At 42.1% G+C, this 121,729-nt stretch overlaps 3 protein-coding genes across 7 annotated transcripts; all 3 read right to left on the bottom strand.

Moving 5' to 3' along the window:
* Positions 1–12,740: 12,740 nt before the first annotated feature.
* Positions 12,741–79,436, bottom strand: LOC121135844 (disks large homolog 5-like). The gene is made up of 6 exons (XM_040735184.1): positions 79,342–79,436; positions 25,033–25,192; positions 23,254–23,397; positions 22,440–22,614; positions 21,075–21,190; positions 12,741–13,633 (listed from the first exon to the last, which is right to left on the bottom strand). The coding sequence occupies exons 2-6, from the start codon at positions 25,119–25,121 to the stop codon at positions 13,288–13,290; spliced, it is 870 nt and encodes a 289-aa protein (XP_040591118.1). The 5' UTR covers positions 25,122–25,192; positions 79,342–79,436; the 3' UTR covers positions 12,741–13,287.
* LOC101830808 (zinc finger protein 431) lies at positions 52,900–75,050 on the bottom strand. Its single transcript, XM_040735183.1, has 4 exons — positions 73,067–75,050; positions 57,162–57,288; positions 56,897–56,957; positions 52,900–56,243 (listed from the first exon to the last, which is right to left on the bottom strand). Exons 1-4 carry the CDS (start codon positions 73,112–73,114, stop codon positions 55,208–55,210), a joined length of 1,272 nt encoding a protein of 423 aa, XP_040591117.1. The 5' UTR covers positions 73,115–75,050; the 3' UTR covers positions 52,900–55,207.
* Positions 79,437–88,249: 8,813 nt separating the features above from the next.
* On the bottom strand, positions 88,250–117,803 carry Rint1 (RAD50 interactor 1). 5 transcript variants are annotated; one of them, XM_040735152.1, is made up of 15 exons: positions 117,610–117,803; positions 117,365–117,410; positions 111,577–111,780; positions 105,294–105,535; positions 100,948–101,121; positions 100,710–100,859; positions 98,656–98,812; positions 95,877–95,987; positions 95,574–95,799; positions 94,568–94,705; positions 93,050–93,249; positions 91,219–91,433; positions 90,727–90,907; positions 90,541–90,659; positions 88,250–88,823 (listed from the first exon to the last, which is right to left on the bottom strand). In XM_040735152.1, the coding sequence occupies exons 1-15, from the start codon at positions 117,786–117,788 to the stop codon at positions 88,631–88,633; spliced, it is 2,535 nt and encodes an 844-aa protein (XP_040591086.1). In that variant the 5' UTR covers positions 117,789–117,803; the 3' UTR covers positions 88,250–88,630. The 5 variants fall into 5 exon arrangements, with proteins under 5 accessions (XP_040591086.1, XP_040591087.1, XP_040591089.1 ...); XM_040735153.1 differs by having other exon boundaries at positions 111,577–111,761; positions 117,610–117,791; XM_040735154.1 differs by lacking the exons at positions 88,250–88,823; positions 90,541–90,659 and having other exon boundaries at positions 90,733–90,907; positions 91,376–91,433; positions 117,610–117,793.
* Between the last annotated feature and the right edge of the window lie 3,926 nt (positions 117,804–121,729).

The following is a 121,729-nucleotide window of genomic DNA, read 5'->3' as shown; positions in this document are numbered from 1 at the left end:
TCCTCCCTGATCCAAATGTGGCCTTAAGTACCAGACTGCAGTTGGCTAAAGATCTTCAAGCCACCAAGTGGGGATTTGGCAAGGGTGACAGTTTTACCCTTGAATTCTATCCTACCTGCCCCACTTAAAGAACACAATTAATAGCCAGGTGGTGGTGGCTCACGCCTTTAATCCCAGCACTGGGGAGGCAAGTGGATCTCTGTGACTTCGAGGCTAGACTGGACCAACAACCTCCAAAATAATACAGAGAAACCCTGTCTCGTAAAACCAAAAAAAAGAAAAAAGAAAAAGAAAGAACACAATTACTTTTGTATTCTATTTGCATCATTGCCTATCAAATCAAAAACATAACTTTAAACTAAAGAATGAAGAGTTTAAGAATGAAAATCTTACATTTTATTTTTTGAAAATATACTCATTTGCACTGTGGAGGCCCTAGATCCAGCCTCTGTGTTGCGTGCACCAAGAGCAAATCTGGTGAAATCAAGTGAGCAAATTTGGCTGAAAGCATGGAGACTGAATTGAAAGACAGGAGGGCCAGTCATTTGTGCTAAGAGGTCTCTTCTCTTTAATAGAGAGGGAGCAGCCTTATATACAGGCTTACAGCACAGTGGAAAAAACCCAGGTAGAAGGGATCGTGTTTTCCTAATGCTAGTAATTGATATCAGTGGGGCAAGCCTGGGTCAGTAAGCCAGGACTAGAAAACAGGATGCACCTGTTGGAAGACCAGAGACTCACAGAGAGTCTCCCCTTTCTACATAAATTAGTGCCTGTCTCGGGTGGCTAGGACGTTAATGCCAACCTTACCGGTCAAAGGAGAAATCACCCGGACTGTGTGATGCTCCTGTCTTAGGGTGGTTGGCATCCCCTTAGTCTCCCCTTTCCTTGACTGTCTAATTTTTCTGTAGGCTCAACCATAGTTTGTCTGAGGGATGCTCTGTGCTCATCAGGTGACAAACTGAACCTGGAATTGTCTAGCGCCTTAGCCAAATGAATCATATGATAATAGGCCCTATGGCTACAAGGCCCAGAGATGGGGACACAGCCCATTCTTTTATTAAAAGGCCTGCCATCTGGGATCCCCTACGGATGAGCTCTCCAGAGGACAGAGGATCCCAGGTCTCTTCATCCTAATAATTTGATTGGCCAGTTGAGTATAAACTTTCCAGGGTAACACAAACGTGTGCCAGGTTAGGCAAACAGGTTGATCAAGATTTAAAACTCCTACCTGGACTAAGTTATTTAAGGAGCTCTTGAGTGCTGAGAGCCTCTGTTACTTCCCCTGCTGGTTTATTCACTATAGTTACAGACTGTGAGATGGCAGTCCCAGATACAATGGCTGCTGTAGCAGCAACAGCTACAATCACCCCAGCAGTGATGCCAAAGTCTCTTTTTTGTTGCATTAGGCCAAACTGTGTTTCTCCAGAAAAGTACCCTGTCATAGGCACGATACCAAAACACCATCCACCAAGGATGATATTTCACCACTCCAACAGCTTTTTAAGTAGCCATGTCATGTCCAAATACTGAAAAGGGGCTTTTGCCACTCCTCACGGTCCACACAAGTGTTCAATTGTTTTAAATGGTCCTTTTATCCCCAAAGGGAAAAACTGGAAAATGAATTTTGTGTTTCAAGGTGTGGCAAGGAAAAATTTATAGCCATCCAGTTCTTTGTCAGCTCCAGCATGAAAACTCATGTGTCTGTGAGGCTGATGCAGCAGGCCTGCTCAGAAACTGAGAATCTCGAACCAACTCTTTCCTTTCATTCATGACTCCAAATTAGGGCAGAATCGGGTCTTCTCCACTGTCTAGCATATGGAAGTCTCCATGTGACCTGAGCAATAACTGCTCAAGTTTCATCATGCCAAAAACTGTCTGAAGCAAATTGCTCACTGGCATTGACATTTTAAAATTTTGCATCATGTGGAAACTGAGGACATTATTCCCCCTCCCTTATATATATTTTGAAGTTACATTTTGATCAATTATCCATTGAGTATCTAGACCTGTTATCTGTTTTTATCATTTTTGGAACTGCTATGTAAGCAAAACATTTTGTAAACAATGACTTATTTCATGTTTGGTGGCTTTTCTCCTTTGTGTAGGGAACACCAGGAAACCTGAATACCTATCAACTGCCATGTATACACATTTTAACTTGCCAAATTCTGTAATAAGAGTAAAAACAATCTGCCATCATTCTTTTATTAGTTTGTGGGCACACCTCATTGTTGGACACTCTTGACCAGCAGTCTCTCTAGTTAAACCAAATTGCTTTCTTAAATTCCTGTTATTCTGATGATGAAAGTTATGAGACTGCAGAGCTCTCTCTACCTGAGATAAAGCGACCACTTTTGTTAATCTATCTGTTTACTTGTTCCCTTTTTCCAGTGGGCCTGGAAGGTTAAATGAGCTCTCATGTCATCCACAAGATGTGGCAATATTTTTAGAATTGTATTTTGAACTTGCTCAATCAATATTTTAACCTGATCATTGCAAGTTCCTATGCACTGAACTGTCTCTATTACTTGAAGAGCTTTAAAAAGTATACAAATTAAATGAATCATTTACTAGAAGTTGGAAAACCATTGTGACAACTCTAATTCAACTATTTGAGCTGAAGCCGGAGTTGTTTCCTCCATGTACTTTTTATCATCTACACCATAAGTTGCTCTTCCATTAACAGAACCATGAGTAAAAACTAACAATTATAGGACTTTTTCTGCAGGTTTGGGAATGCAGAAGGAGTTGTTAGTGTGACTTGTGACAGTCTGTGAGCTGGAACCTGATTATCAATTCTCTTTGAAAGTTGAACAAAAGCATTTTCCCGTGAATCACTGTTTTGAAACAACCAATCAACTTGTTGCTTGATATAAAGAACATGTATCATACTTGGTTCTCTGCCAAAATATCTCCTAGATTCTGTTAAACATATAACCCCTGTCTCAAGAAACCAAAAGGAGGAACAATTATCAAATAAGAGTTAAATTTACAATATCCAGCCTACTTGCCTTTGGCACATTCAGCTAATGGTGGACCATAATTGATACTATCATGGTGAATCCAAAGTTATGTACCTAATTTGCTTCCTATCCTAACATGTATTAACAATGAAAATTTGTCTTTTTAGGTCACAAAAAGTTTTCTTATATAAACAAGTTAAGCTTTTATGCTTCTTAGATTTATAAACTTTATATCTCTCCTGCAGGATTCTTTTCTGAATTTGGTGACATGAAACACAACTATTTCATCTTCAACTCCGTCAGAGGCCTGAGAAGGATATATTACCTGAGTAGACAGGAAGTGCAGAATAAGCAACTCCAAAACTCTAGAAAAGACAGACATCTGGCTGTCTATATGCTCACCCAAAATTGTTCTGCAATGATAGGTTATCCACTTTCAGTCTAGAGGCTTAGAGTATCTGACAGATGCTTCTGTAAAACAGAGATTTTGAAGGACTGTCCCACCTTGTCTTGGAATATTTTGCAGCCATTTTTCTTTGTGTCCTGCTTGTTCAATTTGTACAGTATACTGTCAGCAGGTTGAGGCAAGGGCAATTTCTTGCCCAAATAGCTAACTTTGCTACAATAAAAACAACGTCCTTATGTAGGTTCTTCAATGCCTGCCTTCCTTTTAGAAAGTAGATTGGTGATGCCAGCAGCCGATATGACTCACAGCCATGAAAAGCCTTAGGTTATTAAATATCTTCAATACCGTATTTTGTAGGTCTCTGGAGTATTTGAGGACCATGTATCTGTCTAACACACATGCTTAACCTTAAAAACCTATCAAGCATGACAACAAGCTTAATACAGTTGACTAACTACTAACCTACATTTCTTAACTAACTTAAAGAGGTTGTAATAATAGCTTTCAAGAATTAGAACTTTATATTACATTTTAAATTAATGTAAAGGTACAATTTTTAAAAAGTATAGAAACATATACAATATAACAAAAATAACATGTCTGTTGCACCTGCAAACAAATGCTCACACAAAAAAGGAAAAATAAGCAACTTGATGAATGGCAATATAGTATAGTGTAGAAATTAAGAAAATGAAGAATATGTTAATCGTTTTGGAATAAAAAGTATAAAGTATAAAGAAGCTGGGCGTTGGTGGCACACACCTTTAATCCCAGAAATCCGGGAGGCAGAGGAGGCAGATCTCTGTGAGTTTGAGGCCAGCCTGGTCTACAGAACAAGTTCCAGGACAGCCTCCAAAACAATACAGAGAAACCCTGTCTCAACCCCCCACCAAAAAAAAAAAAAAACAATAAAGAAACAATGTATAAAGTATACCACAATATGTTGGGGCAGGGCAGATGCAGTCTGCCTCAGATCTCTTGTGTAGTCCTGTTAACTCACTCACTTGGTATGAAGAGGTGAGTGTGTGTGTGTGTGTGTGTGTGTGTGTGTGTGTGTGTGTGTGTGCGTGCGCGCGCGCAGGTGCATGTTTAACCACAGCAAGCTCATAGCCAAACTGAGCAACTTAGGGAATTTATGTCTCAGATTACAAAAACGGCTGCCCAGATGTGGTTGTGGGAAGATTAGGAGTTTGAGGCTGCCTTGAGTTTCATGAGACCCTGTTTAAAGCAAAAATCTGAACAACAAAGGGAAAAACTAATAAAGGGAAACGGTTTTAAAACTGGTTAAAAGTTTGCCTAGCATAAATTATTCTCTAGATTTAATACTCAACATCACCAAAAGGAAAAATGTGCAACACACACACACACACACACACACACACACACACACACACACAATCTAACCACAATAGAAGTGATACCAGCATAGAAATGTGAAAAGCAGGGTCAGCTCAGAAAGAGAATGTGGACAATGGTAGAGACTAACCATGTCCTCTACCCTGTTTCTCTCACTGCTGACCTTGTAGAAGCCCTAGTTTCTCAGCACCTGTCTGGGATCCACGAGATTACTTACTCCATATTTCAACCCTCTGACTCACCTCCATCTTAGAAGACTGATCCACTCCCAGGAGCTCTACAATTAAAACAATCACCAGGAAGAAGTTCTTCCTCAATAGACGCTGAGCTGTGCCATGGGAACAGTCAGGTTTAACTGTCCCTCTCATGTCTCAGGCTTGCAAGGTCTTGCTCTCCACCAGAAGCATGTGTCCTCTGCAGCAGGCTCCATGCACTGAGCCTGCTCTGAAGCTTCCTCCAAACACTGCTTAGTTGGAGACCTTTCTTATTACCAAAATCTCTGTCCCCACACCCTGACCCATGGAGGATATAATAAACACTGCATTTCATCAGATGTGCCTAATATGCATTGTTCCCTGGGTGAGAAGTGACAGATTTGCTCCAATTGTCACAGTAAGTGATGCTGTAGCATGATCCTGAACCCTCGGGAATCAGTGGGGACATCAGAGTCCTAAATAAATGCCTGGCAGACTAAGACAATTAGCATGTCTACCTCATGGGCCTATCCCTACATGTCACCAGAGACTTCACTCTTGTTTGTGTGAAGATGGATTAAGGAAATACTGGAATGCCCAGATAAAAGAATAATGGAAATTTATTTCGGGTACTCACACTGAGGACAAATAGCTGTCATGACCTTCTGCCCTTAAGGTACAGGATGCTGTGATACAGGATGCTCAGGCCACCACAAAACAGAGCAAGACACGTCTCTTCCTTATTAGGGATGGCATCTGCACACCGAATCCACACCCAAAGGCAGGTACCAAAAATCTATTGGAGGAACATGTTGCCCCTACACTTCCTCCCTTTGTCTAAATAAGAGGGTTTTCACCCTGATTCAAACATTATATGCAATGACAACATATCAGGTTTAGTCTAGGAGAAACAATGGTAATAATGGATACAAATTTAGACCTTCAACCAGCAAGAGCAGCATTAAACAAGAAATGCATACTAAATATACAGCCAAGGGTAAATGGCATGTTACCTAGAACACTCCAATAGTTTTCCTATTCCAGAAAGCCTAGGTCTTGTACCTAATGTGCTCTAAATAAGATAAGAGAGGATATTAGTTGTGACTATCTAGTCTTTAACCTCATCACAAACCTGAGATGGAAAATAACATTACTTTGGCAAGCAGGAAGTATAAGCAGGTGGCTTCCTAAAGTTTTAAGAAATTACAAAAACAATTGGATGCCTGGACAGTTACCCAAGATATCACAGCAATGTCTGAGCAATCAACTTTGGCTAAAGCCTAGAATATCTGACAGATCATTACCACAAGCAGGAAAACTCGAAAGAATGTCCTATCACGTCTTGGAATGATTTAGCGTTCTCTTTTTGCTTCTCTCCTGCTTGTCCAGTTAGGACAGTAAGCCCATTGTCAGCAGTGGTAGCAAGGGCACTTGTTTTCCCATAGGCCACTTTTGCCAAGAAGAAACCAAACTCCAAGTGAAGGGTCTCCGGTGCCCACAATATTAACCAGTATAATTCCATGTTGTCAAGAGCAGCTCTGTCTCATGTTAACAGCATTCTAAATTATTAAAACCTATAAATGCCATATTATATTCGTATTGGAAGTCTTTGAAAATCAAGTATCTATGCTCAGTGCATCTCTGAGCATCTAGGGAACCTGACTTAAATAACTAGATATGAGTAATACAGTTTACTATAACCTGTAAATAATATATATTGATTACTGACTGAAGCAATATATATATATGTATATATTGCTAACGATAAACGAACTTTAGACAGATTGTAGCATGAGGACAATGACCTCGAAATTATAACAACCGTTAGTCTAATACAGCTCCTAGGGTTTGAAGGACAAAGTCAAGAGGAGAAGCTGCAGATACAACACATAGTCTAATAGCATTACCTGCTCTCTCACATGGCACCTAACAACCATTGACGACAAGGTACTCAATGCTCTCTTCTGGCCTCTGTGAGAACTGCAAGCATGAGGGGCAATTGCTGTATCATGAGCAAAGGTGGTTATTAAAAGCTATTTCTCGAATGAGAACAGGAAATCAGAGGAGGCTGGGAGTCCAGGGAAGCAGCTGTTCCTCCGGCAGCATCAGGTAAACAGGCCGGCTTCCCGGCCTGCATTCCAGTGCCTGCAGATCGCCTGGGAACTGCACAGAGCTCCCAATCCCGGCGGGAGCCAAGCACCCCAGACTCCAGATCTTCTCTCCCACCAAAGAGACCAGGAAACCAGAGGAGGCAGGGAGACCAGGGGAGTAGCTGTTCCGGATCAGGTACAACAGGACCCAGCATAGGGTCCAGGGGACCAGGTAGGAGGCTAAGCGCCCCAGATTCCTGTTCTTCTTCTCCACCCACGGGACCAGCATTTGGACAAGGAATAGAAGAACCACCAGATTATTGGACTTGCTAGCACCCACCAAAAGGGAACTATGGTCCCCAGACCAGTAAGGGGCTCTTTCTGCACCCACTAGAAGAAGAGATAGGAAAGAGACAATACAAAAACACAGTCAGCAACAGAAAAACAAATATGACACCGCCAGATTCTAGAGACTCCACACCAGCAAGACCCCAACATTCCAATGCGAACGAAACAGAAGAGAACGACCTTAAAAGCACTTTCATGAAAATGATAGAGGCCCTAAAAGAGGATATAGGAAAATCTCTCAAAGAAATGGAAGAAAAAACAAACAAAAAATGTAAGAAATGGAAGAAAAACCAAACAAAAAAATGCAAGAATTGGAAGAAAAAACAAACCAAAAAAGGCAGGAAATGGAAGAAGAAATGAAGCAAAAACTGCAAGAAATGGAAGAAAAAACAAAGCAAAAAATGCAAGAATTGGAAGAAGAAACATAACAAAAAAGGCAGGAAATGGAAGAAGAAACAAAGCAAAAAATGCGAGAAATGGAACAAAAACCAAACCAAAAAATGCAAGCCCCACACAGTTATAGTGGGAGATTTCAACACACCACTCTCACCACTAGACAGGAATACCAGACAGAAACTCAACAAAGAAGGAAAGGGTCTAATAGAAGTAATGACCCAACTGGGATTAACAGATATCTATAGAACATTTCATCCACATAAAAAAGAATATACCTTCTTCTCACCACCACATGGAACCTTCTCAAAAATCGACCACATACTTGGCAACATATCAAACCTCAGCAGCTACAAAAAAATTGGAATAACTCCATGCATCTTATCAGACCACCATGCTTTAAAATTAGAATTCAACAACAACACAAATTGCAGAAAACCTACAAACTCATGGAAATTGAATAATGCTCAACTGCACCATCCCTGGGTCAAAGAGGAAATAAAAAAAGAAATTAAAGACTTCCTCGAATTCAATGAGAATGAAGACACAACATACCCAAACCTATGGGACACTTTGAAAGCAGTGCTACGGGGGAAGTTCATAGCACTAAGTGCTCACATGAAGAAACAGGAGAACAGTTATACCAGAGAATTAACATCACAGCTGTAAGCTCTAGAACACAAAGAAGCAAACTCCCCCAGGAGGAGTAGATGCCAGGAAATGATCAAATTGAGGGCTGAAATCAATAAAGTAGAAACCAGGAAAACAATACAATGAATCAATGCAACGAAGAGTTGGTTCTTTGAGAAAATCAACAAGATACACAAACCTTTGTCCAAACTTACCAAACAGCAGAGAGTGAACACGCAAATTAACAAAATCAGAAATGAAAAGGGGGACATAACAACAGACTCTGAGGAAATCCAGAGAATCATTAGGTCATACATTGAAAACCTGTACTCCACAAAATTTGAAAATTTAAAGGAAATGGATGACTTCCTGGACAGCTATCATTTGCCAAAACTAAATCAAGAACAGATAAGCAATTTAAATAGACCTATAACCCCTATGGAAATACAAGCAGTCATCAAAAGTCTCCCAACCAAAAAAAGGCCAGGGCCAGATAGCCTCAGTGCAGAATTCTACCAGAAATTCAAAGAACAGCTTATACCAATTCTTCTCAAAGTGTTCCACACAATAGAAGCAGAAGGGTCTTTGCCAAACCCTTTCTATGAGGCTTCAATAACCTTGATCCCCAAGCCATACAAAGATACAACTAAGAAAGAGAACTTCAGACCAATATCCCTCATGAACATTGATGCAAAAATACTCAATAAAATACTGGCAAATCGGATCCAAGAACACATCAAAACAATCATTCACCACGATCAAGTAGGCTTCATCCCAGGGATGCAGGGATGGTTCAACATACGAAAATCCATCAACGTAATCCACCATATAAACAAGCTGAAAAACAAAAATCACATGATCATCTCACTAGACGCTGAAAAGGCCTTTAACAAAGGTCTTGGAGAGATCTGGGATGACAGGGACATACTTAAACATAATAAAAGCTATATACAGTAAACCAACAGCCAACATCAAACTAAATGGACAGAAACTCAACGCAATTCCTCTAAAATCAGGAACAAAACAAGGCTGTCCACTCTCTCCATACCTTTTCAACATGGTACTTGAAGTTCTAGCTATTGCCATACGACAACAAAGGGGGATCAAGGGGATACAAATTGGGAAGGAAGAGGTCAAACTTTCACTGTTTGCAGATGATATGATAGTTTACGTCAATGACCCAAAGAACTCTACCAGGGAACTCTTACAGCTGATTAACACCTTCAGCAAAGTGGCAGGCTACAAGATCAACTCAAGAAAATCAGTAGCCCTACTATATACAGATGATTAAAGGGCTGAAAGAGAAATCAGAGAAACATCACCCTTTACAATTGCCACAAACAACATAAAATACCTTGGGGTAACGCTAACCAAACAAGTGAAAGACCTGTATCGTAAAAACTTTGAATCTTTAAAGAAAGAAATTAAAGAAGCCCTCAGAAAATGGAAAGATCTCCCATGCTCTTGGATAGGTAGGATCAATGTAGTAAAAATGGCAATCCTGCCAAAAGCAATCTACAGATTCAATGCAATCCCCATTAAAATCCCAGCACAATTCTTCACAGACCTTGAAAGAACAATAATCAATTTTGTATGGAAAAACAAAAGACCCAGGATAGCCAAAACAACCCTGTTCAACAAGGCAACGACCGGAGGCATCACCATCCCTGACCTCAAGCTCTATTACAGAGCTATAGTCCTGAAAACAGCTTGGTGTTGGCACAAAAATAGACAGGTGGACCAATGGAATCGAATTGAAAACCCGGGTATTAACCCACACACGTACGAACATCTGATCTTTGACAAAGAAGCTAAAAATATACAATGGAATAAAGAAACCATCTTCAACAAATGGTGCTGGCATAATTGGAGACTGGCATGTAGAAGAATGCGGATCGATCCATGTTTATCGCCATGCACAAAACTTAAGTCCAAATGGATCAAAGACCTCAACATAAATCCAGCCACACTGAACCTCTTAGAAGAGAAAGTGGGTGGTACCCTTGAACGAATTGGTACAGGAGACAGCTTCCTGAACATAACACCAGTAGCACAGACAGTGATCAACAATTAATAAATGGGACCTACTGAAACTGAGAAGCTTCTGTAAGGCAAAGGACACAGTCAGCAAGACAAAAAGGCAGCCCACAGAATGGGAAAAAATATTCACTAATCCCACATCTGACAGAGGGTTGATCTCCAAAATTTACAAAGAACTCAAGAAGCAAGTCTCCAAAACACCAAAGGACCCTATTAAAAAGTGGGCTGCAGAACTAAATAGAGAGTTTTCAATAGAGGAGTCTAAAATGGCTGAGAGGCACTTGAGAAAGTGCTCAACATCCTTAGCCATCCGGGAAATGCAAATCAAAACAACTCTGAGATACCATCTCACTCCTGTCAGAATGGCTAAAATCAAAAACACCAATGACAATTTATGCTGGAGAGGATGTGGTGAAAGGGGGACACTCCTCCATTGCTGGTGGGAGTGCCAACTGGTTCAGCCACTTTGGAAATCAGTATGGAGATTCCTCAGAAAAATGGGAATAAACCTACCACAAGACCCAGCAACTCCACTCTTAGGCATATATCCAAAAGATGCCCATTCATACAACAAAGATGTCTGTTCCACTATGTTCATAGCAGCTTTATTTGTAATAGCCAGAACTTGGAAGCAACCTAGATGTCCCTCACCCAAAGAGTGGATAGAGAAAATGTGGTACATCTACACAATGAAGTACTATTCAGCAGAAAAAAATAATGAAATCATGAGATTCGCAGGCAAATGGATGACACTAGAAGAAACCATCCTGAGTGAGGTAACCCAGTCACAAAAAGAGAAACATGGCATGTACTCTGTCCTATATGGATTTTAGACATAGATCTGGGGAGCGCCAGCCTACAACCCTGTGGCCAGAGAGTCTGGGAAACAGAAACTTCATTTAGTGGCTGATCGAAGAAGAGGCAGACTCCCTTGGTTAAGTACTGAGCTGAACTCAAGAAAGCCAGTAACAGAGAGGGAGGACTGATGATCAAAGGGATTAAGACTGGGCTGGTTTAACCCCCAGAAACAGCTGACCAGACAGAGGTTAACTCTTGAATCCCAGGCATCAGCCTGGGAAGCCAGCATGGGACTGATCAAGACCCCCAGAATCTGGGTGTCAGTGAGGAGGCCTAGGGAATCTATTGAGCCTTGGGCAGCAGATCAGTACCCATCCCAAGTATACACACGGACTTTGGACTCCCATAGAACAATGTGAGGTGCACTCTCACCCTGAACTCTTGGGGAAGGGTCTAGGCCCTGCCCTATATGAAACGACAGACTATGGACACCCCCATGGAGGGCCTCACCCTCCCTGGGGGAATGAGAGAATAACGGGGGGGGAATGGGGGGAGGTCACAGGAGGAGGGGAGGGAATGGGAGAGGGACCTGGAACTGACTTGTGAAGCAACCTAGTTTCTTATCTAAATTTATTTTTTTTTACAGGTTCATCTTTTTATTGGATATGTTAACAGGATATCTGAATTTAAACTGGAAAAACAAACCACTATGTTTCTACATAAAGAAATAAAGCCACACTACAATTCCTAACAGAGTAGTCTCAGATCTGAACTGCTGTGTTTCAGGCAGTGTTTGCTGGTGACGCACAGTGCAGCAATTAAGTGCAATTCAAGCTGTGCATGACCTTGTTCAGAACCAAGGCTGCAGTGAAGATACAAGACGTGCCATGAACAAGCACTTCCAGGAACATCTTAAGATTCATGATGCTGTGAGAGTTAATTCTTCCTCATGCACTCAGGCATGTCTCCGTGGATGGCTGCCACTGTTGGCTGAGGAGTGGAGGTGCAGGGTGGTAGCTTCTCGCCTCCTGGTGGAGCTGGTGAGGAGATGAACTGAGTCAAGGCCAGGGGTGTGCATATGTTGTTCAAGGTGTAAAGCCACCATAGACGCAGCAGAGAACCTGCTTCCTCGGCTCTTTCTTGGCCTTTTGGCTGTGTGGTCCTTCAGCTTCACCGGTAGAAGATAAGAATCTTGTGGTACAAGCCTGTAATCCCAGCTGCTCTGGAGGCTAGGGTGTGTGGTCAAGGCCAGCCTAGGCAACTTAGACTTCATCTAAGAAAAAGTTAAAGAGGGCTGGTGATGTACTACAGATTGTTGAGTGTTTGTCAAGCATGCAGGAGGTTCTAGATTCCATCCCTGATAACACAACAACACAACAACAACAAAGCTAACCCCCTTTATTTCAACCACAAGTGCTACCCTCCCATTCTGCCATTCTTCTGAGAAAGTCATCTCATAATATTGGCTAGACCAATGTCAATAAAGGTAATTTACAGTTGAAAAAAAAAGCTATTTCTCACAGTGATTTGCTATGAGTTTATTATTGATGGTGTATTACAAGAAAACAGAGTCAGATACATTTGGTTTCCTGATATCTTTTATGAAATGATTTTGTGTTTTGAATGATTTTGTTGCTCAAGAGTGTATAGAGCAATATATTTTTATTTCTCGATGATTTGGTCCTTATGATCAATTCCTGAATATGTGTCTATAGAGTACCATGTAATAGGCATAGCTAAATAGATAACAATGTGGATACAGAATGGAAACAGACTCCATCACAAAGTATCTATCCAGCTCTAAGTTCTGCTATCCACACTCAAGGCCAACAATACCTATGTGGTCGATGCTGGTTGGGAACTCACTATGTAACCCATACTGCATGGAACGTGCAGAGATCCACCTATACATGTGGGCTGTGGGGATATAGGAGTGTGACACCAGACCTGAAGAAAGACCTGCGGTTATCTGTGAACAGTTGCAAATTGCTTTATTATTCATAAAAACAATGTTTTCAAAACGGGCTTTAAAATGGTAGTCAATACCAACAGGGAATAGCCTTAACAAATTATGAAAAACAATAAGAACAAAAAAACACCAAAATAGCAAAACTATAACAAAACAACCAAAAGCAAAAATGTAAACCAAAAAGCAAAGGAAAACTGAGATAAACAGCATTCTCTTGCCACATTTTGAAAGGTACAGATATACAGCCTGGAGTTGGCCTTGCAAAGAAGACATCAATTTTAACAGGTTTTTCAGGATGAGTGTAGGATTCCTCTCTTGCATCTGAGGAGTTCAGTACTTGCTGGTGATTAGGCTCAGCAGGAGGCTCTTGCTGTAACAGATCCTTCTGCAAGTGGCTCTCATCCTGGGCAGTGTCCTGTTCCAGCTGAGATTGCAGTTCAGTGGACCTGGGAAAGGAAAGCAGTTAAAACACAGGCGAGCCAGCTTCAGGTGAGATTGGGTCTCCGGCTGGGACCACCCGCCCATCACCCATCCCCCTCCATCTTCGGGGCCGCTCCCGGCTTCCAGAAGAGCCGCCCACACAGGAAAGAGATTAGCCCCTCCAAGACCCCAAGCCAGCGAGCCCAGCTTCAGGTGAGATTGGGTCTCCGGCTGGGACCACCCGCCCATCACCCATCCCCCTCCATCTTCGGGGCCGCTCCCGGCTTCCAGAAGAGCCGCCCACACAGGAAAGAGATCAGCCCCTCCAAGACCCCAACCCCAGCGAGGCCAGCTTCAGCTTCAGCTGCAGTAAGGAAGGAGACCAGTGGAGACAGAAAGACCCCACCAGCACCCACTGGAAGAAGAGATGGGAAGAAGACAGAATAAGAGATCACTCAGCAATAGAAACACCAACACGACCCCACCAGAATCCAGGGATCCAACACCAGCAAGACCTGAAAAGCACTACATAGATGAAGAAGAGGAGACAGACCTTAAAAATTATTTCATGAAGATGATGGAGAGCCTCAAAGAAGAAACGAGGAAATCCCTTAAAGAAATAGAAGAAAAAACAAACAAAAAAATCCATGAAATGGGGGAAAATTTTCAAGAAATAAACAAATCTCTCAAAGAATCTAAAGAGCACCAAGAAAAAACAACCAAGAAAATTAAGGAAACAGCTCAAACAGTTGAAGGATTGAAACCTGAAATAGAAACGATAAAGAAAACACAGAATGAAGGGATGCTGGAAATAGAAAAGCTCGGTAAACGGTCTGGAATTACAGATGCAAGTATCACCAATAGAATACAAGAGATAGAAGAGAGAATCTCAGGTGTTGAAGACTCATTAGAGGATATAGAGTCGTCAACCAAAGAAAATCTCAAAACCAACAAATCCTTAACACAAAATATCCAGGAAATATGGGACACCGTGAAGAAGCCAAAGCTGAGAATAATAGGTATAGAAGAAGGTGAAGAACTTCAACTTAAAGGTACAGAAAACATATTCAACAAAATCATAGACGAAAACTTCCCTAACCTAAAGAAAGATATGCCTATGAAAGTACAAGAATCTTACAGAACACCAAATAGGCTTGACCAGAAAAAGAAGTCACCTCGCCATATAATAATCAAAACATCAAACCTACAGAGCAAAGAGAAAATATTAAGAGCAGCTAAAGAAAAAGGCCAAGTAACATATAAAGGCAGACCTATCCGAATTACACCTGACTTCTCAATGGAAACGATGAAAGCCAGAAGATCCTGGTCAGATGTCCTACAAACGCTAAGGGAACAAGGATGCCAGCCCAGACTACTGTATCCAGCAAAGCTCTCAATTACCATAGATGGAGAAAACAAAATATTCCATGACAAAGCCAGATTTAAACAATACGTATCCATGAATCCAGCTCTACAGAAAATGCTAGAAGGAAAACCTAGAGCCAAGGAAGATAACTACATTCATAAAGACACAGGCAATATATAATCATACTTTTCAAAACACTAAAAGAAAAAGGGAGGAGAAACTACACAAAATAACTTCACTAACAATAAATCAAGCACAAACAAGGATCACCAATCAATGGTCATTAATATCCCTCAATGTCAATGGCCTCAACTTACCTATAAAAAGACACAGACTAGCAGAATGGATACGAAGACAGAACCCTTCCTTCTGCTGCATACAAGAAACACATCTCAACACCAAAGACAGACGTTATCTCAGAGTAAAGGGCTGGGAAAAGATCTTCCAATCAAACGGCCCCAAGAAACAAGCGGGTGTAGCAATCCTAATATCTAACAAATTAGGCTTCAAATTAAAATCAATCAAAAGAGATGAAGAAGGGCACTTCATATACATCAAAGGAAAAATACATCAAGACGAAGTCTCGATTTTAAATATCTACGCCCCAAATACAAAGGCACCTACATTCGTGAAAGAAACATTACTAAAGCTCAAAATGCACATAAAATCTCACACACTAATAGTAGGAGACTTCAACACTCCGCTCTCACCGCTAGATAGGACCTCCAGACAGAAACTTAACAAAGAAACAAAAGAATTAATAGAAGTTATGACCCAACTGGGTTTAACAGACATCTATAGAACATTCCACCCAAATACAAAGGGATATACCTTCTTCTCGGCACCACATGGAACCTTCTCTAAAATTGACCACATAATAGGAAACATAGCAAATCTCCACAGATACAAAAAAATTGGAATAACCCCCTGCATCTTATCAGACCACCATGCATTAACATTAGAATTCAACAATAACACAAATCGCAGAAACCCTACAAACTCATGGAGATTGAACAATGCACAATTGCACCATCCCTGGGTAAAGGAACAAATAAAAAAGAAATTAAAGACTTCCTCGATTTCAATGAGAATGAAGACACAACATACACAAACTTATGGGACACTTTGAAAGCAGTGCTGAGAGGAAAGTTTATAGCACTAAGTGCCCACATGAAAAAACTGGAGAACAGTCATACTAGAGAATTAATAGCACAGCTGAATGTTCTAGAACAAAAAGAAGCAAACTCCCCAGGAGGAGCAGACGCCAGGAAATAATCAAATTGAGGGCTGAAATCAATCAAGTAGAAACCAGGAAAACATTGAGAAGAATCAATGAAACAAAGAGTTGGTTCTTTGAGAAAATCAACAAAATAGACAAACCTCTGTCCAAACTAACCAAAAGACAGAGAGAGAACATGCTAATTAACAAAATCAGGGATGAGAAAGGGGACATAACAACGGACTCTGAGGAAATCAAGAGAATCATCAGGGCATACTTTGAAAATCTGTACTCCACAAAATTTGAAAATTTAAAGGAAATGGACAATTTCCTGGATAGATATCACTTGCCAAAACTAAATCAAGAACAGATAAATAATCTAAACAGACCTATAACCCCTAATGAAATAGAAGCAGTCATCAAAAGTCTCCCAAACAAAAAAAGCCCAGGCCCAGATGGCTTCAGTGCAGAATTCTACCAGAAATTCAAAGAAGAGCTCATTCCAATACTCGTCAAAGTATTCCACACTATAGAAGCAGGAGGCTCACTGCCAAACTCTTTCTACGAGGCTACAATTACCTTGATACCCAAGCCACACAAAGACACAACTAAGAAAGAGAACTATAGACCAATTTCCCTCATGAACATTGATGCAAAAATACTCAATAAAATACTTGCAAACCGGATTCAAGAACACATCAGAAAAATCATCCACCATGATCAAGTAGGCTTCATTCCAGGAATGCAGGGATGGTTCAACATTAGAAAATCTATCAATGTAATCCACCATATTAACAATCTGCGAAAGAAAAACCACATGATCATCTCACTAGATGCTGAAAAAGCCTTTGACAAAATCCAGCACCCCTTCATGATAAAGGTCCTAGAGAGATCAGGGATAACAGGAACGTACCTGAATATAATAAAAGCAATATACAGTAAACCAACAGCTAACATCAAACTAAATGGAGAGAAACTCAAAGCAATTCCTCTAAAATCAGGAGCAAGACAAGGCTGTCCACTCTCTCCATATCTCTTCAATATTGTACTTGAAGTTCTAGCTACAGCAATAAGACAACAAAAGGAGATAAAGGGGATACAAATAGGAAAAGAAGAAGTCAAACTTTCATTATTTGCAGATGATATGATAGTTTACATAAGTGACCCAAAAAACTCCGCAAGGTTACTCCTAGAGCTGATAAACACCTTCAGCAATGTGGCAGGATACAAGGTAAACTCAAAAAAATCAGTGGCCCTATTATATAGAGATGATGAAGTGACTGAGAAAGAAATCAGAGAAACATCACCTTTTACAATAGCCAAAAACAGCATCAAATATCTGGGGATAATGTTAACCAAGGAAGTGAAAGACCTGTATATCAAGAACTTTGTGTCTTTGAAGAAAGAAATCAAAGAAGATACCAGAAAATGGAAAGATCTCCCATACTCTTGGATTGGTAGGATCAACATAATAAAAATGGCAATCTTGCCAAAAGCAGTCTACAGATTCAATGCAATCCCTATCAAAATTCCATCACAATTCTTCAAGGACCTGGAAAGAACATTAATCAACTTTATATGGAAAAACAAAAGGCCCAGGATAGCCAAAACATCCCTATACAATAAAGGAACTTCAGGAGGCATCACCATACCTGACTTCAAGCTCTATTATAGAGCTATAGTCCTGAAAACAGCTTGGTATTGGCACAAAAATAGGCAGGTAGACCAATGGAACCGAATCGAAAGCCCTAATTTTAACCCACACACCTATGAACACCCGATTTTTGACAAAGAAGCTAAAACTGTACAGTGGAAAAAAGAAAGCATCTTCAACAAATGGTGCTGGCATAACTGGGTAATGGTATGCAGAAGACTGCAGATAGATCCATGTTTATCGCCTTGTACAAAACTTAAGTCCAAATGGATCAAAGATCTCAACATACATCCAGCCACACTGAAACTTTTAGAAGAGAAAGTGGGAGATACTCTTCAACGAGTTGGTACAGGAGACCACTTCCTAAACATAACACCAGTGGCACAGGCACTGAGATCAACAATTAACAAATGGGACCTTCTGAAACTAAAAAGCTTCTGTAAGGCAAAGGACACAATCAAAAAGACAAAAAGGCAGGCCACAGAATGGGAAAAGATATTCAATAACCCTACATCTGACAGAGGGCTAATCTCCAAAATTTACAAAGAACTCAAGAAACAAGTCTCCAAAACACCAAAGGATCCACTTGAAAGGTGGGGTACAGAGCTAAATAGAGAATTCTCAGTAGAGGAGGCTAAAATGGCCAAGAGACACTTAAGAAAGTGCTCAACATCCTTAGCCATCAGGGAAATGTAAATCAAAACAACTCTGAGATACCATCTTACTCCTGTCAGAATGGCTAGAATCAAAAACACCGAAGACAATTTATGCTGGAGAGGATGTGGAGAGAGAGGAACACTCCTCCACTGCTGGTGGGAATGCCGACTCATACAGCCTCTTTGGAAATCAGTATGGAGATTCCTCAGGAAAATGGGAATTAATCTACCACTAGACCCAGCAATTCCACTCTTAGGCATTTATCCAAATGAGGCAGATTCATACAACAAGGGCATCTGCTCCACTATGTTCATAGCAGCATTGTTTGTAATAGCCAGAACCTGGAAGCAACCTAGATGCCCCTCAACTGAAGAGTGGATAGAGAAAATGTGGTACATTTACACAATGGAGTATTACTCAGCAGAAAAAAAAATGGAATCTTGAAATTCGCAGGGAAATGGATAGCACTGGAAGAAACCATCCTGAGTGAGGTAACCCAGTCGCAAAAAGACAAACATGGTATGTACTCACTCATATATGGATTTTAAATATGGATCAGGATAGTGCCAGTCTGCACTTCCACAGATAGAGAGTCTGAGAAACAGGAAAGAACCTAAAAGATATGCATATATGCATAGTACCCAAGAGAAGAGGATGGAGACAAGATCCTCTGAATGGATGGGGAACACGGCGAGGGGGGGGGTAGTGGGACCTGGGAAGAATAGAGGGGGTAAAGAGGAAGGGAGTTGGTCATGGGGGAACAGGAAGTTGAGGGGGTGGGGGTAAAATAGGGGAAAGAGGGAATCATAGGATCGAAGACAGATCAGGCACCAGAGTGACCTCGAGTGATCTAAAGGTATAACATCAATTGGCAAGCTAAGCAATAGTGGAAGGACCACCTCGAATGCCCATTCCTGATAATGAACTTGATGTCTATAACCATCCGGGAGCCTTCATCCTGTGACTGATGGAAGCAGAGGCAAACACACAACTAAGCACTGAACTGAACCCAAGGAACCCAGTGACAGAGAGAGAGGAGTGATGAGCAAATTGGCAAAGAATGGGCTGGCAAAACCAGCAGAGACAGCTGATCTGAACAGGGGAGTGCTCTTGGACCCCAGACCGACAGTGGGGAGGCCAGAATGGGACTGATCTGGACCCCCCAAATGTGAGTGTCAGTGAGAAGGCCTGGGCAACCTATGGGGCCCTGAGCTGTGGATCAGTGTCTATCCCTGGTATACAATCTGTCTTCATGTGCCTATAGCACAAAGACAGATGCTCTCTCAGCCTGGACTCTTAGGGGAGTGCCTTGACCCTACCAAGAGTAAAATGATAGACTCTAGATATCCCCTATGTGGAAGGATTTGGCAATAGGGTGGGAGGGAGGGTGGAAGGGGAGTGCGGGAGAAGGGGAGGGAGAGGGAACTGGGATTGACATGTAAAACAAGCTATTTAAAATTAAAATAAAAAATGATTTAAAAAAAACACAGGCGAGGTGGGAACCTGTTGCATTAAGCTCCTCGCTCCTCCACCTCAGCTGTGCTGGACAGTCAACATTGATATTTTGACTGATATCATTGGTGGTACCCACATAGAACAAAGATAACAGAGTAGCTGAGCATGCAACTTTTCCTGGTCCTAAACTCATGTCATGACTTAAGCTAAGCACTATGTGTTCTACTTTCTAGTAGAAAGAATAGGACCTAATCCTACTTTTCAGGCACAACATTTTGCAAACAGCAACAGCATAATAATACAACAGACAGCAGCGTAGGGGCAATACACACGTTCAACATGATGAGTTATTGGTTGACTACATCATTTTATACATACACATGATACAGCCTTGCTCCACGAAAGTTGATCTAGTTCATGAGGCTAGCTCAATTCTCACATCGAGGAGGTACCTTGAACATGAACAGCACATAAGATGGAGAAGCATTTCCTGAGATTGACCCTCTGAACACTTGCCCTGCCTGGAACCTAACAGACACTTTTCATGGTCTTAGGACAAGAGCTAGAAATCCACATGCTCACTCACTCTGGGAAGCTGTGACAGAACACTCCCCAAAAGGATCTAATCTTGACTGCAGCTGAGGCATCTCTTGGTTTCCACTTAGAAAGACCTTAACCTACTCTATCAAGAGAACAATTTGCACAGGAAATGGGTAAAGGTCGCAGAGAGACTTGCTCACATTAGGAATCTCTTCTCTACAGCGGAGGTTCCTAAATAAATTTGCGATTTTAATCAGACCAGGTGATGCACATTCTCAAATCCCATCACTTGGAAGGCTGACGAAGACAAATCTCTGTCATTTCAAGAAACTCCTGCTCAGAACATAGAGAGGTCAGAAGGCAGGAAGGGAGAGAGTTCTACAGACACACTGATATCAAACGTATAGTTTTCTGGATGGAAGTTCTTGTTGAGTGAACCAGTACGTTCCTCTGAGGTAGTCTTTCCCTGGTGGTGGCTGAGAGCCACGCATGTGAGAGGAAGCCCACAAATGATACAGATCCCAGGTTCAGGGGAAACACTTGGCTCTGCCTCTTCCCCCAAGCGTGGGCTCCTACCTCATCCGGGAGACATCAAAATGATGTTGCATCTTTTCTGCCAAATCCTTATGCTGAAAGACCATCTCCTTCTGTTCCAGTAGGACCTCGAGTCTTTCTTCCAATCTCTTGAGTTCCTGTTCATTAGAAGATTGTATTCTTAAGGAGGGTGACCACTGTCATAGAGATGGACCCCAATAGCTCAATGAGCAGGATGGCCAGTAAAACACTAAGCAACCAGGGTAGTAAGAAACCCTGACTCAATGTAGAGACTGACATCAAAGCCTGTGGTCTCCTAGGCCAATGCACACATGAATGATGGACCACCATACCCACATGATTAAACTACACAAAGATATAATCTCTCCCACACTCTTTTTTCTGTCTCTATCTCTCTCTCTCTCTCTCTCTCTCTCTCTCTCTCTCACACACACACACACACACACACACACAGCACACACACACACAACACATACACACACATGTACACAGAAAACACATACAAGGAGAGAGGGGGGAGAGAGGGAAGAGATAGGGAAAAGGGGGTCTGGCAGAAAGAAACAACATGATAGATGAGCAGGTGATTTCAGACTAAACATTCCAACTCTTTCAGGGGAGCCTCACAACTCAGCCAGCATTCCATGGGGCCGAATACTACTGTGGATGATGTGGTATTTTCTCATATCCATTATGTTCAGCTCATTAGAGAATTTTTCCCCTGAAGGCCCACATCTCCCAACTTCCACCATCAGCTTGTCAAAATCTCCCAGCTGATCATCCAATCAACCCAGACTAAATTGTGATGGATGGGGAAAATGTCTGTCACCAAACAGAGATGACAATCTGCTACTGATGACAATTTGTCACTATGTAGTCACAGCTGGGCAAATGAAGACAACACATTTGGAAGCAGGAAAGAGAAGAAAGTCACATGTCACCCAAGCCATTGACTATGAAGCAAACATTTGTCACTTGCATGGGCTTCTCCTCCTTGCAAACTGATTCCCACTGTGATGTCACAATAGCTCTGCCAAGAAATGAATCTAAGGAACCAGAGCTCACTCACTCCAAGTTCTGTGCATAGAATCCTAACTATTATCATGACACATACCTGTGTGATATGTTATTGACCTATCCCTGTCACTGGACTGCAGCTTCAAGCAGAGCAGGAGGGATGATATGCCAATTATCCAGTTTCTTAAGAGGCTAACTCGGCAGAAGTCTTGTACAAGGACACTGAGCTGAATACTCTGATGTCATGAGTAGTTGACTGGATGGGAGCATGGAAGAGTAACTGGTGTGAGAGCACAGATGGGTGGGTGGACAGACAGCAGTCAAATGGCCAAATGGAGGAGACCTCCATCTGCACCACGTCCCTGCCCCTACCTGTTGCTGGATTTTCAGGTCACTGCTCTCTTCATCTTGGTCTTTAACATTCAAGTCCTCCAAGTGGTGCTTAAGCAGGACCCAATCATCGTGCAGTTTCCTTTTCTCCTGCCTCAGCATGTCCACCTTCTTGTGCAGCTGACTCTCTTCCATCAGGAGCCGGCTGTGCAGACCTCTGGAGACACTCTGCATGGTAAGGCCCTGCAACCTCCCTCTGCCACGCCTGCCTCCAGGAACCACCACCCCAAATGGCCTCATGCTTCCAGGAAGACACAGCCAAGAGTCTCATACAGCGGTGACAGCTGTACTCAGGAGGTCAAAATGAGGGAAAAGCTACTACCAGACATAATCAATCTACTACGGATAACCCCAACACCAAAAGGGATCCATGTCCCTTGAATAGAAAGTGGACTCCCCTACCTGTCCAGGATAAGAGGAAACATCAGCAAGTAGTGGGCAAATACCCTCCAAGTGAGGACAGGAGACCCAAGGTGAATATCTACAGGTTCCACAGCCACCAGACCTCTAAGGCCTTGGCCTGAACTCCAGAGGCCCAGGGCTTCCTGACATGCTCCTCACAGTGCAAATTGCATTTCTATCTAGAGGGTCCTGAGGCCCTAGGACAATGGTGGCAGGGGCTTTCAGTCTCTTTCACACTTAGCAAAACTGAGTCCAAGAGACACATATACAATAGCGGCTTACTAAGGAGCAGAAAGGCTAGAACCATAGCTGTGGGCTCTCCAGTCCAGAGAAAACAGAAGGCAGAGGTGGCCATTCCACAACTCATGGGGTCCAGGCCAAGATGGGCTCTTACCGATAGAAGACTGTCTCCTTGTTCAGCTCACTGAACTTTTCTGAGACCTCAGTTTTCTCCTTCTCAAAAACCTTTAGTTCCCACAGGACCTGTTTGTGCTCCAACTTCAGTTTCTCATAGAATGGATTTGGCTTGTGGTAGGGTCTAGAAACAGAAGGAAAGAATCCATGACCACAGGCCTCAAGTGTCATGTGAACTCAAGTTATATCCTGGTCTGCCACAGCCCAGTGGATGCCACATTCTGACTGCTAAGTACTGGAACCTCCTGGTGCTTTTAAAACTTGCTATCCTGTCCCTGAGACAGCAGTGGCTGGGTGTCCAGATGGAGGTTGCCCTGGATGCAGGAGCTTAAAAAGGGTTTGTGGATCTAGCAACTATGTTACCAGGAGTCTATGACTGAGGGCTTCACACACCAGATACTGCAATGAGGTTTCTCCTGATTAAGAACAGTGATTCTATGACACAGGTGACCATTGCCGATAAGTTATAGCACGTAATTCTCGGGTTGAGACCAAACACTAGGACAGCTATATAAACTTCCCAAGGGTTAGCTAGGTGCCACCGTGGTGAGAAGTTAGGACAAGAATGTTGATGCTTAAGTGGGGCTCCCACACCTCAGCAATATCATAGCCTGGAAACTGATACAGGAAAATCCTCAGGCCCCAACATTGTCCTGTTTCCCAGATTCTTTCAGTATACACAATCCTGCAAATGCATGTGTGAACACATGAGGGAGAGAGAGAAGGGGAAGGAGAGTGACAGGGAGATGGGGAGGGGGATGAGGAAGAGAGAGGGGGAGGGTGCAGAGGGAACAGAAAGAGCAAGGGAGAGGGGAGCAGACAGGGGGAGGGAGAGAGAGGAGAGAGAGAGAGAGTGAGTGAGAGAGAGAGAGGAGAGAGGATGTGAGGAGACACAGAGAGGAGGAGCAACCATAATCAGCTGCTAAAGTACTGTGTGGAGCACTATTGTATTGTCTAAGAGTGTAATGCACAAAACCAGAGAGAAACAGTGATGAGTCCCAGGACTCCAGGTACCACACTGAGAAGGACCAAGTGGAACCGTGCCTGCCAAGCTACTACCACCAAAACTCACAAATGCATGCTGGGAACTCACATGTTACCAACTCAATCCCTGAGTTATGTGACTGAGACCACAGGCTATGGTTTTCATTTGGAGAAGGCAGTGAAGTTGGAGTCCCCATCTCACTCCCTCCAAACCAAGAAATTAGGTCATGAGATGACTACAGAGTAACTATGGAGGTGCAGCCTTCTAGAACCTAAGTACTTTTTTTAAATCAAAAGTTTGGTTTTATTTAAACAGCATATTTTTATTAATTTTCAATATGACCCCCAGTTTGCCCTCTGTCCTACTCTCCAGGTCTCCCCACATAACCCTGCTTCCTATCTCCTCCTTCTGGTCCTCCATCATCTCCACTCAGAAGGGCGCCAGCCTCCAATGGTCTTGAGCAAAGGATTGAGCTCCTTGCCTTGCATCAAGGCTACGTAAGATAATCCAGCATGGGGAAGAGGTCCCAAAAGCCAGCTGAGCTCCAGGGACAGGCCTTGATCTCACCTCCAGGATCCTACATTGACACCAAGTTACACCACAGTCACACACATGGAGAGGGGCTAGGTGAGTTCCATGTAGGCTCCCTAACTGTTGTCCAGAATCCGTGAGCTCCCATGAACTAGTCAGCTGTCTCTGTGGAACACAAGACCTCAAAAGAAAGGAGGGGAGGGTGAGTGTGGACAGTTCTGTGCAGTATGAAACAACGGATACCTATTATCCACAGTTCCTTCACTGATGAAGAGCAGGCGATCTCGCAGCTCATTCCTTTGGTTGGTCATCAGCTGCAGCTCTGTGGTCATCCTCTCTATTTCCTTCTTCACTTGTTTCTTGGTGAGGAGCGCTGGCTGGGATGAAGGCTCCGTAGGAGCCTCTGTGGGTAGGTGAATACAAGTGAAATTGCCTGGTGACAATGCACAGAGAATGGATAGACCACCCTGAGGTTCAAACAGAAAGATCATGTCTGGACTCCAGGGACAATCCAATAATTTTAGGTCAGGTTTGGATGCCCCCTGTGTGGATCACAGCTCTCCCAACACTCTGTAGAGATGTGGTTATATAAGCAGTCAGGGGTTTTCTCTATCTCCCTACACATGCCTCATGTGAACACAGAGACCACCTTTCAGGATTAATTACAGTGACACCGCATGCAGCATGGTCCAGAGCCCTGAAGCCTGCCTGTCTTTTCAAAAGCCAGGAGACATGGCAAAGTGCACACGCACTGAGGAACTTTGAGGAGCCGAGAACTCCTGCCCGTTCATTCCAGGTCCATGGATGAGGACTGGAAAGTCACGCAGGGACACAACATGGTCAAAAGATTCACCAAGTCACCCCACACCACTGAGGGCCCAAACCATGGAAGCTGGCATGAAGGAGACCATTGCTGCCCTGGAGGCATACTCTGACAGTTGTCTGACTACTTTAGAGTACTGACTATCACCCTCAACTGATGATTCAGTAGCCTAAGGGGGCTGCTGTCAGGTAGATGTGAATAGAGGAGTTCTGCTGTCTGAGGACATGAAGTGTTAGCCAGAAGTACTCTTCTCTCCATGTGACTGGTGTCAGACAGCCACTGCACCCAAAGGAAACTGCTGAGCATGAAGTGTAGTGATGCCTGCCCAAATCTGGGGACACATCAGTGCCTACTGACTCCAGGTGGTATCCCGTTGTCCCCACATTACACTACCGAGTGTGCTAAAGGTAAACGCTAGGTGATCCCACACAACACCCTTGTCCTTGCCCGGTCCTGCCATAGGGAACAGACAAACTCATGTTCTGGAATCATGGACTATCCGGAACTATGATAAATCCGTTTACTTCCCAGAGGGCACAGCTTCTCTGTCCCATTACTGGAAGTCCCAGCTCAAGACCACCTCCCCCAGGAACCTCCCCATCCCCTGCCCAGGACTCACTGTGCCTAAGCCAGGACCATTTCCTTCTTCCTGCTTTATTATGAGACCTAACAGCAGCTTCTTTCTGCCTCTCTCTAGTCTCTGGATGTTCTCCACGTTCTCTCACAAACGGAGACCTCAGTCTTGACAACATCTCTAAGGATAATCCAGAGTCACTGAAGTAATGTCCTAAGTGCAGTTGGTGTTGCTACAACACTGGTGACATCACGGAATGCCAGGAGCTCTCCAAGATACAATAGAATGCCCAGGGAAGGGCCTGCTGATGTCATGGAGAACAGCCTTTGCCACCCTGCTGATTATCATTCCATGAATGAACCAAAATCCCAGGGTCCCTTTCCAGGACCCTGCCTTGGAATATAGGGTAAGCCATCCAGCAGCTCCTCCTTCCAAATGCAGAGTTTCCTTAGCTTGCATGGAAGCCCCATAGTGCTTCCCATGTGGAGAACTTAGTAGACACAGTCCACCATGGTGGTCACTGGGAGCAAACCCCATAGGACCCCTTGGTTATCACAAGGAGCAGATGCCCAAGAGCCCATACGTCTCCACCTCATTAAGCTGAACACTGCTTGGGAATGACAATATGATACTTACTTGATTGGAGATGAGGTAATCTGCATATTGACTCAGATCTGATAGCAGAATTTCAGCAACTCGCTTTTTCATGTTTTAAAACTAAACTATGGACACGGACTCAGTGTGGGGAACTGGTGCCCACTCCCTTCCATGTCCCTGTGAAAAGCCCTCTCTCAGCTTTGGTGAGTTGCACTGAAGGATGGTGGTAGTCAATTTGAAATCACCTCATAGAGGCCTCTACAGGTACTGGGAGGGGGACAAAGTCCCCAGTCTGTGTCCCCCAGGCAGCAAGGTCATGGCTGAGACCCCTGCAGACCACACATGGGGATGGGAACCACTGCAAGAACCAGAGCAGCACCCACCATTCCAAACCCAGCAGAACTCACAGACCAAGGCGCACTGGAGCCTGCCTGACAGAGGGTACTGTGTCTAGGATCACCCAGAGAGACTTTCCTCCCTTCCTATAGATGGAACAAAATGACCTGGAACAGCTGCCTGTCCATTCTTTGGCATCAGAGCTCAGAGAGGGGTCTAAGATAAACTTCCCAGAGACCAGGTATCCTCATTCCCAATCACAGTTGTCTCACCATTTACACACTCATTGCGTCACTCACTATTCTTTTCCCTGCCCCCGTTGTGCCAGGTTCAAGACCAGGAGCTGGAGACAAAGTGGTGACCAAACTTCTTCTCCACGGAAAACAGGGACCAGTGGAGAGGGGTTGTTAGGGGGGATTCCTGGAGGAGGCAGCAAGGACCAACAAGAGAAGAGGCACCCTGCCAGTGGGGACAGGCAGAAGTAGTGGCTAAGCAGGACAGTGCACTCCAGGAAAAGTTGGAAAATGAGAGGCGGCCTCTTGGTGGAGGCTGGAGTACAGACAGCCATGTGGGACAAAGACTGGGAGCACAGCCTAAGGATATTGTTCACAACTGCTGTTCCTTGTAGGGCTGGGGAGGATCATCAGAAGAAACAGGAATGCCCCCACCTTGACTGGTATAGGACCTAGACGTCTCACTTCACTGGAATGGTTTGGCACTGCCAGGAGGGAGAACCTGGCCTCCAGCAGAACCCAGCTACCAGATAAGGCCCTGATGGCACAGGGACATAGCTATTCTCCAGACATGAAATATATCAGCAGAAGCAGTTTATGACCATAAAACCCTGCCATTAAGGCACTCCAGGACTTGTGCTCTAAAGGAGCTAGTCTCTACTTGCTAATGAATTTAGCTCATCTAATGAAAAAACATCTCAAGATGTCTACAGAAGTAACTGGAATAGTTTGTGAGCTCAGTTTCATAGCGCTGAAACATTTACGAACATTTGTTTTTATCACTGGCATTTAATTTATCTATTTTGGGGCGGTCAGAATATAGGATTATGTGGAGTGTGTGGAAGTTGGAGGACAGCTTACAGGAGTTGGTTCCACTGTGTGATTCCTCGGGATACAATTCAAGTCACCAGACATGTATCATTATATCATGAACCATCTCACTGGCAGCCACAGTCACTTTCTGATAAAATTTGTTGTGGGCTTTTGAGTTTCAAGTACAGTTTGAAGCTGTGTTATTTACTCATGCCAGTAATCCCAGCACTTGGGAGACTAAGGCAGGAGGGTCTCTATGAGTTTCAAGCCAACCTTTTCAATGTCATCCCTAGCTACGTGCTAAATAGCAAGTTTGAGACCAGCCTGGGCTACATGAGAAGTCTAGAATAAAAAGAAAAGGAATAATGAAGAAAAGAAAATTAACGTTTTCCCCATTGCAGTCTCAGTGGGTATATCAATCACACTTTAAGGCTGACCCATTCTGGGGAGAAACTGGACAACACAAAATTATCTTTTTGGACGTTTTGTTTCAAATTGCTTTACTTTGCCTTTTTGGGATGGGTTCTTCTTTGCGTTTTGATTGTTTGATTTCCAGTTTTGAGTTTCTTACTTTTGTTTTTGGATTTTTTTGAAAGAGAAAGAAGAGCATAATGTTGGGTGGGGAGGGAGGTGGGGGAGATACAGGAGGATTGGAAGAGAGGACACTGTGATTAAAATATATCGTGTGAAGTGTTTTTCCATTAAAAGAATTAAAAAAGGAATACCCGATACAATCATCGAGTACTCAAAATGCCCTCTGTTATGTATATCAGAGAGGTATGGTAGTGAGCTTACCTGAATTAAAACTTCCCAATGGTAGTGGTTTTCCTTTTTGCAGTTTTATGCAGGTCCATATCTTGTATTACTACTTTTTTATCCTTGACTAGATTATTTTATTCTTTTTTTTGTTCCACTATATTTTTGAATTTAAATTAGGAACATGTTTGCTTCACATGTCAATCCCAGCTCCCTTGCCCACCCCTCCTCACAGCCTCCCCATTCCTTCACCCAATCCCCATACCATTGCCCAGGGAGGGTGAGGCCCTCTATGGGGGATCTCCAGAGTCTGTCATTTCATCCAGGGCAGGACCTAGGTCCTCCCCCAAGTGTCCAGGCTGAGAAAACATCCCTCCATGTGGAATGGGCTCCCAAAGTTCATTCATATGTCATGGAAAACACTGATCTACTACCCAAGGCCCCAGAGATTTCCAAGGCCGCCTCACTGACACAACATTCAGGGGGTCGAGATCAGTTCCTTGCTGGCGTCTCAGCCATCAGTCTTGGGGTCCAAGATCAGATCAGCTGTCTTTGTGAGTTTCACCAGCACAGTCTTGACCCTTTTGCTCATCACCCCTCCCTCTCTGTCATGGGGTTCCAGAAGTTCAGTTCAGTGTTTAGCTGTGGGTATCTGCCTCTGCTTCCATAAGTCATTAGATGAAGGTTCATGTTTGTCTTTTTGTGACTGGGTTACCTCACTCAGGATGGTTTCTTCTAGTGTCATCCATTTACCTGCAAATTTCAAGATTCCATTGTTTTTTTTTCCATTGAGTAGTACTCCACTGTGTAAACGTGCCACATTTTTTCTCTCCACTCTTCAGTTGAGGGGCATCTAGGTGGCTTCCAGGATCTAGCTGTTACAAATAATGCTGCTATGAACTTAGTGGAACAGACATCCTTGTTGTATGAATGTGCATCTTTTGGGTATATGCCTAAGAGAGGAATTGCTGGGTCTTGTGGTAGACTGAGTCCCATTTTCCTTAGGAATTTCCATACTGATTTCCAAAGTGGCTGTTCAAGTTGGCACTCCTACCAGCAGTGGAGGAGTGTTCCCCTTTCTCCACATCTTCTCCAGCATAAGCTGTCATTGGTGTTTTTTATTTTAGCCATTCTAACAGGAGTAAGATGATATCTCAGAGTTGGTTTGATTTGCATTTCCCTAATGGCTAAGGATGTTGAGCACTTTCTTAGGTGTAACTCAGCCATTTTAGACTCCTCTATTGAGAATTCTCTATTTAGTTCTGTACCCTGCTTTTTAATTGGATCTTTTTGTGTTCTGGAGAATTGCTTCTTGAGTTCTTTGTAAATTTTGGAGATCAGCCCTCTGTCAGATGTAGGGTTAGTGAATATCTTTTCCCAATATGTGGGTTGCCGTTTTGTCTTGCTGACTGTGTCCTTTGCCTTACAGAAGTTTCTCAGTTTGAACCAAGATAGTCAAAACGACCTGCTCAACAAAGCACTGTCCAGAGGCATCATCATCCCTTACTTCAAGCTCTATTATAGAGCTATAGTCCTGAAAACAGCTTGGTATTGGCATTCAAATAGACAGGTAGACCACCAGAATCTAACTGAACACCCTGACATTAACCCATACATGTACGAACACCTAAAGTTCTACAGAGAAGCTGACATTATACAATGGAAAAAAGATAGCATCTCCAACAAATGGTGCTGGCATAACTGGATGCTGACATGTAGAAGACTGCAGATAGATCCATGTTTATTGCCATGCACAAAATTTAAGTACAAATGGATCAAAGACCTCAACATAAATCGAGCCACACTAAACCTCTTAGAAGAGAAAATGGGAGGTACCGTTGAACAAATTGGTACAGAAGACAGCTTCCTGAACATAACACCAGTAGTACAGACACTGAGCTTGACAATTAATAAATGGGACCTCCTGAAATGGTGTTCTTAGCCACTGTTGCTGGGCTTATGTTTTCCTTTTCCCTTTTTTTCTTTCATTCAATCTTTCTTTCTTTCTTTCTTTGTTACTAGAGTCATGAACTCATCTGTTACCTAAACATGTATTTGGTAATTTCCATCCTACCCATGCCACAACCACTCTGTTGTGATTATTTTGTTAATCTGAACATAAATTTCATGAAGAATAAGAAATAAATTTAAAATGCCCAAAAGGAAAGCCCTCATGGAAGAATTCCAGCCTGTGTTCTCTGCAGGGCAACTAACTATGCATGTGGCAGTGTCACCTTGTCCTGTTCCCCCTGCATCCTCTCTCTGAATGCCTCCTGGGTGTCCCCTGTGCTATTCTTCCAGAAGGGAGAGTCACCTGAAGATTGGCAGGTATGACCACTGAAGCTGCCTACTCTCAGCAAGTCCAATAAGGAGTCCTGGGCCTGGGGGTCACATCAAACGCAAGGGATTCAGACAGCAAGGCTGCAGCTGGAAGCCAAAGGGTGGCCTGGTCAGCACAGGGACATAGGTGAGGGCCACATATTGGTCACGATGGAGTCAGCCATGCCCTGTGCAGGTTTTGGTCGTAGAGGAAGCTCTGACCACAGTCGAGGCTGGAGTAGGTGGTGCTGGCTGTTCTTGCTTTTCTCCTTGAGTGAGCAGTCCAGGAAATCGCTCTCCCTCTTGAACATTGCCCTGCCACTGCCCCGCAGGCTCCTTGAGCTGGCAGTTGGTTGGCTGCCAAGTTAGAGGCTCCTTGGAATATTAGTGAGCAACCGTCTGAACTGGGCATGGGGCAGGTGAACACTTGTCCATTGCTGGACATTGGTTGGGAGTTGCACAATGTAAGGCAGAGTCTGGGTCAAACAAAGACTGAGGAAGGGATAAGGCCAGGGATGGATGGAAAGATTGCTTACAGGGCCCAGGAGGAGTGAGGAAGTTAGCCCTGTGTTATTGGGGGGTGCATAAGAGTAGCACGAGTTTGGCTTTTAGTACAAAAAGCTCATTGACTTTTATTTCTACATGAACATAAATCTGTTAAATAACTACAATAAAACTGAAACAATGAGAAGAAAATAGGGAACGCAAAGTCCCTCCAGCAGAGTTTGAGTTAAGTTCCCAGCCAGCTATCAAGCTGTCCTGTGACAGTGTCATCCCCACCTGCTGCCCTCTGCACTCCTCTCCCAAGCCCTCGAGGGCACCTCTTTGTCTCATTCCTGGAGATGGAGAGATGTCTGAAGATGGCAGGCATTGGCAGGGGTCCTGGATGGGGGACTCTGAACCACAGACACTGCCGACTTCAGCAAGCCTCTCAGACAACTATAGAGGTTCCACAGTGAGTTTGGGCAGGTGGTGATGAGTGAATGGGCAACTCTGACAGAGTTTCAGCAGTTGAAAGCCTAAAGGCTCTGAGGGAAGCAGGTGGCCCCCAGGCCCTGTCTGAGGTAGCAGGAGAGCTGTGGGTCAGGATGGAGTGCTGTGTGTTAAGGATGCTCAACTCCTGGCCCCAGATAAAGGTGTTGCTGGCATAAGAGGAGGACAAGCAGGCATACATGGGCCTCCAGGAGTCAGCAGGTCCTCTGCTCTCCCAGAAACCCAGAGAAGAACAGCTACCCTGGAAGCCTCTCAAAAGAGGTACATGCAGTGGGCTCTGAGGTCATGAAGGCCTCTGAGGTAGAGTAGTAGCTAGAGCTCTGTGGCTGCCTGAGGGAAGTGCAGCTCTGTGGCAGCAACTTCTTCTCCAGACCAACAATCCTAAACCTAACCAGGCATCTGGGGTTGGCCAGACAGGAAATCTCAGAATTGACTGGTGGAGCAGCTTTGGCCACGGTTGGGGGGTGCAAGCTAAGGCAGACTGGGTCACTTGAGCAAACTCTGGAAGATTATGGAGTGTGATACCTCCTAACCCCCATGGGACTGTGGTCTCTCTGTAGGGGTTGAGAATCAAATGGCAGCAAGGGCCTGAGGGACAGAAGCCAATGGTGGAACTCTTAGTGCAGCTCCAGCCTGTACTTGGGATGATAAAGAAAGCCAGTCAGCTCATGGGACCCAGAGGAAACTGTCACTTCTCCCCTGAATTGAAAGTTCTCAAGGTTAGGAGGAGCCCTCTGAACAGCAGGTCTGGATCAAGGAATTAGGATGAGTTCTTGGAGCAGAAGGATGCTGGGGCATGAGGAACGTGGGGTTGTCTAACAACAGCTTTGACTCCAGGTCCCATCTTCTGCTGGTGGCCCTATGGACACTTGAGAAACTGAGGCTGTGTTGCGCTTTAGGCCAAAGCTCTCAGGCACAGTCCAGGTTCAGTGGGTCCCGAGTGAAAACCTCACAGGTCCCAAAATCCCCGATCCCCTGTGGCTCAGGCATCCTTTTGTCCACATTGAGGATGGAAAGGCAGTGAGGGCCTGAGGGGCAGAAGCCAATGGCATGGAAGCCGGGGTGCAAATCTGGCTTACACTAGGGGAGCCTAGTGAGGCTGTCCAGCTCGTGGAATCCGTGCTGAAGCTGTCACTTCTCCCCTCACTTGCAAGTGGGGCTCTCCTGGAAGGCCAGCACAGCGTGGTTTGCAGGAGCGAACTGAGAGGCTTGGCCTGGCTCAAGCCAAGACTCACAGAGGACAAGGGAGGAGGAGAAGGTTGCTTGGAGAGGAGGGCAGAAGGGAAGCAAGGACACAGCTTTGTGACCTGCATGCCTGCACTTCCCCATCTGCTCAGGCACCAGGACTGGATGGACTCTATTGTTTTCTACAATTACACACGAGGTTCTTTGCATTTTAACTGTAATTGCTCGAGAAATCATTATCATGAACATCCTTATTTGCTTTATTATTAGAAACGGCCCTTTCATCCAGCCTTTTTCAAAAACCAGAAGGGAAATTGGTTTTCCTTCATCCTTTGGTCATAATATCTATGTCACTTGATTTTACAGAGTTTAGACTTGTCTGGTATGGAAATCTGTTGTCAAAAACATTACTAAATATGTTCAACTGTATACTGATGTGTGTTAGTTCACACCTGTGTCAGAGCAGGGTTCTATGTCAGTGGACAACTCTGAGGACAAGAAATGGAGATAAGAGCATTTTAGGAAACCTCCTCCTTTGCTGTGTGCTGCGAATTAGGATGTAACAGGTTTAATCATTCATCTGCGACAATGCGGCAGATGTCACCAAGCATTTGAACTGCTAATTTAGACACCATAAGACCACTCCTGGAGAACAGCTTGAAGGTTTCCTTGAAGATAGGAATGTTTATCTGAGAGAAGTTTAGTACACTCTGACTAAACAGTTGAGCCTGAGAAAAGCTGACAATAAAACTGTTATCTCCCTGCACAAATGCAAGGAGAAGCAACAGTGTTCTTCTCTGTATCCGGGAGGATTTACCACATCATGTAAGAGCTGTGCTGGGGGTCCCCATGGAAGTAAGGCGTGGCTGGACATGGGCTCCTTCCAGATCATGGAATATGGTCAAGGAGGCCCATGCCACGTGCTGGTGATGGTAGAAGCCTCAGTTAGTTTCAGTGTGGCTACAGGTATGCCTTATTGTGTCAGAGTCAGTTCAGAAAGAAGAGGTGACCAATGTCAGTCAGTAACTGAAATCTACCTTCTCCTTCTCAGAACCAGAGCTCTTAGAAGCTAAGGTTTGACAGCACTATACTGGAAGCCACAGGGCTAATTCCTTTACACATTCAATCTCAGAATTGCTGCCGTCTCAGAAGTCACATCCATTCCAGGGGAACTTCATCAGAAAGGACCCACACCTCACTACACTCTGAGCTCTGCTGTGTTTAAGGAGCCACATAAACCGTTCCTAGTAAAGCTCTCCTTCAGAGGCATGCAGCTTTTCCTGCAGGATCCACCACCCATGCTAGCCTGAAACCTCCTATTAACCCTGCTTAGTTGGTGCATCAAAGGGATTTCTTAGCAAACCTACACACCCAGGAGGGTCTTCTCAATTCTCAATTTATTCTGATGGACCTAATCTGCATTGTCCTTTAGATGAGAGGTGACATGACTGCTACCACCCTGATAGTAAGAGATGATGAGGGATGATCCTGAACCAGGAGCACTCTTCTTGAATGCCAGGCATCCCAAGACCATCTGCCATGCCTACCTCATGGAGCTGTCCCTACATTGTCCAGGAACATCTCTTTTGTTTGGGGCTGATCCACTCACGCTCATACAATACACAATGCAGGAAGGGCAAACGAAGAGCACAGACTCTGGAGAGCTTTCTCATTTATAAGGTTTGTAGCTCTGTCAGAGGACCCAGAGAGCAGCTAACAGGCCTCAGTAACTCCTGTTCCATGTGGAATCCATTGCCCTCTTGTGGTAATTGTGGAAACTGCATGCTGTGCTGCATAGACCCCAGCAAACCACCCATTCACCTGAATATAAGGAAACGAATCTGAAAAAATGATGTGTGAAATATGTAGTTGAAGAAGCAGCACCTTAAAAGATACCATGTCCCAATATGCTTTAGGGAGTTATGTTCTCTGCATTGCCATTGACACTGACGCTATCTTTCAAGGTAAAGTAAAGCAGATAGCTATGGGTTTCCTGGTTTCTTTATACTATCATAATGAAAGCTTATATTTCCTGAGATGCACAGGTGTGCTCTCTCCCTTTGCCCCCTCCTCTCCCTCTCTTCTCTCTTGCTCTCACTTATCGGCCCCTCTTTTCTTCTCTCTCTCTCTCTCACTCTCTCTCTCTCTTCCCCCCTTTAGTAAGCTCCACGTGGTTAATGAAAATACAAACAAAACAAACAAGGAGAAAAAGAATACACAGGCGTATTTCTCAATGATAGTATATGCATGATCATGTCATGCACATGTATGCATGTAGACCGCATTTATTTGGAGTAGCTAACATGTGATAAGATGTGTAAAAGCTGGATCTTTTTCATCATGGAGTAGGTATCCATGGAGTAGGCCAAGCCATCCACTCCTCAGTCACCATCTGTCTCTGGCTGGGAGCTTACAATGAGGCCAAACCCATGTTGAAGTTGCAGAGCTCCATTGTATCTGCTGCATTTAGCAGCTACTGAACTCTGACCACACACCTGACTAAAAATCAAGTTTCATAATGAAGAGTTCAGCTGTCTCATAGTCAAGATTGGGCCCCTTGCCTGCAGGAAGATTCCCAGTTCCTGAAGCACCACTGTATACGAGCCCCTCAGCACTGTGATGGGCTCGATGCCTGTGGCAATGGCTCTGATGAGGCAGGTTACAGCTCAGACCCATTCCTAACCTGACCCTAGTCCCTGTCCCCACTCCACCACGCAATCTCACCTCGGAGGACTTGTATGGGGTCTTCTCCTCTCCTGGATATTCAAACCTGGCCAAGTCTCCCACCCAGTGTCCTGCTTGGGGCTGCTGGACACCCGTACTGACAGTAGGCTGACAGTGTGTTTCCCAACCCTGATATAGGTTATAGAGATACAGTGCATGCATATGACGGTGCTGGCCCTCCTGAGACCCCTTGAATGCTACATAGACTCACCCGCTTCAGCAATGGCAATGATGCCACTTTGGATGCCTGTATGGTCAGGATGTGTGTCCTACCACACAGTAGCTTGGGGTAATGGCCTGGGCTTTAATGCTTCCTACCGTGTTTGTGGATAATGTTTACCTTGGGAAAGACCCTAAAACTTCAGCATGTTCCGACCCACAGGACACTCAATGTGGGTTTGGTGAACACCTAGGAAAAGGACGGGGGGGGGCAGGGGACACAAGGACGGATGCCAAGACAAGAGTCTGATCAAGGCGACAACTTTATTCATCCCAAAGGGATTTATATAGGGGAAGGGAGGAGGGGAAGGAATGGGGGATGTGCTGTAGCTGCCATGAACCTGGCGGAGCGAAGGTCAGTGGGATGGGTAGGGCATCCTGTGTCCTCTGGTAACCTAACTGCAGACTCTAACTTTATCTTTCACATTCCACCTTCTATTGTTTAAGCCTAAGCCCTAGATGAGCCGCAGGTCTGTTTCTGGAATTTGGCAGGTAACAGGGTGGTCCAGAGTCACTTATTTTCTGTGGTCACTTCTGGTTGATGGCCGGAGGACACAGACATCAGCTCAGGACTGGGGGATAGAAAAATCTAGGCAAGTGCTAGTACAGTGAGGTTCAGTGCCATGATGGATCATGGGACTGTGCCAATGACACACATGAGCAGGGTTGCCATGGCTGCCCACCCAGGTATTTCCCATGGGGAGCTGCTGACTACCCTGGAGACACAGCCTGCTACCTGCCTTCCAACTGTTACACCAACCAGACATTCTGTGCTGATGGAGCAGATGAAAGGCATGGCCGTCATTACTAGCCTGCAGCTTCCAACGCCGGGATTACAAGCCTGTGTATGAGACATTGGGTGTGTGACGGACAGCCAGACTGTACTGATGGTACTGATGAGTGTGACTCCTGCTATGCACTGCCCTGAAAGGTCATCACAGCAGCAGTCATGGGCAGCCTAGTGTGTGGACTGTTGCTGGCCATTGCTCAGGGCTGTACCTCAAACTCTATGCCATCTGCACTCAGGAGTACAGCATCTTTGTCCCTTCTCCTGGGTGGAGGCTGAGATCGTGCTGCAGCAGGTACCTCCTTCCTACGGGCAGCTTATTGCCGAGGGTGCCATCCCACTTGTAGAAGACTTCCCTACAGAGAACCCAACACTAACATCTCTGCTCCAGATCTTGTGACAATACGTGACTCCTGGTGGTCCTCAGGGGTCTCTAGCACCAGCACAGTCATTCAGTGCATCATCTGGTTGGCTGTATCCATCTTTGGTATTGCTTTCTCAAACCAGGAACTCAGCTTGCATCCCTGAGGCCAGAACCCAGGTTGCTACATCTACTGCTCCCTCAGAGGTCACAGATAGCAGCATAGGTCAAAACCTAAGGGAGGGGCATATGAGAGCAGGATGGGGTGCAGACTCCTCCACTACCCTCAAGATCCCCTTCCCAATCCTAAGCATACTTCCTGCCTTTGGCATTATCTCTGAGCTCCAGATCAACTACGCTCAGTGCCTCTAGAGGCCTCACTGTTGTCTGGAGTTGTAAGGTGCACTGAGGACACCTCCTACCCAGTCTGTGGCCCCCATGACCTACTTGGACATCACACAAGAGTCCTGGCCCGAGAGGATAAAGATCATGTTTTGCTAATGCCACTGTTTGAGCCAGAAGTCTGGGTAGCTCAGGCAGAGGATCTGCTCCTGATTGTCTTAGGGAAGCCAGCCATCTTGGGGCTCTAGACACAATGCTATGATCCTTTGGAAGTGGCTTGGTGTCTCCACTGTGCTATCTGGTGCAGAAAGTTAGGTGTCCTTCATGCAGGAAGAGCCCCTTCTCCATATGACTATAAGCTCGACCACCACCCTCCGCCCAGCCTGTGGTCCAGGTGGCTCTATTAAGAAAGGTTCCCCCAAAATCATACGCTTGACCTCCCCTTCCTCCCTGATACAAAAGTGGCCTTAAGTACCATACTTCAGTTGGCTAAAGATGTTCAAGCCACCAAGGGAGGAATTTGGCCTGGGTGACAGTTTTGTCCACCTCAATTTCTGTCATACCTGCCCCACTTGAAGAACACAATTCCTTTTGTTTTCTAGTCACATCATTGCCTATCAAATCAAGAAAAAAGAAAAAAATTCAAATGAAGAATGAAGAGTTCAAAATTTATTTTTTACTTTTTGAAAATAAAAAATTACACTGGGGAGGCCCTAGACTCAATCTCAAATGATGTGACAGACTCTGATGGGATAGCATCAAGTGGCAGGTGTGGTGACAGGAGCAGGGACCTCCGGGTACACATCTTTAGCCATAAGCACCAAGTAGAGAGAGCAGATGGAAAGTAGGGGGAACCTTGAGATCTCAGAACCCACTCCTTAAGGATGTACTTCCTCTAGCAAGGCCACACCTCTTAAACTTCACCCAAGTAGTTCCACCACCTGGCACTGTCTTCAAATGATCAAGATTGTAAGAGATGTCTCTCATTCAAGCCACCACATGAAGTAAGGAGATCCAGGGAGTGTGCAGAAGAGGGTTGGGGACTCACCTAGGTGATTGTGTGAGTGTGTGAGTGTGCGGTGGAGGCTCCATGTCTGTGTGCATTTGGCTGTGCATCCTCATGCTCCCTGAGGGCAAGTAGAGGGGCTCAAGGGGTTCCCGGCCCTCTGATAGTGATAGACTCACTGACTCCCAGGAGGCAATGCTCACTGGAGAGAAACAACAACTTCCCCATTCTTGAACGCGAGGGTGTTCCATTTGAAGGGTTCAGAGACAACTCCAGAGTGAAGATATCCCCCATCACCAGAGCCCTCCTAATGGCCGTGATCAAGCACGAGGAGTCAGAGTGGTGTAGTAGCAGACTCTGCAACCAGAACAACCTCAGAATCCCCCTGCAGTATTTGAGGACTTCATTCAAAACCATGAGAACATCAAAAAACTTTTTAGTCCAGTGACCCTCCCCCATAACTCTCTGACCTTGTCACTAGCCTCTACACAGACCTTTCTCCAAGATTGTGGACGGTGTCCAAGTTCAGATGTCAATTCAGTTGGGCCTGTGTCTTGTAAAAGAGGCTAGGGTCATCTCAGGAAGTTTAGGCACATGTGAAGAATCCCCAAAAGTGAAGTGACCTCAGGCAGCCTACATCCAGCATTGCCCTTGATCCCTGAAGCCTTTGTCTCCCCCACATAGGAAGTGTTGCCCCATCTCCTATTCTGAAGATACCCTTAGCAAGAACACAATTGGGAACACTGTGGGCCTCTTGGTCTGACCCTATGGAACCTCACAGAAAACCATGACAATGCTACAACTTCTTAAGACTTTATATCCCTGAGGAGAGAGCCTGGCCAATGCCTCTTCCTTTCAGATACAGTGGGACTTAGCCTCCTATATGAAGAGTCTGTCCCAAGACCTTGCTTAATAATCCCAGATCCCCACAAATACAAACAGCAAAGCCTTCACTTCCACCATTGTATGCTGCTTTCTCCACCTGGAGAGCGTGTGAACTACATACTCAGATCAGTGACCATGGTCTCCATTCATGTTTGTCCATCACACACCAAAAAGCGTTCCCTGACCAGAAAACCACAGTATGTCATAAGGGAGTGATCTAAATGTCTCTTATCTATCCCTTTCCTTCTAAGCGAAGCTGAAAAATTTAGGGGGGAGATTGTAATGTAGAAGGCAAACTATAAAGGACATGAAACAGAGACGCATACTAACTAATGAAGGATTATACTCAATCCTTCTAAAAGAGACAGTGAACAATCAGTGCTTGGGAAAGGCTGAAATGCAGGAGTTGGGAGAAATGTGGAGACTAGTGAAGATTTGGGGAGAGGTGAGAACACTCGGTCATTGCAGCGGTAGCTGCCTATCATTAGTGCTTTTACAATCCTCAGGACGCTTCCCAAGCATAAAACTTTGCATTCCTGGGTTTGGGGTGGAAATGTGGTGTCCCCATCACTTAACAGTTGTCACACAGGACCCACACAGATGGATGCTGATAGTGGTGGAGGCTCTGGAAGGTGACAGGGGACATAGGAACAGTACACTACAGCTCCTGTTCAATTTTTCTATGAACCTAAAACTCCTCAGTCTACAGTGAAGTTGAGGTTCCTGAGATTGGTCTATCAACAGTCTCTTCTGGAAGAGAAGGAACTCATATGGCACCATCCCTCTCTAAAAGTTTATGTGGAATTAATGGTTGATGGGTGAGGAATGGTCATTTTCTCTAGTGGTGTAGCCTCTGGCAAGTTGCTCACACTCATATATACAAACCTTTACCCATGCTCAAGTAAGCAACCCTAACAAAGCTACTGGGCCAAAAGAAAAAGCAAAAGACATGGGAATAGAAGGTGGGATCATTGGGAAGGGGATTAGCAGAGGTGAATAGAGATAAGAGCTTGAGGAACAGTAGGTGAACAGGAAGGACCTGGAGTTGCAGCCATCCACAACACCAACTTTGCCCAAAAACTCTACTATCCTCACTAAGATGCTACTGCCCAAGAAGAAGATGCTGGATTTTCCAAATAAAGAAAAAAGGCATCCTTTCAAGAATACTGTGTTGTCAGCTAAGCACTGAGCTAAACTCCTAGGATCCAGTTGTAGAGAGTGATGAGCAAAGGGGTCAGACTATGCTGGGGAAATGCACAGAAACAGCTGACCTGAGAAAGTGGGAACTCATGGGCCCCAGTCTGACAGCTGGAGAACCAACATAGGACCTAACCAGAACCCCTGAATGTAGGTGTCAGTTGGGAGACCTGGGCAGTCTATAGAGCTGCTGGCAATGGAACAGTGTTTATCCCTAGTGCATGAATGAGCTTTGGGAGCCCATTCCCTATGGAGGGATACTCTCTCAGCCTAGATACACATGGAGAGCCTAGGTCCTGCCCCAAATGGTGTGACAGACTTTGATGATCCCCTATGGGAGACCTCATCCTCCCTGAGGAATGGATGGGAGATGGGATGGGGAGATGGTGGGAGGAATGGGAGGACAGGAGGAAGAGGGAACTGGGATTGTATGTAAACTACGATTGTTTTTAATTTAAATTAAAAAATAATTAAAAGCCGGGTTGTGGTGGCCCACACCTTCAATCCCAGCACTCAGGAGGCAGAGGCAGGAAGAGCTCTGTGATTTTCAGGCCAACCTGGTCTACAAAGCTACACAGAGAAATCCTGTCTTGAAAAACCAAAAAAAAAATTAAGAAAAAGAATCCTGTGTTTTCATGTTCCTGATAATCAAGGACAATGTCACAGAGTTTGCTGTGGGGGTCCCCCTGCCACATCCTATCTACATGGGACAACAGCTACCTGTGCCAAGGCAAATCTCATCTGGGCCCCTGGCCTTCCATCCAAAGCACAGTAAGCCATGGTAAAAGGCAGGGCAGTAACTGAGCCTTTTGCCCTGTTATCATAGTCTGTTTGCTTATACAGCTTAACTCCTCTGTGTTGAGACCAGAGTAGGAGCTACTCTGGTACTCCATGTTGTATAAGAGTGGTTTTTCAGGGTGGGCCCTGTCCTGAGAAATTCCACTTCCCAAGCAGCTTTGACTCCATTTTGAGGAAGAAGGATGAGTTGGCCCAGAAACTTCACCCTCTGTCAGGCTGGTCAATTACTTATTACTAGGAGGAGAAAGATAACCACCCTGTAAATTCACTGGGGTGAACAGAGACATGAACACATGAACAACTAAAACCATATCAGAGAAACCAGACCCATGAATTTAATGAACACATCAAACCAAGGAAAAGGTATGATGCCCTCACCCGAACCCATTACAGTGTTGGGAACTTAGTCCTGCGATGGTGTGGCCCCACAATAATCTGCCATCTGACACCTGGAGTGTGTGTGCATCAAGGATGACAAGAGGACTCCTCACTGTCCTTGGAACTTTGGATCCGCTTCATCCCCACTGGTGACACGGCCTGCTCGACTGCCTATCTGTTTACTCATTTGAAAGTGGACCTGAACCTGAACCCAGCTTTTCCTGCCTGACTCACAGCTTGGCCCTTCCCCTTGCAGTTGAGCTCATCTTCTCTCAAGACTTGAGAGCAGTGCCAGCAGCTGCTCCCTCCCAGCACAGGTCTGGCTCCTTGTCTTATCAATAGACTCCTCAGCTCACTTCTTGAACTCTGCTTGGGCCTCTTTAACTTGTATTCATTGTGTAAACCACATACATTCATTCATACAAACACACATTCATACATACATACATACATACATACATATTATGTGTGTGCTGTGTGTTATCAGAGTTGATGCTGGTAATTAAGATTGGGACAAAAAACTTGCATTTGGCTTGGCTGGGTTTCCAAGGCAAGTAGGATTATATGACAAGTCGCTGTCATTGAAAGCACTGAACCTTATGAATTTATTATTCTTCAATAAATCCTTATGCGAAAATACAAACATGTTCCTCTATCTTTCTGGTATTGCATGGGCACAACATGAGTGTAGGCACCTTGTGTTCTAACCAAGAACTTCCAGTCACATTCAATATTACTGTAGAATGAGACTACAGGAAATCTTTATTTTGCATTAATCTTTTAGCTGGTCTGATTGCTTAACTATGGTTTTCCCTGGGTTTCTAAGATAGCATACAAATGGGAGCTACATAAATGACAAATCTGAAGCTTGTTGATTTATGATTTGTGTCACTTTTAAATTACGTTAAAAACAATCATATACATATGTATTCGCTCAAGCTACAGTGTTAGACTATCCAAAGTAATCCTAAGACCTCTCTTGGTTTTGCAAAAAGAGTTTTAGTCCATCAGAAAACACATGACCTTTATCCTTTACCCTCTCAAGAATGAGAAGTAATATATCTCACAGGGAACTTGTTAGTGACTAAGCAAGGCAGACACATCAGGGGTGGATCTCTGAGCTGATGCATTTCAAAATACCCTTCCCTTTGTTTGCAACTAAAACTGTATTAGACAAACTAGACATGTGCAGGGATGTCTCCTTCCTAGAGCACCTCCCGCCTGAGTCTGTGCAGGCTTCCCTAACCTGGTCCCTGCCTCTCCTTTATCCCATTGGAAATGGCCCTTTTCTGTCCTTGCTGGTGGCCAGTGATGTCTTCTTCCACCCTTTTGGCTTAGCTGCATTTATGTAATCAGTCCCATGACCAGGATGGAACCCATGGTGTTTGGTGGCATGTCTAGCTCTGGTTCTCTGAGGACAGGGCCTGCTTGATGAACACTACCCCCATTTCAGTTACAACAGGACCTTCGATCCTGTGTGAAGAGTCCAACCCCAGCTTCTGAAAGACAGCCCAAGAACCCCACAAAAGCAGACAAAAAATCCTTTGGTTTCCCTTGGATACACCATTTGGAGCTGTGAAGTGTGTAGTCTCACATATGCCTTGGACATTTTTTCTTCAGTTATAAATGTGTTTTTATCATTGCTTTCTTTTTCCATCTCTGTATTTCTTTTTGTGCGTGACATATGTGTGGCTGTGTCTTTGTGTGTACATGTTTTGCACTTGCCCATGTGTGTATATGTGTGTGTGTTTGGAAGGCAAGGGCCTAGGCCCTCCTTCTTGCAAATGGGCTGCAATAGTATCCCTCTGTTAAGTGAAGCCTTTTCCTTGCCAGCCGCTTTGGTTTTTCCCCACCAGTCGCCTGGGCTCTGCCACATTGTAGTCCCCAAATAACACACAAGACGCTGTAGCAATTATGAAGCTGTTGGCCTTGCTTGTTTCTTATTGGCTAGTTCTGACTTAAGTATTTACTCCATAATTGTTAAATCTAAGTATTTCTCTTACCAAAGAAAAGGTCCGGACTTCTTACCCCTAAGGTAACTACATGATGACTCTCTGTGTTTCTCCTTCCCAGAGTCCTCCTGGACTCCTAGTCCCACCTATCTTACTTCCCTATTGGCCAACAGTGCTTTATTCAACAACCAATAAGAGACAGATTTACAGAATGGCATCTCCCATCATCCCTCCACAGGGAAATGGGCTCCCAAAGTCCATTTGTGCTCTAGGGATAAACACTGGCTCCCCTGCTAGAGGTCCCATAGACCTGCCTCCTAGCTGTGCTGGTTCCCCAGCTTTACGACTAGGGTCTCCGTGCTCTCACTAGATCAGGTCAACTGTTTTGGCGGGTATCTCTAGCACAGTCTTGGTTCCTTTGCTCATCCCTCCTCATCCCTCCTCCCTCTCCACAACTAGATTTCAGGAGTATGGCTCAGAGTTCAGCTGTCGGTGCCTGTTTCTGCTTCGATCAGCTGAAGGCTCTAGGAATGGCAACCAAGGTAGTGATCAATCTTATTATAGGCGAAGGGCACCAAAGGCAGCCTCTCCACCACTGCCTAGATTCTTAGTTGGGGGTCATCCCTGTGGATCCCCTAACTTTTCCTCCGTGCAAGACCTCTCTCCAAACCTAAACTGGCTCCCTCGATCAAAACATCTCCTTTCTTGCCCTACCCTATTCCTCCCATCTCAGTCCTCCTGTTCTCTCCTGTCCTCCTCACCCCTCCTCTTAGCCCCTCTCATATACCCACCTCCCTCCTCTCTCCCCCCATGCTCCTAATTTGCTGAGGAGTTCTTGGCCCCCTTCCCCTTCAACGAGGAATCATTCATACTTCTCTTTGGGTCCTCCTTGTTTCCTAGTTTCTCTGGTGGTATGGATTATAGGCTTGTTATCCTTTGCTCTATGTTTAATATCCATATATGAGTGAACACATACCCTATTTGTCATTCTGAGTCTGGGTTACCTCACTCGGGATGTTTCTTCTAGCTCCATCCATTTGCCTGCAAATTTCAAGATTTCACTGAGTTTTTTTTCTGCTGAGTAATACTACATTGTGTAAATGTATCACATTTTCTCCATCCATACTTCAGTTGAGGGGCATCTAGGTTGCTTCCAGGTTCTGGCTATTACAAACAATGCTGCAATGAACATAGTTGAACAGATGTCCTTGTTGCATGAGCATGCATTCTTTGGGTATATGCCCAAAAGAAGAATTGCTGATCTTGAGGTACACTGATTACCATTTTCCTGAGAAACCACCACACTGATTTCCAAAGTGGTTGTGTGCAATGCAGGAGTGTTATTCTTTCTCCACATCCTCTCCAACATAGACTGTCATTGATATTTTTTATTTTAGTCATTCTGGCCAGTGTAAGATGATATTTCAGAGTTGTTTTGAGTTGCATTTCCCTGCTAGCTAAGTATGTTGAGCACTTTCTTAAATGTCTTTTAGTCATACATCATTCCTCTATTGAGAATTCTCTATTTAGTTCTATACCCTACCGTTTAATTGGATTGTTAGGTGTTTTGGTGGCTTACTTCTTGAGTTCATTGTATATTTTTGGAAATCAGCCCTCTGTCACTTGTGGGGGTTGGTGAATGTTGTTTCCCATTCTGTGGGCTGCCTTTTTGTCTTGCTGACTGTGTCCTTTGCCTTACAGAAACTTCTGAGTTTCAGGAGGTCCCATTTATTAATTGTCAATCTCAGTGTCTGTACTACTGAAGTTATGTTAAGGAAGGAGTTTCCTGTACCAATTCTTTCAAGGGTGCCTCCCACTTTCTCTTCTAAGAGGTTCAGTGTGACTGGATTTATGTTGAAGTCTTTGATCCTTTTGTGCATGGGGATATCCACATTCTTCTATATGCCAGCACCATTTGTTGAAGATGTTTTCTTTTTGCCATTGTATAACTTTAGCTTTTTGTCAAATATCAGGTGTTCATAGGTATATGGATTACTATCAGGGTGTTTGATTCAATTCCATTGGTCTACCTGTCAATTTTTATGTCAATACCAAGCTGTTTTCAGGACTATAGCTCTATAATAGAGTTATGTGAAGAGGGGACTTCTTTTTGTGGCCCAGTCTGTTTGGTGTTCTGTAAGCTTCTTGTACTTTTCATAGGTGTATTCTTCTTTAGGTTGGGGAAGTTTTCTTCTGTGATTTTGTTGAATATGTTTTCTGTACCTTTGAGCTATATTTCTTCACCTTCTTCTATACCTGTTATTCTTAGGTTTGACCTTTTCATGGTGTCCCATATTTCCTGGAAATTTTGTGTTGGGGATTTGTTGGACTTGAGATTTTTTTTGGTCAATGACTGTATTTCCTCTAGTGAGACTTCAACACCTTAGATTCTCTCTTGTATTCTATTGGTTATACTTACATCTGTAGTTCCTGATAGTTTACCCAGCTTACCTATCCCCTCATTCTGTGTTTTCTTTATTGTTTCTATTTCAGCTTTCAAGCCTTGAACTGTTTGAATTGTTTCCTTCACTTGTTTGGTTGTTTTGTTGTTGTTTTTGTTTTTTGGCTTTCTTTAGATTCTTTGAGAGATTTGTTTATTTCTTGAATTTTTTGGTTTGTCTTTTCCTCTACTTCATGTATTTTTTTGTTTTTTTCTTCTATTTCTTTAAGGGTTTTTCTCGTTTCCCCTTCAAGGATCTCTATCATCTTCATAAAATAGCTTTTAAAGTCATTCTCTTCTGCTTCATCTGTTGGACTTTTCAGATCTTGCTGGTGTGGAGTCCCTAGATTCTGGTGGTGTTATGTTGGTCTTTCTGTTGTTGAGTGTGTTCTTATACTGTGGTCTTCCCATCCCTTCTTTGAGTGGGTACAGTTGGGGTCTCTCCCTCTCCTCTAGTCTCCCGGGGACATAGGTGGGCCAAGACTTCAGTGTCTGCAACTCTGGATAGTCCGGCCTCTCCTGGTGTTCTCCTCACTCAAGTGGAGGGTGTACAGGGGCCAAGAGTGGTGTGGCCAGACTCAGTACCCATCCTGCCGGGGCAGGTCCACTGTACTCAAGGAGCAGGCCCAGGAAGATCCAAGGAGAGGGGAATAGTGGGAGTTGAGGCCCCAGAGGAGCACACACTCACCTCAAGCATAGGGCAGAGGGCAGGGTGTGGGCCAAGACTGAGGTGTGGCCAGATTCAGGATGGTCCATTCTGCCAGGGCTGGTCCACTCTATGCTTGGGCAAGCCCAGGAAGATCCAAGGAGGAGGTGATATCAGGAGTTGGACCCCAAGCAGAGCCCACTCTCACCTTGAGCAGAGGGTGGAAGGTCTGAACCCAATGAATTTCAAAAAACTAGTAAGTTACTATATTTGATATTCCATGACAAAACCAGATTTAACAATACATATCCACTAACCCAGCCCTACAGAAAGTTCTGGAAGGAAAACCCCAACACAAGGGAGTTAACTACAAGAAAAACATAGGCAATAGATAATCCCACCTTACCAACGGCCAAAAGAAAAGAGGTGGAAATCCACATATAATTCCACCACCATCAACTATTCCAAAACAACAAGAATGAGCAATCAATGGTCATTAATATCCCTCAATATTAATGGTCTTATCGCCCATAAAGAGACACAGGCTAACAGAATAGATCCGAAGACAGAACCCATCCTTCTGCTGCATACAAGAAACACACCTCAGCCTCAAAGACAGACATTACCTCAGAATTAAAGGTTGGGAAAAGATATCCCAATAAAATGGACCCAAGAAACAAGCAGGGATACCAATCCTAATATCTAACAAATTAGACTTCAAAATAAAATCAATCAAAAGAGATGAAGCAGGGCACTTCATACTCATCACAGGAGAAATACACCAAGATGAAGTCTCAATTTTGAACATCTATGCCCCAAATACAAAGTAGGCACCCACATTCATAAAAGAAGCATTACTAAAACTCAAATCACATATAAAGCCCCACACACTTATAGTGGGAGATTTCAACACCCCACTGTCACCTCTAGACAGGACTACCAGACAGAAACTTAACAAAGAAGCAAAGGAAATTATGACCCAATTAGGATTAACAGACATCTATAGAACATTCCACCCAGACAAAAAAGTATATACCTTCTTCTCAGCGCCACATGGAAACTTCTCAAAAATCAACCACATATTTGGCAACATCAAATCTCAACAGGTACAAAAAATGTAATAACTTCATGCACCTTATCAGACCACCATACTTTAAAGTTAGAATTCAACAACAACACAAATTGCAGAAACCCTACAAATCATTGAAGTTGAATAATGCATAATTGCACCATTCCTGGGTCAATGAAGAAATAAAAAAAATAAATTAAAGACTTCCTAGAATTCAATGAGAATGATGACACAACATACCCAAACTTATGGGACACTTTGAAAGCAGTGCTACGAGGGAAGGTCATAGCACTAAGTGCCCACATGAAGAAACTGGTGGATATTTACACTAGCGAATTAACAGCACAACTGAAAGCTCTAGAACACAAAGAAGCAAACTCACCCAGGAGGAGTAGATGCCAGGAAATAGTCAAATTGAGGGCTGAAATCAATAAAGCAGAGACTAGTAAAACAATACAAAAAATCAATGTAACAAAGAGTTGATTCTTTGAGAAAATCAACAAGATAGACAAAACTTTATCCAAACTTACCAAACGACAGAGTGTGAACATGCAAATTAACAAAATCAGAAACGAAAGGGGGGACATAACAACTAACACTGGTGGGAGTGCCGACTTGTACAGCCACTTTGGAAATCAATATGGAGATTCCTCAGGAAAATGGGTATCAGTCTACCACAAGACCCAGCAATTCCACTCTTAGACATTTACCCAAAAGATGCACATTCATACAAGGATGTCTGTTCCACTACGTTCATAGCAGCATTATTTGTAATAGCCAGAACCTGGAAGCAACCTAGACGCCCCTCAACTGAAGAGTGGATAGAGAAAATGTGGTACATTTACACAATGGAGTACTATTCGGCAGAGAAAAACAATGGAATCTTGAAATTTGCAGGCAAATGGATGGCACTAGAAGAAACCATCCTGAGTGAGGTAACCCAGTCACAAAAAGACAAACATGGTATGTAATCACTCATTTATGGATTTTAGACATGAATCAGGGGAGTGCTAGCATACAATCCCACTGCCAGAGAGTCTCGGAAACAGAACCTTCATCCAGCGACTGATGAAAGCAGAGGCAGATACCCACAGACAAACACTGAACTAAACTCCTGGAATCCAGTGTCAGAGAGAACTGATGGGCAAAGGAGTCAAAAGTGGGCTGGTTTAACCCACAGAAACAGTTGACTTGAACAAGGGGGAGCTCTTGGACTCCAGATTTATGACTGTATGGAAACTATGGGACTGACCCAGACCTCCTGAATGTGGGTGTCAGTGATGAGGCCTAGGTAATCTATGGGGCCTTGGGTAGTATTTACCTGGCGTACAAATAGACTTTGAGTGCCCATGCCATAATATGGGAGGCTCTCTCCGCCAGGACTCTTGGGGGAGGGCATAGGCCCTGCCCTGGATGAAATGACAGTTACTGGAGATCCACCATGGAGTGTCTCACCCTCCTTGATGATCGGAGTAGAGATTGGGTGGGGGACTGGAGAACCTAATGGGGAGGGTGGGAAAGGAGGGGAGGGAGAGGGAGCTGGGATTGACATGTGAAACAAGATTGTTTCTAACCTAAATAAAATAATAATAATAAAAAGAACTTAATAAATGTTGAGTCATTTGATGATCCTTGTGTACATGATGATTCAATATTAAGATGTTGAACATGTTCAATCTGAAGTATAAATTCAAGACACCCAGAGAACTCTCCCAACTATTTATTAAAGAAAACCTGTTTCTAAAGCAATATGAGAAGCAGAAAGCCTAAGAATTGCTCAATAGGATTATGTTTAGGAGCAACAGTACACATTTAACCTGTGATACGTGTGGATCCTGTGGAGATTTTTACATCATTGCAGATGGGTTCACCTTCCCATGGGGCTGAGCTAACCTTGAGCAAAAAGGAACCATATGGTTTTCTCCCATTTTGCTTGTGACCTCAACACAATGGAAGCAGCCATATGAATTAGACATTTTTTTGCTAATGCTTTCCCCAAAAAATGGCAATGTCATGCGACTTCTTGGTTCCTGTGACATAAAACAAGATGGAGATATCCATAAACTTCCTGCTGCAACTGAGCACGAAAAGGATTACCACATTTATACTAAAGAGGCGACACCAGATTTATATGGTGTGTGTTAGCTTTCTTTCTTTTTTTCCTTTTTTTTTTTTTTTTTTTTTTGGCACACTGCATTACCTGATATATTTAGTGGCTTCAAGAGGGAAGTGAAGAATTGTATTAGGCATGTGCCTCCAAAACTAGCAAGGCATCATCTGGCACTTTTAAATAGTTGGGCTTGGAAGGCCCATGTAAAATTTGCATCAGCCTAGAACCATTCTTGGAGAAGCACAGGCCCTACCAGAATCAAAGGAAATGAACATCAGGTGCTTAAAAAACAAAACAAAGAAAAGCTGTTGCCAGCAGGCAGGTTTTACAGCAGGCTGTGCTGGACCTTAATGCCTAGCCCCAGGTACCTACCTGAAATCTCCAAGACCTTTCTTCTAAGGAACCCTTTGATATATATTTGCTGTCCACTTTGGCCTAATCATGCACTGAAACAAAACAATGTTTTTGTTTACATTTTCCAGTCTAGTCACAGGAATCAGGGAAGCATACAATCCCTTTCTAACAGTCAATCTTCATGCCTGCAAGTTCCTATTTTCTCCTTGAAGAAGGCATAAACTCTTGCTGGGGTACACCTGACCTATGTCCTTGTGGGCTCCAATTGCTATTTATCATGTTTGGAATAAACTCTTGTGGCTTTGGTCAAGTGGACAGAAATTTCAAGACTTCTATTGTCATATTCTTGCCTGATCATTCTTTGTATTCTTCCTTCATTGTGTGGAGATTTAGGCTCAGAAATTTGTTAAAGCACCAAGTCTAAGTTAATTTCTGATGTTATCAATCTTCTGGGTCATCAGGGCTGAGGTAAAGATGAACTGAAAAAACAGCCATTTACATCTTACTACTATTAATGACATGTATATACAGCTAATAGATGTCTTAGCAGCCAAGAACACTGGATTTTTTTTGTCCAGAGGGCTTGCTTTGGTTCCTAGCACCCGCAAGACAGCTCAAAACTGTCTATAGAACCAGGCTTGGGGATCTGACAACATCTTCTGGCCAACATTGGTACCTGGCATGCAACTAATATACACATTAGCAAAATTTATACACCTAAATTAAATTAATTTTAATTAGAAAATAACACCTACATGAAGAAAACCAATTTTACAATATGGAGTCACATATATATCTGTCTTTCCACCATTTGCATACCTGGTGCCCAAGAAGACATACAGTGTGCATATCTACTGGAGCTGGCATTATAAATAGTCTGAGTCATCTGATGTGGGTGCTAGAGACCAAGCTTGGGTATCTAACATGATCAGTACTACTGAGACAATTCTCCAGCTCCCAAATATGTCATTATAATGCAGAAGGTGAAGATGTCCCATTACTCCTGTCATCTATCACTTGAAGGTAATGACATTGAAGAATTCAATGGATTTCTAGCCCTCTGTTAGTGGACTCTCCATATTGTTTGTCATGGTTAACACACTTGATGTGAGTAAAGGCAACGAAAGGTTTTTTGAGTAGAGATCTAATGAAGGAATCCAAACGTATGGTTTATTAACAGACAAATCAGGAATCAAAGTACTACACTCACAGGGCAGAACAAAGTACTACTTCAGTGGGTCCAGCCAATATACCATTGCTGTGTCTGAAGCTATCAGTCACATGTGCTCACTGCCAGCCCATTCATTGTCCAAGAGACTGTTATCCCGCCCTAACCTTTTATTCCAGTATTTGGTCATGTATCCGCTAATGAAAACTCTGCCCTTTGGACCAAGCTACTCCTTAATTGGCTAGTGGACCAATGACAAAATTCCTGCAACAGAGATCTACCCAGACTGTATAAAACAATTTCCATAATTTGAGTTATGGATTTTTCTTCTTATTTTTTTGAGGGAGCAATTTTTTGAGATAGAATCTCTCTACATAGCCATGGCTGTCCTAGAACTCACTATATGGACCATGCTGGTCTCAAAGTTAGAGATCCTCCTGACCCTGTCTCCCAAATGTTGTGGTCACAGACTTACACTACACCCAGCTGGGATATGCTGTTTAAATGACCAATCTTTGAATCAGAATGGAAAGATAATGTGAATTTTAAACAGGAACCATCATTGTTTTGATGAATACTAACTCTTCTTAAAATTCTACAATGTATTAATTTCAATTGGTAAATCATTTCATATAGTCTCAATATTTTGGTTATTTTCTTTGTTTTGTTAATTTCAACTTTTTAAACTGTTTTAACACTGTGTATATACTTGTCCCATGGTGTGCATGTGATACTTACAGGACAACTTAGAGCTTTCAATTACTATTCTGTCTATGTGAGTTTTAGTGATCAAATGGTTGCAAGTGACCTCACTGGCCTTATTTTTCTATGTGTTAGTGTTGTGCACATGAAAGAGCTCAAGTGCAGAAATAAAAACTTTTAGAAGCATGGATCTCCCAGAGATTGAACTCAGGTCATCAAGCTTAGTAGCAACCAACTGCACCCACTAAGACAATTCTCTGGCATTCATTTGTGTTTCTGAGAAAGTATTATCAACCAGTGCTTAGTCCCCAGAATAAACTAACAAACACAATAAAAAAAGAGATGACAGTATAAATATATTTATTTGCAAATAGAATTAATTATTTAAATTATATTCTGTGTTCCTCTATCCCTAAATGACAATATGTCATTTTACAATTTGAATAGGAGACAATATTTTACTCATGTAATGTGTCTACTAATCTTATCTGAGCTGTCTTATTAGGAAAAAGGTGTCTCTGATGTGCAAAGCTGGTAACCTGACCTTGATCACCATATGAAGAGGGCCAAAAGAAACCCTACAAAGTTTTCTTTTTGTCTCAATGTATTTGTCACCCTGTCAAATCCATAATCACATGACACCCACAGAAATGTGCTTTAGAAAATAAACTTCATTGCCCTTACATTATCTGGCATCTCTAGATAACTCCTTTAAGAAACAATACTTCAAGACGCAGTGTCAAGTGGATAAAAAAAATGGATCATAAAGAAGCAGGAATGTCAAAAAAATCTATACATATCCATAGCATATCAAGCTATGTTATGAGATATACAGTTGATTGCTGATTATTCTACTTTATTATATCTCTACCAGATAGATGAAAATGCTGCTTTGGGTACACACGTGAGGTATTTAATGTTTCTTATATTATCTTCTATTAAACATTTTATCGTTAACATTGTTAAAATGCACTGCCAAAACAGGACACATTAGGGCTCTATCTTCTATACTTATATTTGTACTCAGGAGGCTGACATAAGTTCAAATCTAGCTCTGATGAATTACTGGTATCCAAGTCAGGATAGATAACAAACAGCATCTAAAGGGAATTTGTGAAAGTGTGAAAATCAAAACCAGGAACAATAACCCACCACCCTTTCACAGACACCCTTACTTGAAAATTATTATCATATACTGCCAGATATTTAATTAAACAATGGACCACTTAGATGATGGACAACTCATTCTATACATTTCAGCAGAAAAATATCTACCATCAAGTCAAAGCACAACAGAACATTAACAGAAGTCAAAGAAGGAATATATGAACCACCAAATAAACCTCAGTAAGTGAATTTATCACATATACTGAACACTTCAATTACTATTCCAAAGGTTTCAAAATATAAACCACAATACTGTGATCTCCACCATCAGATTTTAGTGAACATAGTAAACAATTTCAAGGCTATGATAATAGAAATGAAACATGACTTTCTCACTTAAAACTGAAGATGGCTCTGATGTTTAAAGTCTTTACCTAGGGTTTCTGGTTTCCTAATGTCAAGATGACATATAAAATCTTTAATATTTATAGTGCTAGAGACAGTACCAAGCAGTTAAGACAAATTCATGCTCATAATCCAGGTGAGGTTTTTTGACAACTTCCTGTAATTCCAGGTAGAAATCCAGGAGACTACGGGGTCTACCCTTCTTGGGAACCACTAAGCACATGCATAATAAGCACATGAATATATCCAAAGACACATGGACATAATGAAAACAAAAGTTAAAACAAATAAACAATCATTTTCACCCGTGACTATTTTTCTTGTGTAAGCATTCTTGCCTGTAAACCAGATGTATTTTCTTAATCATGAATTGGTTCATATAACAGAAAAAAATTCATGTAGGCTTCAAAGTCAGAGAACCAATACTTCTCAGTTGTTGGTATCATTTGGAAAAGTTTAGAAAATGCCACCCTTTATAGGAAATGTGTCACTGTTGGTGGATTTTGAGATTTTAAAATCCTCACACCACTTCCAGGTCACACTCTCTACTCCATACATTATGTTGAGGATGTGAGCTCTAAGATTCCTGCTTTAGCTGTCATGCCTGGCATTTGCTGCCATACCTCTCTCTTGATGATCTTGTTTTGCTTTGGAACTGTAAGTCAAACTAAGCTCTTTTTTAAGTTGCCTTAGATTTTGTGTTTTATCACAGAAAAACTCTAGTACACATACATAAATTTTACTCCTGAATAAGTTATTTCATACAATTGAAGATAAATGTGATACCTAAAATGTTTGCCTTACTAATTAAATCCACAGGGCTTTCGTCCATATGAGTTTGTAAGTGCAAACAAAATAAAGAGATATCATAATGCTTGAATAGATTGTTGACACTTGTCAGATTTTATCCCTACAATAAACAATATTGTGTAACTAAATGTAAGTTTGTTGGCTAAATCCTTTATGCCTATAGATTCCCCTTCAGTGCAAGTTCTGTGTCCTCAGAGATTACTGTAATATATGAAGGCTTTAACAGATAGATTATACACTACATGTTTTACTCTTAGCTGAACTCTTTCATGGTTTCAAAGACTATGGTGAAATGCAAAGACTTTATAACATTGATTACATTCATAGGGTTACTCTCCAATATGAATTCTTTCATGCCTTTGAAGATAATTGGGGCATGCAAAGGCTTTTCCACATTGCTTACATTCACAGGGTTTCTCTCCCTGATGAGTTCTTTTGTGAACTTGGAGATGACGCTCTTGTGAAAAGGTTTCCCCACCCTGATTACATTCATAGGGATTCTGTCCAGTATGAATTCTTTTATGCCTTTGAAGATTTCTGTGACATGCAAAAGTTTTTCCACAATGATTACATTCATAGGGTTTCTCTCCGGTGTGAATTCTTTTATGAACTTGGAGATAGCTTGGCTGTGAAAAGGCTTTCCCACACTGATTACATTCATATAGTTTCACTCCAGTGTGAATTTTTTCATGTACTTTAATATAAGTGTAATCTGCAAAGAATTTCCCACATTGCTTACATCCATAGGGTTTCTCTCCAGTATGGGTTCTTTTATGTATTTGGAGATAACTCTGTCGTGAAAAGGCTTTACCACATTGATTACACTCATAGGGTTTCTCTCCAGTATGGGTTCTTTTATGTATTTGGAGATAACTCTGTCGAGAAAAGCCTTTCCCACACTGATTACATTCATAGGGTTTCACCCCTGTATGAATTATTTTATGCCTTTGAAGATTACTGTGACGTGCAAAAGCTTTCCCACACTGATTACATTCATAGAGTTTCTCTCCAGTATGAATTCTTTTATGACTTTGAAGATAACTGTAACATGCAAAGGTTTTCCCACATTGATTACACTCATAGGGTTTCATTCCAGTATGAGTTGTTATATGAACTTGGAGATGACTCTGTTGTGAAAAGGCTTTACCACACTGATTGCATACATAGGGTTTCTCTCCAGTATGAATTCTTCTATGACTTTGGAGATGAGTATAACGTGCAAAGGCTTTCCCACAATAATTACATTCATAGGGCTTCTCTCGAGTATGAGTTCTTCTATGTATTTGGAGATTACTCTGCTGTGCGAAGGCTTTACCACATTGACTACATTCATACTGTTTCTCTCCAGTATGACGTCTTTCATGCCTGTGAAGATAATTGGCACATGTAAATGCTTTAACAAATTCATTACTCTGACACATGTTTTTATCTGTATGACTTAATTTTGCAGTATGGACTAATGGCAAAGAGGAATTAGACAATAAAGTTTACCGTGTTCTTTACATTCACAGGGTTCCTCTTATTATGGGTTCTTTTGGTTATTTGAAGATATCAGTGATGGTCAGAGTCTTTAGTACATGGCTCACTCTTATAATATCATTTTTCATGAGTTTTTCATATAACTGAAGAGAACTGGAAGAACTCGAAGCTTTACCACACTGATTACATTCATAACATTTTCCTATACTGTGAGTCATACTACAGTTGCAAAGTGAATCAGGACAAAAAATAATAATTTACTTGCTTTGTACTTAAATGGCTTTTCTGTGGTGTGAGTTTGTTGATGTATTTCCAATGAGATTTGAAAAACAATTCATTGTTAACTTATATTTACACTATTGCTTTTCCTTAAAACTTCTAGAATACATTAAAATTCTTCTGTGGAGTTCAAGGCCACCCTGGTTTATAAAGAGAGTGCCAGGACAGTCAGAACTGTTACACAGAGAAACCCTGTCTCAAAAAAATAGGGAAAAAATTCTTCTGTGGGACATTTGTATTAGTTTCCACATAAAAATTACCTTCCATTTCTTCTAGGTCTTTGAGAAAGTTCTTTAATATTGTGTTCTTCCCATTTGTAGCCTAAAATATAATAACAGAAAATGTATGCTATATTATTGGAAATTATGTAAAAGTTAAGTTAATATATCTACTGAAAGTAAAACCCATGCCTGACTTATTAACCACATTCTTCCCCTTTATCAAGCCAAATTAAAGAAGGGCATTAAGAACCAACAAAAAGTTGTCTTTTTATTTTAAACATTAAAATAAAATTCAGTGTATTACCTATAGCAGTGAGGTTTCTGTAGGTCTCCAGCATCACATTTTTGTAGAGACTCTTCTGGGAAGGATCCAGCAAAGCCCACTCGTCCCAAGTAAAGTCGATATGCACATCATCATAGGTCACTGTATTCTAAATATCCCATACATGTGTATAACAGAAAGTGATATTGATCACAATTTAAATGTATATTTCTTTGCCAATATATTTGCATATTTCTAGTGCTTCCCACATATACTCCATGGCAGAGAAGTTATAATCCCCAAGTCACTTTAAAAGAAAATTGAAAGAGATTCACACTGACATTTCTTGGCCCTTTGAATGGGATTTACCCTTCTAAGAGAAATGACTATTAACAGACATACAGAGAGACAAACAAATCAACAGTTCTAAGTACATGTCAGAGAAATTGAATGAACAGTAACCACAAAGAAATATGGGCAAGCAGGGCTGGAGAGATGGCTCAGTGGTTGAGAAAACTGGCTGGTCTTTCAGAGGTCCTGAGTTCAGTTACCAGAAACCACATGATGGCTCACAACCATATGTAATGAGATCTGGTGCCCCCATCTGGCCTGCAGGGATACACTGTATACATAATAAACAAATAAATCTTTAAAAAAAAAAAGAAGCCGGGCAGTGGTGGCGCACGCCTTTAATCCCAGCACTCGGGAGGCAGAGGCAGGTGGATCTCTGTGAGTTCAAGGCTGGGCTGGACCGACAGCCTCCAAAACAATACAGAGAAACCCTGTCTCGTAAAAACCAAAAAAAAAAAAAAAAGATGGCCAAGGTGAGTATATTGCCTCATGCCTTTTACTGGAGCACCCAGTATATCTATGAAATGAGTTCAGCATATTAAGACCCTCCCAAAAAAAAAAAACCTAACCAACAATAGAAACAAAAAAAGGTCTCACTGATGTTCCTGCCTATATAGAGATGTGCAATTATTCCAGTTCTGTAATCTCCTAGAAACATGAAGTGTCACAGTTAAAACTATAGGATTATTAAGTGTTTATAAAAGGGAATACATGTTTAACCCATTAGAGACGCACAGATGAAAATGTACGCACTGTAAATGTAAATTTAAAAAATAGGGCAGGAGAGATGACTCAGCGGTTAACAGCACTTGATGACCTTGTAGAAGAGATAGGTTCAATTGCAAGTACTTACATAGCTCACAACTATCCACAGTTCCAAGTTCAGGAGTACTGAGACCATTTCTGCCTACTAGGAGTACCAGCTACACATACAGTGAATATCCCTGCATACTGGCAAAATACTCGTATTTATTTTAAAAAATTCAAAACATACACAAGTAGGAAGAGTGTCACACACCTGCAATCTAATGACACAATCAAGCAACTTCCAAAAAATTTGAGAAATGACAAAAAAAGCTGGCTGCCTGGACAGTCACCCAACGTTCCTCTACAGAATATGGGCATCCATATTCAGTCTATAGGCCTAGCATTTCTGACAGACATTTCTGTAAAGCAGGATTGTCTTGGCAAGGTTTTGCAGTCTCTCTTTTTTATGTCCTGTTTGTCCAATTTGGACAGCATACTGCCAGCAGTCAAGGTAAGGGCACTTTCTTGCCCAGTGGCTTACCACTGCCACAAGGAAAGCAAACTCCATGTGAGTTTTTTCGATGCCCATCATCTTTCTCTTAAGTAGATGGGTGCTGCCAGGAGCAGGCATGCCTCATTGTCATAAAAAATTAGCTATGTTATTAAAACATTTAAAGGCCATGTTCTGTAGATCTCTGAAGTATTTGCCTTTGAAAACATACCTAATGTTGTAAAATTGTAAAAATAATTTTCAAGGACTAGAAGTTTGCATTACATTGTTAAATGAGCTGTATAAATAAAATACCTTGAACAAGATTAGAAACATGTACAATGTTTTAGCAAATTAATCTCAAATTTGTATCAATACACAATATTTGTATACAATATACAAAAGTCCAATCAAACTAGTAGTTGCTTTTAAAAGTAGATTCAATAATCTACCCTTTTATCTTTTTTCCTATAGTGTATTTTTTATTTAAACTAGAAACAATCTTATTTTACATATCAATCCCAGTTCCATCTCCCTCCCATCCTCCCATGTCCCCTATCAACCCCCCAAAACCTTCCTCTTCTGCTCCCCAAGGAGGGTAAGGCCTTCCATAGGGAATCATCAAAGTCTGTCACATCATTTGCTACAGGGCCTACACCCTCCCTTGTGTTTCTATACTGAGAAAGAATCCTTCCATGGGGAATGGGCTCCCAAATTCCATTCATACACTAAGGAAAAATACTGTTCCACTGCCAGCGGCCCCATAGACTGCCCAGGCCTTGTAACTGGCCCTGGGGCCTGGTTCAGTCCTATGCTGGTTTCCCAACTGTCAGTCTGGGGTCCATTAGCTCCCACAGGTTTCCCTAGCCTGGTCTTGATCCCTTTGCTCATCACTCCTCCCTCTCTATAACTGGATTCCATGAGCACCGCTCAATGTTTAGCTGTGGGTGTCTGCTTTGGCTTCCATCAGCTACTGGAAAAAGACTCTAGGATGGCATATAAGGTAGTCATCAATCTCATTATAGGGGAAGGCATTTAAGGTATCCTCTTTACTATTGCTTAGACTGTTAGTTGGGGTCATCCTTGTAGATCTCTGGAAGTTTCCTAGTGCCAGATTTCTCTTAAAACCTATAATGGTGCTGGGCAGTGGTGGTGCATGCCTCTAACCCCAGCACTCGGGAGGCAGAAGCAGGTGGATCTCTGTGAGTTCAAGACCAGCCTGGTCTACAAGAGCTAGTTCCAGAACAGCCTCCAAAGCCACAGAGAAACCCTGTCTCGAAACAAAAAAAAAAAAAAAAAAAAAAACCTATAATGGCTCCTTCTATTGAGGTATCTCTTTTCCTGCTCTCCTCTATTCTTCCCCGACTCAATCTTCCTGGTCCCTCATGTCCTCCTCTCCCCTCCTCTTTTCCCTTTCTCTATATCCCAACTCCCTCTCCCCTTCCACAATGCTCCCAATTTTCTCAGGAGATCTTGTCCTTTCCCCTTCTGCAGGGGACCATGTATGTCTCTCTTAGAGTCCTCCTTGTTTCCTAGCTTCTCTAGTGGTGTGGATTGTAGGCTGGTAATCCTTTACTCTATGTCTAATATCCATATATGAGTGAGTACATACCAAGTTTGTCTTTTTGTGACTGGGTTACCTCACTCAGGATGGTTTCTTCTAGTTCCACCCATTTGCCTGCAAATTTCAAGAGTCCTTTTTTTTTTTCCTGCTGAGCAGTACTCCATTGTGTAAATGTACCACATTTTCTTTATCCATTCTTCAGTTAAGGGGCATCTAGGTTGCTTCCAGGTTCTGGCTATTACAAATAATGTTGCTATCAACATAGTGGAACAGATAGCCTTGTTGTATGAATGTGCATCTTTTGGGTATATGCCTAAGAGTGGAATTGCTGGATCTTAAGATAGACTGATTACCATTTTCCTAAGGAACTGCCACACTGATTTCCAATGTTTGCACTCCCACCAGCAGTGGAGGAGTGTTCCCCTTTCTCCACATCCTCTCCAGCATAAACTATCCTTGGTGTTTTTGATTTTAGCCATTCTAACAGGAGTAAGATGGTATCTCAGAGTTGTTTTGATTTGCATTTCCCTGATGGCTAAAGATGCTGAGCACTTTCTTAAGTGTCTTTCAGCCATTTTAGATTCTCTATTGAGAATTCTCTATTTAGTTCTGTACCCCACTTTTTAATTGTATTCTTTGGTGTTTTGGTGACTAGCTTCCGTGGGCTGCCATTTTGTCTTGTTGACTGTGTCTTTTGCCTTACAGAAGCTTCTCAGTTTCAAGAGGTCCCATTTATTAATTGTGCATCTCAGTGTCTGTGCTACTGGTGTTATGTTCAGGAAGCGGTCTCCTGTACCAATTTGTTCAAGGGTACCTCCCACTTTCTCTTCTAAGAGATTCAGTGTGGCTGGATTTATGTTGAGGTGAGGCATTTGATCAATTTGGACAAGTTTTATGCATGGCAATAGATACAGATCTATCTGCAATCTTCTATATGCCAGCCTCCAGTTATGCCAGCACCATTTGTTGAAACACCTTTCTTTTGTTCATCGTATAATTTTAGCTTCTTTGTTAAAAATCAGGTATTTGTAGCTGTGTGTGTTAATATCAGGGTTTTAATTCTATTCCATTGGTCTACCTGTCTATTTTTGTGCCAGTATCAAGCTGTTTTCAGGACTACAGCTACAGTTTGAAGTCAGGGATGGTGATGCCTCCGGAAGTTCCTTTATTATACAGGGTTGTTTTGGCTATCCTGGGTTTTTTGTTTTTCCATATATAGTTGAGTATTATTCTTTCAAGTTCTATGAAGAATTGTGCTGGTATTTTGATGGGGATTGCATTAAATCTGTAGACTGCTTTTGGCAGGATTGCCATTTTTACTATGTTGATCCTACCTATCCAAGAGCATGGGAGATCTTTCAATTTTCTGGTATCTTCTTTTAATTTCTTTCTTTAAAGACTGAAAGTTCTTGTTATACAAGTCTTTCACTTGTTTGGTTAGAGTTACCCCCTAGATATTTTATGTTGTTTGTGGCTACTGTAAAGAATGATGTTTTTCTAATTTCTTTCTCAGTCCACTTAATGTCTATATATAGTAAAGCTACTGATTTTTTTGAGTTAATCTTGTACCCTGCCACTTTGCTGAAGATGTCATACCTATATCCCTTTTCTTTTCAAGAGCAGATTCAGTAATCTACCCTCTTATCCTATCTGTGTCCTTTTTTATCTTATGTGTATTGGTATTTTGCTTGCATGCATGTGTGAAAGTGTCTGATCACTGAGGAACAGGCAGTTGCGAACTTTATGTGGGTGCTGGGAATGGAACCAGGTCCTTTAGAAGAGCAGCCAGAGGTCTTAACGACTGAGCCATCTCTCCAATCCCTATCTGTGTCCTTTTTTAAAAACAAAAACCTGGAATATAATCAACTTTCTTCCTGTAACCAACATTTTGTAACCAATCTTCCTAAATAATGACAAATATCTATAACCCACTGACTGACCAAAAACCACCCATCCTACCTCTTGGGAATGTGGGTGTCATATTCTTTAATTTACTTCCTGCTGTCTGGGAGCCACTGCACCTTTAGGGAATCCTGAAAAGAAAACTTTGGGTTAATTGTCAAGCTGTCTTATTTTTGTTCAGTCTCTGCATAATGGGAAAGTGCAGGGCTTGTTTCAAGTCCTGGCTAGAGCAGTACCTGAGGCTGGATCATCTCAGCTGACCTCCTCAAAATCATAGAGCTATTTGTAGTCCAAACTGATCTTTAGTTGCTATTATTCATCTTAATGGTGTTATCATAGTTCTGGTGAAATTGGTGTGGGGTTCCATCCTATTTTATTTGTTTTGTTTTTCAAGACACAGATACACTGAATTAACAGCCCTAGTTGTCTTGAAACTCACTTTGTAGATCATGCTGCCTGAAATCACCAAGACCAGTCTCCCAAATGGTGGTATCAAAGGTGTTCATGACCTTCAACCAGCTTGGATTCAATCTATTTTCTTTTTTTTTTTTTTTTGAGATTCACATTGCATAAGGTCAGATTATTTCTTTTCTTAGTAATTTTTTTCAAGTAGTTCTCCCGCCTTCTTTGGGTGTTTATTTGTCTTCAAGATGGTTATTTTTATTTTCAAGGAAAGACAAAAACAAAACCCTTCCCCAACCTAACTTTGGGGAGGTTCCTAATTTAATCCTTCTCAATTTTGATCTACAACTTCTACATTTTTTATGTGAGCTTCTAAAGTTCTTCTTTCATCCAGAACAATAAGTTTTCTTTCAGTAGGCATTAGGTTATTTAATTGTTCTGGGAAAGAGTTTCATCCACAGTGGCAGGAAATGAATGAAACGGTTTTGTAATAGGGGCTTTCATTAGGTCCCTCAAAGTGTTTCAGTGGCAACACAATAGTCCTTAAATATGTTTTTCTGTTCCATATCAGGTGGCTTTCCTGACATAAGACACAGATTTTTGATTTTTCTTTTAACAAGCATGCTTGGGTTTAGAGAAAGAGAGAGCCATCCTCCAACCCCAAAGCCAGTTTAAATCTTTAATTGGACAGGGACTAGAAAAGAACCATGTGCATTATCTCTGCAGAGAAAAGCAGAAGCAAGCATTTGGGAAGATGTATGAAATTTTATCCTGTTGGAGATATGGTATAGAAACTGACCAATTTACTCCTTTTCTTGGGACAAAATTTTTGGATTATTTGTCCCTTTTCTTGAGATGTCTCAATTGTATTGTGGTCTCTGAATTCCTTAGCTGGATCCCTTTATTCTCCTGAAAAGACAAAAATAAAACCCTTCCCCAACCCTAAATTTTGGGGGTAGGTTATCCTTTGGCAAGTTATATCCGATCAAATGAAAAACATTTGTTAGTTTTATAGGTTAGTTTAGATTAAACAGCCGTCCTGCTTGATGAACTATCATGTCTTCTAACTAAGAGGTCTCTTGTTTAAATAGAATCTTCATCAATTTTGATGGTATCCACAGACTTTCTTCACCTGTAGAAACAAAATCAAAACCTATTCCACAACATAACACATGTCCTGGTTTCCATTTGGCAGTCAAGACATCTTTAAAGTATAAGTTGATTTAATTCCATACTTTTTTTCTATTATCCATGTCTCTCTGCAGCTGTTGTTCCTTTCTCATTAGCATTCAGAAAATTCAAAGTTAATAAAGCACTATACAATCTATTTTGGTGGTTCTTTATCATCCCTTTTTGTTTAGCATTTCCTTTAGAGTTTGAGTTGATCTTCTGTAATTGCCTGCCCTGTAGGATTGTATGGCATACCTGCAATATGCTTTATATTATAATGAGCAAAAAACACCCTCTTTCATCTTCTTAGAGATAGCTGGGGCATAGTCTGTCTCTTTTATGCAGGTATACCCATGATGGGCATGACTTCTAGTAAATGTGTAATTATGGAATCAGCCTTTTCCGAACTCAAAGTGGTTGCCCAATGAAAACCTGAATAGGTATCAATATTGTGGTATAGATATTTTAATTTTCCAAATTCTACAAAATGGAACAGAAATCTGCCCAATTTCATTCCTTTGCATATTATTTGAGTTACTTCCTGCAGATAATGGAATTTGGTTGTATAAAGAACAATTGAACATTTTCTTATACTTTCTTTAGCTTGTTGCCATGTGATGAAAAAGTCTTTTTATCAAACCATTGACATGATTTTTTATGAAATTCTGAGGCAACAGTTGATCAATTTCATGACTACCTTGTGCTAGAGGGCCTGGCAGACCCATATTGGATCAGATGTGATGTGTGTGTGTGTGTGTGTGTGTGTGTGTGTGTGTGTGTGTGTGTAGATACATAGGTGTGTGTGTATTCCTATACCTATGTTTTCTAACTGAATAAATAATGAAGTCAATTATGTGTCATCTAGATATTGTGAATCAGTAGCTATGTTGAGAGGTTCTTAATGATCCATTAACACCATAAGAATAGCACATAGAATTCTAATTTCTTAACAGAATTATAAGGACTTACATTTACTTATACTTTCTGATTTGTAAATTGCTTTTCAGATTTATTTGCATTGGTATAGAATGTAGAGTCTCCAGTTATTGTGTTTCCCTTACAATTCAAGGAAGGATCCAGTTATTTCTCCTTTTAAGTTTAATTCTCTTGCTTTAGGGATAACTGTTGTTAACCTCTCCTACAAAATTACTACAAGCTTTTGCTAGAGTTTACTGTCTACCAATAATTTGTCAATTTCACCAATTAGTAAAAGGTACTATAGTTTCTGATGCATCTTGCTAATTGATGAAGTCTCAATTTAGAACCAACTCAGAGACCTTTTACACATCAGTTTTTAATTTTTTACTGGGTTTATGAAGTAAAAAGATACATTCTATGATAACATCTTCCATCCTTGTAAGGGAATGCTTAGAGGGTTATGACTAGAATGCAGTTAAGCTTTCAATCAACATGATGCACATTGTAATCTGTAATTCTGCTTCCATGAAGCAGGAACCCTGCAGCAATGTCCACCTTGTTTCAGCAGTCATTTTCTGGTGGGTCCCGCATGTCCATTTTATACAGCATAAAGTCAAACAGTCCAGACAAAGCACTTTCTTCCCCAAATGATTCATCTTGCCATATTGGAAGCCAACTCCCTAATGAATTTCTTCAATGTCCACCTTCCCTTCTGACGCAGTTGGTGTTGTCAGGAGCGATTGTGTCTCACTGTCATAAAAACCCTAAACCATTTTAAATACCATATTCTGTAGGTCTTCGATAGGTTTGAAGAATGCCAATTCATAATCTCTATATATCTAGAATACCCAAGTAACCTAAGTTTTGACTATTATAGGTAACTATCAACAACCTGTATTTAATGATACATTATATTCTTAAATGAGCTATAAAAACACAATACCTAAACAAGAGGAGAAATATACATATCACAAAATTGATCTTAAATTTGTATCAATAAATGAAAATCCAAAGCTTTTCTTCTCCTGTAGAAACAAAGGCAAAACCCCTACCTCAACGTAACACATATCCTAGTTTCCATATTGAGGTCAATACATCCTTGAAGTACACCGGTTGATTTACTTCAGAAGTTTTTTTCTATTATCCAGTGTCTTTCTCCATTTGTGTTTCTTTTCTCATTAGCATTAGGAAAGTTTAATGTTAGTAAAGCATTATGTAATCTGTGGTACACCTAATACTACACACCAGAAACAAATATTTCTGCTTTTAACAAACACACAAAAATTGAACTTTTTCTTAAAAAATGTTTAAGTATCTACATAATGACATATAGAACAATGTGATTAAAGAGAACAATAATAGCAAAATTATATCATAAGTAATAAAACAGCTTGATCCTGATAACACTGAGGTTATTTGAGGATATCTTGCATGATCACCAAGACACCTGTACATGAGTATGTAAATAATAAAGCCCAGAAGCAATCTACATGGTTATACAGTGTGTAATTGAATGTAAGTTATGTTTGACTGCATTAAGTCCTGGGATCAAGCAAATCAACATATGCTCGATGTTTTAAGTATAGACAGGCAAGACCATCTGGGTCAGATCCTTAGACCCACGTGCAAATTATCCTGAAAAATAAGTGAAGTAACAAGAGGGTGAAGCCAGTAAAGGCAATTGCAACCAAGGCTAATGACCTAGTTTGATCCACAGGATCCACATGTTAGAAGAAAACAAATTCCCTATAATTGTCCTCTGACCTCCACAAAAGCACTATAGCATCCCTGTGTGTGCAAACAGCAGTGTGTTTTTGTTCTTTCATTCCCCTAATGATAAGGACACTTTCCCATACACTACAGATATTGCTCTTAGATAGGTCTGCTCCCCTAATTTACGCTTATTCTTTACTACTAACTCTTAAATGGCTCTTCTTAATCTTATTCCCTCTCTAAGACTTCAATCAGGCCAATTAAATTTCCAAATTCAACTTGCCCTCCAGCTGCAAAGATCAGTCATGTTAATGAACTCCTAGACATATTCACTCCTCATATTCCTAATCTTTACATTTTTATTGTACATGTGTATTCACATGAAGGTGGACATGTGTAGGGGTACAGTGTTCATAAGGGGCCAGAAGACAACTTTGAGTATCACTCCACAAATGTCACCCTGAAATTTGCTTTAGAAATAAAGAGCAAATTGTATAATCCCTGGAGTAGGTCCTACCCATATCCAAAACTTCCCTGCTTTACTCCTCTGAACAAAATCATCAAGCTTGGTTAAAAGTCAAACTTAGGAAAACACAAAATAATAATTGCTTTCATAACCAAATCTTCCAAAGTCCTGGGGAAAGGATTAAATTATCCAAAAAAAGAAATGCTAAATGATAATTATGAGGGTTTATTTATTTTTGTTTGTTACTTTACTTGATGTTACTTTCAGAGAGGGTCTCACTATATAACCCAGGTTGGCTATTGACTCACGGTCCTTGTCCTGGTTGGCTTTTCCTCAACAGGACACAAGCTAGAATTATTTTGGAAGAGGAACTTCAATTACAGGGAATTTTCTTGGTAAATGATTCATGAAGAGAGCCAAACCCTCTGTGGAGCTGTACTATTCCTGAGCAGGTGGTTCTGCAGTGTATAAGAACGTCAACTTTTAGATGCCTGTTTGTTTTCTAATGAGATTGGGGGTTGGGGGGAGATTTGGATGGGAGGGGAAGATCTGAGAGGAGTTAGGAAAGGGGAAATCAAAATCAAAATATGATATATGAAAATCTATTTTCAGTTAAATAAGAAAAGAATAAAGAAAAAAACTGAGGAAGTCAGGAGAACAAGCTAGTAAGCAGCATTACTCCAGGGTTTCTGTTTCCATTCCTGCCTCTAGGCATCTGTCTTGAGTTCCGGACTGATTTGCCTGCATGGCAGACTGTGAACTGGACATGTAAGCCAAACAAACCCTTTCCTCCTAGGCACTAAGTGAGCTCTGTGAGTCTAAAAGCATCCCGTGAAGTGAAGAGGAAACAAAAAGAGGCAGGGATATAGAAGGGGAGGAGATAAGGGGTGGATTTGATCGAGGTGTATTACATTTGTGTATGGAATCTTCAAATAAGGTAGGAGTCAAAAAACAAAAACTTAAGTATCTGTGATTAAATAACACTGAATTCTTCAACATGATTTTGGTCAGTTATAAGCCTAGGTAGAAGAGCAATTGCAACAAGATAAAACATCCTAGCACCTCAAAGTAAATAAATGCTTCTTAACCCCAGAAAACAGCTTTTTTACAAAACTGCACAAGAAGCCGGGTGGGTTCTGTGAGTTCGCAGCCAGCCTGGTCTACAGAGCGAGATCCAGGACAGCCTCCAAAGCCACAGAGAAACCCTGTCTCAGAGGGGGAGTGGAGCATTGACTGCACAGGACAGTACTGGAAAGGTGACAGTGCTGATTTTTCAGAAGTAAGCATTATTGCAACATTAAGATTCAAAAAAAAAAGAATGTTGACACGAGATCTTAAAATATTTATTACACTATACCTTCAAAAGAAACCACTTGAGAGCCTGTAACTTTCACTCAAATATAACCTAATTCCTTCATCACTAAGGACATGTCTAACTACTCAAACAATGAGCTCAGTTTTAAGACCTGGTGTCAACATTTTTTTTTTTTTGGAGGCAGGGTTTCTCTGTATTGTTTTGGAGGCTGTCCTGCCTCTGCCTCCCAAGTGCTGGGATTAAAGGCGTGAGCCACCAACGCCCGGCCTGGTGTCAACATTCTTACTGTTATGTGGTTTTCTACTCCTGTTTTGAACCTTAATGTTGCAATTATGCTTACTGTGAAATAGAAACCAACTTGGTTTACCAGGCTTCAAGTGAAAATCAGCTGAGACAATGACTTATCTGCCAAGTGGCTTCACAACATAAATCAGTCAAAGCAGTCTCCAAGACTTTTAAGCACTGAGCCATTGCTGAATGAGAATAGCTTATATGCTTTCAATGTGTTTACTTTCAAAAGTCAATTTGTTGTAAAAATGTTCAAAAGCTAACGTTTACTCATGTAGTACTGGCATTCTCATTTTGTTCTGATCCAGAGGGACTCTCCCTTAACATTAGTCCCTTCAGGAACAAGACAAGCCACTGGTTTAAATTAGAATAGTGACTCTCAAGAATGAAACCTATAGAATGTTTTTAGGGATGGACAAAATGCAGTAATAATCTCTGGTTATCAGAAGCCTATAGTGGAGTACGGAAACCACACCCGGGAATCACAAGTTGCTATTAAGGCAATAGGGGCTGTAGCAGGGCTGTAACAGGGGCTGGGAATGCAGCTCACACAGTTGGTGGAGTGTCTGCCCTACATTCCTATCGAGGACAACACATGCAACAGCTGTGAGAGTGGCTCGACCTTGTAATCCCAGCGCTTCTTAAAGCATAAAGGATCAAAATTCAAGGAGGTCAAGGTCAGTCCTGGCTACTTGAAAGCCTGTCTCAAAAAGTAAACAAACAGTCAAACAAAAAGCAAGTATGATGTCCAAAAGAGACAAGATCAAAACAATACCTAGTCTCTAAAACTGCTAAAAACAATTTCCAATAAGTAATGAAATATGTAATTTACTAAAATCCCACAAATTCAGGAACTAATAAATATTTCATTAAGACACTGCTCAACATCAAAAATGGTATCTACCACATACTCCAAATACACTTTCTCACACTAATACCTGGAGAATAGGAATGGATATTCCAAGACTGAACTTCTGTAACAGTTTCATGGACTCCCTACAAAGACACTACAGCTTTTTCCCCTCACTCTATTTATACCATTGTTTTTTAAGATTTATTTATTTATTATGCATACAGTGTTCTGCCTACATGTAACCCTGCAGACTGGAAGACAGGACCCAATTTCATTACGGATGGTTGTGAGCCAACATGTGGTTGCTGGAAATTGAACTCAGGACCTCTGGAAGAACAACCAGTGTTCTTAACTTCTGAGCCATATCTCCAGCCCCTATTTGTACCATTCTTACGTTTAAGTTTTATTAAATTGTAAGGATCCTCTCAAGACATTCTTTTCTTTTGTTTTTGAGCACAATGAAAATAAAAACTATGGATCCAGAAATTGTGAATCATTCTTCTAATCCCATAACTCAGGAGGCTGAGGCTCTAGGGTAAGGTCTTGTTTCAAAGAAAGTCAAAGAAAAAAGTATACATTACACAGACATGGATAATGAACTTCAAAGATGTACTCTGAATTCAAGAATAAAGGATGATTTTATGGGAGTCAGTGGGTGCCTGTGGGTTTTGGCCAGCAATATCAAGATTCATTCCAGCCAGTTCTATGTAAGAACCAAAATTTGAATAAAAAAAAGATTTGTATATGGTATATTTCGTTTCTATTGTAAAGGATTATGGGGATATGGTATCTGTTTCATTCTGGGAATAGAGATATATGAGGTGAAAGTGTTACAAAGTAAGGTATAATTTAGCAAATGACTAAGTCAGAAAAAATGGGGAACAAACTGCTTGCAAATGGAAATAATCAACAAGGATACACATATAAAGGAAACAAAAGCCAACAACTATTTGGGAATTCATTTATGAAGATACAAAAATGCAAGCAACTAGACCACTACTAGGCCTGTGTCCAGTCAAAACTTCTAAGAAAATTTCCAAGCAAAAGGTTACATTGAGTTTGACTTCTAAGAGTATCACACAACTCTTGGCAAATGATGTACGTCCAACATTTGTTGAATGATTAAGCAACAGAATTTGGTAAGGAATAATTTCAACTCTAAAGGAACTCACTATAAATTGATGAAATAATTTATATATGTTTTCTTGAGTAAAAAAAATAGTAATGAGTTGCATGGACCACATGGTGACCATTGCTGGTTGACAAAGTTCCAGCATTTCAACATTGCATACCACAATTCTGCAGCACCTTTTTTTAATGGTTCTCACTATGTGTTATTGGAATTCCCTTCTGCCTTTTCCTTTCATAAATTTTGTGTGGGTTTTGAAGGATGAAACTGTATACAATGGCAGTCTCCTTAAACAAAATAATTCTTTGGAAACTATGCCGACCACTGTGGAACCATACAGTGTGATGACTCTGCACACAGGAATCCCCATCCTGGTTACACCGAGAACAAGTAAGAGATTTACTAACTGGATACACTTGACCCCAAGGATGAAACACATACAATCTAGATCAAGAGCCTGAGGCCATTAAAGGCATTAAAGTATAGAGAAATCAGAACATGTTATAATGGCAAAAGGGTAAGATATCAGGACCTTCCTCCTTTTTTGGGAGCTTATGAGAGGAACAGGCCCATTTAGACTCAAAGGAACACAATTAGGGAACACCTCAGTACTTATGCTGCATCATGCCCCAGGGGAATGAAAATTGTTCTTCAATTGTAATGGAGTGTCAAAACTCCAAGGAAGTCCTTTTCCCAAGGTCAAGTACTTGGATAAAGGCCTCCATTGCCCTGGAAGCTTGTGGAAATTTCCCGTTTGCAAAACACAGTCATTCTTATCTCTAGAAGAACTTGTGGACCTTCCACTAATGTAAGCAATAGGCATTTAGATACTTGCTCAATGACAGATTGGCTCTGCTCAAAGGCAGATTCCTTTGCTTTGCAGGCTTATCCATGTAACAAAGTTATCAATGGTACCTATCTGAATGACCAGGATGTGGAAGCAAAGGAGTTTGTGCTTTCCCACACTGAGGAAATAGCTGTTGTTTATAGTCCTCATCCTCTCACCCCTCACCCAAAAGAAGGACCTATTGAAAGCTGGATGGTGGTGGCGCACGCCTTTACTCTGAGCACTCTGGAGGCAGAGGCAGACAGATATCTGTGAGTTCGAGGCCAGCCTGGTCTTCAAAGCTACACAGAGCAACTCTGTCTCGAAAAACCAAAAAGGACCTATTGGAATGTGGGAACAAACGGAATGGTCATAGAATTTGGCTAACAAATTGTTTACTGATGGTTCATGAAACACTGATGGAACCAAAACTGAATGGAAAGCAGGAGCCAATATACTGGTGAATAGATTGGTTATTACTAAAAAGGAACCACCAAACCAGCAAACCTGCTAAAGTAATAGCAGCACTGCTGACTGTAAGACAAACAACTAAGGAAGGCAAAAGGAAAATCTGTATCTTCTCCAATTCATGGTGTGTGTGCAATGGTATAGCTATATGGTCATCAAAATGGAAAACCACTACCTGGCAGATAAATGACAAATACATTTAGTCAAGGGTGGCATGGGTGGTAATAGCAAAACACAGCAAAGACATCAAAATTTATGTAACCCATGTAAATGCACACACAAGTAAGACCTTTGACAAGGCATCTAAAAATAATGTTATAGCAGCCAAATTGACATTATGTTCAATTAAACTAGAATATTAAGACTTGCTAGGGAACAAATTCAGAATAAAGTATCAAGGATGACAGATCTCACAGCTGGTAAACTTGAAAGTTTATCCCTAACATTAAAAAATGAGGAGAAATAAAGAACCAAATTAAATCTGGACAACCCTATGAGAATAACATAAAATGAACCTAGACTAGAAAATTAAGAAACCTGAGAATGTTAGCATAATTAGTAAAGAAGAAATCCTAAGATTGCATAAAACACTGGAATATATAGGTACACATAATTTGATAAAAAGGAACCTTAAGGTATCCTGGCAGTTCTGCATAGAAGCCACTAGAGACTGCCAACTTTGTCCAGCACTTAAAACTAGATTCAGACAGCAAGTACCAGCTGTAATATAGTCTCCTAAACAATCCAACTATAAACTACAAATAGATTCCATTGGACCCATGAATATTTACAGGGGCTTATATGTAAGCATGGGGCTTCATAGACCAGACCAGTTGACAACAAAATACACACTCTGGTGTTGGATAGTCACATACAGCTGACTAATTACTGAGTCAGATCAAGGGACACATTCTATAGGTTCTAAAGTCCAGAGGTGGTCCTAGACTATGGACATAAAGGGGTCTTCTACTTAGCATATATTCCAACTGCAGCTGGCAATATTGAAAGATAGAATGGACTCCTTAAAACCAAGTTATTGCAACTCAAACATACACCTTAAGAAAGGCTATTGAAATTGCATGCTATGAGTTAAATACTAGACAAAGATTAAATAGAGTTTCTTTCTCCCTTAGGAGAAGCTATTAAATCAGACGTAGAGATTGAACAACAACCAGATACTTCCTGGGGATGCAGAACAATCCCCCATAAATGTGTTTATGGGAACTGCATGGCACCCAAAACAGGAGGCTAACACCCATTTTGTACCAGTTTTGAGAGTCATAGTCATCAATGATGAAGAGGAGGCTGAAAACACCAATTTTAATGAAAAAAAACAAACACCTACTTGCCATTTTACACAGACTTGGAGAAATATCGCAGCAATAGCATCCATCTACAGCTTCAACTAGAGAGAAATATTTCTTAAATCGTCCTCCCACCTTACAATGAAGAACAAGAGGAGAATAAGATTTGAGAAGACAGATGTGAAAACAGCAGCAAACACAAAATTCCTCTCAGCATTCTTGGTCCCATTTATATGACACACAAATGCTGTGTTGGCTACCAGTACAATAAAACTAATGGGATTGTGAATAAAAATGTAGACAATTATCCAGATCAGGACCAGAATAAGGAGCCAGGTTACCTGTCTGAGGTGACATCAACATCAACCACAACAAATCCATAAGAGCCCATGATTTGACAGAACTGTACCTTTGCCCCAGACACTGATAGGAGAACACCATGGAAGCATTTTCTCTTTTCAAATACAATACCACTACCATATGAATTCAAATACCCAAGTTCACTTTTTGGACTATACCCACAACTGAATAGGCCAAATTCCCCCAACCTACCCTACTATGGTAAGATGGACATATGGAATAACTACCTGATAAGGAAGGCAGAAAATGAAAATTATTTATTTTCACTTATTAATGAATGGCTAGAAATTACAGAATTTGGAACACAACATTACAGATTTCCATTTATCTTGACAGACCCAGACACATACCCATTGATCTTAACTGACCCTTTGCCTCTTATGATATTGAAGCCTCACCACCTGAGGAAATTTTTGAAGAAAAATTGTATGATTTGTATTATACAACTAAAGCAACTTGTTTTCCTCTAATTGCTTAATGAGTCACAAGCACTTTTGAAAACAAACGTATCCCTGTTTTTATGTGAATGTTTGTATGTTCAAGAGAATGTCTTCTATATATGTACAGGTGATGCACCAGAGAAGAGTGTGTCAGGATCCCCTGGACCTGAAGTAGCAGGTGGTTATGAGCCTCCCAACTTGGATGCTAGGACCCAAACTCAGGCCCTCCCCAAGAAGACTATTGCTGAGTGACCTACCAAACCCCATAATACTTTTTAATCCAATAATCTAAAAGTCTTTCACATATTACCCACAATAACAAAGCCTAAATAAAGAAGCAAATAAACGATCCTTGGGAACATGATGCATCAATATTAAGATGTTGTATATGGTCAATTTACACCATACATTGAATATAATCCAAAGAAAATGCCCAACAATTTATAACAGGAAAGCTGATTCCAAAGCTACATGTAAAGTGGAAATACTCAGAATACACAATGATTATGAAAAAAATTGTACACACATTGACACAATATGACTTCTGTATTTACCACAAAGGGTACAATAATCAAGAATGAGTACAATATTTGTGAAAGAGTAAAGGAGATGGAGAGAAAACGCTAAGAACAAAAGCACAAAACCATAGTTAACTTTTAATCAAAAGACCAAAGGAAACTCAGCCAGAAGAAAAAAATGTGAGTTTGATGAGTGTTACCCCATTACTTACGGTTTTATGTGTACAGAAATTAAATAAGCACAGACTTCACAACTTCCACAAAATTAATTTAAAGTGACCCTTAAACTGTTGTTTCTGACCCTTCAGCTACCGATAATTCTTCCAGAGAAAATTCATGCTCTAGAGTCCTCTCTGCAAATAGAGGTGATCACCTCCAGAGCCAACTGTGACTCTACAGACCCTCATTCCTCTTGTGGTTTCAGGCAAACCCAGCCCCAGTGATGCCCAATCACAAAACAATGTAGAAGAATAATTTAATGTCTGCATTCTGCCACATGGATTATGGCACAAATATGGAATCTGTCCTATCCACCTGCACAACACCATATAAACCTGGGTTACCTTTGGAGCTCAGAAAGTCCTTTAATCCCCTGGAACTGAGCTTACTGAATCATGCCATGGTGGCTGGCAGTAGCAGAAGTTAAAAGCATTTAATCATATGTTGCTAAAGGCTGAACCCCATAACCTCCTTTCTACCAGTTTAGAAACTACCTAGAATATTTATAAGACAAACCTGAGAGTAGAAAGCAATGTTCAGAACTTCCAGAAGCCAGACCTTCAGTTTTCCAATCTTTCTTCACACTGCACATCAAAAACAGTGCCTGAACAGTGATATTACAAGCTCACAGCCTCCCATGCCAGCATAGCAGAGCCTCCCCCTCCCCAGGGAATCCACACTCAGCAAGGCTCAGAGGCCAAACTCCACTGCCCAGGTCACCACAGTGACCAATGGAACCATATTTTGGCTCATGGTCCATCCCAGTCCCACCAGCTGGGACTCTGACAACTCAGCAAACCTGCTCTTCCTGGTCTGGGAGCAGTGGCCCCCACACTCACCATGGAATGGCTGTGGTCTTCCCCACAGCAGAAACAGGAGAGTCCTGGAAAGAACTTGTAAGCTACCTCCCACGGGTGCTCCTAATGGCTAAGTCTTCCAGAGTCCCTCATTCGCTTGGACCACCCAGAAGAGTCTCAGGACATTAGCAGTTACCCTACTAGGGGAACAGAGATCAAATGACTCAGACCCCACAAGCCCTCCCAGCTCTGCCCTTCCATACTGCAGAGCCCTCGTCTGGGAAACTGTAGTTTAGTAGAATCTTCCACTCTCCCAGAGCATTTGCTATTTCTCTTCGAAAGCATAGGGTCCTTTCTGTGTATATTTCATTACACACTCAAAGTCCAATGCAGTCAACCTTTTGGGAGGTCCTGCAGCTAAACACAGGTCACATTCAAACTATACTTGTTGTTAAAACAACAAAAGGCCATGGACTACAACAAAATGAAGGGTCACTGGGAGGACTTGGAGGCAGGAAAAATAGTGGAAATGATGTAACTGTAATCCCAAAATATCCTGTTAAAAAGTTGAGTCGGGCTTTGTGGTCACCTGCTCCAGAGATTATGGATTTGTATTAGAGCACACCAAGTACTACTCATACCATTTCTCTCAAGACGTACATCTTAAACCTGGAGAACATGTTAGGCAGGGCTATAAAATTTTATCCAGATCATCTATTTTGGTTGAACCAGTATAACTACAGTAGTTTGGTTAAATTAAGTGCCAGACTGTTAATCACCCATCTGTGAACCTCAGAAATGACTACTCAGGACATTTATTGATAACCTAAAATTGAATACCTCACTACTCATTGCTCATGTCAGCTACTGTCAAAGCAGAAAAGCTTCTTGCCCCTCTTTCTGTGCTGTGACAACAGGTGTTTACACTTGGTCAGTGAACTCAATTCTTATACAGGTCCCTCTTCCTTTGTAAGTTCCCAATAAAAGTCAGAGAAATTGGACCACACTCTCACAGACTTGTCAAAGCCCAGCCTGGAAAGAGTTGCAGGACTGTCTTCCCAGCCCTGAGCAGATGAAAGATTAAGTGTTCTCACTTACACAGTGTGAGGCAAGCCTGAGCTACAGCAGACACTGATCTAACCAGTGCTTCTCAACCATCCCAATGTTGTGACCCTTTAATGCAGTTTCACAAGTGGTGACCACCCCAACTATAAAATTATTTTCACTGCTGCTTCATAACTATAATTTTGCTACTGTTATGAACTGTAATATAAATATCTGTGTTTTCTAATGGTCTTGGGTCACTCCTGTAATAGGGTCCTTTGTTTCCCCCAAAGGAAGCCTCTACCCTACCCCCAGGTTGAGAACCACTGTTTTAAACTGATATAAATAAATAAATAGCACTTACAACAAAAATGGAATGAAATTCTTAATGACAAGGAAACACTAAAAATATAAACAATAGGGATTAGAGCAGTAATGTATTTAAAGAAAGTGAAATTTTAAAAATGTAACCAATAACTGACTTTAAAATGGTAAGCATAATTGGAAGAACATTTAGCTATACTAACTTTGAAAGAGAGTAGGCACTTACCTAGTAGAGAGAATGCCATTAATAAGACATTGTATGGCTTTGTTCCATGAAAAATGTTAGCTGCTGAGTGCTGTAAATTGACAAAGCTATACAGCCAATGGCCTGTGTCTCAAACCTCTCACCTGACTTAATTGTGTCAACCAGGATTGTACACATCTGCATAGGAGTGTTCTCTAACTGAATACCCAATAGTTCATGCTATCCTCCCTAAACTGTACACCCACCAATTCTGTCTGTCTTCATGGAAGGAACTATACATGTTGGGAAGTTACACCAAAGGTCACTCACTGCCCCATGGGGTCCTTCTCTATGATGGAACCCCTGCAGCTCCCTGCCTTCACTTCAGCCTGTGACCACGCTACTGTCTAGTCTGCTTTCTCCTGCAGTGTGCCCGTACACTGTCCCTCCTCTTCCCATCTGAACTGAGAAGCCCTACTCCACACACAAATCCTTTCCCAGTTACTGCAGTGGACAGTCAACTATGTTACTCAAACCAATCATTTTAGAACTCTGTGGTGTCCAAGAATTTAGGGGTGGTTAGTCAGGAGGATAGCACGGACAATGCCCTGTGGGGCTACAGACGGGGTTCAAGTCCATCTCAGTCAACATAGGCAACCTTGACTCAAAACCGCTTTTCAAAAAGGCTGGAGATGCAGCTAGAACTAATACGCCTTTATGGCACACCAGGACTTAAGGTTGGTTGTGAACCAGTAACGGCCCTGTGAGCAGCATGATAGAGGCCTGATCTTTGCTGGGGGGCAGACACAGCCTATTGGCTGATTGTAAATTATAGTTGTCTCCTTTGTTATGGGAATTGTAGCTTAATGGCTGGTTAATCCTGGTGAACAAACATTTACATCTTGTCACATAGTCTAAAAGGCTTGGTTATCACAGTACTTATCTTTGGGGTATCCGGGAGACAGTCCTCTCTTAGCTTAATTCTACTTTGTGATTTAATGCATCCTAAGAATTGGTAAATCCTTATACCGCCAATTCTACTCTCCCACATAAGAGTTTAGCAGTGGAGATACCATCTACAAGCTCCACAAAATTAACTTCAGATGAATCCTAAACCTAAATGGTTAATGGTAAAAGTGCAGAACTTCTTGAATATACCAGAGAGACCAGGGCTCTCCCAGTCTGACAAATCTGCCTTACATAGCAACAACACAAGCACTATAGACGCAGGCATTTCAGTGACCTCTTAGTGAAGTTACTCAGAGGCTGCCTCCCTGGCCCAAGGAGCTGCAAGAACAACGCAGCACCACACGGGACACGCAGGACCACACAGGGTACACGGGACCATATGGGACACACAGGACCACATGGTACACGCGGGACCACAAGGGACACGCGGAACACAAGGGACACGCGGGACACGCGGGAACACAAGGGACACGCGGAACATAAGGGACACGCGGGACCACAAGGGACACGCGAGACCACCAGGGACACGAGGGACCACAAGGGACACGCGGGACCACAAGGGACACGCAGGACACGCGGAACACAAGGGACACGCGGAACACAAGGGACACGCGGGACACGCGGGAACACAAGGGACACGCGGAACATAAGGGACACGCGGGACCACAAGAGACATGCGGAACATAAGGGACACGCGGGACCACAAGGGACACGCGGAACACAAGTGACACGCAGGATACGCGGGAACACAAGGGACACGCGGAACACAAGGGACACGCGGGAACACAAGGGACACGCGGAACATAAGGGACACGCGAGGGACACGCGGGACCACAAGGGACACGCGGGACCACAAGGGACACACGGGACACGCGGGACCACAAGGGACACGCGGAACACAAGGGACACGCGGGACCACAAGGGACACGCGAGACCACCAGGGACACGCAAGATCACAAGAGACATGCGGAACATAAGGGACACGCGGGACCACAAGGGACACGCGGAACACAATGACACGCAGGACCACAAGGGACACGCGAGACCACCAGGGACACGCAAGATCACAAGAGACATGCGGAACATAAGGGACACGCGGGTCCACAAGGGACACGCGGAACACAAGGGACACGCGGGACCACAAGGGACACGCGGGACCACAAGGGACACGCAAGATCACACGGGACACGCGGGTCTACAGGGGACACATGGGACCACAAGAGACACGCGGGTCCACAGAGACACGCGGAACACAAGGGACACGCGGGTCCACAGGGACACGCGGAACACAAGGGACACAAGGGACACGCGGAACACAAGGGACACGCAGGATCAGGCAGGACATGAACTCTGATTCTGGCCGCGGGCTCCTTCCCGGCCGGCCGGCGCAGGACCCACACCCCTCTCCTCCCGCTGACAGCGGCCACTCCTCCCAGTCAGGGCACCGCGTCCCGCACTCACCATGGCGCAGCTGAGGAGCTTGCTCGCACTCTCCCCACAGGGAAGCCCACAGTGGCGACACAGCCCAACTTCCGACTTTCTCCGCAGAGGAGCTGAGCCCGGCTCCCGGAAGAACCCTCCCATCTGACTGGCGGGTCCGCTGGAGGCTCTGATTGGATACTGAGTCCTGAGTGACAGGACACGTTGAAGAGAAGGGACCCGACACAGTGCTACCCAGCCCTGGCTTCCACCCCAGCACATACCCCAGATTGGCTGGAGATTTCTGCTGAACTCACGGCAAGTCTCTGGCTAATGTAAACCAATGGGAAGTATACAAATATAGAAGGAAGCTGATCAGACAAAATCGCACGAAACAAACAGGGCATCTCAAGAACATTATAAAAAAGGTCCACAGTGGTGTTGGGACTGGTAACTACAGACAGCCCCATGTGTGGAAAGAGTTGGGTTCTGGGGATCTAAAAAAAACCCTCCACAAAGGCCTTGGCCCAAAAACTTTACCAGCTCTCTCAAGAATATCTCTAGTTTTGGAGAAGGAGTTCTGTTTTGGCTCTATACATCAGTCCCTAAAAGAAAGTTCCTGACGCACAGGCAGGTTGCCAAACTCAGAGAGGCCTAGTTTCTCAAGTATCTTCTAGAAGTTTTGCACTTCGAATTTGACAGGTCTAAGATCCATTTGTAGTTAATTTGTGGAAGTTGTAGATGACATCTCATGTACTGGGTATCACTCCACTTTGAAGTTTTGATGTACAAGAGTAGAATTGGTGATACAACGGTTTTACAAATGCACAGGAGATAGTGAATCACACAATAGGGAATTTAGCTAAGGGAGAGCTGCCTCTAAAATACCCCAAAGATAAGTAGTATGTTAACCAGGCCTGTTAGAGATTAGGATGCTAGGATGTAAATGATGGTTCACCTTGTATTGGTCCCTTCTCTATGGTTAAATGTTTATGATGTAACAAATGAAGCTTGCCTGAAGATCAGAGTGCAAAGCTAGCCATGCTAGTCAGCCACAGAACCAAGGCAGTGGTGGTTCACAACTTCAATCCCAGCAGCCACACCGGTTAGCCATAGAAGCTGGGCAGTGGTGGTGCACGCCTTTAATCCCTGCACTAAAGAGGAATATAATACGGGAGGAGACAGGAGCTAAATCAGTCTGAGGAAGCAATGTGAGGGCAGAATGGCCCCTTTGGTCCTAGTCTTGGTAGAGTTAAGAACTCCCTAGTGGTTGACTGCTTTGCTTCTCTGATCTTTCAGCTTTGCCCTTTAATATCTGACTCCTGTTTTTTATTATTATTAATGCTTATAAGAATTTGTGCTATAGATGCATGGAGAGGATAGAGAGACCCTCTGTAAGCTGAGGCATCATAGTTTTAAGAGGGATTTCTTAGTTATGTGGAACAAGATGCCATAAACATCAATGCAATGATGTTTTGGTATGTATTTTCTGTTCCTTTGTATTTCCTACATACATCCATAAAAAAACCAAAAGCATGATTATAGTAGTGGTGTCATGTATTAGACAAAGACTGTCTTGTGTTTTCTCAAAGGTTTAGTTTAACAAATTATATCTAGGAAATATTAATTTAATAATTATCTTATACAGTTTCAATTTGGCTTCCTTTGATTTAGCTGTTGCTCAGTGTTGAAAGTTGATAAGTATTGAATCCCAGGTTATTAGGTTCCTCTGCCAATGTGATAAGCCAAATCAAGTCAAATTAATAAACCTAGTTTTAATCAACAGACTAAAGCAAAGCAGAGCACTCCAGGGTAACTCTCAGGAAGGCAGGAGGGACAGCATGCAGCAGATCTAAGGGCCAGTCTTGAACAGTTCCAAGGTAAGAGCTACCGATAGTGGGCTTTCCTAGGGGCGGGATCTGGAATGGAAGGAGACTGAGTGAAGCTTCCCAACATACAGAACCATCTTTTTCCTCCCGCTCCCCTTCCCTCCTCCCCTCTCTCATTCCACACTCCATCCACCCCCAAACTTGGAGATAGATATGGATCTATGTGGTGATTCATGATTTATTAAAGCTTGCCTGAGGATTCAGAAAGCAAAGTCAGCCACAAGTCATAGAAATCAGGCACACACCTTTAATCCCAGCAGCCAGAAGCTAGGAGGTGGTGGTGCACACCTTTAATTCTAGGACTCAGGATTAAAAGGTAGATGGATCTCTATGAGTTCACAGTCACCTAGATCCATACAAGATTGATCCAGTCCTAAAGAGAAACAGCTCACACAAAGATGATCTCAACATCTGAGATTACATGACTTTAATCCCAGCATTAGGGAGACATATAAGACTGGAGTAAGGTCTCAGTATCCGGCATTTATTCTCCAGCCACATTGAGAATAGGAACCCTCCAGCCTGTTAAAGGTAAGAACTCTGCTGGCTTGGGTGCTTTGCTTCCCTGATCTTCAGGTTGAACCCCAATATCTGTCTTAGGGTCTTTTATTTATGATGTATGTAATAGATCTATATTTCCATTCTTCTACACCCAGTTATGACAGCACCATTTGTTGAAGGCGTGTTCTTATTTCCATTTTATAATTTTTGCTTCTTTGTCAAAAATCAGATCTCTCCCCAATAAAAATCAGTTAAACAAACAAAAGAAGTAGAAAGAAATCAGACGTTTTAAAATACTTTCTCTGTACCCTGATAATAGGTTTCTCTGCTGAAACAGTAAGCCAGATCAAGCTGCTGAAAAAGTAACAACAGGTTTATTTGAGCAAAGCAACTCCTGGCTAGGTTCTCCAGTTCCAGAGATCAATGCCAGAGAAGCCACACCCCAAAACTAAAGCAGGGAGATTATATAGCCTGTAGGTGAGGTCACAAGCTGGGTTTGTGCCCAAGCATTGTCAAAAGCTGTAATTTGGAATTTGGCTACTGGCAGCAAAATGGGAGGAAATTGCGATAGTCTCCAAGAATGTGGAACTGGGCGTTATGGCACCTTTTTTGTTGTTGTTGTTGGAGATTCTCTGAGAGAATAGGGTTTGGAAACAGAAAGAGACTAAAATGGGGCTTTCCAGATCATGTAGGCTCGAGCTGGAGGTTCCAACTGAAGAGTTTTTACCGAAGTTCCTACAAAGAGGTATGCATTCACTCTAGTTCTCAAGTGCCTTAGTTTAAACTATGGCCTTAATAAGATCTAACTAAAAGGGATTTGTTTCAACAGTTACAGATGGACAGATGAAAGCATTAGTGATGTAAATATTGATCATAAATACGCAGCACGGGGCAGTAGAGATGGCTCAGCAGTTAGAGCTCTGGCTGGTCTTGCAGGTAGGTGGGCTCAATTGCCAGTACAATTGAGGGCTCTCACAACTGCTCATTATTCCAAGCGGAGGGATTCTGAGGGCATCTTGTGACTACTGTGAGGGTCAGTCACACAAGTGGTGCATATCCATGCCCATAGACAAAAGACTCAGATTCACTCAAAGTCATTCAAAACAACCACAGTGGGTAGCAAGAATGCCACACACCTGTAGTTCAGTGACTCAGAAGGCTCAGGCAGTATTAACATCGTTCAGGTGTAGTTCTGCATCAAGCGCCCCCTCACTGCAAACCCTGTCCAGTCTCAGAAAACCTGTGAAATGGTAGCTCCTCCCCCAGAGATGCTCAAGACCACACTGCTGCCTCAAAAGTAAATTAAGTAGGTATATACATAAAGAAGGGCAAGTAGATGAGACAATCGTGAAAAACTATCAGTCACAGATTCTAGCAGCTGAAGTTGCTGATCGGGTCTGTTATCCTTTTTCTTTAGATTTGTTATTTTTATTTATGTGCATGCCTGTCCAAGTATATGCCATATTTTGCAGGTGTCTAAAGGGGCCATTAAGAGGGTCATCAGATGCCCTGGAACTGGGGTTATGGGCTGTTGTAAGCCACATGAGATGGGTGCTGGGAACAGAATCATATCGATGGCAAGAACAATTAAGTGCTGAGTCAGCTCTCCTGCCCCAATGTCCTTTAAAAATAATAACTCTCGAGCCGGGCGTTGGTGGCGCACGCCTTTAATCCCAGCACTCGGGAGGCAGAGGCAGGCGGATCTCTGTGAGTTCGAGGCCAGCCTGGTCTACAAAGCGAGTTCCAGGACAGCCTCCAAAACCACAGAGAAACCCTGTCTCGAAAAAACAAAAAATAAAAAAATAAAAACAATAACCCTCACCAATAACTTAAAAATGAATTTTTTAAATGTAGGCATTAAAACCTCGTGTTCAAAGAATAAACTGCAGTGTTGTCTGACTTCTGCCATGATTGTCTCGTTATTTTTGGAAAGTAGATTAGATTTAAAATCAGTTCAACAGAAGAGTCTATTGCTGCAGACCACTGCTTCTGTTAAACATAAACATGCTGCAATCAGGAGACTGTCTGTGGCCAAGACTGTTTCTGTTCTGTGTTTTAGCTGGATAGCTTCTTCCCTTAATCATGTTAACCCCCACACCACCCTACGCCGTCTTTCTGGTTTCCATCTGGGGCTGCAAATCAGATCATCTGGGAACTTAAAAAAATGAAAATAAAAATCCCCAGGTCCAGTCTCCAGACTGTGACACTTAGTCCTCTGAGGCAGAGCACTTGGGAGTTCAGTTACATAAGTGTTCTCTGCTGTAGTTAAGTTTCATGGAAGACCTGCACTCTGAATGCCTGACACAGTACTAACAATTAACTCTTAAGTAACTGGCATCTAACTCTTTAGTAACTATTTTCATTTTTGACACAGTTTAATTTCATACAAAAAATGAATTTTAACCAATTACTTGCAGAAAAACCAGCAGACTTTATAATCTCTCTTTTGGAATAGCTGAGAATCACAAAGTTAATAGAATGCTTCCTTTCTTTACTGACATCATGTCAGTGTGTAACATGGTGGACTCCTCTGGCAGAGACAGTTATCATTTGTGCAGTATAAAAAAGATCAATGTGACCTACAGAGTAAAGTCACTCCATGACTTTCTCTAGGTGAAAATAATTCTACTATGTAAATTTTTATTTCTTCTCATTCTCACTTTTGTAGCCCTAAAAACACTTGGGTCTGTGTGCTGTAGGTAAAACTTTAAATGATTTTTAGTAACTTTGGATAAATTCAGGGACAAAGTGTAAGCTTTTTAGTATTTTAATAACCTTGTTTAATGTGGGTGTGTGTGTGGTGTATGCATGTGTTTTGTGTGTGATATGAGTGCATGCATGGCCATGGCACACATGTGGAGGTCAAAGCAATCTCCCCTCACACATTGTCTTTGCTGCACTGTGTACCCTGGCCAGCTAGCTCATGACCTTACAGGGTTCTGTCTCCACCTCCCATCTTGCTATAGAAGCAGAGTTCACTCTGGGGTGACCAGTTTTACATGGGTTCTGAGGATTCAAACTGAGGACCTAGTACCTGCACAGCAAGCACCTTACCTACTAAGACACCTTTCCACTCACCACTCACTACCTTCTGAGTGAAATATTTCATTCCCTTTAACCTCGAGTAATTACGAAGTAAACATAGGGAAAACTCACTCTGGGGAAGGAGAGGGGTAATGATACTTAGAGAGGAAGTTCTAGAATCGGTCTTATTATTTTCTACTTAGAAAACCTCATTAATGCAGGGCACCTTGGAACACGCCTTTAATCCCAGCACTCAAATCTCTGAGCTCAAAGACAGCCTGATCTATATAGTGAGTTCCAGGGCTATGTAGAGAGACATTGCCAAAAAGAAAAAGAACAAAAGGAAACCTCATCAATTCCCAAACATGAAGTGAGGAGGCCCAGTCTGCTAGAATTACCAAAACTCTAGGTTCTACACAGTAGTTGGAAAATCTCTTTCGTAATATAGAGCATGGGCAGTAGGAAAGCTGAGATGGAAAACTGCTTGCTGTGCAAGCCTGGAAACCAGCGTTTGATCCTTGGGACTCACATAAAGGTAGAAAGGGAGAAGTGGTAACACAAAGTTGCCCTCTGATGTCCACATGCATAATGACACCCTCCCTCAATATACCATACATATACACACAATCACAATTATAAATTAATATGACTTTTAATAGGTAATAACAGGCATGGTGGTGACATGTGCTTAGATTCCAGTACTTGGGGTGGTGTCGCGACCGCCTCGACCAGCAAGGAAGACGCAACACTTGGACTCTTCTCCAAGCAGTTTATTCAGGAACCTTGAACAAATCTTCTGACCCCAGGGAGTGCCCGCCCACAGCTTAAAAAGGCCCTTGGGCGGCCAACCCCGGTAAGCCATGTGGCGACAGCAGATAGGTCCACATACGAGGAAGCAAGCCTGATATCCAGCCTTGACCAAATAAGGAGTTGTTTATCACAGAGAGCACTTGCTATCGGGCTAGCAGAAGGTGGAAGCCAGCACCATCTTAAGGGTGCGGCACTTCGCAGCTCTCTACAGGGTGGCAGTGTTGGGGTACCCCGAATTGAGGAGGGGTCCCCAAGCTGGATTTGTCACCCCAAGAATCAAGAGTCCACGTGCCAATTGATGCAACACACAAGAGGCTTTAATTAGGCATCTGCAGATGGGCCTCTCGGTCAGCTTTTAGACCGATTGGCCCCGAGGTTCAGTTACAATCAGCTTTTAAAGACAAAAACCACAAGCTTTTGGGAGGGGTCCCTATCTCGTGACGGGGGAAGGGGGTACGTAACTCCCGACCCAGGGAAGTAGATGTCTTCCTGACCTACAATGTTGTAAATTCCTCAAACCTTGGCATGAGTTAATTATCTCTCCCTAAGTAAATAGTGTTATCTCCTTGTTTCCCACTGGTCAGTTCTTCACAGATGGAAGCCCATAATTGGCCTTTTGTGGATTTACAGCCCTTCTGCAATTAAGGTTGCTAAACCATACATTCCATTCTGTGGCGATTTACAGCCCTTCTGCAATTAAGGTCGCTAAACCATACATTCCATTCTGTGGTATGGCCGGTTCCTGGGATGGGGTCCTTTGTTCACTTCCCAAGTTCTCTAGTGGGGTGCCCTCCCTGTTTAAGCTTATATTTTATTTCTATAAATTCAGGGTCTTTCAGCAGGAGAATAAATTCAACTCCAGCCTGACCTATAAAGGAAGCTAATTTCTCCTCTCTCTCTCTCTCTCTCTCTCTCTCTCTCTCTCTCTCTCTCTCTCTCTCTCTCTCTCTCTCTCTTGCTGAGAAAACATACTGTATATTAAAGTATTATCTCAAAATTCTTTCTGTGAAGTAAATATCAACAATGTAGGCTAGCTGAAAGCCTGAAAATTAACTTTTTGAGAATTTATTTATTTATTTTAAGTGTATGAGCGTTTGCCTGAATGTATGTCTGGGCACCACATGCATGAACTGCCCTCAGAGGCAAAAGAGGGCACAGTATCCCATGGGACTGGAGTTACAGCCTGTTGTGAGTGACTGTTGTCTGCTAGGCAGACCCCAGGTCCTCTGAAAGAGCAGCTTAACAGCTGAGCCATCTCCAACCTTTAGGCCAACAATCTTAGATTGAGATACTATACAACATTTAGAGTACTAAATAAACACTATATTAGGGGGAAAAAACTAGAATAAATTTTATAGGTATAGAAATCTTCTGGCTAATTAAGCTCAATTTGTGTAAAAAACCTATCAGGGATCATTGCTTGGGCTGGGCATGCTGGTGGAGGACCTGCCTTGCATGAGCAAGGCTCCGAGTTTGATCAAGAACCACACATAAAACGTTGCCAAGGAAATGTTAAGAGAAAAAAGAAAGTTGTGCAGATTTTTGTCTCAGGTCAAGGAGATGGCTCAGCTGTCAAAGGGCTTGTTGAACAACTATAAGGACCTGAATTTAAATTCACAGCTCACATTTAAAAGCTGGGCACAGCTGCACACGTCTGTAAACCCAGCACTGGGAAAGGCAGGTAGATCCCTACATGTTCACTGAAACCTTGTCTCAAAAAATAAGGAGGGGAAGTAACTAAGAAGGCACTCAACATCAATCTCTAGCCTCTACTTGCACACACTCAAATACACGCCTACACACACACACACACACACACACACACACACACACACAGAGGATTTTTTTTTTTTTTTTGAGACAGGGTTTCTCTGAAGCTTTGGAGGCTTTTTCTCTTTGTAGCCTTGGCTGTCCTGAAACTTACTCTATAGATCAGGATGGCCTCAAACTAGCAGAGATCCACCTGCCTCTGCCTCCCAACTACTAGGATTAAGGCTTCCTCTACCACCTCCCGGCTCACACTGGATCTTTATCTCATCAGATACATAATTACTACCACACGCAAATTACTAAAGCAGTATTTGATTCTAAAATGTTTCAACCAGAGAAAAAACATTGCCATTGTCAAGAAATGGAACCAGCAAGGGCTGAGGAGTTGCTTAGTGGTAAAAGGTAAAATATTTGCTACTGACAGGCCAGCATGAAGTTTGCTCCCTAGAACCCATGTAAACCCTGACATTACTCTTGTAATGCCTGTCTAGGGGAGGCAGAGACAGAAAAACCCTGGGGCTTGCCCAAAGTCCCAGTGAGAGACCCTGTCTCCAAAACAAGGTAGATATCTTGAGGAACAGTACCCAAGTTAACCTCTGACCTCCAAAGGCACACACACATGTATATCCCACACATGCACAAATACAAACACACCTGCACATGAATGCACACACAAATACACACACACACACATACACACACACACACAATACTTTAAATGGAAGGGCATGAGAATTGAAAATAAGGAACAACTATAGCTTAATGCCATCTCATAAAATTGTTGTGCTGTTGGTTTGGGGGCAGTTTGTTTTGTTTTGCCCAGGTGAGTGTTAAACCCGAAGTGATCCTCCTGCCTTAACCTTCAGAGTGCTGGGATTACAGGTGTCTTTCACTACTCCCTGCACATTTCTTTCAGAAACATAGTAAAATCCCAAAACTGTATACAGGAACCTCAATTATCAACATACATCCATAATTTATTATTTGTACAATGTACTGGCTGTGTTCAGCTTTCTACAACAGCTCCCCTTGATTAGAAAAGTGGAGGTCAGTTATGGCTGACCTTTGCTCTCACACTGTCTTCAGATGTCTGATTCCTATCTGTAATTCCCAATTTGTAATTACTCTGCTTCTCATAGCTGAGTTTTCTGTTCTCTGTTTTCTTAGGAGCCGGAGGATGGAGGAAGCTTGGTCATTGTTTTAGTGACATCATAACTCAAGATAATAAATGACTCTACCAAGTTTTCATTTGTACAGTTTCATTAATTCAGAACGTTTATCAGACAATTTCAATCCAACTGTCTTCTTTGTTAAATAGCCCTTTTCTCAAAGATACATTATTTTCCAGTGTTAGGCCAGTTTGTCCTCAAATTGAGCAGAATCTCAACATCTTGCTGAGCCAGTTTGTAAATTCCAACTTCATTTAAGGCTGCTGTGGCAGGAAGATGCTCAGAAGCTGACTGCAGGACATCTTTTAGGAGTAGTGCAGAACCGATGTTCAAATTCAGAACGATGCAGGCTTCTTTTACACTGTTCAGGAAGACAAAAGAAGGGGAGGAGAGATCCTCTACTCACTATCCATAGAACAACAATGATCTTTGGAGTCTGTACAGTCATTTAGACTATCTATGGACTGACTATTTAGCTCTTTAAACATTCTGGGACTACACAAGGCATACAGGATTAATACAGTCTCAGTGCAATGTTTGATGTTAGCAGATTATTAAATGTAGCAATGATTTTAGGTAAAATTACGACATAAGGAAAAAAGAAAAGGAATAAAAATGAACATAGCAGAAAAACAAAACAAACCAAAAACATAAATAGGGTGGAGATGGTGGCACACTTTTAATTCTAGGACTCAGGAAGCCAAAGTAGGAGTATATCTCTGAGTTCCAGGACAGTCTGGTCTACACTGTGAGCTCCAGGGCATTCAAGGCTACACACTAAGACTTTGTCTCAGAAACCCCGGACCACAACAGGAATAGGAAGACTGGTAAAATAGTCCACAGGTAAAGTGCCTGCTGGTAAGCTTGACAACCTGAGTTCAACTCTTGGGTTTTACATAAGAGTAGGAGAAAATCATTTCCCACAAGCTGTCATCTGGCCTCCATCCACGAAATTTAAAAATCTTAAATAATAATAAAAAACAGCTGGGCGGTGGTGGCACATGCCTTTAATTCCAGCACTCAGAAGACAGAGGCAGAGGCAGGAGGATCTCTGTGACTTCAGCCTGGTCTATAGATGGAGTTCTAGGACATACAAGACTACACAGAGAAACCCTGACTTGAAAAAACAGTAATAATAATAATAATAATAATAAAGGCACTGGAGATTTAATGCACTAGATAGAGTGCTTGTCTAGCATGAATGAAGCATGGGAGAAGACTGGGGGGTGTGGAGGGTGCACATCAGTAACCACAACACTCAGAAGAGGGGGCAGGAAGATCAAGCTCAGAGTCATCCTCTGCGACTACATACTAAGTTCAAGGCCAATCTGGGATACCTAAATTCCCATCAAAAACAGAAAAGCAAACCAGAAGCAATCATAGCTTCCTGAAATAAGCAAACATAAGCTTTTAAATTGTAAAGGAATGTTTCCAAATTGCACAAACTTTATATATAAATTTTAAATCAACAAAATTTTTACTAGATTCCTAGTATTTGTTCTCATGTTTATAACTATACTTAGAACTAAAATTAACAGTAAATTTATAAAATAAAAAAAAAATTGTCCTCGGTTAGTCTATTATTAGTACTGAACCAGATACTAGGAGGCAAGTCCAACATGTAATTTATACCTAGTTCTGGTCAAATTTCTGAGGATGTAGATCACATGCATTATTTTGGTTTCCCTATTGTGTTGTGAAAATAAAATACACAATGAATATTTAAAGGTTTTGATTAATTTTTATATATTTTTAAAATTTCATTTTATGTGCCTGTTTTGTCTGTATGTGTCTGTGCACATTGTATGTGCCTGGTGCCCATGGAGACCAGAGGAGGGTGTCAGATACCCCTTAACTAGAATTATGGATGGCTATAAGCCACTTTGTAAGGACTGAGAACCAAACCCCAGTCCTCTGCAAGAGCACCAAGTACTCTTAACTTATGAGCCGTCTCTCCAGTGCCAGATTTTAGTTGATGTTATTAGAACAAATATCAATGAAACTCTGAAACTGTTAGAAAGAAGTCAACTCCTCTAACACTTGGTTACGTCAATATTTACAGTTAGACATTAGCTTACTGTTTAAAATAGTTTTCCGGTCTCTTGCAATAGTGAGAAAACAAAGGGAAAAGATTCCGTGTCATATCAAACTGTAGCTGGGTTGCTCCTCCTTCGTTGAAATGATTAGCAAGGATTATCTGAAACAAAGAGCAATCCATGTAACGGCTGCTTTCATCAGCACCGCCCCAGCACCCACTGGCTTACCTCCTGATAGATGTATATATCCAGCTTCTCTACAAGCATTTGCCAGAAAATCCTGAATAAGGAGACACAAAGCTGCTGCTCCAGCTGAAGCAGACGGTCCCGTAAGGTCAGCAAGAGCGGGCAAGCTGAGCTGGACAGAGACATCACTGCCTGTTCACACTGAGACGGCAGGGACAACCATCTGGAAAAACAAACAGCCTTCATCAGAATGACCTTACCATTCAACAAATTTCAACAAATCATTTTGAACTTGTACACTGAGCTAGTCAAGCCCACATCATATGCCACTTTTCTATGAGATCCACATTGTCACTTGTTTATTCTGAGTAAATTCTTCAAAATAGATGTCAGAAAGATTTACATCAAAACCAAAGCTTGAACCTACCATATACAAAACTGGGGGTGGGAGTTCTACAAAGCTAAAATTTGGAGTGTGCATGCCACCTTTGACTCTGACTAACTTGTGTAAAGGGTGACTGACGCAGGATATACCTTTCTTTCTTATACAATTTTGCAGCATCTTTCACTTCTCTAAAAACATGGTCTACTTGGCGAGTCAACATATCAAGCTTTAAGCGCTCTAAGAGGTTTATCATATCATCGAAGACAGAGCTCTCCATGGAGGCTAGTTGTCCCAGCTGCAACTTACTGAGGGCGCTATTCTCTGCAAAGACCTCCAGTGCTGCCTGTTGAAGCTGCAGAAAGAACTGAAGGCAAACATGTTAGTGCGTTTATTAACACAGTGCTGAGCATCCTGAAATAGACTTTCCATATCATATAATTCCTTTATTTAAGGTGTGCAGTTCAGCACCAGTAAGATGGCTTCATCAGTAAAGTCACTTGCTGCCAAGTCTGATGACCTGAGTTCAAGATAGAAAACAGTGGAAGGAAACAACTGTAGCCTCCACGTATGTACCATGGCGAACACACACACACACACACACACACACACACACACACACACACACACACACACACACTCACTCACTCACTCCTTGGCACAGTGGCACATTATCTACAATGCTACACACAGAATTCATGTCTTTTACAGATACATACTAAAATATAATTAAATATGGCATCTGAGACAAACTTAAAATAATCAAGTTAGTTGGGGCAGAGAGAAGTGACAACAACATAAAGGTAGTGTAAGAAGGAGAGTGAGAGTCTGGAGTTAAAAACACTTACTACTCTTTCACAGGATCCAGGTTCAGTGACCAGCACCCACATGGTAGCTTACAACCCTCTGTAACTCCAGTTTGGGGGATCTTCTAGCCTCTGTGGGTACTGCACCTATGTGGTACACACACTTACATGCAGGCAAAACACTCTCACATAAAAAAATTAAAAAAAAAAAAACAGTAAGAGTGACAGATACATAATGCACCCACCAGACATGCCTGTAGGCAAGCCTGTAATGCATTTTCTGGATGTAGGAAGTTCCAGCCCTTTGTGGGTGGCATGGTGGTCCTGGGTACTATTTTAAAAAAGCAGACTGAGCAAGCAATGGAGAGCAATCCCATAAGCAATACTCTTCTATGACTTCTGCACCAGCTCCTATCTCCATGTCCCAGCCTTGAGTCCCTGCCCTGACTCCCTGGATAATGAACTACAAGTTGCTTTTGGTCACAGTGTTTCTCACAGCAATAGGAACTAAGATAGTCCTGTTTTGAATGTCCAAAAGAGTCAAGTCTTGGACGTTTTCTTCTTTATAGTGCTGGGAAATGACCTGCCACCAATTTAAATGTATTGATTTTGACATCATTATAAACTAATGACTTTCCTGTGTTAGCATTTAGCATATTATTATTTCCAGAGTAAAAAGTTGGAAGAGAAAAATGGTTCATGCTATACAGAGCTATTCATGGAAGTCTGTGTGCCTGCCTTTGTTTTTTGTGTTTCCTTCCTTCCTTTTGTTTTTGAAGTAGGACCTCAAGTAACTTAAGCTGGCCTAAAACTCACTACATCACCAAGAATGACCTTGAGACTACTGATCCATATTCCCAAGTGCTGGGATTATAGGCTAATTTACCATGCCTGATAGTTTTCTCCTTTTTCTCTTTTCTTTCTCTCAGTTTATGGTCCTGGCAATCATATGCTCCTACTGAGCTAAACCCCTGTAAAGTTATTAAATAATTGACACTATTTAACTGTTTTAGATTTGATTGAGAAAAACTTTACTCACATCTTCTAAATTTGGCATCATTATCCTTTGACTTGTCTAACAATTTTTTTACTTGCAACAGAATCAACATTTAAAGGTTAAAGAGGATCAAGGTACTAATACATTATTTATATAAATATATAAAGCACATTTACTCACAACATTGTCAGCCCAATCTGCCAGCACTGTTGAGATGTAGTTCACAGCATTAAGAATTGCACAGTATCGAAAGTCAAGTGGCGCTCTGGTCTCTTCTTTCATCACCTGCGTTAATCGTATCCTAAAATCATCCACTAGGTCCTTCTGTAACTCCAGGAACTGCAGCTTTCTGGGGGCTGTGGGAAGATTTTTATATCTGTCTGTGGAGAAAGTTAACAAAACACATGAAAGGGTTTGGCACTGTCAAGACAGGTAGTTTTCCCTAAAGCTCTACTTTACTGTCTTTATGAAACATCTCAACTGACCATTTCTAAACTCTTAAAGATTACAAAGGTAAAACATGTCAGGACTCATCCAACAGTATACTAAGTCTCCCATACTCCTGCCAAAAGCAATCAATTGTTGAAAACTATACTTCAGCATCCTTATCACAATTTTTAAGAGTTCTCTTCGATGGCTGGCTATCTACGCTGTTACTATGTTGGGGGTGGGGTAGACAGGTGACTTCACTCCCTCTGTGCATGCAGTGTTTACATCCTAAGTTGTTATTGTTGTTATTTTGAGACACGGTCTCAATATTCATCTAGATGGCCTGATTACTGTTACTATTAATACTATTATTAATATCTATTGCTATTTTATTATCTTGAGACAGGATCGCAGTACACACCCGGGGTGGCCTGGAACTCATAAACCAGAATAGTCTCAAAGCCACAAATCCTCCAGCCTCTTCTTCCAGAGTGTTGGGATGAAAGGTGAGTGCTACTACACCTGGTTCAGTTCTAAATTATAAGACCAAAGTGAGACTACTGTCCTAGATTTTTATTAGAGTGGGAAAAAACATTAGGTTACTATACTGCGATTTATTACTTACCAAACCAAACAACAAAACTTCCATGTGAAATGTACTACTTTTTTTTGCTTGTTTGGCTTTTGGAAACAGTGTTTCTCTGTGTAGCCCTGGCTGCCCTGGAACTGGCTCTGTAGACCAGGCTGGTCTTGAACTCACAGAGATCCGCCTGCCTCTGCCTCCCAAATGCTGGAATTAAAGGAGTGTGCTACCACCTCCAGGTGAAACGTACTACTTTAAAGATTTAGTACTTTTATTTTATGTTATAAATGTGTGCCTGCACATATACATGTGAACCATATGCATGCCAAAGGGGCACTGGGTCCTGTAGAGCTGAAGTTACAGCAGCTTATGAACTGGGAGCTGAACCAGGTCTTCTGTAAGAGAAGCAAATATTCTTATCTGCTGAGCTATCTCTCAAACCCAAACTAACTACAATTAGTTTAGGTTTTGTTTGCTCCTTGGTTTATTTTGTTTTTGTTTTTAAGATAGTCTCATGTATCCCAGGCTGACTTCAAACTTGCTTTGTAGCTGAGACTGGCCTTATTAAGGTCTTGATTCTCCTGCCCTGCCTCTACCTCCCAAAATGGGATTACAAGTGTGCATTCCATACCTAGCTTAAAAACTCATTTTAAACTAACATCATACACTAAAAGACCTGTACTTACCAGTTATAACCAAAAGTAAAGTCATAAAAACTTCTGCACAGTCTGGAACCTTCATTTCATCCACATCCGTGATGTCTTTATATTGGGATACCCAAACAGCCTCTGATGAAAGCATTGAATCCATTTTTTGAAGAGCAACTAACAGGAAGAAAGAAGGATCATGTCAAGGAGTTACGGTCATTCTTGATTTATCAACTTACACTTCTTAGCAATGATTTTTCATACAAAATAAATTTTCAATCTCCCACTAATTGCACTATATTTAAAATGTTCTACTTTAGAGTTAAATAAAATACCTTATTCTCCCTCCTCTCAAATTCTCAAAATAGGTACACTGATTAGATATGATACATTCAAAAATACTCAACCAAAAGTAGAATAGTAGTACATGGCGGGGCTGGAGAGGTAGCTCAGAGGTTAAGAGCACTGGCTACACTTCCAGAGGTCCTGAATTCAATTCCCAGCAACCACATGGTGGCTCACAACCATCTACAATTAAATTTGGTGCCCTCTTCTGACATGTAGGCAGAACACTGTATATGTAATAAATAAATTAAAAAAAAAAGAATAGTACATGGCAAAAATCTATACAACAGTATATCCTCTACTGACTCAATATTTCAAAATACAGACTTTAATTCCAAGGGGGGGAAAAAACCCTGAAGTTTCATGGAAAGAAGACTGTCTTTGAAGGTAATCCAGCAGACCCTGTACAGGAAAGCTTAGGCTCCTACAGTTCCTACTCAGTGCTATAAGAGAAAAAAAATGTACACACCAAAAATGGACAGATCGACAGGCGGTGGTGGTACATGCCTTTAATCCTAACCCTTGGGAGGCAGAGACAGATAGATCTCAATGAGTTTGAGGCCAACCTGGTCTATACAGAGAGTTCTGGGCCAGCCAAGGAAACACACTGAGACCCTATCGAAAAATAAAACAAAAAACAAGCAAGCAAACAAAAAATTTGAGACAATCCTCCCAACTCAATGGCCACAGGAACACTTACATTTTCTCTCCACAGTTAACCACCTCTGAAAACAGGTTTCCTCTGACAGAATATGCATACAGCTGGCAAAAGTGCTAGGATAGCCGTGAACACTGTGCAGCTCCCTTTCAAACAACAGCACCTCATCCACCAAATGACAGAAGAGATTATCATCATAGAGCAGGCAAGGTATATCAGAAGCCAACTTCTCAAGAATGAGCATCACAAGGCCCCGAGAAAACTCAAGCTGAAACAAACAGTCACGTTGGTCAGATACATGAACAACTCTAATGAAGCTGAAATACATAGACCTCAGCCTCTTACCCTGGCATTTACTGCACAGCTTGCCTTATCCAATATTGGCTGAATCTTCTCGTCCAGAAAGTGAGCATGGTTTCCAATCCACATAAGTACCTGAGCCAAGTACCATTCAGGCTAAGGGGAAAGGAAACAAACAGTTTCCATTCTTTATTTATCCTTTAGTCATAGAAAATTCTAATTAAATGCATTTAATTATAAACAGATGAAAAAAATTGGTTGAAAGATCCTATATGTAAGACAGTAATTCTTACCCGGCAGTTCAAGCTCACAGAAGACTTCATAATCAATGGATTCCCAATATACTCAACAAATTTCACTAATATGGCTTAAGTCAATAAATTCATAAATCTAAAATAACATATTGGAGTTAGGGGTACTTAGTAGTGTAACGTTTGCTTAGATATAAAAAGTCTTGGTTTCAATCCCCAGCACTACATAAAAAGAAGAGGGCATAAGCCGGGCAGTGGTGGCGCACGCCTTTAATCCCAGCACTCGGGAGGCAGAGGCAGGCGGATCTCTGTGAGTTCGAAGCCAGGCTGGACCGACAGCCTCGAAAACAATACAGAGAAACCCTGTCTCAGAAAAAAAAAAAAAAAAAAAAGAGGAGGGCATAATGACAACAATGAAGAAAAGACAGTCATGTACACTTAAAAACTAACATCTGCCCAGCACACAAAGCCCTAGATTCTAGAGTAAAACAAAACAAAGCCACCAGCAGGGTGACTCTGTGAATAAAGGGACCTGTCAACAAGCCTAACAGCTTGAGTTTGTTCCCTGGAATCCACATGGAAGGAAAGGGCCAATTCAAACAGGTTGTTCCTTTGATCTACATATAGAGAAATAAAATGCGCGTTTATTTATTTATTTATTTATTTATTTTTGGTTTTTCCGAGACAGGGTTTCTCTGTGGCTTTGAAGGCTGTCCTGGAACTCGCTCTGTAGACCAGGATGGCCTCGAACTCACAGAGATCCGCCTGCCTCTGCCACCCGAGTGCTGGGATTAAAGGCGTGCGCCACCAACGCCTGGCTGCACGTTTATTTTTAAAGTCCTCAAAACCTAGCATGATGATGCACTACAAACAACTGATATCTTTGAAACTGTTTTTTGAAATGACATTCCACAAGAAGGTTTTGGGGATGGGATCTCATGTAGCTCATGCTAAATCCACCTGCCTCTGCCTCCCGAGTGCTGGGATTAAAGGTGTGCACCACCAACTCTATACTTCTGCTTTCTTTTTTTCAAAAGCTAAAATAAAGGAAAAGTCAGCTGATCTACAATACAAATATATCTGAGCCTTAAAATGGCTATAATTATGGAAAGGAAATGTAGGTACAAAGAATTTGTCATTTTATTACTTTTCTGTGTGCTCATGCACGTTTGCCTGTGTGTGTGTATGGGTGAACAAGCGCCACAGTGTGGGGTGGCGCTCAGAAGACAGCCTTCAGTTCTCTCCTGCTGCCACGTGCGTCCTGGGATCAAACTCACCCATTGGGCCACTCACAGGCCCACATAAAGCATTTTATATTGTCTTTAGAGAGGATTCTGGGCGGTGGTGGTGTACGCCTTTAATCTCAGCACTCGGGAGGCAGAGCCAGGTGGATCTCCGTGAGTTCGAGACCAGTCTGGTCTTCAAAGAGAGGATTCTACAAACATTTCAAGTTTTTCTATACAACAATTCAAAAACATATACTAAAGTGGGGATATAACTTGGATAGAGCACTTGTCTAGCATGTGCAAGGCCCTGGGTTCAATCCCCAGCAGGGAGGAAAAAAATTACTGACTAGTAAATCCCTATGGTGTTCCAAAGGTTAGAAATACAAATAAGGGCAGAATCTAATCTCAAGGACTCCCGTTAGATCTAGTGACAGTGAATTAAATTCATTAGGATCATATTTTCAAACTAAGCCAATACAGCTCAAAATTTACTTACACCAAATTATATTATTGTCTTTCTACATGTTCAGTTTATGTTTTGCCTCACGTACTACTGAGAACTAAATGATTCTGCTATTCCAACAGCCCTCTATCCAAAACTGAAAGTCATAAAGCATAAACAGGAGCATCCAGCCACTAAGTTGATTAATGTGACATGTATAATACCTGGTGTGATCTTGCACTAAATTCAGAATTAACCCTGTTCCATGCACTGCACTGGCTGAGGCAAACATCAAGAATAAACAAGATGTGCTCACAACTTGTAGATTATAACTACAAGAAACCCCTCGGTTCAAATGTTGGCAACAATGCCCTTCAGATTACTCCGTCACTTACTGCCATGATGTCTCTCTGCAGCTATGAGTCACATCGGCACTGACATGCCTATTCAACATCCAATGCTCTGTCTTGTGGGATTCACATCTCTTTCACTCTATTCATATACCTACAGGAGTGGTCTGTACAGTGAAGACTGGGCATAGATCTGTTGTAACGCCTGCATGCCCAAATGCAAATGTGAAAAACTGGTCAGACGATGTTCCACAGAAAGCACCAATTCTGACAACCTGTTAACCTAAGCCCTAGTTATGTCTACAAAGGGCAGTTATGAAGCAGGAAGTTAGCTTTTTTGGGAAAACAGAAACATGAATAGAGACAGGTTTTTTGCTTACACACACAAAAGCCCTGACACAGGTAACAGTTAATGAAAACTCAGGACAAAGAGGACACTGTTGCACACACATGTAATCCCAGCACTCAGGAGGCACATGCAAAGGGAGCTCAAGTTTGAGACCATCCCAGGGTTCTTCTTAGACCCTGTTTCAAAAAAAAAGGAGGGGAGAGTACCTTGCTGATAACATTAGTCTGTCGGCTGCCTCTGAAGTGGTATTTGAATCTCTTCTGAAGAGGAGTCAGCATGATCTGGATGGGTAGGATCACAGAAGGGCATTCAGGAAGAGAATATTTTTCTGGGAGTTGTTTTTGCTCAGTTAGTAATTCATCTCTGACACAACCAAGTCAAGGAAAAAGAATCAAAATCACATTTATACACACAAGTGTATACACACACACTAAATTTTTCCAACAAATATATTAACACTTAGCAAAAGGTTTAACACAAGTAATGTAAAACCTAACTTTATATTGAGTTTAAATTCACTAAAAATGTTTTTAAGGACTAGAGAGATGACTCTTTGGTTAAGAACACTTGTTGCTCTTGCAGAGAATCCAGGCTTGATTCCCAGCACCTACATCATGACTCACAATCATTCATAACTATAGTACCAGTAGATCTGATGCCCTCTTCTGACTTCAAAGGCACAAGGAATGCACATAGTACACAGATACACATACAGGCAAAACATTTATTGTAAGGGAAAGGGGCCAGCCAAATAATCACATCCTGAGCAGAGCCAAAGAAACACACTTTGTCCCCAGAATCAGAGCCAGTAAAAGAAATATGCCCTGGCCCTAAAATTAGAGTCAAAAGGCTAAAAAGGACCAGTGAAAGAAACACACTTTGGCCCTGAAACCAGAGTCAAATCGGACCCTGATCCTAAGCAGAAAACCAACCAACCCCGAGCAGGAGCTCAGAGACTGAAATTTTCTCCCTGGAAAACTCTACTCCTAAGAATCGACAACTTTCCCTAGCAAACAGGAGTTATTACACTGGAGGCGGGAGATGGGGGACAGGGGTGAGGAGGGGGGACGGGACGGGGACACACGGACACGATGACGGACAATGACAACACTGGGACGGGACAGACAGACAGACAGACACAGACACACACACAGGTACACGATACACACACAGAGGATGGGGGTGGGGGACAGGGACAGGACACTGGACCAGAGCTGAACTGTAACAACTTCACTAGGGAAGCCCTCCCCTGCCAGAGCAGAGCTATTACAGTGGGAAAGCCTTTCCTGAAGCAGGGCTGTAAGCTGCTACACTTACTATGACCTGTGGTATTCCTTGGCTCCCAATTACCAGAATACTTTTCTACACGAGCTGTAACACTTGGTATTCTTTGGCTCCTAGGTGCCAGAATACCTTTCCATCTGAGCCGCAATGCTTACATTTATACTTACAAAATAAAAAATAAATGAAAATATAAAAGGTTTTTAGAATCAATCTGTAGTAAGAAAATCAACTTACACAATCATTTGATTAATACTTTGTTACTAAGGTTTTTTTTCCCCATTGCCTACTTGTGTTCTTGCCTTAAAAGACCTGTAATGCCAACATTGGTCAATTACCATAGTGGTATGAGTAAGAATGGCCAGCATAGGCTCATATGTTTAAATGTTTGGTCATTAGTAAGAGATACAACTTGACAGGGATTAGGAAGTGTGGAAGAGCTGTGGCCTTGTTGGAGGAAGTGTGTCACTGTGCATGGGCTTTGGGGGTTTCCAATGCACAAGATAAGTCCAGTGACTCTCTCTTCCTGCTGTCTGCTAATCCAGATGTAGAACTCTCAGCTCCTTCTCCAGCACCATGTCTGCCTGCATGCCACTATGTCCTACCATGACAATAATGGACTACACCTCTGAAACTATATGCCAGACCCAATTAAATGTCATGATATCTCTTCACAGCAAAAGAACGATGACTCAGACAGTTGTTTATATCAGAGCTCTTCTTTTTTATAGTCCTCCCACTCCCAGACAATTAAGAGAATATATATTCTCCAACAGGCAGTTACACATCAACTCTAACCCAGGACCCTCAATTTGGCTTTGTGGCCACTTTGAAAACTTTCTCCTCTGGTATTGGAGATTAATTCCAGTGCCTCACTCATACTCTACTACTCTATCACTAACCCAAAATGTTTTAATCACAAACCACAAATCTACTATAGGAAGAAGTTTTAGTAAATTTTCCACTTCAACAAAGATACGAGGCTTGTAGTTTCAACAGCTGACAAAACAGTGTCTCCAGGGCACCATATATCTCAGGGGCACTAGCAGGCCAGTTTATGCCAACAGTTTGAGACTGGGTATGTGTGATGAATGGCCAATGAAGCTGTGCTAAAACTTCCTCAAAATCACTGTAACAGAAAAGAAACAATGCTTCATATGATGCCATTAAATTACCATATATCCATCAGAAAGCAATGACCACGAGATATTTCCTGCCTGGTAAGCTTGTCCTTGAGAATTTTATGCCAGAATTTAACTGTGGCTCTCACAAAACTAAGAAGATGAGTACAAGATGACTCCTGAAGCTTGATGTCAAGTTCTGTCATAGTCACCAGGATAGAGGCTGCCTCTGGTACATTATTGGTCATCAAGTATTGCTGAATGTTATCACTGTAAAACAAAGCAGACACAACATGAGAGTTTTTCTGTGGAATCAGAGTATGTATGTACATCTGTGTGGAGACCCCCAATGTCAGCAGTAGGTATCTTTCTCAATCATTCTCCACCTTAGTTTTGAGACATGGCTTCTTCATTGAACCTGAAGTTCGCAAACTTAACTGGAGTCTAGATTCTATACTGTCTGTCCTGCCAGCTGCAGGAATCCTCCTGTCTGCCTCCCCAACACCTAGCTTTTTAATGCAGATGATGAGACTGGACTCAGATATTTATGCTTGCATAGCAAGCACTTTACTGACTAAACTACCACCCAAATCCCTTGGAACAACTTCAAGCTCTGAAAAACTTTCTCAGCCAGTTGGTCAGTTGGTGTCAGTGAACACCTTTAATCCCAGCACTCTGGGGGCAGAGGAAGGCAGACTTCTGTAAATTCAAGGCCACTCCAGTTCACAGAGAGAGTTCCAGGACAGCCAGGGCTACACAGAGAAATCCTGGAAGGAAGGAAGGAAGGAAGGAAGGAAGGAAGGAAGGAAGGAAGGAAGGAAGGAAGGAAGGAAGGAAGGAAGGAGGGAGGGAGGGAGGGAGGGAGGGAGGGAGGGAGGGAGGGAGGGAGGGAGGGAGGGAAGGAAGGAAGGAAGGAAGGATACAAGGAAGGATACACATGGCTAACAAGCAGGGAGAATACATACATAGGAGGAAAAATGGAAAAATCTGGGAAGAGAAGATCAAGGAACAAGAAAAGGAAAGAGGACACCAGAGGCCAACCACACAGCAAGTCATGGAGTAAGAAAAAAAGGTATATAGAATACAGAAAGATAAAAGCCCAGAGGCTTTTATATGGGATAATTTAAGAAAACCTGGTTAGAAACAAACCAACCTAAGGCCAGGCACTCATAAGAAAGAATAAGCCTCCATGTGTATTTATTTAGGAGCTGGGAGGAGAGCCCCCAAATGAATAAAAGAGTTAAAAAAAAAAACAAAGCAAAACAAAACAAACAAACAAAGCTACAGCAGATACCTCTGAGTTTGATGGTGGCCTGGTCTTACATAGTAAGTTCCAGGTCAGCCAAGATTACATAGTAAGACCCTGCCTCAAAAACCAAAAAGAGTTTGCAGTGATGGCACACTCCTTTTACACCAAGCACTCAAGAAGCAGAGGCAGGTGATCTCGATGAGTTCGAGGTCAGCCTGGCCTACAAACTGAGTTCCAGGACAGCAAGAGCTATAACACAGAGAAACCCAGTCTGGGGGGGGGGGGGGCGGGACAGATATCTTACAAAAGAACAGAAAATATACAAGTAAACACAGAATATAAAATTTCCAGAATTATATAACCCTTAAATGTGAGGGGCACTTAGAGCATAGGAAAAGCCAGAATAACAATGTTCATGCTATGACACTGCTCATACAGTGTTTATGAAACACTGAGAAGATGCTAGTTCAAGCAAGGAGAGAGAGGGAGAAAAAAGGGGAGAGACAGAGTACAGAATAAAAACAAGTCATGCAGGGCGTTGGTGGGGCACGCCTTTAATCCCAGCACTCGGGAAGCAAAGGCAGGTGGATCTCTGTGAGCTGAAGGCCAGCCTGGTCTACAGAGAGAGTGCCAGGATAGACTCCAAAGCTACACAGAAACTCTGTCTCAAAAAACCAAAAAAAAAAAAAAAAAAAAACAAGGGAAATTTAGAGATGGAAAAAAGTCTTAGAGGCTATCACAAAGGCCCTAAGGGAAAAATTATATTATTAATAGCATGAAGTAATATTTGATTTTTTTCTTTTTAATTAATTTATTATGTATACAGTGGTCTGTTTGCATGTTTGCCTGCAGGCCAGAAGGGTGCATCAGATCTCATTACAGATGGTTATGAGCCACCATGTGGTTGCTGGGAATTGAACTCAGGACCTTTGAAAGAGCAGCAGTGCCCTTAACCGCTGACCCAACTCTCCAGCCCCTATTTGATTCTTATTCAATATGATTCCTGGGTTAAAATTCTCTTTTAAACAATTCAGATACCAAAAATGGTACTGATAACTACAGTTTTGTTTTGGTTAATCTCTTTGGCAACTACAAAAGGGAAGCTTTCAAACAACTTATTCTGCTTAAGCATATTATTAATATTACCTTTATTTTTATGTTCTTTCAGAGGGGTAACAAGAAATGAAGTACAGTAAAGCAAGGTTTAAAACTCCTTTACTAAGCCGGGCATTGGTGGCACAAGCCTTTAATCCCAGCACTTGGGAGGCAGAGGCAGGCAGATCTCTGTGAGTTCAAGGCCAACCTGGGCTACAGAGTTCCAGGACAGGCTCCAAAGCAATACAGAGAAACCCTGTCTTGAAAAACAACAACAAAAAAACAAACAAACAAATACCTCCTTTACTAAAGGTTCCAGGGATGACTCAGTGGGTCAAGTACCTGCTGTGCAGTCCTGGGGACTTGGGGTTTGGATCCTTTAACAGTCATAAAAAGTAAGGCACAGTGAGGCATCTGGAATCCCCAGCACAAGAAGAGAGGAGACATTGAGTAGCTAGGGAGTCAGTAGCCAGCCAGTCTAGGCAATCTGTGAGCCAAGGGTTTAGTGAGAGACTGTCTCAAAAAAATAAAGGAAGACAACCAATGTACAATTGGGAAGGTGTAGGGAATCATACCATGAATCAGAATAATCTCCCTATTTAGGCAGAAATGTTACTCTGACTTGAGAGGCAAGACCTGATATAATCAACCTGTAGTGTTCACAAACAGATGTGAACTTTACTTCTCTTTTTACCAAAATAACTTTCTTATTTTTCCCTATTCATAGGTCTTTCAACTCTATTATTCATCTAGAATACTGTATAGTTTTGGATTGTTTGTCTGTTTGCCCATTTTTTTTGTTTGTTTATAGACAAAGCTCATGTAGCCAAAGCTAATCCTGAACTTGCTATCCTCCTGCCTTGGCCTCACAAGTATTGAGATTTCAGGTTTGAACCATGACATTGGTCTAACTAGGTAGTTCTTTTTGTTTGCTGTTGTTTTGGAAACCACGTCTCAATACGTAGGCTGGGTTTTACTGGAACTCACTATGTAAACAAAGTTGCCCTAAAACATGCAGCAATCTTCCTGATTCAGCCCCACCCCCCAAGTGTTGAGATTACATCATGCCAGGCTCACAGTTCTTTTTTAAGCAATTACTTATTCATTCATTCATTTATGGTTTTGGCTTTTCAAGACAGTATCATTTATTTGTTTATTTATTTATGGTTTTGGTTTCTCAAGAAGAGATTTGTGTAACCCTGGCTATCCTGGAACTCACTTGCCTGAGTGTACAATATGCGTACCGTATGCATACAGAGCCCAGGGAGGCCAGAAGAGGGCATAAGCTCTCCTGCAACTGAAGTTACAGAGGTTGTGAGCTGCCATGTGAGTTCTAGAAACTGAACCCTGGTCCTCTGGAAGAGCAGCAAGTGCTTCCAACTGCTGAGCCAGCCTCTTAGAATGCAGTTCTTATTAGATTCTAGGTGAAACAATGTAGCTCAACATGTGACAATCTCTAAATATTTATGGGAACACTGATGAACAGATTTGCAGAAATATGGCATTAGAAACAGTAGTTTTGACTATGCAGTGGAGGTCAGCCTGGTCTACAGAGTGAGCTTCAAGACAAACACCATCTCAAAGAGAGAGACAGAGAGACAGAGAGAGAGAGAGAGAGAGAGAGAGAGAGAGAGAGAGAGAGAGAGAGAGAGAGAGAGAGAGAGCGAGAGCGCACAACTGCTTAAGCATTAATTTTTTTTTAACTTTTCAATTTTTTTTGGTTTTTCGAGATAGGGTTTCTCTGTATAGTCTTGGTTGTCCTGAAACTCAATCTGTAGACCAGGCTGGCCTCCTCGACTTCACAGAGATCCGACTGACTCTGCCTCTGTCTCCCAAGTGCTGGGATTAAAGGCATGTGCAGCCATAAATTTCTAAATTTCTTTCAAATGCGAATTAAGCTTCCTGAAAAGTTTATGTTCATTCACAATACAGCCGAATAATCATTACCATAATGTCATTTTCCTAACAACTGGTAAAAATTATAATCTTTAATTAACTCAATTATTTAATAGCATATGCACACGCGCGCACACACACACACACACACTGAGACAGAGACTCAAGGAAACAATAATTATGAGAATAATGCCTGTCCCACCTTAGCTCTTCAATCTGTGAAACCCATTTAAGGTATGTGAGATGCTGCTCAATCTCTTCTATCTGGTTGATCATGGCCCCGAGATCATCCATCCACGGCTGTGCAGTCAGAAGATGGCTAGTGATGGAGCTCAAGAGAGGAGCTTCCTGCTCCAAAAACTGATTAACAACTTGCTTGGATTCTTCTGCATCTTTTAAAGCACTCTGAATTCTTTTAGGGATTTCTGATGAAATTGTAAGTACCTAACAACACACAAAAATATGAGCAATGAGGTAAAATTTTGTTAGTTTAGTCTTTTCCAATAACATGTTCCAACAGAACTAAAAGTTTCCAATTAAAATTTTCAAGTTAGCTGTGCATGGTGGTGTACATCTTTAATCCCAACACTCAGAAGGTATAAGTGCAGGAGAACCTTTGGAAGTTCGAGGTTATATGTGAGTTTCAGTGCAGCTACAGTTATGTAACGAGACCGTCTTAAAAATAAAACATAAAACCCCTTTAAACTTCAAAAGGTTTGGCTAGCTGTGGTGTCACACACCTTCAGTTACAGCATCTGAGAGATGGAAGCAGAAGAATAAGGAATTCAAAGTCAGTCTTGGCATATTTACTGATTTCTAGGCCAGCCGAGACTACATAAGACTATCTCAAAAAATAAAAAATAAAAAGGGCTGAGAAGGTAAAAAGACAGGCAGAGCACTGTCTGTATCCTCATGCTCGGAGCACAGAGACAGGTTGATCTCTGCTCAGTGGCCAGCCTATCCAGCTCAATCAGTAAAAGACCCTGCCTCAAACACATAGGTGGAAAGTGATAAAAAATAGATACCCAACATTGACCTCTGACTTATTCATTTGCACTCTCATGAGACACACACACAGAGGAACAAAATAACAAGGTTCAATTTCTTCATCCTATAGCAATCAACCCAAACATATAATGCTTTATGACAAGTGTAAATGCTGTGTGTGTATGTATATGTATGTGTGTGTGTGTGTGTATATATATATATATATATATATATATATATATATATAGAGAGAGAGAGAGAGAGAGAGAGAGAGAGAGAGAGAGAGAGAGAGGGAGGGAGGGAGAGACACCTCCTAACACATGGCTCCCAGGCAAGTATCTGGAACACTTTGAAAGCATACTGCCAGAGATTTCTTGCTTCACTATTTTCCTTCAAAAAAAAAAAAAAAAGAAAGAAACTGTGATTCAAGCTGCAATGATAACACAGCTGGGAATGTGTCTCATCAAGTAAAGCACATGCCTAGCATTCATAAGACTGAGTTCAATTCTCAGCACCACAGGGAATAAAATCTATTAAACTACGAAAGGTAGCACACACCTGCAACCTCAGCACTTGGGAGGTCGAGGCAGGAGGACTAGGGGTTCATGCAGTCTCAGCTACACATAAGTTTGAGGCCAGCCTGTGATGGAGAGTCCTTCTGTGTATATGTTGTCTTATTGGTTGATAAATAAAGCACTGTTGGCCAATAGAGAAGCAAGATAGGTGGGGCTAAGAGTCAAGGAGAATTCTGAAAAGCAGAGGCACAGACAGTCACCATGTAGTGATGCCAAGGAGTAAGAGGTCGGGATCCTTTCTCTGGTAAGAGAAGATGATGTGGAAATACTCAGATTGGCAGTTATGGGTTAATAATTAAGTCAGAACTAGCCAATAAGAAGCCATAGTAAATGGCCAACAGCCTCATAGTTAACATAGCGTCCTGCGTGTTCATTTGGAACTGATGCAGCTCTGGGACAAGGCTGGCGGAAAGAATCTCATTACAAACCTAAATTACATAAAGTCCTGCCTCACAGCAAACAAACAGAACCCAAAATACAGCTGGGTCCCTGTGTTTTGCTGGAGCCTCGGATGAAGCCTACTGATCTGGTGAGAAGATATTTAGGTAATGTCTTTAGAAATGTAATTTATTAAAGGATGCTTTCATGGGGGTTGGAGAGACAACTCAGCAGTTGAATGTATATATTGCTCCTCTAGAGGACCCAAGTTCTGCTCCCAGAACACACAGTGGACTGAAGCCCCTGGCTATGGGGTTACCTGCACTCATGCATGTAATCCTATTCCAATTCCATAATTAAAATAGGTGTTTTTAAAATGTCTTTTGTCATATATGAAAACCATAAATCAATTATTAGACAGCAGAACCAATGACTAATATTTTATTTTACTTTGAGATAGTCTCATTCCAGGCTGGCCTTGAACTTCCATCTTATGAGTTCTGGGATTACAGATTAATTTGACCACACCCAGTACCACACAGAATTTTATAGGATCTCAACTTAATCAACCCTGACTAGACACTCTGAACTTAGCACTATGCTAGTGATATAAGGAAGATACAACATCTGCCCTTACATATCAAAGAGACACATAAGCATACATTCTCAAAAGTGAAGTTAATGCAATAAAACAGCACACCAGGCTGGGCATGGTGGCACATACCTTTTGTCCCAGCACTTGGGCGGCAGAGGCAGATGGAGCTTTGTGAATTCCAGATCAGCCTGGTCTACAATAATGAGTTCCAAGCCAGCCAGTGCTAGAATAACACCTTGTCAACAACAACAAAACCATATGACACAGAAGAAGCTGGGAGAAATAGTATACTCATGTAGTACTCCTGAAACCTGAACATGTGCAAAAATCCCCTAGAGGTCTTATTCTAATGGATACAATCTAATTCAAAGAAGAAGAGCGAATAGATGAACCTGGACAGGAAGGAAAAACCAAATCACAGGTAGTCATGGAATAACAGTCTTTGTACAATAGATAACAGGATCCACTAGGTGTTTTAAATAAGGGAAATTTACAGTTTACAAAGTAGGAATAGGAAAGCAAGAGAGCTCAAATGATTGGGGGTTGGGTATTTCCAGAGGGAGGGGAAGCATCAGACTCCTAGGCTACAGACCTGTGCTGGTTGGGTTTTGTCAAAAAAAAAAAAAAAAAAAGATACAACTAGAGCATTGGGGAATAGCATGTTAAGATGTGTGTGCTGTTTATGCTACATTTGTTTAACTCTATGTAGTTGTATTACTGTACCTGTCTAAATCACCTGATAGTCTAATGAAGAGCTGATTGGCCAACAGCAAGGCAGGAGGAAGGATAGGTAGGGCTGACAGGCAGAGAGTATAAATAGAAGAAATGACGAAGAAAAGAACTGAGGGGTCACACACAGTCACCCAGCCAGCCACAGAGTAAGAGTAAAGATATACAAAAGTAAAAAAAAAAATCTCAGAGAGAAAAGATAGGATATTTTAAGTTAAGAAAAGTTGACAAAAAACAAGCCAAGCTAGGGCCAGGCATTCCCAAGAATAAGTCTCTGCATGTGATTTATCTGAGAGCGGGGTGGTGGGCCCCCCAAAAAGACAAAAACAACACACCACACTAGAGTCAGCTGAGAAAACCCTCCTATCAGACAGGCTTTTAGGCAAGTCTGTGGGCATGCTCTTGATTAATGTGGAGGGGTGCAGCCCACTACGGGTAGTGCCACCTCTGGTCAGGTGTCCTTAGTTATAAAAAACCAAGCTAAGCCAGCCAGTAAACATTGTTTTTCCATGGTCTCTGCATCAGCTCCTATCTCCAGGTTCCTGCCTTGAGTTCCTGCTTTGACTTCCCTCAATGACAGACCATGACATGGAAAAACCTCTTTCTTCCACAACTTGCTTTTGGTCACAATATTTTATCACAGAACTAGAAAGCAGGGCTTGAGTGATAAGCAGAGGGTGGTGCTATTAGTCACAAAGAGAATCCTGTTAATTAACGAGACAGAGGAGAGCAATTCTGGACATGTTCAATCTCAAGTTCAGGAAGTATCTGTGGTCATTAGGGAAACAAGCTTGCTTACAGGGGTAAAAGAGATAATGGCAAACTAGAAAATGCAGATTGATAATAAAGACCTTAAAATGCCTGACAACCAAATGAATGAATGAATGAATGAATGTCTACTAAAAGATGAAGGGAATGTGTTTTGGTTTGTTTTATAGGAAAGACCTATGTTCATCTACTGAGAAGACAGGACTGGTAGAGAAGCAAAGGATAAAATTCCAAAAGCAAACTAAGACCACTGGTTGGCAAGGTGCTAGGAAGAAGCTAGAGGATGTAAGGCTGCATTAGTAATAGCTCCTGCTTGAAGGCTTATGTAGGGTAGGGATGGTACCACTGAGAGAAGAAATGGGGGATGGGGAGAGCAAGGATCAGAGGATATATGCAAAGTACAGTGATACACACACATTCATAATGAAATCTATTTATACACTGCGGTGGTTTGAATAGGTATGACTCCCATAGACTCATGTTTGAATGGTTGGCCCATAGGAAGTGTCACTTTAGGAGGTGTGGCCCTGTTGGACAAAGTGTGTCACTACTGGAGTGGACTTTGAAGTCATATGCTCAAGTTATGCACAGCTGCTTCTGCTACCTGCAGATCAAGATGTAGAACTCTCAGCTCCTTCCCCAGCACCATGTCTGCCTGTATGTCACTATGCCCCACCATAATGATAATGGACTAAACCTCCAAACTGTAAGCCACCCCAATTAAATTTCTCCTTTATAAGAGTTCCTGTGGTCATGGTGTCTTCACAGCAACAGACACCCTAACTAAGACATACACTAAGAACATGATAAATTTTTTTTTTTTGGTTTTTGCGAGACAGGATTTCTCTGTATTGTTTTGGAGGCTGTCGGTCCAGCCTGGCCTCGAACTCACAGAGATCTGCCTGCCTCTGCCTCCCGAATGCTGGGATTAAAGGCGTGCGCCACCACCGCCCGGCTGAACATGATAAATTTTTAAAGGCCTGATGCAGCAACTAGTAAGGTGACTCCATAGGTGAGACAGTTGCAGATTCACCTGGTCACCAAGTCTGATCTCTAGAACCCATGTGAAGTTCCCATGGGCTGTGTCACTCCTGCCTCCAGGGCTTGACTTGAGATCCTGCTTGGGAGAGTGCTTGCCCAGCAAGCATGAAGCCCTGAGTTTGATCCCTGGGAAAATAACGTGGTGGGACATGTTGAAAATACTAGCACTCCAGATGTGGAAGGAGGAAGATCAGAAGTTCAAGGCCATTCCCTGCTACACAGTTTACTAAAAGCTCACCTGGAACCCTTTAGTGGTGGACAAAAAAAAAAATTAGTTTACCTTTGAGAAGGTAAAGATGACTACAAATAAGTTTGGAATATGGAATAGACTGTTAAATTAATATTCATGCTAGATGCTTCAATGTTTTGTTAGAGAAAAGGAAGTGGCAGAATAGCCACATAGGGTAGTCATTCAGGGAAGACTCAGAAAGACGAGTGAGGCCAGTAGGCAGCAATAAAAGGCTGCAAAGTGAGGCTGAAGGCGGTTACGGTAGCAGGCCACAGATGGGGCCAGCTTTGAGTGATGCAACAGTGTGACACTCTCCAACAGAACCTTGAAGGAACGGACAAGCTGACAGATTAGGCTACACAAAAAGACTAGCAGTAATTGTTCTAGGAAAGCAGGAAGGCGTGGAGGCCTAACTCAGTTTATGGAGCTGGAAGAACATAAGGCTCATCACAGCCACACATTCAGAGTTTGCTTAACCTAATTAATTTCTCACATTATAAAATCTCTCCTCTTTGACAGAGGAGTGCAACTATAAAGACCGACTTCTCTTCAGCTTAAGAGTATTTTCACTGGGATTTAAAAAATAAAGTATTATGTTCATTGTAAACTGAAACATAAAAGCATGAAGAAAATCATCTTTCAACCAACACTCAGAAGCAAACATTGTTAAAATTCTCTTTCAGTTTTGTTTTGTTATTTCTGTGACAAGGTTTCACGGAACCCAGAATGGGCTATAGTGATCACATAACTGAGGCTGGCCTTGAACCCTTGATGCACTTGCCGCCTCCCTGAATGTGCTGAAGTTATAAGCATATGCCACCACACCTACCGACTACTATACATTAGACACGTTTCCTTCCTCTATGTGCACTTATAAAAACTTGGAATGACAGTGTTTAATCATTTTGTACATTCTGAATTATTTATAAACCTGTTCTAAAAGTTATTAGATGAAGATGATATAAAATGTTAGCTATCATTTTGCTCTCAAAGATAGAAATCAGTAGGTAGTCTTTTACTTTGCTTTTAAAATATGTAAGTAGGAGTCTTTGAAGCCTCTTACTCAGTTAAATGGCTATCATGATCTACATCTTCAAAGGCATGATATGCAGTATACATAACACTGTTTATGTTCAGTTTTAGTGAATACAGATAATACAATTGCACTGGGCTTAATACTCACCTGTTCTTCTAACTTTATTTTATTTTCTGTCATCTTTTCTATGAGTTTGCCAAGTTTCTTTAAAGATTTAAGGTCACTTCCCACTTCCTTTTCTATGAATGCAGACACATTCAGGGGAAGCTCACCATCGTCTCCACCTTGTGTAAGCAGGTCACTTCCAACAAGAGCGGCAATGTTCATGTCACCTACAGACAGGGAAAGCAACTACACACATCACTGTGTTACAGGAGGCAGAAAAGCATACAGGGCTATAAAAAGGATACACAAGTTACTATACTAGATTAAAGGTTTAACTGAGGGCTGGAGATAAAGCTCAGCAGTATAGCACACTTGCCTAATGTGTACTAGACCATGGGTTCAATTCTTAGCACCTGCTAATAATTTCAAGAGTATACATCCATACTGTGTATCTAACTACATACATGTGTATCTGAGTGTATATAGATAATACCCAAAAGACAAAAACAACAGTTAATCAGCCAATTACCACAAGATGCTCACAAGCTGAGAAAGTTTAGAGCAAAAAAAAAAAAAAAACCATTTTCCAAATCTTAAGAGTTTTTTCAAGAGTCATGGGTACGACAATACATAACTTTCAAAGTTGCTAAGGAGCCAAAACTATGATCTAGAATAATATCAAAGGACAACTCTGACTTTAATATATGGGAAAAACAATGTTAAAATATCGGTTATTGAAACACAATGGAAAAAAACCGATGGTAAACTATATATAAAAAACCCTTACAGATAAAACTTTTAAAAATATTTTTATTTACTGTGAGAAAAGACTGTTAGTGGAGGGCAAAATTTATTAAACATTAAAACAAGTAATTTGGGGACTAAAGAGAAGGCTCAGCAGTTAAGAGTACTGGCTGCTCTTCCAGAGGACCTCGGTTCAATTCCCAGCACTGTCCGTAAATCCAAATCTAGGTTATCTGACATCCTCCTACAGACATACATGCAGGCAAAACACCAATGCACATAAAATAATATGAAAAAAGTAAGGCAGAGTGGAAACAAGGATGGCTGTGTGCTTTTACTCTTATCCCATTTGGATTAGGAATCTTCCTAGTCTACATTGTGCTTGAAAACTAATGTTTCCCTATAAACCAACTCTCACCCTGAAGACTCGACTTTCTTCCATTATCAAAGGATGCCAACTACACATAGTTTAAATTGCCACAAATACTTTGTGGAGTGAAGCAAGAGTCAAATACACAAACAAAAAGTTTCAAACATCTTTAAACATATTAAAACATTTTGTACTAAATAAAAGCCCACTTCAAAAGCAGTTAAATGAGTAGGTGTGGCGGTACACACCTATAATCCCAGCACTAGGGAGTAAAGGTAGAGAATCCACAGTTCTAAGCCACTTGAGCTACACAATAAAAAATGTTCTCTAAAAAAAAAAGAAAATTTTAAAGTAATTCAATCATCTCCGACTGTCCTCGAATGTACAGCTCAATAGCACTGCTATCTTGTTGATCACCTGTGCCACTGACTCAGCCACCCTGCTCCTCTGAGGGGCCTCTTGACGGCTTATTGATAGTTGAGGTTTCTTTATAAAAAATTGGTGGGTCTCTGTAGCTCAGCAGCCTTAAACTCTCTAGATAGCTTGGGATGATCTTGAACTTTTGATCCTCTTGACTCCACATTCCAAGTGTTTGTTGAGATTGTAGGTGTTCTACCACACTGTTTTATGCAGTTCTGGGTACTGAACCTAGAGCACTGAGCTTGCTAGACAAGGATTCTATCATATCTAAATGAAGATATGCCTAAGTGAAAAATGTATATGAGATACTGTTCAAATATTTATGTATAGAGTAGCAGAATATACCAAAGCAAGGTGTCTCATATCTAACTTAGGCCAGTACTCAGGGGGCTGAAGGAGAACTGATACAAATTCAAGGCCAGCTTTAACTATACAGTGAGACTGTGTCTCAAACCCCTACAAAAAGACTAATTACCAAGCCAGAGAGATGACTAGGCAGGTAAAGGTGTGCCTTGAAAGTTTTGCAAAGGAGTTCAAACAGAATTCATACAAAGGTAGATCAGGAGAACTGACTCCATAAAGTTGTCCTTTGAACTCCACAATCGAACTATGGCATGCCCACACCCACATATCACACACACACACACACACACACACACACACACACACACACACACACACACACACACTAAATAAAATAAAATATAAAAAAACAAAACAACCATAACAAATTACAAGGCCATCAAGATGGCTCACTGGGTAAAGGAACTTGCTGAAAAGCCTGATGGCCTGAATTCAATCCCTGGAATTCATACAGTGTAAGGGAAGAAACAACTCCTGCAAACTGTGTGTTCTAGGATATGCACATACACACGTGTATACACACACAAACATAAAGTGTAGAAGAACAATTACATACCGTGTATTTGCTGCCAAGTATTCATTCCTTCTCCCTTCTCTAGAAAACAATTATTATCTTTTGTTCTATTTAACTTACATAAATTAAAATATTTTGGTAAAGATGTAGCTCACTGATAGTGTACTTGTCCACCCTAAGCAAAAACCTACATTCAGTTCTCAGTTCTGCAAAAATAATGAATCAATAATTTAAGAGGAATTAGCCAGCCAGATGGCTCAGCAGGTAAAGGCACTTGCCGCTATGTCTGATGTCCTAAGTTTGATGCCCAGGACCCACATAGCAGAAGAGAGCTAACTCTCACAAGTTGTCCTCTGATCTCCACACAATTACCATAGCATGCATGCGCATGCAGCATATGCGCATGCACACACACACACACACACACACACACACACACACACAATAAAATGCAATAAAAATTTTATTTAGAAAAAAGAAGAACCAGATCATTTACAATGGATGAGAAGCAAGACGCCACTGATAGGAGAACTAAAAGACAGCTAAGTCTCAACAGCCAAACTATAAAATAAGTAATAATGTATGCCCCAGTGTATAAAGGGCTAAAAATGAAACTAAAATCATGTTTCCTGGCTTTTAATTCAAAACTACTTTATTCTCTCCATATAGGAAGTTGTTTTTCTATACCTAAACTTTAATAATTCCTGCATGTTAATCACAATAATAACTGTTACATACATATTAACATGTCTGTGGCTACAGATGTGACTCAACTGGTAAAGTGCTTGCCAATCATGCATTAAGCTTTGGATCAATCGCCCTCGCCTGGAGACACCACACGTGTGGCACACACCTATAACACCTATAACGGCAGTACCCGGCAAGTTCAGAGGCATCCTCAGCTACATTGCAAGCTTAAAACCAGTCTGGGGATACATAAGACATGGTGTCTCAAAGAATAAAATAATCCAAATGCAATCTCATCCTAAACTCTTTAATATCTTCTTAAGAGCCTTTCATAAATATAACAAATGAGTTGTGTGGAGTGTATTTGACAGAGGTAGGTTTCTGTATCCTGGGTGGGCAATTTACCATCACTTTAAACAACAATTACAACCACTACATGTAAATATTTAAATGTGTTATAATACATTCTTAAACATATGACATCCTTCAAAACTGTAAGTAGATTTATATTATCTATTTATGCTTATTTGCTTTTGAAAAAGATCTCATGTATCCCAAGCTGTTCTCAAACGTTCTAAGTGGCCAAGGATGACTCTGACTTTCAACTCCTAACCCTCATGTCTCCTCCTCTTGGGTGCTAGGGTAATAGGCATGCACAACCATACTTGGTTTTATTTTTGGTTTCTTAAGTGAGGATCTACCGTCTGGAAATAGCTCTTGCTGCTTTTATAGAAGACCGGAGTTTGATTCCCAGCATGCACAGGACAGCTTAGAACCATCTCAACTCCAGTTCCCAGGGATCAAAATCCCTCTTCTGGCCTCCTCTGGCACCAGACATGCATACAGCACACAGATATCCATACAAGCAAAACACCATAAAAAATTTTTTTAATTTAAATAAAAAAAAAAAGAGGAGAGTCTAAAAAAAAGACAGGCTCTAATTCTACGACCGAAACTGGTCTCCAAATCATGGCAATCCTTCTGCCTCAGCCTAAGGACTGGGATTTCAGACATGAGCCACCACACCTGTTTTGGGGGGCTTTTTGTTTCTTTTGGGGGGGTGTTTGTTTTTCTAAACAGGGTTTCTCTGTGGCTTTGGAGGCTGTCCTGGAACTAGTTGCAGACCAGACTGGTCTCAAACTCACAGAGATCCACCTGCTTCTGCCTCCTGAGTGCTGAGATTAAAGGCATGGGCAACCACTGCCTGGCAGCTTGGGAGTTTTAGTTTTTTTGTTTTTTTTTTTTATGGTTTTTCGAGACAGGGTTTCTATGTGGCTTTGGAGGCTGTCCTGGAATTGGCTCTGTAGACCAGGCTGGCCTCGAACTCACAGAGATCCACCTGCCTCTGCCTCCCGAGTGTTGGGATTAAAGGCATGCGCCACCAACGCCTGGCAGCTTGGGAGGTTTTTATGTCTCTCCCTTTTAATATTTTATAAAGAGCATTCAGCATTGCACAGCAGTTGACTAAGCCACTGGATACACACATACGAAGTCCTTAACAAAGCAGTTTGTACCTGACATTCTAAAATGACAGATCAGTTGATGTCAAGAGTCAAAGCATCTGAGTGGGACAAAGGCAGAGAAGGAAAGGTTTGTGTTTTTGTAGTAACATTTTGTTTATGTGCGCCACCAACGCCCAATTTGGCTCCCACCTTTAATCCCAGCAGCCACACTGGTTAGCCATAGAAGCTGGGCAGTGGTGCACACCTTTAATTCCAGCACTAAGGAGGAATATAATACGGGAGGAGACAGGAGCTCATCAGTAAGAGGTTTGGAGACAGGGCAGTCAGAGGAGCAGTGCAGTCTGGAGATGCAGTCTGAGGACAGGATCGCCCTTTCCGTCCGAGCATTGGTAGAGGTGAGAACTCTCTGGTGGCTGGCCACTTGGCTTTTCTGATCTTCAGCTTTAACCCCAACATCTGTCCTTGGGTTTTTATTATCCCTGCTACACATCTGTTTGTTTTTTGAACTTCTGAAGATTTTGTTTTTATGAGTACAGGTGTTTTGCCTTCATGTATGTCTGTGTACCACATTCATTCAATCTACAGAGGCCAGACACAGTCCCAGAAAACAGCATTGAGGGCCCTAGAACTATAGTTACAAGTGGTTGCAAGTCACCCTGTGGGTGTTGGGAATTAAAGCCAGGTCCTCTGGAAGAGCATCAATTACTCTTAACAGATAAGCCCATTTTCTGTTTGGTGGTTTGGTGGTAGTGCTTGAATTGAAACCCCCAGGTCAACGTGGGCTACATTTGAGTTAAAAACACACACACACACACACACACACACACACACAAATTAACAAAAAAGCCCCTGAAGAATACTGGATTTCTAATAACCTGCTATGCGTATCTCATTAAAGTTAAATGGCAAATGTCCACATTTCTGACAGATTTTCCTGTCCTAGGTAGGAATGGAGGTACCAGCTGTTTCCTTGTCCCGTATCCAGACCAAGACCCAAGACCTAAGTTGTGTTCTAACTGCAGCAAATTTTAGTTACAGATTTACTAACCGTTAAAGTATAATCCAACAGTTATCTAACCTCCTCCTTGAACCCAGCAACAGTGACCGGCATCACCCCCTCCTGGTTACAGCTGCTGTTTCATTAAAATAACATGCCTAGTGAAGTCATACCAGTCGGGGCACTAGGTAGGAGTCCCAAAGGAGACCCTAAAAGAGTGTGCTGGGAGGGGCAGCCCCGCAGACAGAACGCAGGGTTTGGAGCCCGCTTACTTTTCTCCTCTGTGCGCTTGATTCCGTCGCCGCCTTCGGGGCAGCCCTGGCAGAAAAACACGTGTGGCAAACAAGTTAGACTCAAGGACGTGTTGCCCACACCCCCGGCCGTCGGTCATCCCCCGGGACTAGGGGGCCCCTCCGCGGTGACCACGCCTCGGGTCACCCAGGCCGGACTCTCCCCGGGAGGCCCGAGCCACCGCAGGGTCCCCAGGGCCCCGCCCCGGGTTTCCAGGGACGCTCACCGCGGCTGCCGGGACCCTGCCCATCTCGCCAGCTGGAAGCATGCTGCCTCCGCGCGAGTCCTCGACTCCACACGCCGCCAGCCTGGCTGACAGAGCCCAGCAAGCACGGCCCCGAGCAAGATGAGCAGCTCGCCCCCAGGGAGGCCGGACGGGGCGCCACCTCGACTTCCTCTCGCCATCTCTCTGGTTCCGCTCTCTCGGGCTAGAGCGCCCTACCGGCGTCGCCGCTGTCCTGTTCCACGGCGCCACCTGCCGGTCGGCTGTCAGACCGGCCGCGCAGGAAACCCAGTGGCTCTCCTACTTCCCAGCCTGGTGCTACTGAAGATAGAATGTGCCCTAGCAGAGTGACTCACTCTTGTAATCCCGCCACGTGGGAGGTGAGGGAAGGCAGGAGAATCAAGAGCTCAAAGTCAGCTCCAGCTATGACTGAGCTCAAGCCCCCCCTTGAGTACGTGTAACGGTGTCTCAAAAAAGAAAATACTTTGGCTTTGGCCCTCTCATGGTGGCCAAGCCTCGCGATTCAGAAGCAGGGACAGGAGGATTGCCACCAATTTCTGTGTAGCTTGATCTATAGAGTGACCTCCCTGTCAGCTAGGGGGCAGCATGAAAAAAGCCTATCTCAGCATGGCTCAGCCTGTACAAGAACTTGCCACCAAAACACCTGAGTGCCTTGCCACGGAGGAGGAGAACCACCTCCTGCAAGTACTCCTTTGACCCCCACACCTCTTCATCGCCCCATCAATAAATAAAGGGTTAAAAGTTCTAGTAGTAACAAGAGAGCTCCTCCATGTCCTAGATCTTATATGAATGTACATTAGTGTAAATGTTTAGATAATATCCTGATGTTCTGAAAATGAGACTGAGTCAGAGCAGTTATTTGGTTTGGCATGGATTTGCTAAAGAATGTCGGTACCTAGATCTTTATTTAATACTTGTCAGACTGCATAGAGATGACCTTCATATTTCCCAACTGGAGAGCCCAGATCTGTTTGTTAGAGGGTTGAAGCATTCTGGAAGACTGACAGAAGAAAAACACTCAAAATCTACCATTTGCTTTGCCTGGCAGAGCCCCAAACTTCTACTGTTTTCCACGGAGGAGGAACTGGAGTTACTTAGAAGCAAGGGATAGGTAGAGAACATCTGACAACCTCACAAGCAAACCCTGGAAGGCAGTGCGTTTGACACAAAAGCAAATGGGGACCCAGCAGGGAAAAAAATCTTTATAAGAACAGAAACTACTCAGTGAAGAAAACTCACTGTGACGTAGACATATGCAGACAAAACACCTATCTACATAAAAAGAAAAGAAACTTAGGAGCCAGAAGTGCATGCATGTTACCCCAAAACTCAGAAGGCAGAGTCAAGTGAATCTCTGTAACCAGAGTCACATAAGACTATGTCTCACCAGGCGTTGGTGGTGCACGCCTTTAATCTCAGCACTCGGGAGGCAGAGGCAGGCGGATCTCTGTGAGTTCGAGGCCAGTCTGGTCTACAGCGCGAGTTCCAGGACAGCCTCCAAAAAACAATACAGAGAAACCCTGTCTTGGAAAAAAAAAAAAAGACTATGTCTCAACAAATAAATGTTGGGGTCTGGAGAGGTGGCTTCAGCAATTCAGAGTACTAACTCTGCTCTTCCAAAGAGTTCAGATTCACTTCCTAGCACACCCAGCAGCTGACAACTGGCTGTAACTCCAATTCTAAGGGAGTAATTTCTAGACTCCAGGCACCAGAACACACTAGTATACCAGCAAAACATCCAGATGCTTTAAAAAATAAAAATAGTGAAATAAATTAAAATTTTAAAAATAGGCAGTGGTGGCACACATATTTAATCCCAGCACTTGGAAGGCAGAGGCAGTCAGATCCCTCTGAGTTCGAGGCCAGCCTGGTCTACAGAGTGAGTTTCAGGACAACCAAGGCTACACAGAGAAACTCCATCTGGACAAACCAAAAAATAAAATAAAAATAAAAGCAAATAAAATAAAAATTATATCACATATTTGTATTTGAATCAGCTGACATTGGGAAATTAATTTAGTAACTTGCCATGCCCAGGAGTATGAGACTGTACAAAAATAAGTGAAATGAGCCAGTTGTGGTGGCACACACTATACTTGGGGGGCTGAGGGAGGAGGGGCTTGAATTTGGGTCCAGACTATCTCAAAAAGAAAAACGTGAGTGAATTAAGGACAATGGAAAGAATTTAGGTAGGAAACTGAGGTGAATAATCCTAAAGGAAGGCAATGTATGACTGTGGAGGTTTGAATGAGAGAGGCCCCTATAGGAGCATATGTTTCAATACTTGGTCCCAGTTGGTAGAACAGGGAAAGAGTAAGAGGTGTATGTAGCCTTGTTGGAGGAGGTATGTCGATGGCAGCTGGTTTGGAGGTTTCAGAAGCCCACACCACGCCCGATGTTCTCTACCTGTGGATCCAGGTGAAAGCTCTCAGCTGCTCCAGTGTCAGCCTGCTGCCACACTCTCTACTCTGATTGTCATGTACTTACCCTCTGAATGTAAGCCCCAATAAGCTCCTTTTTCTTGGAGGTGACATCTCCTTACAGTAGTAGGACAGTAATTAAGACAATGAATCATTTAGCTGAATCTTCACATTAAGACCATATTTTAAGAAGTCGTCTTGGGTTAGGGAGAGTCTTTATACATTGTAAATATGCAATGCTCTCATTGTTAATAAAAAGCTGATCGGCCAATAGCTAGGCAGGATTTTCAGGGCAGAAAGCATGCTGGGAAGAAGGAGGGCAGAGTCAGAGGAGTCACCAGTCAGATGGGAAGGAAGCAGGACACACAGAAGAGGCAAAAGCCAAGAGCCTCGGGCAGCGCATCAATTAACAGAGATGGGCTATTTAAGTTGCAAGAGCGGGGTAGCAATAGACCAGATCTATCCGTTGAGCATTTATAATTAGTAAGCCTTTGAATGGTTATTTGGGAAGCACCTGGCAGAACAGAGCTGACCACGATCCTGATGAAAAACTCCACCTACAGAGAGATGGTTTAGTCAATACAGCATACACTGTACAAGCATGAGGACTGAGTTCAGATCTTGGTACTCATGTAAAAAGTTGGGCACAGCAGATACCTGTAATACAAGCATTAGAAAGACAGTATCCTTAAGCGCTCCAGCTAACCACTCTAGTCAAATAGATGAGCTCCACAGTCAGTGAAAAACTTTATCCAAACAAGGTAGAGGGGCCATCAAGATGGCTCGGAGGGTGAAGGCACTTGCCAAGCAAGAAGGAAAGAACCTCTGGCCTCCACATGTAGGCATGCACGCACATACACACATATCATAAGCACGCAATAAATAAATAAATAAGGTAGAAAGTGATAAAGGAAAACACCCAATATGGCCCTCTGGTGTCCATGAACTCAGAACTGAGCATAGTCTTAGCTACTTTCCTGTGATAAAACCAACTAGGGGAGAAAGGGTTGATGATGACTGATGTTCAAGGATACAGACCATTACGGAGGGGAAGCTAAGGACCCTGCAGAGGGGAGAAAGGGTTGATGATGTTCAAGGATACAGACCATACGGAGGAGAAGCTAAGGACCCTGCAGCAGCTGGTCACATAGCATCCACAGTTGGAAACAGAGTAATGGAATGCTAACACTGAGCTCTCTCTTTCTATGACACCATAGGTTCTCATTCTTCCTGATGCCGCAACCCTTTAATATAGTTCCTCATGCAGTTCCCAGACATAAAATTACTTTTGTTTCTACTTCATTTTGCTACTGCTATGAATCATAATTTAAATATCTGATATTTCCAATGGTCTCAGGCAACCTCTGTGAAGAGGGGTCACGACCTACAGGCTGAGAACCACTGATTTATGCAGTCCAGAATCCCAACCATCGCTGGTTGGGATTCTGGACTGCATAAATCAATGTATGTGAGCCTCCCGTTTCAATTAACCCAATCAGGATAATGCTGCATAGACACAACCAGAGGCCTATCTTACAGGTAATTCTAGATCCTGTCAATTTGACAAGTAAAACTAATCATGACATATGTGAACATATACACAGAAATACAACAAACACAAGTCTAAGAGAAATACAAAGATTTGAAATAGCATTCCAATCAGGATAATGCTGCATAGACAC

Source organism: Mesocricetus auratus, unplaced genomic scaffold, assembly GCF_017639785.1.
Source record: "Mesocricetus auratus isolate SY011 unplaced genomic scaffold, BCM_Maur_2.0 Super-Scaffold_100043, whole genome shotgun sequence".
Lineage (NCBI taxonomy): Eukaryota > Metazoa > Chordata > Mammalia > Rodentia > Cricetidae > Mesocricetus > Mesocricetus auratus.
This window is presented reverse-complemented; position numbering and strand designations above follow the sequence as displayed.

Coding starts and splice junctions, on each gene's coding strand:
- LOC101830808 (XM_040735183.1), bottom strand. CDS start 73,114: ATGGATGCTATTGCTGCGATATTTCTCCAAGTCTGTGTAAAATGGCAA. Junction 57,289..73,066: donor AAGTCTGTGTAAAATGGCAA/GTAGGTGTTTGT, acceptor TGGGATATTTAG/AATACAGTGACCTATGATGA. Junction 56,244..56,896: donor AGACCTAGAAGAAATGGAAG/GTAATTTTTATG, acceptor TTATCTTCACAG/GCATGAAAGACGTCATACTG.
- Rint1 (XM_040735152.1), bottom strand. CDS start 117,788: ATGGCGAGAGGAAGTCGAGGTGGCGCCCCGTCCGGCCTCCCTGGGGGC. Junction 117,411..117,609: donor GCAGGGTCCCGGCAGCCGCG/GTGAGCGTCCCT, acceptor TTTTTCTGCCAG/GGCTGCCCCGAAGGCGGCGA. Junction 100,860..100,947: donor CTCAAGGACAAGCTTACCAG/GCAGGAAATATC, acceptor TTTCTGTTACAG/TGATTTTGAGGAAGTTTTAG.
- LOC121135844 (XM_040735184.1), bottom strand. CDS start 25,121: ATGACCACAGAGCTGCAGCTGATGACCAACCAAAGGAATGAGCTGCGA. Junction 23,398..25,032: donor GAAGGAACTGTGGATAATAG/GTATCCGTTGTT, acceptor TTCTGTTTCTAG/ACCCTACCACAAGCCAAATC. Junction 13,634..21,074: donor TTTGATGTCTCCCGGATGAG/GTAGGAGCCCAC, acceptor TTCCTTTCCCAG/GTCCACTGAACTGCAATCTC.